The 144179-nt window shown below is 35.1% G+C and overlaps 3 protein-coding genes across 15 annotated transcripts in view; 2 read left to right on the forward strand and 1 right to left on the reverse strand.

Annotated features, from left to right (window-relative positions):
• Positions 1 to 8102: 8102 nt before the first annotated feature.
• DHX57 (DExH-box helicase 57) lies at positions 8103 to 62835 on the reverse strand. 2 transcript variants are annotated; one of them, XM_003758345.4, is made up of 25 exons: positions 62646 to 62835; positions 58813 to 58992; positions 57490 to 57689; positions 54203 to 54358; positions 53130 to 53312; positions 50506 to 51341; positions 48502 to 48680; positions 47432 to 47553; positions 45848 to 46043; positions 44326 to 44450; positions 39526 to 39659; positions 33918 to 33972; positions 32193 to 32395; positions 28839 to 28955; positions 26803 to 26899; positions 22929 to 23102; positions 22009 to 22209; positions 20600 to 20876; positions 19009 to 19104; positions 18806 to 18889; positions 16503 to 16640; positions 15144 to 15218; positions 13989 to 14123; positions 13054 to 13254; positions 8103 to 10357 (listed from the first exon to the last, which is right to left on the reverse strand). In XM_003758345.4, the coding sequence occupies exons 3-25, from the start codon at positions 57681 to 57683 to the stop codon at positions 10214 to 10216; spliced, it is 4122 nt and encodes a 1373-aa protein (XP_003758393.1). In that variant the 5' UTR covers positions 57684 to 57689; positions 58813 to 58992; positions 62646 to 62835; the 3' UTR covers positions 8103 to 10213. The 2 variants fall into 2 exon arrangements, with proteins under 2 accessions (XP_003758393.1, XP_012395718.1); XM_012540264.3 differs by lacking the exon at positions 62646 to 62835 and adding an exon at positions 62236 to 62464.
• A 15-nt stretch (positions 62836 to 62850) lies between these two features.
• On the forward strand, positions 62851 to 74471 carry MORN2 (MORN repeat containing 2). Of its 4 annotated transcripts, none has more exons than XM_031950377.1 (6): positions 62993 to 63078; positions 63865 to 64158; positions 64236 to 64286; positions 68094 to 68200; positions 68643 to 68779; positions 74240 to 74471. In XM_031950377.1, the coding sequence occupies exons 5-6, from the start codon at positions 68643 to 68645 to the stop codon at positions 74340 to 74342; spliced, it is 240 nt and encodes a 79-aa protein (XP_031806237.1). In that variant the 5' UTR covers positions 62993 to 63078; positions 63865 to 64158; positions 64236 to 64286; positions 68094 to 68200; the 3' UTR covers positions 74343 to 74471. The 4 variants fall into 4 exon arrangements, with proteins under 4 accessions (XP_031806235.1, XP_031806236.1, XP_031806237.1 ...); XM_031950378.1 differs by having other exon boundaries at positions 63865 to 63994; XM_031950375.1 differs by lacking the exon at positions 63865 to 64158 and having other exon boundaries at positions 62851 to 63078.
• Positions 74472 to 79636: 5165 nt separating this feature from the next.
• The window catches only part of ARHGEF33 (Rho guanine nucleotide exchange factor 33), a 77554-nt gene continuing 13011 nt past the window's right edge, over positions 79637 to 144179 (forward strand). For 2 of the 9 annotated variants that reach the window (XM_031950382.1, XM_031950381.1), the window contains exons 1-16: positions 79640 to 79802; positions 103817 to 103920; positions 105382 to 105431; positions 111127 to 111270; positions 115782 to 115946; positions 116157 to 116278; positions 118928 to 119070; positions 123378 to 123437; positions 126859 to 127083; positions 129169 to 129298; positions 131806 to 131938; positions 134901 to 134984; positions 136651 to 136734; positions 137274 to 137422; positions 139546 to 139713; positions 143476 to 144179. The exon at positions 143476 to 144179 is cut by the window's right edge and continues 77 nt beyond it. In XM_031950382.1, the coding sequence (XP_031806242.1) occupies positions 103902 to 103920; positions 105382 to 105431; positions 111127 to 111270; positions 115782 to 115946; positions 116157 to 116278; positions 118928 to 119070; positions 123378 to 123437; positions 126859 to 127083; positions 129169 to 129298; positions 131806 to 131938; positions 134901 to 134984; positions 136651 to 136734; positions 137274 to 137422; positions 139546 to 139713; positions 143476 to 144179 (2380 nt within the window). In that variant the 5' untranslated portion in view covers positions 79640 to 79802; positions 103817 to 103901. Of the gene's footprint in view, positions 79803 to 103816; positions 103921 to 105381; positions 105432 to 111126; positions 111271 to 115781; positions 115947 to 116156; positions 116279 to 118927; positions 119071 to 123377; positions 123438 to 126858; positions 127084 to 129168; positions 129299 to 131805; positions 131939 to 134900; positions 134985 to 136650; positions 136735 to 137273; positions 137423 to 139545; positions 139714 to 143475 lie in introns of all 9 variants that reach the window. The other 7 variants (XM_031950380.1, XM_031950383.1, XM_031950379.1 and 4 more) reach the window with 6 other exon arrangements.

Here is a 144179-nt window from a genome sequence, read left to right on the forward strand (position 1 = left end):
TTTCATAGCACCCAATAGTTGTGGCTGTTTTTAATCACAATTATTTTATTCCAGATTGCTGAGAAAGATGGTAACAGAGACTAAAAGACACTTTTTATAGCACACTCACTTTTCAGTAGGTATACCTTTTTTGCTTCATCTCCTTTTGATATTTTTGTTTTCTGAGACAGTTGGGGTTAAGTGACTTGCCCAGGGTCACACAGATAGGACATCTTAAGTGTCTGAGGCTACATTTGAACTCAGGTCCTCCTGACTTCAGGGCTGATGCTCTATCCACCGCACCATCTAGCCACCCTTGGACACAGTTTTGTCAGGACACTGGCATCCAGTCTGAAGGTTACACCTTCTTGGGCTGGTTTGTGCCTGGTCAAAGCAGCCGTCCTTCAAAGCAAGGAGGTTTTCTTTCTCCTGCTGCCTTTTGGATTTCAGTGAATGAGAACTTCAACTTCACAGAACAAAGGAATAGGAGGAGGGTCAGCGGTGCTCAAGGGAAGCTGCATCCGTCGGGCTTCTCTGCTCCAGGAGCCCCAGCTTCTCATTTCGGGCAGTCTTTTGTAGAGATGATTGTGATTGCTTCCCGTTCGGCCTGTTTGTTGATACAAATGAGTGGAATCAGGGAAATGCCTCCCTGAGGAAACGTCAGAACCGCTCAACAATAGGTTGCTCTGACACCCCTTTAGTTTACTTTTCTCTGCCTAAATTAAATAGACTTGCTCTTTGTCCAGTCCTTCCAAACGTGTGTCATAATCTGTATAATGGACATTCTCTTTCCCCTTGTTTTTTCCTGAGTAGTTAACTAAACTTTCTCGAATGGTTATAGATATTATGTAGTCTCTGTAGTGTTCTGGGAATTGCTGCAATCTACACAAATCTTTAAAAAAAAAAAAAAAAGCACCTGGATGATTTGCCAACCTGCAGAGAAAACCCCTTTCACTATTTCTCAGGGAATGATGATAAGCATGTCTTCCTGTTTTGTTTCTCACTTGACAGTAACATGGTTAAGAAGCCTAATTGTCTCTGCTATTTTAACAATATTCTTTAAGTGATGCTGGATGGCACATAGTTGCATAGAGGCATCAGACAGAAGTGTACTCAGAAAAGAAAAGTAGACTGGAAGGGATAACCAATGGGCAGTTTGTATACTCCATAGGAAAAAAAAAATTTTTTAAGTGCAACAAGATAAACTTGTGCAACAACAGTGCAACAACATAATATATATAATATATTAAATTAATATTAAAGTGCAACAACATAATATATATAAGTGCAACAAGTGCAACAAGACTGAGCATGTTGGGTGGATTTCCAGATAGAAGTGGATAATAGTTGCACTTTATAAGGAATCTCATGTCATTTTGACATGTGCATGGGAGGTAGCTAGTTGGAAGTCATACATAAACCTAATTTTGATGTTGGACTTTTTACCTGGAAAAAGTTTGTAAACTAGACAAACACAGTCTTTCTTTCAGGCTCCACATCATTGAATTTTTTCTGTATTTTGATTTAAAATAGGAATAAAGTAAAAAATGCTTGCTCACATAATATATAATGGAATATATATATAATTTTACATTCTCAATGAGAAATGAAAATTCATTTTTCATTTTTATCACGAATTTGTTTTGTAATTGTCATTTTAAAATAGGCCCAAACCTTTTCATATTTCAATTGTTTTTCATTCCTTGTCATTTCATTAGCTAGAGACATAAAAGGACTTATAAAAAAATCACAAATCTAATTTATTGAAAAAAAATAATAAAATATTGAAAGACACTTCTAAAAATTTCAGATGATCCCTGATATCTTCCTTTACAACTTGATCCAAAGACAGTTCACTTTCTAAAAACAAATTAGGTGACACTAAAAAGCACTCAATATTGTTATGAATTCTGTGGTTCAAAATGTTTATTTCATAATCATATTTTTTCCTTTGTCTTAAATGTTTAATGTTTGCAGTTGTACCTGTAATGATGTATTGAGCGCATTAATTTTAAAAAGATGTCTTCTAAATATACTTAAACTGCAATCATCTCATTTTACTTGTAGACTTACTCAGGTGAAAAGGACATGCAGTGAAGACAACTACTAGCTCATCTCTCCATTTTAATAGATGAGCAACAACTTTACCACAGAAATCCACCAAACATCCTAATATCTGTGTGGATTAGAAGTATAATATGTTCTCTGCATAAAGTAGTAAATAACTGAGATTTGATGAGGCTTGATTTTGTAAAATTAATAATTTTAACAAGTTAAAGTTGTAATAGAATGTTCCTAAGTTGTTACAGAATGCTTTTTGATGCCAGAGCTTCTTTGTGTAGATTTCAGTGTTTCTATATTAGCATTGTTTTTTTTTACAGTGTCCCCCAATTTTTAATGTATTTTTGTGTCCTGCTTTCTAGAGCCCCCAAGTTGGGGTGACAAAACTACTGTGCTTTCTAGAACCCTCATGCCGGGGTGGTTAAAATATACTATCTTAGTGGAGGAGTGATGAGGCGAGACTCCTGAGCATGGTGGAAATATAAGTCCATTTATTCCAAGTTCTTTCCCCTTTATATACCCTATTACCCTTATATAATCAAAGCAATACTGCGCATACACTAAGTATATGCGCACATGGGGGACCACAGAAACAACTTGCTATTGTACGTAGTAGTTTGCCACCTGATATCACTCTTCCACCTGGTATCCCTCTGCTTCAATCTCAACACAGGTTGTCACCGCTCTCTGACTTCTCAGGAAGGCCAAGAGCCCTTAAGGGAGATGGGGAACCAAACCAGACATTGTTAGCAGGTTCCCTCTTATACCTCTGGTATATATATGGTCTTATACTTCAACCATAGTTCCCCTGCTATCTGTGGCCCTCTATATATTTTGGTTCATCTGTGTATATTCCAGAAGAGGACCAATTGATTTATTTTTCTTCAGAGTATGAATTTATTGGATTAAAAATATCTTTCCCAATTGTATATTCTGTTAACTGATGACACAACAGCATATTCTCATTCACTGTACTCTCATGCAAGTATCTTACAAATGGTTAAAATAGCTATTTTACAAAGATCACTTGTTCATCTAATTAACTGCAAAGTGTACTTATTACTTTTTTGAATTTGATCTACAATAATTGATTCAACATCATCAGACTTATGACTGTAAAAGGTATCATATCTAACTTCTTAATGGAATTGTCTCCAAATGTACACATGATAAGTGCTTTTTGGCATGTGGAAAAATTAATTTTTCTCCAATATTATGAACTATGCTTTTTTCCAATTTGATAACTTATTAGATATAAAGCTTCAATTGTTTTTCTATCTTGCTTATATAAATGAATTAATATTACATATTTTCAATAGACAACATATTTTTCCTGTTTGATTGTAAAAGTTGAATCAAGATTTTAAGTTGCTTTCTTAAAAATGGGAATTAAAAATACAACCAATTAAATATATTCAAGGAATGAAAAGCCAAAGTTACTGTATGTGTTAATGTATTTCCTATTTTTCCACACCTTTTGTAATATGGGTATCTTAAATATCTTTGTATGTTTGAGAATTTCCTGATTTTTGTGTGCTAAATCTGATTTTGATATTGCTTTGTTATTGTGGTTGTTGTGCCAGCCCCAACTTAAAAAATATTTTTAGGGGCAGCTAGTTGGCATGGTAGATAGAGCACTGCCTCTTAAGTCAGGAGGATCCAGTTCAAATCTGGCCTCATTTAACACTTACTAGCTGTATGACTCTGAACAAATCACTTAACCTCACTTGCCTTTGCAAAAACAAAAACTGTATACAATAGAAGATGAAGCAAAGAAGGTGTATCTACTGAAAAAATGTGCCATAAAAATATCTTTTATTCTCTACCATCTTTCTCAGCAATTTGGAATAAAATAATTATGGTTAAAAAAATTTTCTACAAAATTTCCCTTTCATATTTGATATTAGATAGCAATGACGATGTTGTTCTTGAACATCCTCCAAGAGGACCAATGACATGAGACTGGTATCTTGAACTTGGGCATGAGTTGGGTTTAAGTGGGGCAGAGCTGTACAGAGTCATCAGTCTCATTCTCTCCTCCAGTCACTGGAGTGCAGTGGCAAGAAGTGTCTCCTGATATGACTTTCTCCTCTTATCTATTGGCACATCATCTTCCCCCTCACAGAAACTCTACTGAATGACCCGTGTTGGCTAACCATTTATTTGAAAATCCATTAAATAGAATAGCATATTCTCTACTAATACTATTTCATCAAGGATGTGCGCATTCTTAGAAATTTAAAAAATAGCAAAATTAGCATATGGACTCAATGATGTTATCCTCAGTTGCCTTTTTGGGGATACCAATAGAATCAGCAAGTTCTCACCACCAAAGATTCTGGTTCTGTCAAATGGCACAATCTGAGAAACTGATGTAATTTTTATCAGTGGAAATAACATTAAAGAAACATTATCATCTGCTCTGCAGATGCACCCAAGAACCATGAGCTATTTACATTGGATTTGTAACCTTCTATGTGTGTTGTCTCCCTCATTAAGATTTGATCTTCTTGAGAGCAGGGACTTTCTTGCTTTTCTATTTTTATCTCCCTAGTACAGTAAATGCTTCAGTCATTCAAGATTTCCCTTCTCTCCCAACCCCCCCCCATTATCTTTGGTAGCTTTCCTGACTTAATGTACTTTGTGTTTTGTTCCCTGAGCACCTTCACAACTGTCTTTAGCAAAGATGTCAATGTACATTTGCTCTGATTCTATTTTCCTCATCTTTTGTTTTCTTTAGTTTTATTTCTATCTCCTCTATGAGCATATCCAAGACTGAGTAGAGTTCAAACATGGAAATTCCTCATTCTTTAATGGTAAAAAGGTTATAAAATAAAATTTCTCTATATTCTTGTTCTCCATTTAATTTATACTTAAATGGTCTTGGAATAGTACTGGCTTAGTTGTGTTTCTTATCAAGTTTTCTTTAAATTGGGTTTATCCATTGGTACTTATTAGGTGATGCTGTTCATAATCTTCCCCTATCTTTCTCTGTAAAATTAAATCTTTTTAAAATTATGAATTTAAAAACTAATATGAACATTTTCATTTACATAGAAAACATTGAACATGAAACTGTGAATCTTTGATTCTTGTCATTTTCTTTCCATTTTAAATATGTAATTTCAAAATGTATCTTTCAAATGTAACTCTTTTGCTTGTCTGTGATTCCTATTGAGCCTTGTTTTATACATTAAAAAAGTTTCCTTTTAAAAAAAATTAACAAACATTTATTTTTAAAATTCTCTCATTTCCCCACCCTCTAAAAAAGAAGGAAAAAACCCTTTATTAAACATGATTGTCAAACAGAACAAATTCCCACACTGGCCTTGTCAAAAAAGGTGAATCTTGTTTTGCCTATTAGTTTATCATTTTTCTGTTAGGAGAAGATGGGTACATTATTCATTATCAGATTTCTGGAATTATGATTGTTATGTTGATTAGAGTTCTTGAGTCTTCCAATTTTTTTTTTTTATCAATACTGATGTTATAATACAGTCCATTTCTGCATACCACTATGCATCAATATGCATCTTCCTAGGTTTCTCTGAAAACTTCATTTTCTATAGCATAATAGTATTCCATTATATTAATATACCATAATTTGTTCAACTCTTCACAATGGATGGATACCCCATTTTTAAGGTCTTTGCCACCCCAAAAAATAGCTTTTATATTTTTGCATATATGGGGATCTTTTTCTCTTCTTAGATCCTCTTAGATGTATAATTGACACTTATATAGTATGGAATCCTAACTGAACAAAATTTATAAATATTAAGAACCATTTCCCAATTGATAGATGATAAAAGGATATAACAAGCAATTTTCAGGGGAAGGAATCAAAGCTTTCAATAGCCCTATTAAAAAATGCTTTAAATCATTATTGAATAGAAAAATGCAAATTAAAACATCTCTAAGGTATTACTCACACCCATAAGATTGGCTAAATTGACAAAAAAGGGAAAATGACAAATGTTAGAAGGGCTACAGGAAAATAGATAATGTGATGCACTGTTGGTGGATCTGTGAACTACTTCAATCATTCTGGAAAGCTATTTGGAATTATGCCCAAAAAGCTATTAAACTGTGCACACACTTTGACCCAGAAATACTCCTACTTGATCTATACTCCAAGAAAATTAAAGAGGAAATAGACTAATATGAACAAAAATATTTATAACAGCTTTTTGTGGTGGCAAAGAATTGGAAACTGAGGTATGCTTCTCAACAGGAGAATGGCTGAACAAGTTACAGCATACAAATTGGATGGAAAACTACAGTGCTATTATAGTAATGAGGGGGAAAGGTTTCCAAAAAATGTGGGAATACTTGTATGGACTGAGGTAAAGTGGAGCAGAACCAGAAAAATTTATGTAACAACATTTTAAAAGATAATCAACTTTGAAAGACAGTAATTGTGATCAACCCATGACCAACCACAATTCCAAAGGACTCACATGATGAAGTATGCTGTTGATCACTACATAGTCACCTGAGTGAAGATTGAAGTATATTTTCTTTCTTTGTTCCTTTCTTTCTTCTTACCCTTCTTCCTCCTTTTTTCTTCTCTTTTTTGGGGGGGACAGGGCTAAGACAGGGAATTTATTTTGCAAGACAATACCTAATAGTAATGGCTTTTTCTTTTCTTGCCTTCTCGATGGGTAAGGAATGAGGAGGAGAGAATTAGTAACTGAAAATAAATGAATGAAAACAAAATAAAATAAAATGAATAAAAAAAGATGTCTGTAGGACAGGTCACTGGATGAAAAGGACTCCTCATTTTACAGATGAGGAACCCAGGGAAAGAGATTAAGTGACTTGCTCAGGGTCACACAGTTAGCAGGTGGCATTTGAACTCAAGTCTTTCCTCACACCAATTCTAAGTGTTCTCTCCTTCCCATCAGTGGCATCTAACTAACTCAAATAGAAATGAAGCCACTAACCCATACACAAGGATCCCTGTGGGCTTTATATTGACTTATATTTCCCAATTACATTTTAATGTGGTTGAGAGTGTTGGAGACATCTCTGCACTCCATTGTGGAGCCTCTTATATTTGAGTACCAGTTATTATTTAGCAAACCTCAAGAGAGGTTCAGTGAATTGTGTCAGAATGGAAATTATTTCTATCAGCATTTTTTGTGGTAGCAAAGAACTGGAAAGAAAATAGATGTCCATGAATTACGAATGGTTAAAGTATAAAAAGCTTCACATGTATGGGTTGCTGCATTTATTTTCAGATTTTTTTCAGTACATTAATTGGTTTTGCTGAATTTTTTTCTCCCTTTGTTCTAATGGATAGCTTCCCGGAAGGGAGGAAGGAAGGGATATTGGGAGAAAATCTAGGCATTGTAAAAACAAAATATATTAAAACTATATTCTTAAAAATGTCAGAGATGGGATTCAAACCTTAATTTGGTTTACACTAAATCACTCTGCTATATCTACAGCTCTGACCTGGTGTAGTAGTCCAGAAAACCTTTCAAAAAAGTTAGTCTGTTGAAGCCATTTTGGTTTTTAGTTATTTCCATTTGCCCTTCTAAGTGTACTCATAAATTATACCTTTAGTAAGATTTAGGATTTTGTCAGGAAATGACATCAAACTCATTGGCCTAAATTCTAAAGAATACCTTTCTTTTTTGAAACTAATGATATTTGCTCTTCTCTTCTCTTGTGATACCTCTCACAATTTTCATTTCATGATGATAAAGACCAACAGATGAAATCACTAAGTCTGGCATTCCAGGATATAATTTATCAAGGTCTGTTGAACTTATTGAGAGTGCTCACAAAACGCCAATTAGGAAACACTGGTTTTATTCCACATGAGAATTACAAATTACAAAATATACAACTGCACCAATTTGTAGGTTACTTTCAATAACATATAATGTTTCAACTTTTTCCAATGATAAAAGTTCCAATTGTCTGTCCCAAGTAGTCATACTTCTCCCCAAAAGCCTGTTTGAGAACTTTGAGTACTCACTCAAAGATCTCTTATCTCGGAAATTTCTTCCCACATTTTCAATGTATCTAGGGTTTCAATTTGCTCTTGATGCTTTTTTTTTTTTTTTTTTTTTAATAAACTCCAGTCTGAAGATCCTCTTCTTTGATGGAGAAAACAAAAGCAAAAGAGCAGTGGTCCCATCCTTTCTTTGTCTTTTCCTTTCCATTCAAATATGGAATAGGAGCAGAGAGATGAAGATACTACATTATTGACACCCCCATGTCCCACAACTACATCCATAAGTTTTCAGCCATGTTGAAACTTTCCTACAAGCTAACAGTATAATATTCATGGCACAAACATCAGGGCATACTAATGAATGACAAATACTTTATTATTTTTAAATACCAATAATAGTAAAATAAATATTTGATTTTAATAAACCATTTAGCAAGCGCTCCTTAAAATCATACTAAATACCAACTACCTATCTTGTTGGTGTTTAAAAAAAAAAAATCAAAAATTTACCTTGAAGTAGCACATGATATTCTATTATTCATTTGTAAAAGTGTTCCTATATAATTTCTTATATCATGATTTTAATGTTTAATCTTAAAAAGATTCATGCTTATAAAAGGCATTACTCACCTTAATAAAATTCCTTAAGTCACATAGCAATACTTGTCAGCTACCTACTAAATATATGTGATATGTATAGTAACAACAGTGCCAAGGACAGAAGGCCCACATACATACATTGTTAAAAATGGCAGTGCTAGCTTCCTTGTGCCAATGGTCTAAAGAAGTAATTCAGTATCCCTAGTTACTTCTTCTAAATGTGTGAATCTAGTATTTTTCATATTTTGATATTTAGTTCAAGAGGAAGCACAAACTATAATTTAGGTTTTATGTTATTAGACATAGAAATATCTTTGTTTTTATTTAAATGAATTGCATGGAATTACTTGTTCTTTTTATATGGTGACTTAAACAAGCTATTCAAGTTTCCTCCTAAAATTTAAACACTTTAATAAGATGTGATCGTAAACATGTTGGTAACGATCATTGTGGATAATCTGAGAAATTTCCTATAAAGGTTAGTAAAAATGATCTACCACCACTAATGTGGCTAGCTGATAAGTTTTCAGAGAACACTGATAAAATTTGAAAGGATGACAATGTTTACTAACTGATCGCACAAAAAATTTAAGTATTCTTCCATTCAGTCATTTAATTGTTATGGCCACACTTCTGATAAATGGGATGGAAAGTGTAAATCTCTACTTTCCCAAATGTTAATGCATCATTAAAGAAGCAGTGGTATAACTGAAGATGCATTTACAGACATAAAATGCTAAACTACTTAAGAATAAAAACAATGTTTTCTACTTAAAATATAGCGGTCTTGCTTTACTGATTATTGCTAACTACACTTCACATGTGAAAATGGATTTTTATCAGATGAAGTTCAGTTTAAAACAAAACCTCTAAATGGAGAGATGAAGATAGTATTTTGGGGAATAGCCACACAGGAAGGCAGCCATATTTTGTCTAGTTTCTAGTAACAGTGAGTGCTAAATGACTAAACCAGCTCATGCGTGTTTCAGCACATAATTCATTCTCATTAGCATTGTTTCCTAAACTGACCTTTTAATATTTCATAAATCAAGTAGCCACAATTTCGAGAATCTCCAAATAGGTCTTATCTATTCCCTGTTAACATGATTTGTACTGTTCTTTATTCTAATTGGTCTGTCAACAGGATCTTTGCCTTGCAAACAAGCAATAGGTACTTTTACCAGGACTCATGATAATCAGAATGGCTGAGTTGGAAAAAAAATAACAGCTTAAAAGTAAGAATATATTAAAATTGTGTTTGTTTTACCAGCTGAATCTCATTAAAAATGAGATTGTATCGTATTACAATACAAAAATGTAGCTGTTAATAGAAAAAAAAACAGGCAAAACTGGTTATAATGTGTCTCATCATTATCACCCCAACAAGTTACACTGGATTGTCCATACTTTTGGTTGCAGTACCTCAATATATCCTGGAAACTCTTCAGAAAAGTACAATTTTGCTGATTCGTGTATTTGTAAACAATGGGTGCCATTACCAAGGCTAAAACCACCTTGGAACAATTCCAAAGGTAGAGGTACTGTTATTTCCTAGGAGAATTATAAACAGGTAAGAGAAAAGCATTCCACTAACATGGCCATCTATTACTGGGTAGTAACAAGCTTCACAATCATGCTGATAATTCGTGATCCTCTTGGGCAGGTGCTAAGATCCATGCTGGGGTTCTTGATCTTATCTTGAAGAAGCTGGTCAAGTTCACAACGAAGTTCCTTAACCAACTCTGCCACCTAAAAAAGAATGCAAAGTTGTAATAATTGGTAAGGACAACAGTAAGAATACACCACTAAAGGAAAATTCACTAGCCTATCAATGACAAAAAGGTGTAGTTGTTTTTTTTTTTTTTTCAATCAGAAAAAGAAAAGCAAGACCCTTCATTTTGTAAACTGTAAACAATTTACATATGGCTCATCTCAGGCCCTTTATAGCATTAACAGGACCTATCTTAAAGCTAATATGCTGCATTTTCCAAACTTAACTATAGATGCCTTCATTATATGCCCTAATAGAGAGAAGCATTAAAATAAAATCAAAGCAGATAACAATAATTTTCATTTGATTCTGAGCTACATTATAACTTTTTCAGCAGTAGATTTACATTCTGACTATATTTCAATTAGGCAAATGTTATATTGAGTTTTCCTTCATTAAATGTTACCATGTAGTATAAGCAAAAACATATTGGGTTAGCAGGGACAGTAAGTCAACTTTAGGTTAAATATTTGTCATATAAAATATATAAAGTAGATAACTGAAAACTATTATTTAAGAAAGGTAACAGTTCTACATATGACAAATGCTGGAGAGTGGGAAAATAGGTACACTAATGAACTGTTGGAATTGTAAACTGGTCAACCAGTCTGAAGAACAATTTGAAACTATGCCCAAAGGGCTGTTGATACAAAATTGTAGCCACCCTTTGACCCGGAAATACCATCAGTAGGTCTGTATCCCAAAAAAATCCAAAAAAAGGAAAAAGACCTATATATACAAAAATATTTACAGCAGCTTTTTTTTTTTAAATGAATAAATAGGTTATATTCAGAATAAAAAGGAAATAAGACAAGGAAGGCAGTGAAACCAAATAAGTTAAGAAGGATTTCCAACAGAAAACTGTATTTTAACTAGTTTTTTCTTTGTTGTTTTTTAATTTTTAAAATAATAAGAGCTCTTTATTCTTTAAAATACATGCAACACCTATCCTATAAAAAACTATGTGCTCCAAACCTTTCTCCCTTCTTCCCCTCTCCCCCAGATAGCAAGCAATCCAATACAGGACAAATATATGCAATTCCTCCAAATGTATTTCCAAAATGTATTTATCATGCTGCACAAGAAAAATCCAATCAAAAGAGGGGAAAAAACGAGAAAGAAAAAACCAAGCAAGCAAACAACAACAAAAAACGAAAATCCCATGTTGTGATCCACATTCAATCCCCCACAGTCCTCTCTCTGGGTGCACATGGCTCTCTCCATCACAAATCTATTGGAATTGGCCTAAATCACCTTACCGTTGAAGAGAGTCATGTCCATCAGAATTAATCATATAATTTTATTACTGTGTGCAATGTTCTCTTGGTTCTATTCACTTCACTTAGCATTTACAGTTCATGTAAATCTTTCCAGGCCTCTCTGAAACCATTCTGCTGATCAGTTTTTAGAGAATAATATTCCATAACATTCATAAACCCTAACTTTTCAGCCATTCTCCAACTGATGGGCATCTACTCAGTTTCCAGTTCCCTGCCACTACAAACATTTTTACACATGTGAGTTTTTTTCCCCATTTACATGATTTCTCTGTGATATAAACCCAGCATAGACATTACTGGATCAAAGAAAATGCACAGTTTGACAACCCTTTGGGGGTAGTTCCAAATTGCTCTCCAGAATGGTTGGATAATTTCACAGCTCCACCAACAATGTCTTAATGTCCCAGTTTTCTCATATGCCCTCCAACATTTAGCATTATTTGTTTCCTATCACCTTAGCCAATCTGAGAAGTGTGAAGTGGCAACTCAGAATTGTCTTAATACATTTCTCTAATGAATAATGATTTAGAGCGTAATTTTATATGTCTGTAAATGGCTTTAATTTCTTAGTCTGAATAATGTCTGTTCATATCCTTTGACCATTTATCAGTTGGGAAATGGCTTGTATTCTTATAAATTTGAATCAAATCTCTATATGAAATGAGGTCTTTATCAGAAACCTTGGATGTAAAAATATAACAGCTCTTTTTGTGGTGGCAACGAATTGGAAATTGGGGGAATGCCATCAATTAGGGAATGGCCAAACAAATTGTGGTATATAATTGTGATGGAATACTATTATGCTATAAGAAATGACAAGAGGGATGGCTTCAAAAAAACCTAGAAGACTTATGTGAACTAATACAAAGTGAAGTGAACACAACCAGGAGATCATTGTACACGGTAATAGCAATATTGTAATTATGACTATGAAAGACTTAGCTAATTGTGATCAATAAAATGACCTAAGATAATTCTAAAGGACTCATGATGAAGAATGCTATCTAACTTCAGAAAAAGAGCTAATGAACTCTGAGTCAAACTGAAGTATAATTTTCTAATTTTATTTTTCTGGCTTTGTTTGTATTATGTGGCTATCATGGAAACATTTTGCAAAATTTCACATACATAGTTGATATACTCTCTAACTTCTCAGTGGGTGAAGAAGACACAAAGGGAGAAGGGAAGGAAAGAATTTGGAACTCAAATTAAAAAAAAAAAAAGAATGAAATTTTTTTTTAAGAAAGCACAGAACTCAGAACCATAACCCTTAAATTCTCATTTCATTATTTAGCTATTACTTTTTGCACTTTATTATTTGAATTTTATTATATTTCACATTATCAGAGTCTATGCTGACAATGTGTTCACATCTCACCATTTTACCCAATTACCTGATGGGAGGCAGCTGCAAAACGAATCCAACCATCATCCAGGGATACAATAAACTCTCCCCTTTGAAGCCGCACGTTCACCTGGCCTCCACCAAACAAGAGCAGTGGGTACACAGACACCATGCTACAGTCTCGGATGAACACTCGACTGGTCTTGATCTTCTCATGGTACACCAGGTAGGGGCTATCAAAGTGTCTCATCTGTAACATGTAACCCCAAGAGCATCAGTGAGATCATTGGCAGCATCTAATTTCTCCTTCAGTAAACTCAACTAAAAAAAAGCTAGATTCCTATTGTCTCATTGTTATTCAGGCTTAGCCAAACAGCCACTCCCTTTTACTTTCCATTCACCAACATCCACTCTCTCCACCCCCACTCCCAACTATTACTTCAGTCCATATCCACCCCTCATTGTTCTATCCCGACAAGGCTGACTCTCTACCACTTACAACACTTCACCTCTTCTTATTCTACTTAAATCCTTCCATTCAACTCACCATCTCTATTAAAGTCAAATAAAATGAGATTAATAGTCAATAATCATTACAGAGTGCTTTTGGTATGTAGAACAGATACCAATGCAAGAAAAGAAAAAATAGAGAACTATTCTCTAGGTATCTGTTTTATAATTTCTAAGCAAAAACTTTTAAAATTCCTGTTTACTGTGAATCTTTGGCAATACAATGCTTGGGCTGTGAACCAGCTTTGAACAACCACAGTAGAAAGGCAATTTTGCATATGCAAGTTGCCTTATGCTTTATTAGAGTTTTCTTGAAGTAGAAAAGGTCTTAGAAATGTAATTTGTTTTACATTAGGGGCATTCTCACCAAGTTAAGTTGGATTGTTCTATGTTATGTGCATAGGTAGGAACAGAACAGAATTTCATCAAATGAGATCTTTTCTTGGTATCTGTTACATACACAGTGATACTGACCTGATAGTTCACTGAAGAAGGGTGTATGTGGACATAATCATCATTCTTGGTGACAAACTTCAATTCATCTACTTTGAGTTGCATTCTAACAGCTCCTCTACTGGTCTTTTGATATTTTCCTTCTGGAGTTTTCACCTAAATGACAAATAAAACTAAATGTATAATTCCCTTTTTTTGTTTTAGATGGTGTATTTATGGGTAATAAATATAACTTGTTTGAGGGTTCCTGCTCTTCTTTTTTCTCCTTCTTTTCCTAGTTAACTTATATCACACTCTTGTGACTGTACTGATAGTTACACCTACATTTCATTTCTTTTTTTTTAAACAAGTCATAAAAGAAAAAAAGATGAGGAGATGTGTGTCACCAAGCCACAGAGTTGCTATATTAAAGAGATGGTATTTGAAGTTATACTTCGTACTGTCCAGTGTATAGTCTCTAAAAAACCATGAGATTGCCATTATAAATATTGGATTGTATTTAAGATCCTAGCAAAATATTTCCAAACACTTTTCTAATGTAGGTTTCAATTGATCTTTAAAGTATTTCCATAGTGATTGAGAAGTAACTAATAATAACTGAATATATACTATGTGCAAAGCACTGAGAAATGTTTGAGGATTTGAGGTGACAAGCTGAAAATTATCTAGAAATCTGAAATATAAGAGACTATTGCAGCTGGAGTTCCAACACTTAGTTTGAAAGTCCAAGAGTCTGGCTCAGGTTTGGATTTCTAGAATGTCAAGGGTGTGGATCACTACTCCCAAAGAATTATTCCAACAGAAGGCAATCATACCATCACTAATCTAGATTTAAAACAGAGATTAATTCATTAAAACAGAGATAAATAAGATTCCCATGAGTAGGTTCAAATGTACATGTAGCAATTCTTTATTGGGCTATGAAATTTGCACTGATACTTCAAAGGAGAAAGGCTGGCTGATCCAATAATATTTATATCTAATTCTACTAAATTAGAAGGATTAAAGGATTATCTCACTTCATTCAAAGGGTGTTTCAGAAAAGTTTTTTAAAATTTGCTAATTAAAGGAAAAATTTTAAATTGTATAATGAACATCTTGGAAACTTTCGTCATAAAACAAAGTAGATTAGAAATTGGTAGGTAATAGCAATAAACCAGGGAAATATTCTTTTACCTGTACTACATTTGGATACAGGGCTGCACATAAGATTGCTGATATTAACTTGATATTCTCAGCATTTGAGTTTGCCTGTGGAAGAAATACATGATTAAATCATTAGCTCCAGAGAACAGCTGATATGTTTTTCTTTAATGATGAGAAAATTAGGAAAAACAGAATACATCTGTTAAGTCTTGGTTCCTCAGGCCTGTGATAGGACACTTCATTTATTTATTTTTATTTTTTGATATGACACGTCGGCCTCTGACCATTGCCTCCCTCAATCTGTCCTCTTATCAGTTCCCTCCCTTTTTTTGTCCCCCTCTCCTCTTACTCCCATAAAGGATAAGATAGATTTCTATACCCAACTGAGTATTTGTTATTATCTCTTTGAGTCAAATCCAACAGGAATAAAATTTGAGGAATGCTCAACTTACTCTTTTCTTTCCCTCCATTGTGCTTTTTCATGTGATATAATTTACCCCATTCTATTTTTCCCTTTGCTCTTCTTCCAGTGCAACCCTTTTTCTCAACCCTTAATTTTTTTTGTCACCTCATCAAGTCAGCTTATACCTGCAACCTTTGTCTATGTATACTCCTTCTAACTCCCCTAAAATATAAGATATACTTGATCTTCACCAAGAAGCAACAATAGAGAAACTTCTTTAAAAGTTGCAAGAATTATCCTCCCATGTAGGGATGTAAACACTTTAACCTTGTTGAATAACTTGCTTTTTTCTTTTCTGTTTACCTTTTTGTTTCTCTTGAGTGATTCACTTTTGAATATATTTAATTTGAACCCAGGTTTAAAAAAAAAAGGTGTTTTTTTTTTTTTGCCTTGGTAAAAATGAAAATGCCTTTTTCACTACAAATTAGATATAAAGTTGATTTCACTACATTCACACAATGCCCACTCCAAAGAGCTGAAGGCACTTGGTAGACATCCATGAAGTAATTGAGAATTTAGTGGATGTGTAGTGGGAGTATGTTCACATTTTCTATATAAAATGCCTGATGACATTTGGAACAAAGTGGTACAAGGAATAGCCCAAGGAAGAGCACATCTTACAATTTTCATAAAGAAAGTTATCCTTAGATAGAGAAAGGTCAGATTGTTTTATCTGAATGTGCATTTTTGTGAATGATCCTTCCTAGTCCTTGTGGATCTGGGCAGGATCACTAGAAAATGAAATAGCCATGTTTGTTCCATGATTAATAACTGATAATTTGTTATAAAAATTCAAGGTAGGAAAGCAGCACTAAGCCAGTCCTGGGGTTACATAATGAAGAATGCCTAGTAAACTATTTGTAGAAGTCAGAGTTTACTTATTTTCTTTCTAGTTAAGAAGAAATGAAGATTTTTTTTGGTCTTACCTCCTCTCCAGTGGCATCCAATACACCATCTCCACCCTGGGCCCATCTCTTCTCGATATCTCTTGCTCTTAATCCTTCCTTCACAAATCCTATATCTGATAATAATTCTGTGAACTGACGTTTAAGGCTGGCAATTTCCTAAAAGAAATAGACAAGAGCTTTCAGTGAAGGTACCACTTGATTTATAGAAGGCCACAAAACAAGAATAGAACAAACAGTGTGGGGCTACAACTTGCACCAATGGATGTTTGCAGTTTTCAAGATATGCACGGTTTTACTGTATTACTTGGCATAAAAAAGACACTAAGATAAATCAAGCCTTGCTTGACTAAGTTAATAAAGAGGAACAAAAGGAGAGATGATATATACGAGATATACAGTCTTCCACAGATATTTGCATAGGCCCCAGTTTTGGTGAATTTATAGTGATTCATAGTACTGTAGCTTTAGTATAATGTTTGAAAACCCAAGTCAAGAATGTGAAAACTTGGGAAGTTTTCTATTCTCTCCTTAATTACTCTTTGATAACTACATGCTTAGAATACACAGCTTTCTCTCTCAAATGGACAAAAAGCAGCAACCTATCCCATTTTACACCTTCCTATTCATTCTCTTGCCAGGGCACATATGTGACTTGGAATAAGAGGAGAAGATAATGAAATGTTATTGTTTTAGGGCCTTTTCCTTATAGCGGAGTATAAATGTGTGGACCGAGAAGCTGAAGATATTTCTTTTAGCTCTTATTCAACTGTGGCTATATAATAACAAAGCAGATGAAAATAACAGAACTGAAAACAAACGAGCACTTCTTAAACTTTCTTCCAACTGTTTTCCTACATCCAGAAAAATTTGCTCAGTAAGTCACAAATCCAAATTGAAAAAAGAAGCCTGAAAGTTTTTTATACAAAAATGCTTCAAGATCAGTTTTTACTGAGCACGTGCTCTCTATTTCTTTAGGTTATTAGGTTGTTTTGGTCATGTTCAACTCTTCATGATCCCATATGGTATTTTTTTGGCAGAGATAATAGAATGCTTTTTACCATTCCCATCTCCAGCTCATTTTACAACTGAGAAACTGAGGCAAAGAGGGGTCAGTGACTTGCCCAGGGTCACATAATTAGTTACATGTCAAAAGCTGGTTTTGAACTCATGAAGATCAATTTTCCTGATTTCAAACTCAGTACTCTATCCACTGCACCATCTAGCTGCCCTATTAATAAGGCTCCAAGTACTCTAAGTTGAGGTTAGAAGAAGCCTAGCATGATCAAATACACAGGGCTGAATCTATTTACTGGAACACAAATGTCATTATTTAAATCTCTCTATATGTTCTGAAAAAAAATCTATAAATTATTCACTAAATAAGTCCTATTCTAATGTTGCATCATGGTGTGGAGATGACCCTGGGTTTTTGGAGATGATATCAACTGAAAAAGTTTCAATTCTACCAGACTGTTGCTGGCTATGTGTGGTGAGGCTCCTCAATAGGAGGATGGCTGGCTCACAGGATGAATAATTTTTTGCCACCACATCCAACCTAATTTTACCATATTGCAGAAAGCTAGCCATGAAGTGAGGGATACTTTTTCTAAGTACAAAATGGTCCACTGATGCCTGGAGAGATTTCAATTGACATCAGTCAAGGAAATACATATGTGAAAGTCTTCCACAGATTCGAAAAGACTGAGTACATGTGAACATTATGCTCTTCAGTCTTAAGAGACCAGAGGAAATCTATACAATTGAATGATGGGAACTTTACAATAACACACCCTTTAGATAGGCAAGAACCTCTGGCTAAAAATGTTATCACTCTCATAAACTTTAATAAAGGAAAATGTACACTTGTTACTCTCATGGTAATCTTCAATCCTGGGTCGACAATATCACCCACATATAGAATAACTGACATCTAGTAAATTTACATTGTATAGAAATCCAGGCAACTAATTCTTTACTCTTCAATGCTATCATAGTTTAGCTTAATTATTCATGAAGGACCAAATACTTATATGTGGAAAGAGAAGAATAAATAGGACATGAAGGCGGAGTATAATAGGGTTTGTAAGAAAGCTTAATGAAGGTCTAAAATTCAAGACTTTGCATAATAATTTTAGACCATGGGATGTATTTGCAGCTAAAGCCAAGGAAACTAAAAAATAGCACTTTCATCTGCTAAGGAAGGAGGCTGCGATTTAGCTGGAACAAGTTTCTCCATCTCCTCCAAGAGTGAAGGAGGAAATAAGGAGAATGCTCAAAAGAATCAAGGGAAGGAGCTACCATCCTTAAGAAGACTGACTCACCTGCAGAACTCTTCCTGACAGAAAGTTCTCTCTGCAGTAATTATAACTTGCACGAGCGCCTTCTTTGATGCAAAGCCTCCAACCCTAAACGGAGAAAAATCAAACTCAACTTACAGTGTGCACTGTCTTAGGGTCAATGTGGATACTGACAGTTTTAAATCTGTAATCTTATGAAATGTCAGCCATGTGTGTTTTCTGCTTACCTTATATGCCTGAAGGAGGGCCAGATAATCACTGTTTGCTAATGCAAATTCCAGTTTTTTCTGATTTGCTTCTTCCCTTTTATCCCAGGGAGACACCTAAATAAAAATTAAGATTTTAAGGCCACATTTCATCTGAGCTTTTAACCAGCAGTGTCCTACTGAGATACTCTATGACAGGTACTCCAAACAAAGCATAATCATTTTGTGGCTGATTAACTGTAATTAGGGTGTTCTTGGGAATTCTATTTTGATCTGGCCTTGTGTTTGTCCACAAAATGTCCACAATAAACTATTCTGGAATTTTTACTTCTAACTAGAAAGATATCACCAAAAAAGACATACTTAAAGATGGTATGAGTCCTAAATACTGTATGTTATTTATCCTTTGACACCTTCAGTTTAGGAGATTCTCTCTCTCTTTTTTTTTAATGTTTAATAGCTTTTAATTTACAAGTTATATGCATGGGTAATTTTACAGCATTGACAATTGCCAAACCTTTTGTTCCAATTTTTCCCTTCCTTCCCCTCACCCCCCTCCCCTAGATAGCAGGATGACCAATACAGGTTAAATATATTAAAGTATAAATTAAATACAAAATAAGTATAAGAATCAGGACTCTGAAATATTGTACAATTAGCCTGTGAAGGAAATAAAAAATGAAGGCAGGCAAAAATATAGGGATTGGGAATTCAATGTAATGGCTCACAGTCATCTCCCAGAGTTCTTTCACTGGGTGTAGCTGGTTCAGTTCATTACTGCTCCACTGAAACTAATTTGGTTCATCTCATTGCTGAAGATGGCCAGGTCCATCAGAACTGATCATCATAAAGTATTGTTGTTGAAGTATATAATGATCTCCTGGCCCTAGCAGATTCTCTTTAAGAGAATCACATGATTCATATCTACAAGGACTTGAATCCTCCTCTCATGGTCAAAAGTAATTAATATTTTTTAAATTTCACAATGTCACCTGATCTTTATCCTTCTCTTTTTTCTCAAAATCTGTTGTCATAGTCATCTTTATATGCTATCTAGATTGTTTCCTTCAGTTTTACAGAAGCAGCCTACATGTAAAATATTTTTTTAAAAAAAGTCTAAACTAAATGGACTATTTCATTTTTATCCATTTTAAATATTAGATATTTAATCAGCTTTTCATTCTCTAATGAAAGAAAAGAAATTCTGACTGAAGAAAGCTAAGAGGAAAAGGTTAACATTTTGGAAAATAACATTACTCATGTAGTACTAGCAAAATGCCAGTCTTCCTATAGGTGCTTAATGTTTTCTGCTGATAATACACATGTTTCTAAATGCAACATAACAGTATTAAAACAAAAAAATAATGCTTTACACATGATTAGTACAGTTGGATTTTGAGCTGATGGATTAATGCCATCAGAAGTATCTGACGTTCATCTGAGAAAAGAAAGTATTAAATCGGCCTGAGTACGTGTCTGTGCAAAAAGTCTTTGTACCATATAACAGTATTCCCTGAAGTAACTAAGCTATAGTTTTGATGGTACTCAAGACTACACACAGAATTTGGATCCTATCATTTTAGAGAAATATTATTTATGCTACAATACTTACAAAAGGGGACTTAAAGGCCAAACTAGCTGCAATTGTTAAGGCTGGATCCAGACAACGGAAGATGGCACCAAATAGCATGAGTTTGCCAATTCTCACATCCACAGGTAAAGAAGCCAAATGATAACCCAGGGGGGTCAATTTTTCATCTGGAGTTAAAGCTCCCAAATCTTGAAGTCGAACTTTAGAGGTTCGGAGAGACTCAATTCGAGGCGGCTCAATAAGTCGAGAGAATACAGACTGAAGGCTGTGATCAGTAAACATCTCCAAAATTTTAATTCTTAAAATGGAAAGAAAATTATTTGTCAATCTTATGCTGACCAATGTCATTCACGAAATGATGATACAGGAGACTGAATACTTTTTCTTCTTAAAGTCAAAAATAACATTTAAGTTCTTAGATCAAAAATCCTTTCATATGTTTTCAAAGACCAAGTTCCCAACTTCAAGCTCACTTTGGATCCCTGATGAGGTTTTTCTGGAAGGTGTCTGTCTAAACATCAGAAAACTTCGGACTAGAGGGAAGATAATCTTCCTTTTCAAAGTTCCAAGTACCTCGGATCTCTCAGTAAGCACAAACAGGAAACGGATTCCATTTAATTCTTACCTTTCTCTTAAAGTAATTATTGTCTATCTAAGTAATATGACACCTCAATCATGTTCTACCTTGTGAAGAAGCAGTGTGGCTCATTGGTTAAGCAAATTTAAATTGAGGAATGACCTAGAATTCAAATTTTCTTTCTGCTCTGTACAACTCTTTAGGACTGTAAACTGCAGAGAAGGTAGACCTGCACTGATAGGAAATTCCCTAAACTAATGAAATCAGAAATTTAGCCCCTAAACCTATTCTTTATGCCTTGTGACGGACTGTTTTGAACTGGTAATTAAATGACTTATTGATTTTTAACTTTTGACATGTTTATGTCTTGTAGTAGGCTCTAAGAAGTACTATCACATGTCAAGAACCTTGTTTAAACTAGGTGATCAAATACATTTTTGATGATTTGATTTATTCTAATAAGGCTAAGCAAAACTGATCAAATATTTAAAATTTCTGACACTCCAGATATAAGTCCTTAACTTACTCATTTTTTCTTAAGTCTGTTTTAGTCCTTTATCCATCAAGATTCTTTCAAAATGGATTCTATTTAATAAAATTATTTGGAATGAATCCTGTCATAAATGGACTACTTAGACAAAACAAGTGACCTTATTTCACTTGTACTTGAGACATATGGCAGAAGCATCCCAAAAGAGATTTTATATACCTTAGCGTGTGCACTTGATACATGAATTAGTTCTTTTATGTTAATATAGGGCAAAAGTTCCATTTGGAAAAAGAATGGATGTAACCAAGTCAATAAAGAGAAACTGAGAATATTTGGAAACAAATCACAGACATTCAGGTGTACCTGAGGCACAGCTGTTCCAGTGGCACTCTTTGGATTTCTGGCAGCTGCTGTTTCAAAAGTTGATGATTGTAGTGATAACTACTGAATAAATGGAAGCAGACTCCAGAGGCAATACGCCCTGCTCGGCCTTTTCTTTGCAGAGCATTAGCTCGAGACACAAATGTATCCTCTAGACTTTCCATCCCTTTGCTTGGATCATACCTATAACAATGAAAGAAAAGAGTGACTTTGGAAAAGGATGACCAAAATTTCACTTATGGATAGAAAGGAAGGACCTGGATATTTTGGCAGAGAGAGAGAGCTATCATTTTCTCTCTGCTATTATATTATTGGGTCTTCAGGAAGCACATTTTGTTAGACCTTACTGCATAGAGACCAGTTCTGCATATGTGAATATATGAAGTGATGATAAAAATTTCTATAAACCTCAGAAATGTCTCATTACTTTAAAGTTGTACCACATAAACCCATTAGTTTACTCTTTACACCTGGTCTAATTCTGTATAACATATATACATTCCATACAGCATTTTAAATAATCAATTGATTGATTGCATGTTAATAAAATTAACAACATTTTAACTAAGATTACTGAGTGAGAAAATCTGATTTTTACAAATTTTTGTTTCTTAAAGTTCCTATGACTCTTTAAGTGCTGCTTAAAACATGAGTTTACCCTATAGTTTCAAGCATAATTAAAGTAACAGCTAGCAGGGGCCAGAAAGGTTGCTGAGGTTTTTTTGGTAAGAGTCATGTAATATAATACACAAAAGCAGGGATAGACCTAGAGCAAAAGCAAGGAGTGAACAGATTTGTTGTGAGGTCCTATGCCCTATTCACTCACCAACATATCTTTGGACCCTTCATGTAACCTTGCCTTATGCCACTTCACCCCACCAAAAACCACTGAAGGAGAATACCTCTTTTCCTTCATTTTCCCAGAATCAATTACATAAACAACATCATCAATGGTAATAGATGTCTCTGCAATGTTGGTGGAAATGATGATCTTGGTTACTCCTTTGGGAGGTTTAACAAACACAAGCTGCTGTTCTTCACTGGACAAAGATGAGTGAAGTGGAAGAATGATACACCTGAAAAGAGATGAGAACAGCTATCACTGCATTAAAAGAACCAATTGTTCACAGACAATTTTCATGAAAAGCTAATAACATTATCTAACCACTAGCATCTGCCTCTAAACCTGTACCCAAAGTACAAATCTCTGAGTGGGAAGCTCTTTTTAATATTTCAGTATGTATCTACTCAGTTACTTGAACTCAATACTTTATTAGTTTATTGTATTAAGGAGCAAAGTATCTCTTCTCTTTTTTTTTTAACCCACCATAAAACTTCAGAAGCAATACACAGTATTTTTTCTCACTCATATCACTAAATTCTGAAGCTCAAGAAATACAAATATTGTATTTCTTACATTCATCCATAAACCATCTTTCCTTTAGATATTAAAACATACCCAATAAAAAATTTTTATGCCTACTGTATCAATTCAATTTAGTAAACAATTATTAAGTACCTACTGTGTACTAGGCACTTAAGTGCTGGAGATACAAATGAGGCAAAAGAAAGTCCCTGACCTTAAGGAACTTATAGTCTAATGGGAGAGACAACACGTAAACACATATGTACAAAGTAAACTATATACTGGAGAAATAAGAATAACAGAAGGAAGGCATTGGAATTAAGAGAGACTGAGGAAGACTTCCTATAGGATGTGAGATTTTAATTGGGACTTAAAGGAAGCCAAGAAAGTTAACAGTGGAAGAGGGAGAACATTCCAGACATGGGGAGCAGTCAAAGAAAATTCCTGGAGATACGAGATGGAGTGTCTTGTCTGTGGAACAACCAGGACGATAGTCACTGGACCAAAGAGTACATGTTGGGGAGTAAAGTATAAAAGGGCAGGTAGGTGGCAAAGTGGATAGAATGCTGGGCCTGAAGTCAGGAAGACTCATCTTCTTAAGCTCAGTTTGGCTTTAGACACCAGTTGTATGACCCTGGGCAAGTCCTTTAGCCCTATTTACCTCAGTTTCCTTATCTGTAAAATGATTTGGAGAAGGAAATGGCAAACCACTCCAATCTCTTTGCCAAGAAAACCCCAAATAGGGTCATGAAGAGTTGGATATTACTGAAACAAGTGAACAAAAAGTTGTAAGAAGACTGGAGAGATAGGAGGGAGCTAAGTTATGAAGGGCTTTGAATGCCAAATAGAACATTTTGTATTTATTTTGGCAACAATAGGAAACTACTAAAGTTTGCTGAGCAGGGAAATGATCAAACTGGTGATTTAGGAAAATCACTTTAGTGGCTGAATGGAGGATAGGGTGGAGTGGGGAGAGACTTGAGGCAGGTAGACCCACTGGTAGGCTAGCTCAATAGTATAGGTATAAGAAGAAGAGGCCCTTGTACCAGAATGGTGGCAGTGTCAGAAGAGAGAAGAGTGCACATGTGAAAGATATTTTAAAAGGTGAAATAAACAGGTCTTGGCAATAACTTAGATATGTGTTTGAGAGATAGAGAGGCATACAAGATGACTCTAGGTTGTGAGTCCGAAGAACTGAGAGGATGGTGTTGCCCTCTATAGTAATAGAAAAGGCTAGAGAGGAGGGTTTAGGTAAATAATGTTTCTCTTTTGAACATATTAAGTTAAAGATGTCGTATTAATCATCTAGTTTGAGATGTTATAAAGGGCACTTAGACTAGAGGTCAATAAGAGATTGGGGCAGGAAAAGTAGATTTGAGAATTATCAGCACAGAGATGGTAATTAAATCTATAGGAGCTGATGAGATCCATCAAAGTAGATTGGAAAATATGTCCATCAAAATATCTCTCTAAAAACTGAATCCTATCTGATGTGACTGTATCTAGTTTGCTTTTCTCTAAGTAAGAAAGTGTTAATGGAAAGTGCCTACTGAAAGTAGGTTCAGCCAAAATGAGGGGTATAAAATGGGAATAAGTTGATTCTCTGGAGTGAAAATATTTTTTCATTAATAGTTGGCTTTTCAGGGCCAGGAGATCCTTATATACTTCAACAACAATACTATATGATGATCAATTCTGATGGACCCGCCATCTTCAGCAATGAGATGAACCAAATCAGTTCCAATGGAGCAGTAATGAAGTGAACCAGCTACGCCCAGAGAAAGAACTCTGGGAGATGACTAAGAACCATTACACTGAATTCCCAATCCCTATATTTTTGCCTGCCAGCATTTTGGATTTCCTTCACAGGCTAATTGTAAAATATTTCAGAGTCCGATTCTTTTTGTACAGCAAAATAACTATCTGGCCATGTATACTTATTGTGTATCTAATTTATACTTTAATATATTTAACATCTACTGGTCATCCTGCCATCTAGGGGAGGGGGTGGGGGGAAAGAGGGGAAAAATTGGAACAAAAGTTTTGACAATTGTCAATGTTGTAAAATTACCCATACATATAACTCGTAAATAAAAAGCTATGAAATAAAAAAACAAAAACAAACAAACAATAAGTTCGCTTTTATAAACATACATAGCTATGGAGAGAGTAGATGTCTACTAAGATGCTCCTCATAGTTTTAGAGATAGAGGGAGCCTGAAAGGCTATCTAGGTTAACCTTTTCATTTGAGAGATGAAAAAACAGAGATCCAGAGTTACTATAAAGTGTTTATTAAGCACTTACTATGTGCCAGGCATTGTGACAATTCTAGAAATACTAAAAAATGCAAGTAAGTTTCTGTCCTAATGGAGTTTACATTCCAACGTGGGAAGACAATGCATAAAGAGAAACTAGAAGGGCAAAGGATGTGGAGTGGACCTCTCAATGATATAGGTCCTGGGACTTCAGCAAGATAATGCAAAAGCTAACCCTATCAGGTCAAAGAACCCAGGGGCAGAATTTAGGTTACTGGTGGGGAGATGATGACCTCAGTAGACACGGCATGGTTAGAATGACTGGAGAAGTGGTATAGAGGCACACACTGAAGAACTAATTCTCTGGGATACCCACTTAGCTCCCTATAATGTAATAGCCCCAATTACATTTCATTCACTTTGCTTTTCCAGTGTGGATAAGTGACTGCTCACTCACACAGCTCCGAATTTACCAAGAGGAAACTTTGGAGTATTTCTGGTGATTCAATATGTACTGGGTCATTTTCAAATTGGAACATTTGCAGAACATGACCAATAATAGGAAATTCTTTAATAATTCTAAAATGAGTTTAGTAGACATAGGAAAAATGTAGTTATTTACATGATATATATTTTCATATTTTGTTGAAAACCATAATTGACACAGACTTGAGAAAAGGAGTATATAGTGTTTTTTTACTCTCTCCAAGTGCCCCTTTTTTGTTTTTTATGAATAACAGAATAGTAGAAATTAATGAACTACTTACATATATCTGTATACCTTTTATTGGAGGCTGAATAGTTAATGAAAAAAGAACATTGGGCTTGGAAATGGAAGGTTGGAGAGTCTTGTCTAGACATTTACTGACTGTTTCAACACTACATCTTTCTATATCTCAGTTTTACCATCTATAAAATAGAGACAAAACTTGTCCTACTGATCTCACAATTGTGCTATCCCCATTTTGTAAATTTTAAAGTGTCAGTCATTCATTCAGAAAACATTCAAGGTTACATAGGAATTAGCATCAGAGTTGAGATTTGAACCCAGGTTCTTTACTCCCAAACTAGTGCTCTAAATAAAAAATTATTTTATTTAGTTGTAAAAAAAAAAAAAAAAAAAGGCTCAGTATGCTGGAAAACAAAATATTTACCGCTTACTCCGTCTGTTGTTGAAGAGAGGATTAGACTGTAGCTGTTCATAAAGCATTTTAATTTCTGCTAGTCCTGGTAAAAATACTAATACAGCACCTAAATACATGAGAATTATTTTGATCAAATAAAGGAGCTAAAACCAATTTGTATCAACAAAATGTTATGAATTTATCAGTTTTAAGCAAGAAATAGTCATAACTGGCATTTTAAAATCTTAAACTGTATAAACTTTAGATTGTTTTTTAAAATTCCCAAAGCCCTTGTGAAAGAAAAACAATCTACTATGATTTCACTTAATAGCCATGAATGTTCCCTGGGACAAAATATCTGACAAAGAAGACCTGGCAAGGACTGCATCCATTCAACCTCCTCATTTTATAGATGAGGAAACTGAGATTCACAAACGTTAATAATTTGCCCAGGGTAGCACAGCTAGTAAGTGTCTGAGAAACGATATCAATGAAGGTCTTACTGATTCCAAGTTTATTACTTAATTTATCACCAAGCTGACTCTTTCTATATAACTGGAAAAATAGGCATGAAAAATGTAATGAACAAGGATATTTATGCCATTAACATGATTGGAAGAAACTACCAATCCTTCCTTTTAGTCAAATATTTAGTGAAAATCTATAGCATTCCCGGTTCCCTACTAGGATACAAAAAAAAAAAAAAAAAGCATAAATAATATCATCTTCCCTCAAGAAAACAACCATCTGTTTGCCACTTCTCCATCCTAGCAAACATCAAAGTGGATATGAAAACATAAAATAATAAAAAGTCAAGGAGATTTCAAAATTAATTCTTAGCTACAACTATCTTCTTTTATGTATGTGGCTATTTCTATTCAACTATTCAATCTTTCTTAATGTTTTTGATAAGAGATTAGGTTTAGTTGTACCTCTCACTTTTGCTAACTCCGCTGCAATATTGACCTCTCTCTTTCATAACAATGGAAAAAAAAGTCTAGTGAATTTGAATACTTCAAAACTAACAAATGTATATTATAACAGAGACTATTATCTCTTTTGCTCTGGAACCTGTTAATTTTTTTTGTTGCTTTTTTTTGGGGTGGAGGGGACAAGGCAACTAGGATTACATGACTTGCCCAGTCACACAGCTAAGAATGATTAAGTATCTGAGGTCACATTTGAACTCAGGTCCTCCGTGCTCTATCTACTGTACTATCTAGCTGTCTGACACTATAATGCCATCAGAGAACACCATTTTTTTTTTTTGGCAGTCATGACACACTGCTGATATACTGATGTTATAATTAAGAAAAAGTTAGTCTTTTTCATATTCATATTAACACATATCTTTCTCATATTCTAAATGTATAGTTAATTTTTAATACAAATACAGGATTTTAGATTATTAAAAAAAACCTTCTATTGACAAATATAAGTTTTTAAATATCAAAATGAACAACAAAGCAAGAAAAACAACAAACATTTTAAGACAATAAATTGTATTCTTGTCCATAAAGCTTCTGTTTCTTACTGTTAAGTAAAACAAATAATGTGTATATTGTTTTTAAAACAGCAGATACCAAATCAGCCAGCTCGTTTCTGTTACCCTTTTTGCACATCTTTTTTTTGGGTGTATTTAACATAGATGTGTTGCCATTATTGTCATTAATGGCATAATTGTCAGTTATTAGTTATTGAATTTATCTTTTTGTTACAATTTGTTTATGGAATTGGACCTGCTATTCAACATAATGATTCTTCTCAGCTCTGCACACTGGAAAAGCAGATTAAGTATTTAGGTCTAGAGAATGTAGACATGGGCACAAGGAATAGCTAAACTCCAAGTTAGCTGATTTAGTTGAAATTAATAACTTTCACATTACCATTTTATTAGAAGATCAAAACTTAATGGGGTCACTGTTAATTTCATTAATTCGTTCTACAACAGTCTCCCATTATACTACAATTATATACCTTCTTTTGCCATTCTTTTCATGTGTATGTGTGTGTATGTATACATATGTATGCATGTAAAAACACAAATAGCAGTGGGTTAATATTACCTGGTGGGTATGAGTGCGTTCCATCTACAATCCATTCTAGTAAGGCCTCTATTAATTCAAGGTTAACCTTTTCTAGATCCATCATTGACATTGTTTTGATTACAGATTTATTAAATCCTGAAAAATGAATAAAAGTTAATAGAATAACACAAATCAGCATTTCAATGTATTTCAATCTTATTTCACAAAGGAGTAAAGTGATCCAAGTCAGAAACAGCAGCTCAAAGCACCAGTGCTGATCAGTAGCGTGGTCAGATCCATGAATAGTTATTCACATATAAAAGTCTATATTACATATGTATAACTTACTTATGTAGTTATATATAAATTTATAATCTATTATATGCATATATTTATAATGCTTTTTCATATTTGTATATTATTTATCTGCCTAAAAGAGGGACTTACTATTGACATATAGATGTCTTCAGTCAGAAATAAGGAAGAGAATATTTTGAGCAGGAATGGACATGTTAGCTCATCCAATTGAATTTTTTTATTTTGTTTTTTTAAAATTCTGAACTTAATACCAAATAAATGAGCATTTTTATATACATTATAAAACAGAAGAGGATTGTAATAAATGAAATTGTAAATTTTTATAACATGAAGTTTACAAAGCACATGATAAATTCAACAAGAATTTAATATTTTTTCTTTCTACTTATATTTGTAGCTCTGGTACATTAGCACAATGCATGGCACAGTAAGACTGTTTACATAGAATCTTCAAATCTGTTCTAGTTGTGTGTGATTCCTTCTTGCCTTCTCATTTTTAGGGAGGGAGCAGATTCCCCTCATCTTTCTCTATCCCTTATCTCCCAAAGTGAGTAATAAAATCATTATAACAAACATGGAAAGGCAAGCAAAACAATGCCTACATTGGGCATATAACAATTGTGTCTCCTACATTTTCAGTTCATTCTCCCCCCGTCTCTGTCAGTAGATGGAAAGCATGTTCCTTCATTGGTATTTTAAAATTATGGTTAATCATTACACTTATCAGAGTTAAGTTGTTCAGTGTTTTTTGTTTTTTGCATGGTTCCTATTGTATATATTCATTTTACATCAATTCGCATAAATCTTGCCAGATTTTTCCAAAACTGTCCCTTTCATCATTTCTTAAGGCATAATAATATATCACTACATTCACATACTATAATTTATTCAGCCATTTTCTAATTGATAAGTACTTTCTTAATTTACAATTCTTTGCTACAACAAAGAACTGCTGTAAATATTTTTGAAATCTAGATTCTTTTTCTCTTCTTTAATCTCTCTTGGGTAAGGTTCAGGTATTGGGCATAGTTCCAAATTGATTTTCAGGATGGCAAGACCAATTCACAACTCCACGAATGATGTATTAATGTTCCTTTTCCTATGGCTTCTTCAACATTTGTCATTTTCCTTTTTGGTTATTTTTGCCAATTTAATAGGCATGAGGTAGAACTTCAAAGCAGCTTTAATTTGAATTTCTCTATTACTGATTCTGAGCATTTTTTCATTTGATTGTTAGTAGTGTAGATTTCTTCCTCAGAAAATTGCCTGCTCATATCTTTTGAGCAATGACTTTTGTCCTTATAAGTTTGATTCAATTATTTAACATATGTAAATAAGAATCTTTATCAAAACAAAGTTTGATATAAAGATGTTTTTTGTCATGTAACTGTCTTTTTTTTTTTTTTTTTTTTTTTTGGTGTATTGGTTTTGTTTGTGCAAAACTTTTTAAATTGTATATAATCAAAATAAAATAATCCATTTTGTCCTTGGTGATCTTTTCTATCCCTTTTTGGTCAAGAATTGTTTCCCTATTCATAGCTGTGAAAAGTAATTTCTTCCTTGTTCCTCTTAATTTGTTTTTGATATGACTATCACTTTCAGGTATCTGTTTGGAGTTTACTTTCATAGATGACATGAAACGATCCACGCTCAATTTCTACTAAACTATTTTCTAGTTTTTTTTCAGCCGTTTTTGTTGACCTTAACCCAAAAACCATGGTCTTTGGGTTTAGCTAACATCAGGCTACTATTACACTGGCCTGTATCTATTTATATATAATGTACTTAATTTTTCCATTTGTTGACCTTTATTTTCCAACTAGTACTTAATAGTTTTAGTGATAATTGCTTTGTAACATAGTGTGAAATCTGGTACTAGGGTACAAAGCCTTTTACTTTTCCACTTGCCTTGTCATTTTTATTGTATTGGTTCTATCTACCCATAAACAATTAATATTTCTCCAATTATCTAGATCTGCTTTTGTAAAGAATATTCTAGAAGTGTATTCATATAATTTTGTGTATGTGTCTTGGTAGACAGACATATATTTTATTCAATACTTATTTTGATTAAAATTTCTTTACTTCTTTCTGAAGGATTTATAGTTTTTTGTGAAATTTTTTTATATCCTGCAACTTTTCTAAAATTGTTTCAATTAATTTTTAGTTATCTCCCTAGGGTTAATAAATTATAACACAAATTTAAAAGCAATAATTTCATTCTTTCTTTGCCTGTGTAAGCACAATTTCCTCAATTTCTTTCTTATGCTTCTATAATAATTAAAATTTCTAGCACTATATTAAATAGTAGTTGTGGTAATGAAAATGCTTGTTTTATCCCTAACTTATTAGAAAGGCCTCTTGGTTTACTCCCATTACAGAGTGCTGACTTCTGCTTTAAATAGATGCTATTTACCCTATTATGAGAAACCCATTTATTCTTATATTTTAAGTGTTGTTAAGAAATAGGTATTGCATTTTGTGTAAAGAGGTTTTTTTTTTTTTTTTTTGCATTTATTGATATAACTTGGCTCATTTAAAAAAATTAATTTGTCTACAATTTTAATGATTTTTCTAATATTGAACCAATTCTGAATGTGGGTGTAAATACAATGTGGTCAGAGTATATATAATCTGTTTTGACTTGTTACTGTAACCGCTTTGCAAATATTTTATTTAACAATTCTTTGTCATGATTCATTAGTGATATTGGCCTACAGTTTTCTTTGTTTGGTTTAAGGAATAAGACTTTATTTGTATCAGAAAAAATTTGGGATGTGTTCTTTTTCCATTTCTGCAAACATTTTATGTAATATTGTAATCAACTGTTCTTTGAATATTTGCTAGAATTCACTTGTAAATCCACCTGAAAATATTTGTTTCATTTAAAATGTCATTTTTATTAGCGTATACCTAGAAAAATAGTTTCCAAATAACTTATTTTATTTTTGCTTCATTTGTTATAAATTCCCCCCCCTTTTTTTTAAATACCAAATCACAGCTGGAGGAAAAAATAGGAGAAAGCAACTTTAGAATCTTAAAGTAAGTTCATGAACATTCTGGAAAATATATTACCTGGATAACGAGCTGCAAGCTGCTTAAAATTTAGCTGTTGATCTGGCACTGAATCCTTGACAGAGCTCTCATCCAAGAAGTGCAGGGAACGTCTCAGGTCCTCCTCTACTTCTTCAAATGCAGTTCTGTTGCGTCTTGCTTTTCTTTCCTCTGAACTTTGCTTCATGGAACGCTTATATGGACTGCTATCCTCAATCACATACCTAAGGAACAAAGGCAAATAGAAGACAGATTTATCAATCACAGTGGCCTCTGGTCTGCACAAACCTCCAAAACAAAAGCTCTGATTTGTGCCATATCTCTCCCTACCCACACCACTCTTCCAAAGTCCTATTGATTGCTGTCAATTCTACTGAGAAGTAAATTGGGCAGATTTATTCAGCTAATTTAAAAAATTTAATTACACAACCTACTATAGTAAACTTCAAGAGTTTTATAAATGTTAAGAGCCATGCCTGAAATCTGGCTTTCTGTATGGTGAACAGACTAATCTGGTGAAAGCCAGAACTCATACACTTTATAATTTACAACCACTATATTTACATCTAAGATAACTGTGTAAAAGCCTTTATGTTAACAACTTCATTTTTGTTTCAAATGAAGATACCTCATTGCACCACCTCTAAACCTTGCAAGATCTTAATACTTTAATTTAATATTATCGAATCTCAATTAATAAAGTCATTAAATACTACTCTTGTCAAATGCATTGATGAGATATATGATTTAATTTAATTAAGGTGTAGAAAATAATGCTGGTAATAACAAGCATTCCCTTTGGTATAGATTTGGAAAGCCAACCTTCTCCAAATTGGGAGAACTAGATTTTGATACATCTTGTAATTGTAAATACATGTGTATCCATAAAACTGATATTAAGTAGTTGTGCTAAAACTAAAGGTCTAAATCTGCTTGTGCTACTAAATTGCATTACCCTGGGGATGTCAATTCAAAAGTGCTTTCATAGCTTCCTTTTTTTTGGGGGGAGGGGTCCAGATCCCCAATTTTATTGGTATAAAGAAGCTCTTAATGAGGAAACTTCTTTCATCAATTCAGATTAATAACTCAACTCACTCATTCATACTTTTAAAAGCTGTATGGGACACAAAAGAGTTAGTATTTATCAAAAGTGGGACTTTAGGTTTTATGGACTTTGCAGCTAGCCACTAAATGATGCTGCTTTAGTTCCCTTATAAATAAATATATGACAAAAATATCCTACACCTTCTTTATATATAACAAATTAAGTATTAATATGTCACATGTCCCACAATAAATTAAAACCCAAAAAGTTACATTTAAATGAAATAAGCTTAAAATACTCTAGGGAAGCTATTTACAAAAATATTACTGTGACTTTAAAAAGAATTCTCCATTTTATAAAACTCACCCCTAATTTATCTTTTTGAGTGAATCTGGATTTTTACATCCAATTTGCCTAAAGAACTAGGGGATAAGGAAGAAGCACAGAACAGAATTATATTCAGAACCTTAAAATTAAATTGGAACTGTCTTGAAGGTATTATAGATTCTAATATGAGACCATTTGAAATCAATCAGCATATATAATTGTAAATGTTAAAATTTAGGAAAGACAGTAATCAATGATAATAAATGAATGAAGGATTGGGATACTACTAGGTAATGGCCTGTAAAAGGAAAAAAAACCCAAAACTTGATTTTTTTTCCCCATTGACTTTCAGTGAACCTTAATATATTTCTTACTTAGTCATAGCAATTGCATCTTCCAGAAAAAACTGATCAACAGGAAATGTCCGCCCTACAAAGAGAAAATAAATATGAAAAGAGTGGGTCTTGATTAAAGTAAGTGCTTACAAGGGTACAGAGTTTTTCTGTATAAAAACTAAATCAGTAACAGATTTAAAATATTTTAAATGGTTTTTGAATGGGTAAATTAATGTGAACATGATTTTCAAAAGAAAAACATGTTATTTATAAGCCCTTAAAAATGTTCAATCTCAATAATCACAGGTATAAAAACTAAAATCTCTCTGAGGTACCACTTTATATCCATCAAATTGGCAAAAATAAAAGCAATGACACTCGATTATGGCAGGATTGTAGAACACAAACAGGTACCCTCATTCATTGCTAGTGGAATTCAAAGTAAAAAAAATAAAAGTTGCAGAAATAATCCCTAACCCTATGATAACAGTGTTGGAAATTTACTTTGAAAGTATAATTTTTAAAAAGATAGCTATCTTTCAATAATACCAACATTATTTGTAATTGCAAAACAAAACAAAACAAAAAAAAAACTAGAAGCAGCTTAAATGTCTAATAATAGAAGAATGATATAATAAATTGGGAGTACATTAATGTTGTGCACTTTTCTATTGCAACTAAGACAAACAAGTATGAAGAGTATCAAGAAATCTGGGGAGAACTTTATGACACAATACAAAACAAAAAAAAATATAGAAAAAACTTCAAGAATAGCAAACAACACTAACTGTGGTCATATAAGAAAAAAAAGGACCAGACAAATAATTTTGATGATGTCTTAACAAGAAGTGACTGAAAAGTTGATATTTTGTAAAAATTCATTTATTTACATGTAAACAATTACAAGGAATTTCCTTACAATTTTCCTTATGAGGACAGACTGCTAATATTTAATATTGTCATTATTTTTAAGATAAATAAAAAACCTGCTTATGAAATTCGTGGAAAGCTTATTGGTTTTTTGTCAGATCAATAGCTGAAGGTTATGCAGCATTGCACAAGAGGACTAATGAAAATACTGGAAAGATGAAAAAATTGGGGTTTTTATTTGCCTGCTGTGATTAATACTTACAAAAGCATATGGCCAGCTTTAAATTGCTATGGAAATATACAATTATTATTATTATAATACATGATTCTATTTCTTTTCTACTTTTGTGGACACTAACAATTTATTTGGAAGAAAAGCTATATTGAGATAACATTTACCAGACTCCACTTTACATAATGGCTATAGATCTTCAGGAGAACAATTTGTACAAAAAACAACTTTACTGTAAAAACAAAAACTTGAAAGCTGTAAGAATTCTACTCAATCCAATGATTCCAAAGGATGGATGATGAAGAATCATGCTTATCCACTTTTTGAAAGAGAGAAAAGTGGTGCACATTCAGGGTACAGAATGTGACATATTTCTTGAACATGGCTAATGTGGAAATTAATTTTGTTATATGCTACTTGTATTTATTACAAGGGTTCTCTTTTTCTTTTTTTTTCAATGGTGGGGGGTGGGAGTGGGAGGAAGAGAAAATGGGATTATAGTTATTTTAAAAATAAAAAATTTAAAAAAAAAAGAACTATAGGCTTTTATAGTTCTTTGATATTAAACTAGATATCGCCTAAGCCTCTATTTTAGGTCCTTTTCTCTTCTACTTTTATGCTATCTTACTTGGTGATTCCATCAGCTCCTATGTGCTCAATTACTATATCTATACTGATGATTTCAAGATTTATAAATGGAGCTCTAGTTTCTCTTCTGAGCTAGCCCTGCAAGCACCTCAAACTCAACATGTCCAAAACGAACTCACCCAAGCAACCATTCTAAAACCAGGTCTTTGTCATCTCTTGTCTAGGCTATCAAATAATTTTCTGATTGGTCTCTCTGCCTTAAATTCTCTCTCACTCCAATTCATCTTCCTCTCAGAAGGAATCCTATACCAAAGTGATTTTCCTGCAGTGGAAGACTGAGCAGGTCACTGTTCCTTCCCAACTTCCCCTATCCCTACTCAATATACTCCAGCAGCTCCCTATGACCTCCAGAATCAAATATAAAATCCTGTTTGGCATTTAAAGTCCTCAATGATCTAGTCCATTTTCATATTTCCAGTCTTTTTTTACAGTTTTCTCTCTTGCATGCCCTCTGAAATCCAACCGCACTCACTTCCTTGCTGCTATTTGTACTGGCTGACCCTTATGACCAAAATATTCTCTTGCCTCACCTCCCACTCAGCTTCCTTGGCTCCTCCAATTGGAATCTCTTCATCTAGAGGCCTATTCCAATCATTTCCCTTTCTCTTCCTCATCCTAATTGGTCCCTTTTGTTTGAGAATGGCTTCCCCATATACTCTCCACATACACATAGAGCAGTTATTTGCATATCTTTCTCTCTTTCTTTCTCTTCCCCCCTACCTCCACAATTAGAATGGGAGCTCCTTAAGGGTAAGGGGTCATATTTTTGCTTTTTGTTATATTTCTAGGGTTTAGTACAGTGTCTAGAATATAGTAGGCACTTAATAAATGCTTATTGACTTTCTCTACTCTCAATTTTTCCATAACTAAATACTCATTTAATTTCAGAGAGTCAAAAGACTCACAATGTTGGATGAGTTATTTAATATCTCTGAGTCTCAATTTCTCCATAATTTTTTTAAAAATAAAAATTAACAGTGAGACTTGAAGACCATTACACACCTTTCCTTTCAATTTATTGTGCATGGAATTTTTTTTTTCCAGTTAAGCAATATTTGAGCATGCAAGTCTGTGCCTCTGGACATACAACATATGGTGATTTCTTACTGGGGGAATTTTGTCAGGAATCAGTAATCAGTTCTGTGTACTCTTTCCTTTTGAAAAATAAAGCAGTTTTTTTTTTTTTTTTTTGACCTGTCATCACTAAGAACAATGGGCTTTTGACTTGTTTCCCACAATGGGGATGAATTTGTATTGGTCCATCCACAATTTTTCATCAAAGACACACATATTCTAAAACAAAACCAAATCAAAAAACCAAAAAATAACCCTAAGTCCCCCCAAATTTGGCCTACATCAAGGGTACAGTGTATGACAGCATAACAGAATGAAGCTAATTGGCTTATTAGTTCTCAGCACTGAACTAACTGACCGGTGAGAGGAAATTTTCAACTACAGGGCTGGATGCAGCTAGGTTAACAGCAATTTAAGATTATTTCCTGAGCTAGCAAGAATGTGTTCATAAATGAGCAGGACCAGGAGATCATTATATACTTCAACAACAATACTTTATAATAATCAATTCTGATGGATGTGGCCCTCTTCAATAATGAGATGAACCAAATCAATTCCAATAGAGCAGTAATGAATTGAACCAGCTATACCCAGCGAAAGAACTGTGGGAAATGGATATGAACCACTACATAGAATTCCCAATCCCTCTATTTTTGTCTGCCTACATTTTTGATTTCCTTCATAGGTTAAGTGTACACTATTTCAAAGTCCGATTCTCTTTGTACAGCAAAATAACTGTATGGACATGTATACGTATATTGTATTTAATATATACTTTAACGTATATAACATGTATTGGTCAACCTGCCATCTCAGGGAGGGGATGGGGGGGAAGGAAGGGAAAAATTGTAACAAAAGGTTTTGCAATTGTCAATGCTGAAAAATTACTCATGCATATATCTTGTAAATAAAAAGTTATAATAAAAAAAAAAGAATGTGTTCAAAAATTAGTAGTGACTAAAGAATCAAAGTTTTCTAGGTAATTGTTAGTGAAACACTCATTCATTGCTAATAATTGTAAACTTGCAGAAATCTTTTTGAGAATAGTCTGATAATATTAAGTAAAGGAAAAATATCTATTTTTATGACTCAACAATTCCACTTTGGTCACTATCATCTAAAGGTGACATCAAAAAACAAATTTAAAAAGCTATCTATTCAAAGATTTGCAAATGGTTAAATTGTGTTACAATAATAGATAGTAAAAACTGTTGACCAATATAAAACTGTTGGTTTTACTGTTCATCTTATTTTGTTTTTGAAGTGGACAAATGACATCAGGAAGGTGATGCTGTGACATGCAAGTGAATTGGATTTAAGTGAAGCAGAGCTGTGCAAAGTTATCAGCTTCACTTGTGTCCTCCAGTCATCTGAGTACTGCAAGACATAGGTCAGGATCTGGTGATGGCCCCAGATGCAATGAGAGATCTTGGTCTTTTTGAGCTAAAGTCTTTCCCAGGTCTCAGTTTGAATGAAGAAATGGACATTCAGTGATTAAAGCTAAGCTAAGAATTGAGGCAAAAGATGGCCTACTTTGCCTTCACAAAAGAAGCAATCCGAGAGGGGAAAACCCTCAGTTTCTAATTAGAACAGAAGCAATGGCTTTTTACACTCACTGAGCCATCAAACCCAAACAATGAGGTTTGGGTTGAGACTTGTTATTAGTATAATCAAATAACTCCATCTGAATTCCAATAAGCCTGGTATTCTGGAGCTATATTTAAAAAAAATCATAAAAGAAATCTACATGAGACAATTGATATGAAAAATGCAAAGAAATCTGGAAAGAGGTTTTTGAAATGACACAGCAGAAAAGAAAAAAATAGAAGAGATTAAACTATGGGCACACAAAAGGAAAAGTGAATGTAAATAGCCCTGGAGAAAGGTTTAAGGCACCTCTGCATTATAAATCAATTAAATAGTGAATCATCATCAGCAAGTTTAGTCAAGTTTAATGATGTTCACCACTAAGTTTTTAGTAAAAATTAAAACTAAAAAGTACAGGATCTTTAAATTCTGAAATAAAGTTCCACTAAATAATTCTATTATATCACTATTTTTAAAAAATGCTTTTCAATAATGATCACAGAAGGGAATTAGCTGGAAAGTAGTCTTTGTAAGTAGGAAAATTACAATTTGGCCATCTTATTCACTTTTTAAACCTTACAGACTTAAGGAATTTCTTTCAGCTAATATTCCATAACTATCTTTCTAACTAAGGATCTATAACTAATTAGAATCAGGTTTATATTGTTATCTTTTTCCTAATTCACTACCAATACTTACTTTGACCAATTAAATACTATTAATAATTTACCAATCAGTTCTTTCAGACCATTCCTTTATAAAAAATTTACAGAAAAGTTAAAACCCAGAGATGTTAAGCAATCGGAAGCAAATTAGCACCACCATATCTAAAAAGTAGTCTAACTACACAATTTAATTTACTAAATTCTGTGATCTTTATAATTAAATCACATATTATAACAGATAGCTTCTTTCTAAAATCCTGCTATGATAAAACTTTTTCAGGTTGCAGATTAAACATTAATATTTTAAATAACTGAGAACATAAATAAATAACAGAGTTTAAATCATAGAGGCAACAAAAAATTTCTAAATGAAGGAAAATGTTACTGACATCATTTCATAAAATGCCTAGTTTGATTCATAAAATACCTATAGGCTGATAAATACTTTTTTCTGGGTAAAAAGCGATTATGTTATCAATACATTCCTTAACTGAAGCACAATATTAAAATATTTTATATGTATTTAGCATGGATAAGAATACAAAATTTAAAAAAAACATTTTTTTCTCACCTGGTATATTAATAATTGGGCAAGAATTAAAGTATTCTGAGAAAAGCTCAGCATTCAAAGTGGCACTCATCAGAACAATACGAAGATCTCGATTCTGCAACATAACATCCTTCAAAACTAGAAGCAAGAAATCACTAAGGGAAGAAAAAACACCAACCAAATTCAAAGTTAAATATTTGTTCCACTCAGACTTTTCCTCTTTTTTTTTATTCATCACTACTATTTTGAAATGTAAGAAGACTTCCCAATAGGCACTTGTTCTCTTACTCACTTTTCCCTTTTCATCATCTTTATTTCCTATAACCTTTACAAATTCAAACTAAATAATGCAAATTCACAAATGAATCTAAATAAGTTACATGTGGCAAAGGAGGTTTAATCATTTTTTAAATGGCAATCTTAAAATTTGTTTCCCACATTTTATTATCATTTTTTTTTGCTCGGCAGTGTTTTACTGAGTTCATAGATTTAAGGCGGTGATGGAGAAAATATTAATATTGAAGTTTTGTGTATAAATTTTTTCAGAAATCCAGTTAAGACATTTACCAATATAGGCCTGCCATTAACATTCTCCTTTCTCTGTTCAAATTCTTTTTTTCTTTCAAGGTCCTGTTCAAATGCTACCTTTTCAGAGAAGCCTTCCCTGACTAGACCAGCCTCCACTGATGTCCTTTTCTTCTGAACTATAGTATTTAAAGTCTCTATTGAACTCTTGAATTATTTATTCTTCTTTTATATGTGAGAATCTTCTCACTTTAATTAAATCACAAGGTTCTATAGTCTCCATTACTATTTAGTAGTATTTTTTTTAACAATTTTTTTCTTTAATTCCTTAGATGGCATATTTCTTTCTTTCTTTCTTTCTTTTTTTTTTATAACTTTTTATTGATATTGATATATGCATGGGTAATTTTTTACATTATCCCTTGCACTCACTTTTGTTCCAACTTTTCCCTTCCCTCCCTTCACTCCCTCCCCTAGATGGCAAGCAGTCTCATACATGTTAAATATGCTATAGTATATCCTAGATACAATATATGTGTGCAGAACCATACAATTCTCTTGTTGCACAGGAAAAATTGGATTCAGAAGGTAAAAATAACCTGGGAAGAAAAACAAAAATGCAAGTAGTTCACATTCATTTCCCTGTGTTCATTCTCTGGGTGTAGCTGATTCTGTTTATCATTGATAATTGGAACTGAATTAGAGCTTCTCTTTGTCGAAGATATCCACTTTCATCAGAATACATCCTCATACAGTATTGATGTTGAAGTACATAATGATTTCCTGGTTCTGCTCATTTCACTCCGCATCAGTTCATGTTAAGTCTTTCCAAGCCTCTTTATATTCATCCTGCTGGTCATTTCTTACAGAACAATAATATTCCATAACATTCATATGCCACAATTTACCCAACCATTTTCTAATTGATGGGCATCTGTTCATTTTCCAGTTTCTAGCCACTACAAAAAAGGCTGCCACAAACATTTTGGCACATACAGGTCCCTTTCTCTTCTTTAGTATCTCTTTGGGATATAAGCCCAGTAGTGCTACTACTGGATCAAAGGGTATGCACAGTTTGATAACTTTTTGGGCATAATTCCCTATTGTTCTCCAGAATGGTTGGATACATTCACAACTCCACCAACTATGTATCAGTGTTCCAGTTTTCCTGCATCCCCTCCAACCTTCATCATTATTTTTTCCTGTCATCTTAGCCAATCTGACAGGTATGTAGTGGTATCTCAGAGTTGCCTTAATTTGCATTTCTCTGATCAACAGTGATTTGGAACACTTTCATATGAGTGGTTATACTTTCAATTTCATCATCTGAAAATTGTCTGTTCGTATCCTTTGACCATTTATCAATTGGAGAATGGCTTGATTTCTTATAAATTAGAGTCAATTCTCTCTATATTTTGGAAACGAGGCCTTTATCAGAACCTTTAACTGTAAAAAAAGTTTTCCCAGTTTGGTGCTTCCCTTCTAATCTTGTTTGCATTAGTTTTGTTTGTACAAAGGCTTTTTAATTTGATATAATCAAAATTTTCTATTTTGTGATCAATAATGATCTCTACTTCTTTGGTCACGAATTCCTTCCTCCTCCACAAGTCTTGAGAGATAAACTATCCTATGCTCTTCCAATTTGTTTATAATCTCATTCTTTATGCCTACGTCATGAACCTATTTTGACTTTATCTTGGTGTACAGTGTTAAGTGTGGGTCAATGCCTAGTTTCTGCCATACTAATTTCCAATTTTCCCAGCAATTTTTGTCAAACATTGAGTTCTTATCCCAAAAACTGGGGTCTTTGAGCTTGTCAAACACTAGATTATTAAAATTATTGGCTGTTTTGTCCTTTGAACCTAACCTATTTCATTGATCAACTGGTCTATTTCTTAGCCAATACCAAATGGTTTTGGTAACTGTTGCTTTACAATATAATTTTAGATCTGGTACAGCTAGGTCACCTTCATTTGAATTTTTTTCATTAATTTCCTTGAAATTCTTGACCTTTTGTTTTTCCATATGAACTTTATTGTTATTTTTTCTAGGTCATTAAAATAGTTTTTTGGGAGTCTGATTGGTATAGCACTAAATAAAGAGATTAGTTTAGGTAGTATTGTCATCTTTATTATATTTGCTCACCCAATCCAAGAGCATTTAATATTTTTCCAATTGGTTAGATCTGACTTTATTTGTGTGGAAAGAGTTTTTTAGTTTTGCTCATAAAGTTTCTGATTTTCCCTTGGCAGATAGATTCCTAAATATTTTATACTGTCAGTAATTACTTTAAATGAAATTTCTCTTTGTAACTCTGTTGGATTTTGTTAGTGATATATAAGAATGCTGATGACTTATATGGGTTTATTTTGTATCCTGCAACCTTGCTAAAGGTGTGGATTATTTCTTTTTTTTTATTTAATAGCCTTTTATTTACAGGATATATACATGGGTAACTTTACAGCATTAACAATTGCCAGTGGATTATTTCTAATATCTTTTTAGTAGAATCTCTGGGGTTCTCTAAGTATAGAGTGATCAGCACTCTATCAGCAAAGAGTGATAGTTTGGTTTCCTCATTACCTACTCTAATTCCTTTAATCTCTTTCTCAGCTCTTATTGCCAAAGCTAGCATTTCTAAAACAATACTGAATAGTAATGGTGATAGTGGGCAACCTTATTTCACTCCTGATCTCATTGGGAATGGTTACAGCAAAGTATTTTCAATTTTGTTCTTGTTGTTTGCTTGCGTAAGGTTTTCTTTTTCATTTAAATTTTTTTCCCCTTTTTGATCTGATTTTTCTTGTGCAAAATGGTTAATTTGGAAATATGTCTAAAAGGATTGCACAAATTTAACATATATTGGATTACTTGCTGTCTAAGGGAGAGAGTGGGGGAAGGGAGGGAAAATTTGGAACACAAAGTTTTGCTAGGGTGAATGTGGAAAACTATCTTTGCATGTATTTTGAAAATAAAAAGCTATTATTTAAAAAATAAATAAAATAAAATATCACCATTCTCCCAATCACTCATTTCCTAACTTGGAGTTATCCTAGATTTTTCTCCTTTCTCTCAATCCTCATATCCAATCAGTTGCTAAGTTCTGTCTATTCTACCTCTATGAAATCTCTCTTGGTTCATCTCCTTATTTCTACTTGCACAATTATTACCTTATGTCACAGTTCCATCATCTCTCATCTAGATTATTCTATTAGCTTTTCTAATTTATCCTCTTTCTTCCAATTTCTCCTCTCTTCATTCCATATAGCTGCTGACATAAACTTTTTTTCCTGAGGCAACTGGGGTTAAGTAACTTGCCTAGGGTTATATGGCTAAAGGTTTAGTATCTGAGGCCAGATTTGAAATGATTTAATAGTATTTTTCCCCCCAATTACATATAAAAACAATTTTTAACATTCATTTTTTGGAAGATTCTGAATTCCAAATTTTTCTCCCTTCCTCCATTCCTTCCCCCCTCCCCAAGAAGGCAAGCTATCTGATATAGGTTATACATGTAAAATCATGAAAAACATTTCCATATTAGTCATATTATGAAAGATCATTGAGGACTAGCCTAGTTGATACTACAGATGATCCTTCCCGTATCTCTTATGGGATGAAAGCATGTATCCATGAAGTAATGAACTCTCCTTAGCACATGAAGACTGCAGGCACTTAATACGTACTTATGAAACTGAATATGTTCAAGATTATCTCTGTCACTAAGTCAGAATAGTTTTATCACTCTACTCTGCTGTGGTACCTCTGTTTTGGTTGCTGATAAGTTACATAGCTTCTATTTTGGTGCCTCTCCCCTTTTCCAACTATTTTAAGAGAGCCCTGAAGCATATTTCACACCCCGAACTACATCACATAACAGTTCAATTTCTTTCTGAACAACTAATAACTCTTATATGATTGAGAGATTAAGAAAGCTAGTTAGTGACTGGTGGAGATTGAAATGTAGCAGGCATGACATTATATCCAAGTAGAGTTTTTTTTAATTAAAAAAAAAGATATACGTATATATTATATATATAGACAAATTCTATATTATAATAATGATGCAAGCTGAGTAGCCATTTCACCCATTATAATTTACTATGAATGGACCTTCACTAGACTAGATGCTGCCAGTCTAGCATTTTTAGTCCTACAGAAATGACATACAACATCTTGATACAACCTCCAACCTGGATTTTCTATACACATTTTATAATCATCAATGTAATGAAGCTGACCTACAAGTAAGTGATTTTTAACTATATCCTAATTCTATGTAATTGTGTCTCTTACCTTTCTTCTGTCCTTTCATGAACTTCATCAACAATAATGTGGGTGACTCCCTGTAGGGCTGTGTCTCCTTCTAGCCTTCTCAGCAACACTCCTGTGGTACAGTATAACAACCTGGTAGCTGAGGACTTTATATAAAAGAACAAAGGATAAGACAATTAATCAACTAAAAAAGCAAACACACATACCAAAAGCCTCACTACTGCATACTTTTGAAAAGGAAAGCATACAAATTGAATAATCAGGCAACAGTATAGCATAATAGGAAAAAAAGCACAGGACTGGCATTTTGCACACCTGGTTACTGTCCTGGACCCTGCAGAACTCTAGAGTCTGACTTAGGTCTCTGGAAAGTGGAACCCGTAAAATGGCAATAATAATATTTAAACACAAAAAGTTATGGAGGAAGTGAACTGTGAAAGCTATCTCAAAAGATGAAGACAGTGTTCTAAAGACTGAGTGGAGGTCAGCTGTGCCTCGGGGCTAGGTTTCTTTCTTCAGAAATCATGAGGTTTACAAGAGTGGGATCTTTTTTGTGAGGTCTAAGTTGGGGCCACATTGGCATTGAAATTCCCATATAAGTTAATTTAGTTATCCTAAAGATGTGGTTGGGTTGAAAGTTTTTCCTCATTTATGACTTAGAATATGAAGTCATTTGTCCTGGCTAATCAGGGCAAAGATTCAGCCTATAGGGAGTGTTAGACCAGGCCCCTATATAATTCTTGTCTGTTAACTGGGCCTTGTCTCTCCTTACCCTTGTGGGGAGGGAGATGCCCTTTCTTGTAAAATTGTAATAAAATTCCTTTCTGCTTTTGCCTTGAGAAATCTCCTTAATTTATTTGATTTATTTGAGCTGGTGGGTTTGTCGCACACAGTTATGAGAAAAAAATTCTGTGAGTCTTAAAAAAATTATTAATTTAGGTAAAATTAAAATAATTCATATTAAGGGTAAATATTATCTTTAAATTGAGGTGACTGAACCTGAAGGTCCCTTCTAAATTTAGCATTCTATCATTTTATTCTGTAAATTCAAATCCAACGAGTACTCTTGCTAGTAATACCTGTGAATTTCAAATCTAAAACAATAGGAAGTATTATAAAATACACAAATGACTGTGTCTGAAAAATATAAATCAGAATTAAATTGCTTCTTGTTTGAATAAGGTCAACAAATGACTCAACAAAAGCAAAATATTTAAATTTTAAAACAATCTAATTGATAATTTCTATCAATGAAGATTAAAAGCCTCCAAAGAAAAAACAGATCAGCCTGAATAAGACTTGCTTTCAAATTTCTCTAGAAACATTTCACTGTTCTGAGGATCACCCACTGAATTTATCCTGAAGGTTCTTCATCCAAATTTACTTCAAATCTTTAGATCAAAAGTACACTTTAAACATAACAATGGTATAATATATTTATAATACATGATAAATTATAAAATATTATATAAAGTATAATAATATTCATACTTATAAGAAATAATATACTTGTAATACAGTAATAAGTGAGCAAGCTACAAACCTTGATGCTTTCTAAGCGGATCTGGTATCCCACAGTAAAACCTATTTTTTCTGCTCTCTCTTTAGCCACACGTTCAGCTACGGAAATAGCAGAGATCCGTCGAGGCTGGGTACAGATGATGTTTGCTACCTTCTCAGGAGGCCCATACAGAGTATCATCCAGAATAAACTGAGGGATCTGAGTAGTTTTCCCACATCTACATCAAAAAGACCCACCACACACATACACATAATCAAAGCAAACTTTTATGAAAAAAAGTCTTTAATTTCTATAGTTTTTTCTAGCTTTTTATTTTCAGAAAAATCAATAAATGATGATATATTATGGGAAAGGGATAAAAGCAGTTATACTATTCCTTATAGCTTCATCTTATTTACAAGAAAAAAATAATCTTTCAACATTTTAATTTAGCTGCTAAGCAAAGGATTAGGTATCTTCAATTTAAGAGACCACAGATGAAAAGGCCAATCGCCTAAAATAACTATTTCTTTGTCTGTAAAATGGGGATTTTGATAACAATGATAACAGCAATGAAAATAAAAGTAACAATAATGAGTATTTTTATAGCACTTTAAAGTTTGTAAAACATTTTTAAAATATTTCATTTGTTCTTTATAAAAACCCTGGAAAGTGAGAGCCATTATTTCCCCCATTTTACAGATGAGGAAGCTAAGATAGAGAGAGGTAAGTGATTTGCCCAAGGTCAAATAAATAGTAAATGCTTGAGACCAGATTTGAACTCACTCCTTCCTGAGTCCAGGTCCAGCAGTTTGTCTACTGTACCTAAAAGAGATGCCTCTCTTTTAGAGGTATAATGCTTTTGAAAATTATACTTTTGGACAAAATATTAGTTTATGTCTAAATGTACTGGAGACTATAAAGTCTCCATATTTTGGAGCATATATTTTGACATAACAAATATTATACTTAGCTATAAAATACTGGATATTTCTCTCAATATTTATTTACTTAGACTTCAGGCAGAATGGGAGAAACTATAACTACAGAAATAATCCTGGCTCCTGATAAAATATGCTTCCATGTTTAAAAAAAAAATACAAAATTAAATTCACAATTGCTCAATATAAAATTAAGTTTATATTAGATTTCCCTCTTCATCAGAGAAAGGAGAAACTGGGAAAATATCTTATTTTATGCCCCAAATGACAAATCTTGGGCTTTGTTAAAACCACAGGAAATTCTAAAGATGAATTCCTTTTCAAAATAAACACTCTGAAATTATTCTTTAAACTCATATATGAGTTCTCTCGGGGAATGTTATCCTAAAGGATTCTTAAAGGATTGTTAAGCGGGCATTTCCTTTACCTATTGATAAGCAGTTGTCAGAAAGGAAATAAAAATAGCAAACCCCCCTCCCCCCACCAAAAACAAGCAAACAAACAAACAAACAAACCACCAATCAATGTAGAGCCAACTATGGTTAAAATTACAACCACAAAAAGCAGTTCTACTCTGACAGAAACAAATGTTTTATTAGTAGATAATTAGTCTCAGTTAACCAGGGGCCATACCACATTCTAATATTTAGATTAAATCTCCATTAAGAATACATCACACTCTTACCCAGTCATACCACTCACAACAAGCACTTGGTGCTTGCTCAGCAAATCAAGAATGGTTTCTCTTTCTTCCCAAGCAGGGAGTGATCGTCTCTCTTGCAGAATTGACTGGTATTGTCTGGAAGCCTAATATAATCCAAAGGTATCAAGACAATCAAGTTGTGCATTCATTATCCCACAAAGCCTTGAGGACATTTAAAAAAGCCTACAAGAGAAACTCACTCCTTGGGTTTAAACACTTTTCCTGCTTTACCCAGTAATAGTTTCTCTATCACATAAAATACCCATTTCAAGCAATAATTATAATAATGATAATTGAGTTTCTTCACATGAGAACAGCTCTTACACAAGAACTTTATCTGGAGACCCAGCTCAGCACTGAGCAGTCATGGGGTCACTGACTATCTATTACAATTGGGAATAGAGTTTTCTGTCTTCTAAAAAATTTATAAAACCATATAATTTCCAGCATACCCCACTTGTATATCTGTGTGAACTCTGAGCAACTGAGTTGTTCTATTCTAATTTTTAAAGGCTTGATTGCTTAGATATTTGTAGTGACCACAATCAACTCTGATTCTGAATGTTGGTATCACCATATACAAATTAGCATTTTCCCTCAAAATGTAAAATCACCAAGTTTTAGAGCTCAAAGGAATCTAAGAGATTATCTAACCCAACTCCTTTATTTTAGAAACACCGAAACTTGGGCCTAGAGTGAAGTAACCTGCCCAAGGTGATAGAGCTAACTTTTTCAGGGCAGATATTTAAATCACCTTTATTTGTATGTCTTCAGAAATTAATCTGTTTATTAGCAGGTATCTAATTCGGGGCTAAAAATTTTGTTCAAAGCATCACTTGGTCTGTATTATACTAAAACCACATGGTTCTAAAAACGATTGGAATTTTGTTATTATGCAACCCTATGGGCTGATATTCAAAATCAGAAGAAAATCTGACATACAGAAAACTTAAAACAGATCGATGTGACAAAAACATGTGGGAAGGGGAATACTGAGCTTCCTTTTCTCCTATCTGTTACAAACTGCTGAACACTGTTTTACCGTACTCTACCTTTTTTATGTGAAACTCCTTGCAAATTTTAGCATTTTCAGGACATATAGACTTAGCCTGCCAATCACATCTCCTGGAAATCTTTTTCTTGAGGTTGACATAGCTTTCATTCTCTACAAAAACTGGTGTAAGAACTTCATCATCATCTTCCTCCTCATCAGGTTCCAGTTCTCTCTTCACTAGGCAGTAAACAGAAAATAAAACATGAAACTAATATGAAGTTAAAATGACAAAGAAAAAAGATACCGAGTGAGTAATAAAACGATTACATTTATAAAAATGGAGAGGAAGGAGGTGGGTTATGATAAATGATAAATTTTGGAAGTATATTCCATCAGATGCTTTTTGCTTTCACTTCACTAAAACCTTTTGAAATAGTTTTAACTGTCTATAGACCTTTCTTTGAGCATAGCTGTTAAAATAAGACTTTAAACCTGATGGTAAAAAAAAATTCAAGGTATTGCTTTTGTTGGAATTTTGATAACATAAAAGTAGTCTTGCTTAAAAAAAGTATGAGTCGTCACATGAAATCAAATAAATGTTATGTGAAAAATTCAATTATAAAGAATACATTCTTGAGGAGTCTACAGGATTGGTAGATTAAGTGTGGCAAGGAGATGGTTCCTAGAGCTAGCAATAGGAACAGAGGATTGAAGGTTTCATTTCACATAAGAATTTTGCAGTGAGCTGCAGAAAATACTCTGCTTCTTCTTGATTCTTGAAGTCTTCCAGTGAAAGTAAACTCACTGCCTTAAAAAGCAATGCATTCTACTTTTAGAAAGCACTATTAGGAAATTCAGCCCTCTTTATATCTCCTCTGGGGACAAACAAAATAAATCTAAGGTCACTTCCATGTGAAAGCTCATTAGATACTTGAAAACAGCTATCATGATCACCTAAAGTAAAGTACTCTTTTCTACTGTTCCTCATGTGGCCCTTTACTTTTCTGGCTACTATTCTTGGAATACTTCCAGATTTATCAATGTTTTTCCTAAAAATAGTACATAGAATTGAACACAATACTCCCAATGTGACCAGAGTATAATAGGATGTTCACCCTCCTTATCCTGGACACTATGCTTTTCTACACAGCTTTAAGACAGAATGCATGAGTTTTCTTGGCTGCCATATCACACTTCTTGCCCCTCTTTAGATCAATGTCCTTTTTTTTGTCTCCTAATTCATCTAAGTTGATGAACTTGTTAGCTCTAATCTAATCACCTGGATTTTGTGAGCAACTCCACACAGATGATTTTCACATCTATCCATTCTGCCCACTCTTTTTCCAACCACCCACTGGATATTTTCAACTGGATATCCCATAGGCACCTGAAATTTGACGTATCTAAAACAACTCATTATCCTTTTCCTCCGAATGCAATCCCCTTCTGAATTTCCTTACCTGCATCAAGGGCACCCAAATCCTTCCAGTTACTTAGATTTATAACCTTAGCCTCATCCTCAATTCCTTACTTTCTCCTACCACATATATCTAATCGGCGGCCAATTGTGTTGTACCTCTACAGTACAACTTTCTTAAAATAGTCTATAGCAAACCATTTTATATTCAAATGACTAAAATATTCAGAGAATACAAGATCTCACTAATTTTGTTGAGTATAAAAAAGCATTCAATTCAAAAAAAATAATCTATCATTAAAGATTCTATTGCAATATGTTGTGTCCCATGCAAATGTTAAGATTCTCCCATACTCACTTCCTGGGAGTCTATAATGAAATCAAATAGATCTTTGGGGCAAAAAAAAAAAAAAAATTCATTTAAAAACTAGAAACTTTCAATTAATTTTCTTTCCAAGTACAGCAGGAAACAGAACCACTTTCACTTTCTGCTTGTGACAGCTCTTATAGGCAGAAAAGGTAAATGCTTTGCCTATTATCACAGGCAGATATGAGAAGCAGCCCACAGAATGTCTAACTTCTAAATTCAATATGTATTTTCTCTGCTTAATACCCTAAAAATAATACTTTTGACAGTTTACAAACCTTCTGGCACAGGATTGGAAACAAAGGAACTATTTGGAATCATTGGTTTACGATTGGCAGCATAATTTGTTCTGTTCACAGAAGAAATTGGCAATGAGTTCACTGGAGGACTACTATACTTATGATGAGTATTTGTTAATAATTCGACAATTTCTTTTTCATCCTCCAAAAGGGTTATCAAAGAATATACTACAGGTTCAGCAGTCTCAGCAAATGTCAGGGCCTTCCCATAAAGAAACTCAGAAATATGTAAACGACAAGCCAGAGGTAGATTTTCATTGGTAGAATAAAAAGCCACCAGAGGTGCTTGGAAGGGATACTTGCTACCTTCAGAAAATCTAATTTCAAGTTCATATAAAAAAGAGCCATCTTCATTAGATCTAAGATGAGAATCATCTATGGATCTCTCTGCTTTTCTTGAAAGGTGTCTTGAAGGATTTTCATGTCTGAATTTGCATTTTGATCCAAATCTACAATTTCCTTGGAGATAGAATTGACAGATTTCACGTGAAGTCTGTATATTTTTGGCACTTTTCCTCTGTTTGGATTTGCAGAGTTTATTTGTTAGGTGCTCCAACTCTAATCCAATTGTCCAGACTCGGTTCTGAATTCTTTCTACAAATTTTTCTCCACAAATTGATCGAAGAGCAAAGGCTTCTTCTTGCCTTTGTTCCATACACTCTTCTCGACTGACACAGGATGCTGCTGGAGATATCTCCATCCTCTCTGCATATCTTTCTGAAAAACACTGAGAGAGCAAATGTTCCAGAGAGGCCCCAACATCACCATCACAGGATTTCAATGCTTCCTGGCAATATTCAGTATTAAAACCATATCTACAGAAAAAGAAAACAGTCTGGAATCAGTGAGATTTTCTTATCTGTAGTTAGAAGAAAGGAAGTTGACTGATAATTAAGATAGGCTAGGACTTTAGGAACACAAGACATTATGGTGCATAGAGCACTGGGCTTCAGACTTATTAGCTGTGTGATTCTGGCCAAGTCATTTCACTTATTTGTCTCAATTTTCTAATTTGTAGAATGGAAGTGATGACAGACAGCACTTCCCTCCCAGAGTTGTTGTGAAGATCAAATGAGATAATTGTAAAGTGCTTAACAAAGGGTTGGTCCACAGCTGGTGCTTTGTTCCCTCCCCTCTATCCTCTTTCCTTTTAAGTAATTATCTGTTTTCAAATTTCTGAATATGTCCAGAGTGGACATATCATTCCACTGTGATATAGAGAGGAAAATACCATAATTACACTGATACAGGGAGTTCCCCAGTGAGAATCTCTTCTCAGCCCCTCCTTCACTCCATGCCTAGAATGTACAGCTTCCTGACTTCTGCTTCACAAAATTTCTCACTCTTTGAAGGACAAGTACCAGTCAGTCAGTCAATCAATCAACAAACATTTATTAAATACCTATTATGTCCCAGTCACTGTGCTAAGTGCTAAGGATACAAAAAGAGGCAAAGACTGTCTGCCCTCAAGGAGCTTATAATATACTGGGGGAAACAACAGCACAACAATCCATAAAAAAGTAAGCTATGTACAGGAAAAATAGAAATTAACAAAGGGAAGACACTAGGATTTGGAAGGGCTGGAAAGGTTTCCTGTATAAAGTGGGATTTTAATGGGAGGTAAGTAGATGAAGATAAGAGACTGTTCCAGGCATGGAGGACAAAGAAAACGTCTAGAGCTAAGAATTTGTATGTTTTGTTCATGGAACCATGAGGAGGTAATTACATTGAAAAGTATACTGTATGTGTCAGGCAGTAAGGTGTAAAAGACTGTAAAGAAAGGTAGGAGGGGGCCAGATTACGAAGGGCTTTGAATGCCAAACAAAGAGCTTTGTATTTGATCGTGGAAGAGCTAGGATGTCACTGGAGTTGGGGGAAGAGGAGGAAGTGTGTGTGTAACATGACTGGCCACTTTAGTGGCTGAATAGAGAACAGATTGGAATGGGGAGAAACTTGAATCAAGTAGAACTGTCCTCCCTTCCAAACTACATAGTAATTACTTTGTATTTATGCAGTTCATAGTAAATAGTTATCCTTATACATATATTAATGTTGTAGCTATATTTCTTATCTCCCCCATTAGAAGATAAGATACAAGTGAAGGTAAGATTGTTTCATTCTTTATACTTGTATCCAAGTGTTACCACAGCATCTGGCACAAATAAGGGCTTAATGTTTTCTGGCTGAAAGACTGTCTGAAATTTATAGTCTAAACTATACTTTTCTGGTTATTCTTTTCTGTACTTTCCCAGGTTTGTCCTTCCTTAGGGGGAAAAAAAAAAAGCAAAAATAAAAACCATTGCCTAGAATTCAGACATGACAACACTCCAGACATGACCTTCCTCATACTGTTTCTCAACACAGGCCAAGATTGTGTGAGTTTTCTCAGTTGCCATATCATATTCCTTGCTACTTTTTTACTTCCCCAGGACTTGAACACGGGGTCTGAATCTAAATCTTCCTGACTCTCCACTTGCATATGTGAGGGAAGGACAGAGTGAGGAAGGAAGAGAGGATGAGGAATTAAAGAAAGAGGAGAAGACATATATATCTAGAGAAATGAATGGAGCAAGGTGTGACAGCATCCAAGCACAAAAATTTACCTGGAGAGCTTCTGGATTGCAAATGGAGATACCTCCAATTCAGGAATGTGAGGCTTCACAAATGCAGAGCTAGCATGTTCTCCAACAGTATAGTCACAAACAAGGGAAGACTTTGGACTGGTAGAACGGTACAGTTCATCATCACAATAATCAGACTCTTCTTCTTCCCCAGAAGCACCACCTCTGAAAAAAAAACAAAAAAAAACAAACAAAAAACAAACAAAAAAAACATTACTGAAGTAATAATATAATTTGAATTTATTTCAAAGAGGAATTAATCAAGTTTCTAACAATTTAGTTCAAGGAGTCAGATTATGATTACTCCAAACAATAAAATGAAAATGAAAACCTTAATTGACTTGTCATTTTAATGTGACCCTCAGATAACTTAGCTAATCACCCACTCAATTCTTTTTCCTTCTTCTAACAACCACTGAAATCCTTCTCTGCCTCCCCCTTCCCCCAAGTTCCCTCTCTTTAATTTGGAACAGATATGATGCTGAATAAGAAGGGAAAAGAGCTGTCCATAATTAACTATACATTAATTCTTGGGATTTGAAATGAGCAACTTAGAAGTTTGGGAGTCTTATGCCATTAAAAAAAAACTTGGAAAATAACCAACATTACAGTGAAAGCCTATGGTGTCAAGCAAATCTTTAATTCACAGGAGACACGATAGTATGGTGGAAAGACCATTGTATTTGAAGTCAGAAGAGGTGGGCTTGATTCTCAGGATCTGTTTTCTACAACCTGGGTGATTGTAAGACATTTTACTTCTGTGGGCCTTAGTTTATTGTGTAACAGGGGGCTGGAGACTAAATAACTGCCATAGTCCCTTGAAGTTCTATTTCTGACTCCTGTAATTCTAGATTTAATGTTCAGGGACTAAAGTTTTCCTTCTTAAAGATCAAACTTGTTCCCAATACAACTTTCTTTTCCAAGAGGGTCAATTTTTCCCATTTTTGAGCCTCGGATAGGTAGACTGACACACAAAAAAGCAATGAATGAGAAAAAAGAACTGAAAAAGTAAAGAGTCTGCAAAGGACTTGTCATAATCATATAAAAGAACTAACTCAAATCCAGCCTCCGGTTCCTGTCCTTGGAGTTCTCGAAGAAGAGCTTTGACTTTTTCCTGATTTTCAGAAGTCATACGGAGCGTTTGTAAGGGCACTCTGGTTTTAGGCCTCCGTTTTGGTTGTGCTCCGACTTTGTTCGTGCTGCTGCCAGATCTAATAAAGAAATCAGACCAAAATTCTACATTTAGTTATGATCTGAGGTTACCTATTCCTTGGTCACCCAACACACATTATATTAGATTACCAAGCAGTTTACAAAAGACAAAGAAAAGAAAGAAATAGTAACATAGAGATATATCTTCTAGGTTCCTGGAATATCCATCAGTTCTTTATATTGCCTAGAAAAACCTGACAAGAACAGCTGTTTCATAGTTGCTTTCACTAACCCAGAAGCCACAGAAAAACACAACAGTGACATGAGCCTTTGGAAGAGGTATCATTGCTGTTAGTCCTTTCTCAAAGAAGACCAATGACATCCTAAGGGTGAATTGTGTGTGATTTGTATTTGTGAGGTAGAGCTGCACAAAGTCATCAGATCATCTTTAGTTGATTCTTTAAGGCAGAAGCACAATCTGAACATAATGAATAGTTTCTCCCTATTTGTCAACATTAGGCATAACTTGTGTGCAAGATATTGTTAGATATAAAGTAAGACTTGGTCTCTTCCCTCAAGAAACTTGCAATCTAAAATGAAGAAAAAAGAAAAAGAAAAAGCACAAATATCTGGAAAACAAGAGAACAAAAGTGTCATAAAAGAAGTACAAATAAGACACTATAAGGGTGTAGAAGAGAAAGAAATCGTTCTATTGGAATGAGCTAAAAAGACTATGGAATGTCACTTAAACTGACTTGAAAAATGGTTTGGATTTCAATAAATGGTAACATAGAAGAAAAAGAGTATTTCAGGCAGAAGGAATATAAAGATAGGAAAACAGAAAATATCCTAGGCCCTATAAGTAGTCCAGTTTGCTTATGGCATATGTTATATAGAAGGGAATAGTGGGACATAGGTCTGGAAAGAGAATGTTTAGAGATGAAGGACTTGGACATTATTTTATAAGTCACTTAAGTTTTTATAATTATTTCTATTGCTATAGTTATTTAAAATGTGCAAAGTACTTTCTAGGCAATAACTCTAGGAGTATCACTATTTCCATCTGAGCCTCATATAGGTAATTGATTTGTCCATTCTCCTACTGCTAGCATTAGAGCTAGCACTGGATAAATCCAGATCTTCTGAGCCTATGTCCAGTGTTGTACTCACTACAACAGGCTGCCTCTCGGGCCATTGATGCTTTTTTAGAATTAGAGAAGCTGTGATTTCAGAACTATTCTAGCAGTAACTTGCTAGATGGAGTGGAGGAAGAATAAGTTGCAGACAAATGGTGATGAGACCTATAACATGATGGTGGCAGTGAGAATCAATAGGAGATAAAAGACATAAGAGAAATGTTAATGTTAGCCGAGCTGATTTCTAATAGTTCACAGAAAAGACAATTAGAATATCTGGCCTATTATTCTATACCAGATGTGAATCTGGAAGGAGATGAATAAATTCTGAAGGCACCAAAAAAAAAAAAAAAAAAAAAAATCCAACCTCATTCTGAAGAGAAAGAAAAACAGAAATTATAGATAAATATTATAGATATAGATAAAAAGGGAAGTCATCAACCAGCCTAAAAAGTAATATGGTACATACAGAAGACAGTAGCAAGGGCAAGTGAAGAAGTGTTAAATAGAAAAGCACAGTATAGTGCTGTAAGGTCAAAACAAGCTGAAATAGGCAAAGAAATCTAGACAACAAAAAGAGATTCTAGCTTTACTGGGGGGAAAAAAATCAAAGAAGGGAACAAATGGAATGATGAAAACAAGATGAGAAAGTAGAACCAATCAATAATTATTCAACTTCCATATCTTTGCCAGCAGAATTTAAAACAAACAAACAACAAATAAAAACAAAGAACCTAGAACAAAGATGGTTAGTTGGGGAAGGATTCCTTGGAAGATGATAAAGTAATTGGTTTCCTAGGGACAGCTCTTTTCTATCACATCAAATAAAACAAATTAAAAAAAACAAATTGAGAAAAGTCAATGTTGACAAATGAAAGAATCAGGTACAAATTAATTCTTATGTGAAATATAACACAAGGCTAATTCAAGTTTGTCCTGCTAGAACTGTTTCTGTTCTCTTTCCTGATCTGACAGCCTAAGCACTGGCTGAGAAAAATTAGGATCACAGCTAGAGGGATGAAGTAAATTAGGATTTCAAAAGAAAAGTCTTAACCCTTCATTAATCAATACTATTGATCATAGGAAAGTCTTCTGAATGAGGGGAAGAAATATTGGAACCACTAATGACAGAGCTCAGGAGAGGTGGGCAAGACTTTTTCTCCAGTTTCTTCACTGGCCTTTAGGTGGTGGTGGACACTAAGAGGGCAGCTCCCGGAGGGAGGAGTGGTAGTTGAATAGAGCCAGCAGACAGGGACTAATCAGGTGAAGTGACTGACTGAGGGGTTAAGGAAGAAGAAAGATAAGACAAAGGTCTTTTAGTGAAATCTCCAAGTAGAAGCAATATCTTTCTCCTTACATTTCTCACAGCACTTTGTATGGATCTCTTGTTTATCTTTGTAATGACAGTTGTTATGAATGTGTCTTATCTTTTCTAGTAAGTAACTGTTAAGGGTAAGGACTATTCTTTATTTATTGTATTCTGAATACCTAGAATGAGCCTAACAAACATCTGCTGAATTGAAATATTTATTGAAATTCAACAATGCCTAAAAAAATATACCACTAAACCCAACTAAGTCTGAAATACTCAAGTCAGGTCTTGTCTCAGAAATGTACTGTTCCCAGAATATAGCATTTCAATTTACCAACACTCAAGCACCTTTTTTTACAAAAGAGGATAACTGCAGTTTTAAACTTTGGCCAATAAATTAATAGCATTTATTATACGCCTACTGTGTTTCAGGCACTGTTGGGGGGTTGAATGGAACAGAAGGGATCACACATGATGGGACACAGAAATAAAACAGAGATAAAAATAAAATTGTCCCTGCTCTCAAAGAGCTTACACTCTATCAAATGTATATAAATCTATTAAATGTAAATAAATATATGTAAATATTATGAAGCTTTTCTGTATTTACATAAATTTAAGAAAACATTAACTTAGCAGTATTTGTTGACACTCTCCCATACATTTACACTTTATATAAGCTGTTTCAATACTCATGCAACTGAAAATGTTCTAAGATTTAAAATTCCAAAAAGATAATGACCTGGATGAAACTCTTGAATCATCGAAGATACAAAAATCATCTCCATCATCCCAAATTTTATTTGAGCCTTTTCTACTGCCACTAGTTTGAGATTTGTCAAAATGACTCTTGCCACCTCGGCCTCCTCCACCTTTTCCACCACCTCTTCCACCTCCTTTGTTTGGTTTTCCTTTTCTTCTCACAGAAGAGCTCATTTTTACCTAAAAGAAGGGAAAAGAAAAAAAGTATTATTTCAAAGCTTCTTTATTGTAAGCATATGTTTTATCCAAACCTGAAATAGGATTCACCAATTGAGTCCTACTTAGAAAGCTACCTTAAAATACTTTTAAAAATTAGATTTACAAACTTTCAATTCCATCTAACTTCTCAGAAACAGAGAAGCAAGGCTTGGTGGACACACAGAGATGACCTTGGTGAGTCCAAATCCTATCGCTGACATATACTGGCAGTGTGAGCCTGAATAAGTCACTTAACCTCTTGATGTTCAAAGGTTGCTAAGACAAGGTGTCAAACATGAGTTTCCTCATGTGAAGTTTCCCTATCCCAAAGAAATTTCAAGTTCATTCCCCATACCTTATCACAAACATATTTACTATATGAAAGATATTCTCCCTCTATCAGAAAAAAATTAGAAGTAAATTTCATTGGAATCTTTTTATTACTTCCTACTTTGAAAATTATTTTATTCCAACATCAACTTAAAGGGTTTGCTGACAGCAGAACCAAGAAAATATTGTACAAAACAATAACAAGATTGTGTGATGATCTTCTATAACAGATTAAGCTCTTCTCAACAATACAATAATCTAAAAAATTCCAATAGACTTTGGATGGAAAATGCCAACCACATTCAGAGAAAGAACTATGGAGACTGAATCTAGATGGAAGTATATTATTTTCCTGATTTTTTTGTTTTGTTTTTTGTCTTTGTCACAGTTTTCCCCTTTTGTTTTGATTTTTCTTTCCCAACATGACTCATGGAAATATCTTAAAAATTAATGTGCATTTTTAACCTATATCAGATTGCTTGCTGTCTTGGGAAGAAGGGATAAGGGAGAGAGGAGAAAAAACATTTGGAACTCTCAATTTTACAAAAATGAATATTAAAAACTGCCTTTACATGTCATTAGAAAAATAATATACTATTAGAATAAAAAAAAATTTTAAAGAACTTCAAGACAGCCATCTCACTGTATTTAAGGTATGAGACAGCAACAAAAGTAACAAAATTATGATCTATGGACAAAAATACTCTTATCTGACTTCTTTGCCAGATTTACAAACCTGCTGTATTTCTAATCCCAAAGTTTAAAAATATCATACCTCTTTAGGTATTAGGTATTTTCCTTTGAAAATAAAATCATTCAGATCCAAGATCAATATTCAAGATCATTTTTCTGCTTCTGAGTCGACCCTTCCAATCCTATTACAAGAGACTTCTGGCTCCAGTTTACAGCCTTCAAGGTCGAAAACCGACATGAGGATGCAGTAAAATTCTCTCACCTTTACAAAGAGATATACACAAATTACACAAAGGTAAGGTCAGGAAAAGTTCCAAAGCAGCAAGTACTCAACAATGTGATACATTGATTTATATAAAGACAATTAATCAGTCCTTCCCCCAAATTAATTCTTCTGTTCAAAAATAGGTTTTAAAAAAAGGCTTCTAAAATTGACTTATAAGTTCTGTACTTCCAGAATCTATCTACTGTCCATTTCTATTTAAACATTAAAAAAACATTCGTGGACATACAGGTCCCTTTCCCTTCTTTATAATCTCTTTGGGATATAATCCCAGTAGTAACACTGCTGGATCAAAGGGTATGCACAGTTTGATAACTTTTTGAGCATAGTTCCAAACTACTCTCCAGAATGGTTGGATTCGTTCACAACTCCACCAACAATGCATCAATGTCCCAGTTTTCCCGCATCCCCTCCAACAATCATCATTTTTTCCTGTCATCTTAGCCAATCTGACAGGTGTGTAGTGGTATCTTAGAGTTGTCTTAATTTGCATTTCTCTGATTAATAATGACTTGGAGCATCTTTTCATATGACTAGAAATAGTTTCAATTTCTTCATCTGAGAATTGTCTGTTCATATCCTTTGACCATTTTTCAATTGGAGAATGGCTTGATTTTTTTATAAATTAGAGTTAATTCTCTATATATTTTGGAAATGAGGCCTTTATCAGAACCTTTGACTATAAAAATATTTTCCCAGTTTATTGCTTCCCTTCTAATCTTGTCTGCATTAGTTTTGTTTGTACAAAAACTTTTCAGTTTGGTATAATCGAAATTTTCTATTTTGTGATCAGTAATGATCTCTAGTTCTGCTTTGGTCATAAAGACCTTCCCCTTCCACAGGTCTGAGAGGTAAACTATCCTATGTTCCTCTAATTTATTAATAATTTCATTCTTTATGCCTAGGTCATGAACCCATTTTGACCTTATCTTGGTGTACGGCGTTAAGTATGGATCAATGCCTAGTTTCTGCCATATTAGTTTCCAATTTTCCCAGCAATTTTTATCAAACAGTAAGTTCTTATCCCAAAAGCTGGGATCTTTGGGTTTGTCAAAGACTAGGTTGCTATATTTGTTGACTGTTTTATCCCTTGAACCTAATCTATTCCACTGATCAACTAATCTATTCCTTAGCCAATACCAAATAGTTTTGGTAACTGCTGCTCTATAATATAATTTTAGATCTGGTACAGCTAAGCCACCATCATTTGATTTTTTTTTCATTAATTCCCTTGAAATTCTTGACCTTTTGTTTTTCCATATGAATTTTGTTGTTATTTTTTCTAGGTCATTAAAATAGTTTTTTGGGAGTCTGATTGGTATAGCGCTAAATAAATAGATTAGTTTAGGTAATATTGTCATCTTTATTATATTTGCTCGCCCTATCCAAGAGCATTTAATATTTTTCCAATTGGTTAGATCAGACTTAATTTGTGTGAAAAGTGGTCTGTAATTTTGCTCATAAAGTTTCTGATTTTCCCTTGGCAGATAGATTCCTAAATATTTTATATTATCAGTAGTTACTTTAAATGGAATTTCTCTTTGTAACTCTGACTGCTGGATTTTGTTAGTGATATATAAGAATGCTGATGACTTATGTGGGTTTATTTTATAACCAGCAACTTTGCTAAAGTTGTGGATTATTTCTAATAACTTTTTAGCAGAGTCTCTGGGGTTCTCTAAGTATACCATCATGTCATCGACAAAGAGTGATAATTTGGCTTCCTCATTGCCTATTCTTATTCCTTTAATCTCTTTCTCAGCTCTTATTGCTATAGCTAGAGTTTCTAATACAATATTAAATAGTAATGGTGATAGTGGGCAACCTTGTTTCACTCCAGATCTTATTGGGAATGGTTGCAGGAACTGCTCATTCTCATGAGAATTTAATAAATAATCTTTCTGCTTTCTACTGTGAGTGGTCTCTGAGTAGTCATTTTGGGTAAGGGTCTCACATCCCATACATACCTAAACCCTCTTATTAAAATTAAAACAGTAAAGGAGGTAAAATCTCAGAATTAGTGAACTCCTTCAGCATTATCAGTTGTAATGTTGTGGTAGCAATAGTCTATACAGCACCAGACCGCTGTCAAAAAGAAGATTCTGAACTTATCACAGGATCAAAAGATTACAGATTCAGAAATGTAAAGGCCTTTTGAAGTCAAACTCCCTGACTTTACACATGAGAAAACAGGCTGAGGAAGGTGAAGTGACTACCCAGGGATCACACAACTTATACACATCAGAGGCAGGATTTGCATTCAGATCTTCCTGATTCCAATTTACTACCAGCTACCCAATGTCTTACCCTGATATTAGGCATTTACCTGCATTGCATTTTCAAAACCTGGTTTTGTCTGAAGTCTTCCCAGCCCTTTCCCTATGACTTTTGTTACAAGAGACCTCTCTAGGTATAGCTCCAGAGCTTATTTCTTGAGGGCCCCTGGAACAAAAGTGGCTAATGGCAGCACCTGCATTGGGATTCAAGGGCACTGCTATCCAAGACACTGGAATTTCGGCCTTTTGAAATTCACAAAATTATCCTCCCACGAGATTTTCAGAGTAGAAGACTGTTCCTCCTACCCCAAAGTGAATCCTTTTTAGGGGCTTGGCTGAGGCTGTGCCACTTCTAGGGATAGCCTACTGTTGGAATGCCCAACTCCAAATTAGGTTTCTATTATACCAAAAGCTTCCTAGGGTGTGACTGGTTTTCAACCAAACACAAAACATGTCCTATGTCGTGCCATCTGCTTTTATTCAATGACCCGAGTATGGCATTTCTCCCAAACTAATATTTTCTCTGTACTCGTGTATATCACTGAGTGTCTATCAATAAAGGGGTCCAAGAAATCGTTCATTCCTAGTTCATAGTGTTGACTCGTTAACTCAGTTAATAAAGGGCATCGTAATCTCCCTACATAGTATCCTCTCACATCATTCCTAGGCTTGGGAATAAAAAGCCATAAACATACCCTACAATTCACATATATGATGCAATCTGTTTTAGTCTGAAAAGCAGATTCTCTTTATATTTCTTACATTCTAGACATACGAAGAAAAGATCACCCAATTCTTAGGTTTCAGCATTAGAAATTACGCCTTTAAATATGTTCTGCATGATTTCACACGTACAATAGTTACCCTATTGCTCGCTTCCTCAAGAGGGGGGCGAGGGAGATCATTTGAAGCTCAGAATTGTAAGAATTTTTTAAAAAATCGTTACCTTTTAGGTCATTACCTAGGCCCAAAGATGGCCATTATCCATTATCGGGGCAGGGGCTTCCACAAATGCCTTAATTTTAAAGACAAAGGAGCTGAGACCCGGGCGTGAGGCGTGAGAAGTCGCCCCGACGCGGCCGCAGCGGGACCGGAGCCTGCGTTGGCGGGGGTGGCTCGCCCCCTATTTCCGTGCACAAGGTGGGGCGCCCATCCCGGCCGGACTGCAGGTGTCCCCGATCCCCGCCATCCCTCCCGCATCCCCTCGGGACGGGGACGCCGCGCCCCGCCCCCCCGCAGCCACAGCCCCGGACCGAGCGCAGGCTCACACCGATCGTCTTCATTCCTCCCGAGGCCGAGCCGCCGCGCACACGCCCTGAAGGCTGCGGCGGGAGCCCAGCCTCCCCATCCGCTTACCTCGACCGGGAGCTGGCGGAGGCGGACGACTCGATGTCTGAGGCAGTCCGAGGCGAGGACCGACCTCCTATAGGCCGCTCTTCCCGGGCGGTGCCGGTCCGGCCCCCTCACGACATCACCGTCTCTTGATTGGCTCCTCTGCGGGAGAGGAGAACCCGGTGCTTCCGCATTTCACTTCCGGGTCAGAAGCAGGGGGAGGGGGAGTGTTCAGGGATGCGTCTCCCTGACGACCGAGGCGCGCGGCCCGCTGGACGTCCCCCCCCCCCCACCCCCCGGGAGCGTAGCTAGTTGTTGCCCGCGCTAGCGGCGGCCGGGTGGGTGTGTGGGTGGGGGGAGCGCTCGGGGAAGGGGATTTAGTCGTGGCCTTCGCCGAGAATCCTGAGGTCTGTGCTCCTCCTGAAAATGAGCGCGGGGTCAGCAGAAGAGCTTAAAGGTGGCCGGGGTGGGGGCGGCCTTCAACCTTTAACCTTCCCCCTATTTCCCACCTGACACGGTGGACAAATCGCCGGACCATTCCGGGCCTCAGTTTCCCCAACTGTTAAATTGAGGCAGGTGGAGTGGGGCTAGCCGAGAGAACCGTTCCTTGCTACAGACTCCGCGACCCTGCAGCCACAGGCGCCGCCCAGCTGTGCGTCCGTGGCCCTGCAGCTGCTGCCCCTGCGCCGCTAGGTGGGATGCCCCGCTGAGCGACCCTGGGACCATGCTTGTCCCGAGGTGACCGGGGAGCCACAGCCTGGAAGCCGGAAAGGCATCTGGTCCAGCTGCCTCTTTATCAGAGAGGACGCGGATTCCCAGAAAAGTTGAGCCAGCCTGCCGAGATCTCGCGCGGACCGGGGAACTAACAGAGCCCGAATTCGAATCCGCCCTCGGTCTCTGAGCCCCCCCCCTTCTTTGTCCCATCGCGTCTCCGAATACAGGCACCTTAATCTTAAAATGACTGCATTAGGCATGGGTAGCTCGCGAACTCAAGCAGAGAACTGTTTGGGATCTATATGGGGGCAGAATGAGGTGGGAATTAGGGAGAGAAAGGAAAGGCGGCGGGGGGTAAGACCTTGTGGTGAAATGGAAGAGTGCCTGGACTTGTAGTTAGTCCCTGGGCTCAGATTCCGCACAGTTAGCTCTGTCTGATCCAAGACGAGTCATTCAGGGTCTGGACCTCTGCTGCTTCTGCTATGGGGATTAGGAGGTTGGATTAGAAGACTTCTCAAATCTTTTGCAGTTCCGCCTATAAAGAGGATTGTGCTCATAATATTCCATTGCCACCCGTCCGCCAACTGAAGCTCAACATAAGATTCTATCTCTAATTCTCCACCCTACCTCTATGAGCCCTAATCAGTAGGACCCTGCAGGTGATTTTGTCATAGATCTCAAATGGACTTTCGAAATTGTGCAGTTACGTAAACAGAAGGAAAGAAACTCAAAATATCTTGTTATTGGAAACCAGTTGAATTTGTTGCATTAGTTCCCTGCACTGAAGAGACTCCGAGTCATTGTGTTATTGTGATAAGATACAGTGAGTCAATTTGTGTTAATTGTGTTGTGTCTTGTGATAAAATCTTCAAACTTAACATTTATTCTTTTTAAAAACAGACCCAGAAGTACATAAAATATGCTTCATATTTCCAAATGGAGACAAATATGGTAAGAATTTCTTTAAATTTTCATGTAAGTAAAAATTAAGTGATAAGTAAAAACGGAGATAGCCACATTTTTCATAAAGCTTTTAGTAAACATTTTATTTCTAATAAACAGGATTTCAGGAGCCTGCTTTTTGGAATATAAAACATAGAAGTCAAAGTAGAAGATTACAGTTCTCAAGCTTAGGAGTTGAGTTATTACAAATGGTCCACAAATCCATATGTGCACCATGAATTATTTTATCCCATATTGGCACAGTGAATAGAACAAAAGACTTTAAGGAAGAAAAGACCTGAGTTTGAATACTGCCTCAGACACTGGTTTAACTAGCTGGTTGAAAGTCAGTAGCTTGTGTGTCACTTTCAGATGTAAAATGTAGATGATAATAATAGCCCCTATCTCCTAGAATGGTTGGAAATATCAAATGAGTTCATATTTGTAAAAGTGCCTTGGAAACCTTAAAGCCCTACATAAGTGCTATTATTATCATTATTACACAACTAATATCATGTGCATGTTTAAAATGCTTTTGCAATCTAGCGGTACCAGACCTATAATTATATTATAAAGCAGCAGTTAATAAAACCATTTGGTCCTGAATAAGAAATATGGTAGTGGATTAGTGGAATAGGTTAGGTTCACAAGACACAATAGTCAATGATTATAGTAATATAGTGTTTGATAAACTCAAAGGCTCCAACTTCTGGAATAAGAACTCACTATTTGATAGTAAATGCTGGGAAAAGCACCTGGTGAGTGCAGAAGCAGGAACAATGCTGGCTGTGGGCACTTGCAGGAGAGTGAGCTCTTGATTTGGGGTTCCTGGTTAGAGTAAAAAGCTGAAGGGAAGCTTGAGGCACTATTCCCCCCTATCACCCCATAATTATAGGTACTTACACTAATACCTTTTATTTTAAAAATGCACCCGCAAAAAAGAAAGAACCCTTCCATTTAAACATATTATGGAAACAGGGAAGACCAGGGTTCATCTTCAGAGAAGGACACATTAAAAAAAAAAAAAAAAATTCTATTCCAAAGAGTAATATGAAATGGCTCCCTGTCCAGAGAATATTTTTAGAGCTCAAGAATTTTAAAAATCAAATGAGATACTTTGAAGAAAAATTAAAAACAAATAAAAACCATCTAAGAAAAACAAGGATTATGAAAAAAGTTAACCAACTAGAAAAGGAAATAATCCTTTGAAAATTAGAATTGGACATGAGGAAGCCAATGAAGCTATGAGAGACCTAGAAATAAGAAAATATAAAGAATGAGAAAATAGAACAGAATGTGAAACATAAAAAAAAATGATAGATTTGGAGAACAGATCAAGAAGAGAAAATATAAGAATAACTGGACTGCCAGAAAGTTGCTCCCAAAAAGAGAACCTTAACACAACAGTGCAGGAAATAATCTAAGAAAATTGTTTGGGAGTGATAGAACATGAAGAGAAAGTAGAATAAGAAAAAATTCACTGTTGCTACCTCAAAGAGATTGATAGTAGAAAACACACAGGAATATTATTGCCAAATTTTGAAATCCCCAGATCAAAGAGAATGTTTTGCAAGAAACAAAATAATTCAAATATGCTAGAGTTACAGACTTAGCAGCTACAATAAAAGATCACAGGTACTGGAATATCTACCATCAATCAAAAGAACTAGGCCTGCAGCCAACAGTATTCAGCAAAATTATAATTTTGAATGAGAAAAAATGGAACTAAAATTTACTTGCAAATTTTCAGGACTACAAGTGTCAATCAAACCTGAACTTAACAGAAAATTTAACATATGAAAGCCAACGTCAAAGATCAATTTTAAGGAACTCAACGTGGACAAACTGTTTAAAATAGTTTTTACATGGGAAATGTTTACTATATGTTTAAGATTCACAATAACAGGGTAACTCAAAAGAAAGTTTGGCAGAGTTAAGGTAAAAATAATCATTTTATATAAATGAGGTGCAAAGGAAGGATAGACACAGAGACATTGGGGCAGGGGAGGAGGGCTTGAAGTTCTGAAAATCTACATCCAAACCGGGTTCAATTAACACTACATATATACCATGAAGGGTATAGCACTCTAAAATTTATAAAGACATATGGGGGAATAAGTGAATGAGGAAAAATGACAAGGGAGGGATCCTTGGGTGGGGGGAGGTTAAGTAATAGGCAATTTAGGGCTCAGAATTTAAAGAGGGATAGAAAAGACACGTATATGTGGTATGTGTGAGAATGGTTATGTATTTTCATATCTACATATGTATACATATATCACCTAGCTTGCTTGAGGTAATGGGGATAAAGGGAGGGAGAAGAATAAGGTGCACAGCAGAGAAAGAACAATTTACAAGAAAGTAAAGAAAAAATGGCTCATGAATATATTTTCTTCTAATACATATGCTTTCTTGATCTGGTAATTGTTATATATTTTGAATCCTCTCTGTCTTGCTGGGCACATGACAATGTTCTCTTTTGTTTTGCTTTATTTTGTATTTTCTGTTTTTTCAAATAAAAATGAATAAAAAATTAATGGGAAAATTTGAAAATAGTATGGTAAAAACTTAGGCATTGACCAGCACTTAACCCCCCTATGCCACAATAAGATTGATAAAGGTTCAGAGACAAGAGATAGTCTAGCTCTTAGATCTGTGGAGAAGGAAGTGACTTATGACCACAAAAGAGCTAGAGAACATTATGAAATACAAAATGGATAATTTTGATTATATTAAAAAGTTTTTATATAATAAAATTAATGCAGTCAAGATTAGAAGGGAAGCAGAAAACGGGAAAAATTTTACATTGAAGGTTTCTGATAAAGGCTCTATTTCTAAAACATAGAGAATTGACTCAAATTTTTAAGAATACAAGCCTTTCTCCAATTGATAGTCAAAGGATATGAACAGACAATTTTCAGATAAAGAAATTAAAGTCATTTCTAGTCATATGAAAGAATGCTCTAAATTTACATAAACTGCTAAGTGAAGGGAGCAGAATCAAGAGAACATTATACACATCAAGATTATATGATCAACTCTGATGGACTTGGCTCTTTTCAACACTGAGGTGATTCAAGTCAATTCCAATAGACTTGTGATAGAATTATCTGCATCCAGAAAGAGAATTGTGGGCACTGAATGTGGATTACAACATAGTATTTTCACCTTTTGTTTGCTTGCTTGTATTTTTTTTTCCCCTTCTGATCTGATTTTTCTTGTGCAGCATAATAAATGTGGAACTATGTTTAAAAGAACTGCACATGTTTAACCTGTATTGGATTACTTGCTTTCTAGGAGAGGGGCAAGGTGGAGAGGGAGGGAGAAAAATTTGGAACACAAGATTTTTTTTTTTAATATAATTATAACTTTTTATTGACAGAACCCATGCCAGGGTAATTTTTTTTACAGCATTATCCCTTGCACTCACTTCTGTTCCGATTTTTCCCCTCCCTCCCTCCACCCCCACCCCCAGATGGCAAGCAGTCCTATACGTGAACACAAGGTTTTTCAAGAGTGAATGTTGAAAACTATCTTTGAAAGTATTTTGAAAAAAGCTATTATAAAAATGTTTTTGCTGTTAAAAAGGGCATATCCAAATTGGAAGCCATTTAAATGGAAAGAGCACTGGGCTTCCTGAATTTGAGTCTTAGGCTCTCACACTGACTTCATGACTTTAGGTCAGTATCAATCTCAGTCTCATAAGACAGACTATAAAAAGGGGTTCATCAAGGAATGAAATGCACATTCTGTTAAAAAGAGATTTCACTTTTGCATCTAATCACGAATATATATATATATATTTTTTTGTTTCAGAGGGTGAATGTACTAGAATATCTTCTGGAATCTTTGAGAGAAATGGATCAGGGGTTCACACAACCCCCAATGGAATAACCTATATAGGGGCCTGGAAAGATGACAAGGTATACAAGTTCTTTTCATTTTTAATCAGTAGGTTATTTATAAGTATAGTAGTTAGAATGGGTAAATAATCCTGATGTGTGGATCTATATGTGATATCTAAAACCTAAAGACAATTTAACTATATAGCATATGCCCACACATTTTGTCCTGTTTTTATGAGAGGTAAATTGGGCCTAGAAGAATCTGCTAATAGATCTTTGGGCATAGTTCTAAATTTCTCTTCAGAATATTTAGATCAGTTTACAATTCCACCAACAATGAAATTAAAAGCAAATTAGATTAAACTAGCACCATTGGGTAGATGAGAGACTGAAACCAGGCAGGAAATTTCTGCAAATGCTTTTGAAGACTGAATCTCATTGACCATTCTCCCTCATATTTATGTCAAATCTGAGGATGGCTATGAAAATGAGCCACTCATTTTCCTTTTTATCCAAATAGATGAATGGAATTGGAAGACTTACACATTTTTCAGGAGCAGTATATGAAGGAGAGTTCAAGGACAACATGTATCATGGAATGGGGACTTACACATTCCCAAATGGAGCAAAATATACTGGAAGTTTTGTAGAAAACAGGTGAAATTAAAAAAAAAAATCAGATACTCTAGTTAAGCCGTATTATTAGTACTTTTTCCTTTCAAAGCTGTTCATTTGCATCTGACTCTTTATGATTATGTGGACAATAGCATGTCATTACTATCCAGGGGGTTTTCTTGGCAAAGATACTAGTTTGCCATTTCTTTCTTCAGTAGATGAAAGCAAACAGTTTAAGGGATTTGCCCAAGGTCACCTGACTAGTAGGGATCTGAGGTCAAATTTGAACTCAGGTCTTTCTGACTTGAGTGCTGGTACTCAAATCACTGTGCCACCTAGCTTGCCTTCTAGGGTAATTTGTTTAAATATCACACCTATGTAAAATAGAATCTTTCAAAATATAGTTTCCAAGCATTGTTAATCTTTTTTAAAAATGATTTGCAAATTTTAAAATAGTTTTTATTTTCTTTTTTTTAACGTACAGCTTTTTATTTTTCAAAATACATGTAAAGATAGTTTTCAACATTCACCCTTGCAAATTCTTGTGTTCCAAATTTTTCTCCCTCCCTTGCCCCCATTCCTCCCCTAGATAGCAAGTAATATAATATAGTTAAGTATGTGCAATTCTTCTACACATACTTCCACATTTATCATGTTGCATAATAAAAATCAGATCCAAAGAGAAAAAAAATGAGAGAAAAAAACCAAGTAAGCATGCAACAACAAAAAAATGTTGTGATCCACATTCAGTCCCCATGGTTCCACTTTCTGGATACAGATGGCTCTCTCCATCACATATCTCTTGTAATTAGTCTGAACACCTCATTGTTGAAATTAGCCAAATCTATCACAGTTGATCATCACATAATCTTGTTGTATACAAGGTTTTTTAGTTCTATTTACCTCACGTAGGATCAGTTCATGTAAGTCTCTCCAGGCCTTTCTGAAATCATCCTGCTGATTGTTTTTTTATATAACAATAATAGTACATTACATTTTATACCATATTCAGCCATTCCCCAACTGATGTGCATCCACTAAATTTCCAATTCTTTGTCACTACAAAAAGGGTTGCTACAAACATTTTTGCACAGGTGAGTCCTTTTCCTTCCTCTATGATTTCCTTGGAATATCGACCTAATACAGATACTGATGGATCAAAGGGTGTGCACAGTTTGATAATTCTTTGGGCATAATTCTAAATTGCTCCTCAAAATGATTGGATCAGTTCACAACTCTACCAACAATGAATTAGTATCCCATTTTTTCCACATCCCCTCCAACATTTATCATCTTTTCCTGTCATTTTTAGCTAATCTGAGAGGTATGAAGTCATACCTTAGTGTTGTCATAATTGTATTTCTCTAATCAATAGTGATTTAAAGCATTTTTTCATATGAATAGAAATGGCTTTAACTTCTTCCCGTAAAATTATTCATATCCTTTGACCATTTATCAGTTGGAGAATGATCTGTATTCTCTATATTTTAGAAATGAGGCCTCTATCAGAAATCTTGCATGTAAAATTTCCCCTCAGTTTTCTTAACCATTGTTAATCTTGTTTGAGAGAAAACCAGAGAGGGAAAGATCAAAAAAAGAATTATGTGTTGGGTTTCCAAAAAGAAATGCACTTTAAATTTAATTTCTTTACTTAATTTATTTGTTCATGCTTTCCATGTTCAGTGTGGATCTTTTTTTATTATGAATCTGACCAGCTTTTTTTTCAGGTTTTTCCTTTTTTCTTTTGTATTGATGCTTGAATCTGGAGGAAAGTATCAGCCTCACTTCTAACTCCTTATGTGACATCAAGAAAATTCCTTAAACTGTCCCTTTCTTTCTTCATATGAAAAATAGCAATAATAATACTTAAACTACTGGGGAATATTATGGAAATTAAATGAGATACTATCTAGAAAACACTGAAAAAATTAAAACTATGTTGATCATACAATGTGTTGAATGCTAAATGTGATACTTAAAACTGAAAGGCAATTTAATGATTTAGTAGATGTCTGCATAGACATAGAATGTGGAAATTGAAATCGAGAAGAACTAGGTTCACATTCTACTTCTGATACTTATTGTGTGACTGTGAGGAGGTCACCTAATATCTCTGGGCTTCCATTTCCTCATCTGTAAAATGAGAGATTTGGGTTCAAATACTTCCAATGTCCTTCCATCTCTAAATATGTGGTTATATGATTCATAGGAAGGTCATTTGCAGAGGGATTATCCTATCCATATGAAAATAGAGTGAGATAAAGTAATGTGTAATATGCTAATAAAAGGCATTGAAATTAGAAGTAAACTAGGTTAAACTAGCATACTTTGGCAGATGATAGACTTTCAGTGTAAAACAGCTTGAAAAAAATATGTAAAAACAACAACACTTGTGAGATAGATTTGTTTTGATGTTCATATATGTCTCATATACACTCTCCAGAGTGGAACAGTATAATAGATATCTGTTAGAATATAATGATTTTGTTTGGTCATATTTAGCTTTTCAGGAACCCTGAAACCCTGCTAAGCTCTTCTGTTACTTATGTGTACACTTAATATGAAGTAGAACATTTATGTAATTTTCTAAGTACTTCTGATAAAAAGCTATTTTCACCTAAAATATCCTGATAATTGAGGTCAAAGTAATTTTTCAAGGTTTTTACAAAATTTTCAGATAATTTCCACTATTTTACCAGGTTTCCATGTGGCTGTGGCAGGTGATAACAAGTTTTTACTCTGTTGAAAAGATATAAGCAAAATAAATTAGATTACAAGTTAGAAAAATGGGTTTTTTTCACGTATACATTTACATATGAAAAAGTAATAGTAAATTTTAAAAGAGCATAGTTCTTCAAGGCAAACTCTTATTTCCAACCTGATCGCAATGTATTAGACAATGGTTCAAGCCAGCTTTGGTGAAACCAAATGGAAACAATCTAAAAAAAATTTTTTTTAATTTAAGAAAAATCCCATTAAATATTTTAATAATGAGAAGAATATTTAGGTGAACCTATGGCCCAGGGACTGTTTTTTCACGAACCGGGTTAAATCTTGGGAACATCTCTCATATGAATCTCTATTTGGCTCACAAATGTCAGAATTTCCTGTGGGAGAATCACTATCTGGCTCAATGACTAGGTCACTATGACAAAATGAAAAAGTCACTTAAGTCCTTTGTAGCATTCCTGGTAAGAACACATTAAAGATAGTGCAAGCGTTATTTAACTTGACAAAGCCCACCAAAAAAGGGACTTGCACCCAAAACTACATATAATTAAAACCATTTCTCTTAACTCTGTAGTGATCCTCAAGAGTCTACCTTTAATCAAATTTAAAGGTTAGCATTGCTCTGCCAGGACTGAGAGTCCTGCCCAGGGGAAGCACCTAGGTTGAGAAAAGTCAAGCAGTCCAACCTGAAGCTGAGCCCTACTTCTTCCAAGGACTGAAATAGTACTCCAGACTTAACACAAATGGTTAAGATTCCTCCACATGAGGTAGCAACATGGCATTGCATGAGAATCTGTCTCCTTTTCCTGGATCCTCCCCTCATGAAGTCCCCTCAGCTCCATCTAGGCTGCTTTGTTCCAGCACTCCCTGCCTTGTTCTAGGGCTCTTCCTGTTCTCGATAGGAGATTCTTAACCCAGGAATTCCTCCTTTGGAACCAGAAGACTTGCTCTTCAAATTACTCTGCCTGCTTAAGAGTTCCTCTCTTCTACCAGTTCTCATTTCTGTAGTTCCTGGTATTCTTACTGGCTTCAGCAGCTGTGCTGCATGGGTCTCTTCTCTCCTGGGATTATGTGGTTCCTTAGAGAAGGGCCAGAGTTACATGGCCATGCAGGTTCCCTCCACCTACCTCAACTCCCCTGGTAATCTATCCATATATCACTGCCTCCCTTTCTGATTGTCTCAGCTTGGATTCTTCTGCGTCTGTCCAACATACCTTTCTACACTTCATTCAAAGACTAGTCTAAGTGTATACAACCAGTCATAATTCAAACTCATCCTCAAATGTGATGTTAAAGGACCTAGAATACCCAGGACAAATTGAGTTTATACTTTACCATGAGTTAATTGAATTTATCTTCTCAAGACGATTTTACCACTTGTTAAGGAGATGTTGGAATCTTTACAAAGTGTTATGCCATTGGAGTTGATTTAATCTTAGAAAGAGTTATTTTGGGCCAGAACTTGAAACAAGGTACTAAGTGGAACTGATTGAACAATGCTTGTGTTCACACCTTTAATTGAACAAGCATTGTTCAATCAGTTCCACTTAGTATCTTGTTTCAAGTTCTGGCCCCAAAATAACTCTTTCTAAGAAGTGGAACTGATTGAACAATGCTTGTGTTCACACCTTTAATTGAACAAGCATTGTTCAATCAGTTCCACTTAGTATCTTGTTTCAAGTTCTGGCCCAAAATAACTCTTTCTAAGAAGTGGAACTGATTGAACAATGCTTGTTCACACCTTTAATTGAACAAGCATTGTTCAATCAGTTCCACTTAGTACCTTGTTTCAAGTTCTGGCCCAAAATAACTCTTTCTAAGAAGTGGAACTGATTGAACAATGCTTGTTCACACCTTTAATTGAACAAGCATTGTTCAATCAGTTCCACTTAGTACCTTGTTTCAAGTTCTGGCCCAAAATAACTCTTTCTAAGATTAAATCAACTCCAATGGCTTAACACTTTGTAAAGATTCCAACAAGGAGACACAAGAAGACACAAGAAGAATTCAGGATGTTCTCTCCTCTACTGCCTCCCATTCTCCCATCAAGTAGCTAGGTTACCAATTACAGACTCAAGAAGGAACTAACCTTAAATTCCCATATTCTGCTACTCTCCATTACCTGTCTTCTATTTTTTGTAGCTACAGATGCTGCTCTTGGAAACTGTGTTCTTTTCTCTTTTTGTCTGTCTATAGTGTGCCTTAAACTTTCTCTGACTTTCTCTCCAGCTGCCTCTAATAAGCTATTCCCTGGATGCATAGCTTTGATGCTACATGCCTTGGGGGATTGCAGAAGAAGGAAGGGGAGAGAAAATCCTATCTTCCCCCAAAGAGATGAAGAACTGAGTCTAATTACTGTCTCCTGCCTCCATTCACCCAAACTGCTGATTTTCCCAGAGCTTGCCTATTTGAAATCCTACAAGGATTTGTCCCATTTTTGATCTTTTTAATGAAATCCTTTCCTTCTGACTAAATCAGAGTTTTGTTCATCTTTTTAAGAGATAAAAAACTCATTATCTTTCTATATCCCATATATCAAGTATGGGGCTGGCTGGAATAAAATCCTTTCTGGAACTCTCCATTGACCTTATACTTTGATATCAGGCCAGAATTTGAAACAGGAAAGAAACAATTATCTAGGGTCCAGAATCAATCAGTTACTCCCCTCCCCCTCCTGCCTTCCACTTCCCGGTAGTGCTTTATTTGTCAGGTAAACAGACACTTCTGAATAGAATACATCATATTAACCACCTTACATTTTCACTGTTTCAGGGTGGAAGGTAAGGGAGAATATACTGACATTCGTGGATTGGAATGGAGTGGTACCTTTCATTACACAGCTGCACCGGGGCTGAAACTAAAACTACAGATGTAGATCTCCAAACTGATGTAATAACTTTCCAGTTGATGTTAATCAAAAGCAATTATGGTGAAGTTTCCATTAAACATTTCACATACCACTCACTGTTCTGTAAGTTATTCAATAAAATCATCCATACATTTCTTCTTTTGCAACTTTATTTTCATAATAATATAGTTTAAAATAAGTTGTAAGAGGATTCTCATTAGGTGGGGAATGGCTGGACAAATTGTGGCATAAGAATATAAAGAAATACTGCACTAATTCAGAGAACCCTGGGGAAACTTTTATGAAGAGTGGAGAGAATAGAAATGAGAACAACATATACAATGACTACATTAATATAAATGAAAACAGTCCAAGTACTGTTCAATTTCAATGAATGGGCATAATTGGGAAGTGATTCTGATATATACACATATACCTATACATATCTATCTATCTATCTGTCTATCTATATCTTAAAAGACAGGAATGAACTACTGTATTAGTTGGGAAAAACATTTTTAAAAGTTTCCAGAAGCCTAACATGAAGCAGCTCATTCTAATAAACCAAATAAATCATATAAGGGAGAGTTAATTTTTTTTAATCTAGGTTTAGAAAGACCATTTATGGAAGGTAAGCATTTATAAACAGATGTTTTAAACAAAAGCAATGGTCTTGCCATACTTTGTTTCTCATAATCTTTACAAACAAAAATAATTGTTAACTTTTAAATTCTGACAAGTTGTTGAGAAATGAAACAAGGGGAGAGCTATTAAAATCTCTGTGTGATCTTGGGAATTATTGGCTTGGTGCTTTTGTTTTCACTTACAAAAAGGAGTGCTTGTGCAACTTCAACATAATATATAACCACCGAGAAATTCTGAAGATTAAGAACAATAAGAACTGAGAAGTTCTTTTATATCTCAAAATTGTGTTTATATATATGATTTTAAAATGAGAGCAACTTAGACTCACACTACGACAGAGATGCTCTATTTCCCCTCAGAATTCTAAGGATAGCCCTGAAGAGTTTTACCACAGATTATCACAATACCTCACACATAGTAGATGCTTAAAAAAATGCTCACTGATTAACAAGTAGGGAGGGATGATTGTTTAGTTCAAACAATCTCTATCCTTATATTTAACTACAAGACAAAAACACAACATTATTAAGTGATACATATTCTTTGATGATAAATGGATTTGTGGTCTCATTTTTATCTCTTAATACAAATAGTAACCTATGTGAACAATCTTGTGGTCTTTTCTTTATCTTTCTGTTAATCCTCTATATATACTAGAAGGAATATGACAAACAGGATAGTTTTTGAATTTATGTATTATTTTATTTATTAAATTTATTTAGTATTTTATTTCCCCCCAATTACCTATAAAAACACTTTTTAACATTTGCTTTTAAAACTTTGAGGAGTTCCAAATGCTTTTCCTTCCTCCTACTCTACCCCTCTCATTGAGAAGGCAAGCAATTCGATAGAGGTTATACAAGGATAACCATGCAAAACATTTCCATATTAGTCATGTTCTGAAAGAAAATGTAGACCAAAAAGAAAGCTTCAAGAAAAATTTAAAAAGTAAAAGTATGCTTCACTGTATTATAAAAGTAAATGTGGCTGAGAGCTGTGGCTCAGAGAGTGTTCCCAGTTGTCCCAGCGCTTAAGCACTTCATACTTCAGTATGATTACATCACTACACCACACTGAGAAAAACTCCAGCTTTAGAACATTAATCATTACATCACATTAAGTACCACACTAAGTATGTGCTTAACTAGAAAATAATTATCTCATCAATCATACTGAGTCTTAAATATACCTTTTCAGAGTTTCAACCCTCTACACATCATAATACATACCATATACAACAATTTATTCAGCCATTCCCCAGTTTATCGGCATCCCCACAATTTTCAATTCGTTGTGACCAGAAAAGAGCTGCTATAAATATTTTTGTGCTTATAAGCCCTTAAAAAAATTTTTTTTGGGAGGATACAGACCTAGTAGTGGTATTGATAGGTCAAAGGATTTTATAGTCCTTTGGGCATAGTTTCAAATTGCTCTTTAGAATGATTGAATCAGTTAACAAGTCCATGAATTTATGAATTTAAAAAGAAAACTAAATCATAGAAATTTGTAGTTTTATGTATAATCTACTCTTCCTTTTTATGTATATCCAGATGTTCATTTTATTTGGTTTATAAAATTCATAATAAAAATTCTAAAAAAAAAACCAAGTAATCTTCCACATATCTTACTTTGTTATATATATTCTTTTATTTTAATATTTCATGGATATAACTGTTGCTCTTCAGCTGGCCTTCTGTTATCCTTTACTCCTATTAGGTGATCTATTCACATCCTTTCCTTACTCCCATCCCCAGTTGTACATGCCCATTGATAACATCTGTTGACATCTTTTTCGGCAAAATCTTTCAGCCTACTTAAACCAACTTTTCATGTTTCTGTTGTACTCCGAGTCACCTATAATTTTGAGACATTGGAGATCATGGTGTTTCATGATTCACAATCAAAGACCAATTTTGGGAGAATATTAGTGTTTAAAAGATGGGACATTATGGCCAAGAACAGCTTGAAATCATTGAGAATGCTGTGAAGTTGGCCAAGTGTATTCCAGCCCAATTTCTTCCACTGTTTGATTCTGTGCCCAGTGGAAAATCCCTCTGCAGCAACTGTCCAAAATAACTGCATTGATAACTCAATACCCAAATGCATGTCAAAAACTGAGCAATCAATGTTTTGTTTTGTTTTTTTTTTAACACTCATTCTGGGTTCCCAATGTTAGTGTTTAATCTGTGACTACAGATCTCACTGAGCAAATTCTGCAATATTATGGACCACAATGCAACCAACATGGTAATATCTGTCAATAAAGCCTCTTAAAAACCTCATTATTGATGAGGTATACCCTTCCTATTAAGAAAGAATATTTAAGTTATGTTTTGGAAAAAAGCTAGAGATTCTAAAATGTAAAGGTAAGAAAAGGGGACAATAATATTTACCTTACATTGTGGGTATGAGGAAGATAATATATGTAAAGATTTTTGCACACCTGAAAGTAATATGTAAATGTTAGCTATTATTATTATTTTATTATTAGCTATTAAATAAGAGCAATACAAGGATAATGGACTAGGTTGGCAGGGATGAGTAAGATTATAGTTAGAAATAGTGGTGCCCAGGTCAAAATAGAAAATTAAGTGGCTATGACTGAAAAGAATTTCAGAGGAAGTGGAATATCTATGGCTGCTGATTAGATCTATGATTATTCCTTTGTGTGCCTGATTTTGAAAAGGGAAGATGGAAATCATTTAAGAGGTTGATGAATCTTATTTAAGGTGATTATTAATGTACAAGTTTTCCTAAGTTTCTTCAAATTCTTTATATTTATCATTGGCCTCAAAGTATAATAATACTCCATTAATTCATATGTCACAAGGATATTGTGTTTGAGCATAGGACCTGGTCTCTTATGATTCTGGCCCCTCACTCATATCATACACCCCCATGAAGTTTATCAGTCATTCTCCAATTATTAAGTACATAGCTTTTCCTCTTTAAATAGTGCTGTTATGAATATATATATATATATATATATATATATATATATATATATATGTGTGTGTGTATGTGTGTGTGTAGATACACACGCACTTTTTCCTCTTGTCAATTGTCTCACTGAGTAATAAACTCAGTAGTTAGGTTTCTGGGTTCAAGGATATGGACTATTTTTTTTAAATAGCTTTTTATATGCAAAACATATGCATGGGTAATTTTTCAACATTGACCCTTGCAAAAATTTCTGTTTCAACTTTTCCCCTCCTTCCCTCCATGCCCTCCCCTAAATGGCAGGTAGTCCCATAAATGTTAAATATGTTAAAGTATGTATTAAATACAATAGATATATACATATTTATACAGTTTTCTTATTGCAGAAGAAAGATTGGATTTAGAAAGAAGGGAAAAACAACCTGAGAAGAAAAAACAAAATTGCAAGCAAACAACAGAAAGAGTGGAAATGTTATGTTGTGGTTGATACTCATTTCCCAATGTTCTTTCTCTGAGTGTAGCTGATTCTGTTCATTACAGATCAATTGGAAATGATTTGGATCCTCTCATTGTTGAAGAGCGCCACATCCATTAGAATTGATCATCATGTAGTATTGTTGTTGAAGTGTATAATGATCTCCTGGTTCTGCTCATTTCACTTAGCATCAGTTCATGTGATATGGACTATTTCTTGCAGAATTCTACATTTTTTTTTTCCAGAACAGCTGGACCAATTCATAGCCCCACTAGCAGCGAATTAGTATGGCTGTTATTTCATAGGCTTTTCAATATTAAAATTTTCCATCTTTGATGGGTGTGAACACATTTCTCGGAGTTGTCCTCATTTATCTTTTTACTAATAGTTTTGAACAATTTTTCAAATGGTGGTTGATCATGCTTTTTCCTTTGAAAACTATTCATTTGCTTTGTCCACATATCACTTAGGGAATAGTTCTTAATTAGTAAAGCAATCTTTATGAAAACTTAGCAGTGTTTAGGATCTCTTTGGAAGAAAATATAAGCCGTTACAATATCATTATCAGTTAAAGCTTATTTCCTTTGGGATATAAAGCACATTATTAAGTCTTAATAGAATCACAGTTTTTGGAAATTATTTGTGAACCCTTCTCTCTTTTCCCCATTTTACTAATATGGGAAACTTGTGTCCAATGAGTTGAAATTACTTTTTCAAAGTCACATAGATGGTATCAAATCCAGAATATTTTTGGTTTCAAATCTAGGACTAATTTCCATTATGCCACACTATTGATATTAATGTTACATATTACCATTGTGGTAGGCACTCCAAGGGTGACTAAAAAAAGTATGAAAAAGTTCTAATAAATATAAAGACATAAAGAATAATATCAAAATTTTAAAATAGCTATTTTTAGGGAAATAACTATATTGAAACATGTTTAATTTTTTTTTTTGTATTTTGCTTATTACTGTCTCCTTTTCAAATTGACTATTCCATGAAAATGCCATACTACCAAAATAGCTGATTTATACAAGAGCACCAAGGGGAGAAAACATATTTTGAAAGTTTACTCTTAAGGTATTAATTTTTAATGCTATAAAATGATTTCAAAATAGTTTTCCATTTTAAAAAAAATCATCCAAGTCATTAACTTTTTCATAGATCTCCTTTTATTCTATGAAATTAAACATTGTTCAGTTTTATGATCAGTTGATGCCACGATTTGACCTAGAGATTATATAATTAGAGGAGACCTCAGTTATCCCTGCATTTAAAGTCACTGATTAGTATGTGACAGTCTCATTCTAGGGTAAGTCAAACAAGCTAGCTCTCTACTGCTGCTCTTTTTAGTTTTATATTAATTGCTCACTCATATAAGCTCTGATCCTGAGAAGAATTTAATCATAGCAACTATTGTAGGGGTAAGTGAATATACTTTTTATGTATTTTGAATGATTTTCTAAGAAGGTTTTTTGTTTTGTTTTGTTTAGATTTTTTACAGAAAAAGAAAAATCAGGTGTTTATTGAACTGTTTTCTGATTTAAATTTAAGATACTTTAACTGATACATCAGGTAGTCATTAAAGGTCAGATTTCTAATTAAATTGTAGCAATGTGTAAAATAGTTTCCCAGGCTGAGAATTTGTGGGAGGACGTGGGCAAGAGACAAGAAAGATGAGAGGATACGTATGATTTCTGATCTCCATGGTTGGAGAAAGCATCCCCATCAATAAGACAATAAATTCAAGAAGATGTAAAATTATTATTTCTATTATCTCTCACTAAAAATGCAATACTGTTTTTTTTTTTTTTTTTAGCTTCTAGGGGCTAGAGCTTTATGCATAAATTCATGATTGTGAATAAGGGTAGGGAGATCATTAAGAAAACTTCACCATTGTGCTATGATAGCAAATATCCATGCCACCTTGTAGTATTGTCTGAATGAAATTTCCATATATGCAGAAATTTAGAAAATTTCTTTAGATTTACATCTGATTAAGGAAGGAGAAATGGAATAAATGGTTGAAGAAACTATATTGGAAGACACCCTCACTTAAAGCAGCAAACAGTTTAAGAGTTTGTATAGCTTACTTGAGAATCATCAGCACAAAGCTATTCATTATTGGAAGGAAATGAAGGGATCCGTACAAATGAAGAGAATATGCTATCATATTCAAAGTATCTTTATCAATGAATTCCAATTCAAAGCACTTTTTGAGAGCAGGTTAGGAAACAACTATAAGTTATATATTCCCTGATTTAAGGAAAAAAATCTTTATCACATAAATAGTATTAGAATCTTGATATTTGAATTTGTGTTTCAACTCTCAGTAAACAAATTCTAAGTAATTAGTAGTTAATTTTTATATCAATTTACGGGCCATTTGTAAAAGTCTTCCTTTATGTATCTGAATGTTGACCATTATAATTAGGAAGTAAAGATTGCCTGGTGTAGTTGGTCCAGATTAGAAGCAGGAAAACCTGGAGAGTTCAAGTTCTGGGCTTTGACATATACTAGCTATGTGGCAAAAGTTGAATCACAAATTGTGGGCAAACGCCTCAATGAATTCTCTATGGCTTTGTTATTGATCTGCAACTGTGGATGAAATTTCTACAGCAGGACTTTCCCACAATGATGAAATTATGGATTTGGATTAAACAACTGGGAGGTGCAAAAAATGACAGTATTTTTTGCCACAAATGTTATTAGCTCTTGGCAACAATTGCTTCTGGAGAATTGAGAAAAAACATCTGTATATATATACTGGTTATTCTACTGGTACCACAAATTTACTGTGGTACTGCTCTGCTGACACATTGCCAATGATAACTAAAGAAACCAGAAAATTAATAGTACTTGAAAGGAGGAAAATGGCTAATCTCTCAGTTTTAAATGAAACCTAATATTAATTCCCTTTAAAATAAAAGAGAGATGTTTTGAGGCTATTGAAGATTGTATTACATTCCTAGCATATCTTGCATACAGTCCTACTGTGGTCCAATGGATTGTTGTCATTGGTCTCTCTTCATCTATTCTCCCTCCCACCCATTTCACCATAGTTTTCTACTGTTGTGGGAATAGTGGGTGGGGGTAATGGAGGTAGGGATGTGGAGGTATTTGTGGGGTGTGGGGAGTTCATTAAATTCTCAGATCACTGAGATTAATATTTCTAGCAAGGAAAAGGAATAAGCATCCTCCCAAAGTGGTCACAATATTTGAATATACACTGCCTGTTTCTATTGGTCTAGAATCAATAACCATATTTTACATAAGCATAACATCAGATATGCAAATTTGAATAAATGAGATCACTTCAGGGTATGGATTATTCTCAAAAATTAGGGTCCTGCTTAGTTGTTTACCTTTTCTAATGCTTTTAGAGTCATATTTACTAGGATTAAAACAAAACCCATTTTCATAGCATTTTATAGATTACCAAACCCAGGCTCAAAACCCCATGGGGTAGATCATGCATCTTCCTTATTTACAAATGAAGGAAATCAAGTAAATTAACAACTGAAGTGGTAGAGCTGGTGCCTAAACTTTCCTTCTCTGAATTTGGAATAACTTTTCTTTTCACCTCTGAGGCTCATCCATTGTTGTTATTTCTTGGAAATTTTTTTTTTAAACAATTAAGAAACAGTAATCTCCTCTTGATCACTTATTGGGGAGATGTTAAAGGTAATCTCTGTACACCTTACTTTCTGTCTCCATGCCTTCCTCCATAGAGAATACTACTGTGCCTTCCTTAATTGAGCATCTAATAACTTAGTGCTATGGAAGGATTTGGGTATCCTAGAGAACAAAACTTGATTATTTAATTTCTTTTTTTTAATAACTTTTTATTGACAGACCCCATGCCAGGGTAATTTTTTACAACATTATCCCTTACTCTTACTTCTGTTCCGATGTTTCCCCTCCCTCCCTCCACCCCCTCTCCCAGATGGCAAGCAGTCCTATACATTTAAATAGGTTACAGTATATCCTAGATACAATATATGTGTGCAGAACCGAACAGTTCTCTTGTTGCACAGGGAGAATTGGATTCAGAATGTATAAATAACCCGGGAAGAAAAACAAAAATGCAAGCAGTTTACATTCATTTCCCAGTGTTCTTTCTTTGAGTGTAGCTGCTTCTGTCCATCCTTGATCAATTGAAACTGAGTTAGATCTCTTTGTCGAAGAAATCCACTTCCATCAGAATACATCCTCATACAATAGATTATTTAATTTCTAAGTCACATTTAAGATCTCTGATAAGATGAGCCAAAGAAAATATATAGAATTAAGGAGCAGTCAGTAATAGCAGTAGTCAGTAGTCAGTAGTCAGTAAATAGAGCTAAAATTAATTCCCTTTCAAATAAAAATAGAAGGAGCAGACAGATATAGCCATTCTGAAGCAGTATTTGTAAGGACAAAACTTGAACACAGTGTGATACAGATAAAAGGAAGATCATTTATTGGAACCAAAGGTGGTGATGGCTGTTTGGTAATGTCTATGTTTTCATGGGATTTGCTTGACAAAATAGCTGTAATTATTTGTCATCTCCTTCTCCAGCTCATTTTACAGATAGGAAACTGAGGCAGACAGGGTGAAATGATTTCCCAGAGTCATCCAGTTACTAAGTGCCTGAGACTGGAATTGAACTTGAGATGAGTCTTCCTGACTGCAGGCCTGAACCCCCCCCCCAACCTACTGCACCCCCTAGCCCAATTTCTGATGTTTCCTCACTTGTATGTAGTGGTGGATGAGTTCCTCCACTGGGCCTCAATTTCCCCCTCTGTAAAGCACAGGGATTGACCTGGAGGGTCTCTATGCTCTCTTCCAACCCCACATCTCTTGAATTAAGATCAGTGCAGGGAGGAGATCTGCATTCAAATCCCAGCTCTGCCCCTTCTCCCTATGAACCCATGAGACACCCCAGTCTGCCTCTCTGTCTCCTCAAGGGTAGAATAAGGTGGAGTTTGCTTTTTTTTTTAAAATGTCTTCCTGATGAGGTACAAGACACTCCAATAATACAGGCATGAGGTTAGTGGCAAAAGGGGATGCATTTACACTAAGAAGACAGCTTTCTTAGTGGGCAGGGTCCTATTAGGACTATTGCAAAGAGGGGTTTCCATTGAGAAGAAAATATCTTCATCACTCTGAATCCTAAGAGAGACTACAATATCTTTGCCAAGAAAATCTCATGAAGACATAGGCATTACTGAAATGCTCTTTCATTTGTACCAGTCAGTCTCACTGTCTTCAAGTAATTGTTTCCATTGTATTGAAATTGCAGATTGCCCTGAGACTTAAAGCTTCTCTTGGTTAAATAGAGAATTAATAAAGATGTTTAGAGTAATGAGCGCCGATGGTGGTGCGACAGCACATACAGTGCTAGGGCCCAGGCCAGTCAGGAAGGAGTCAGGAAGACCAGGTCACATATTGCCTCAGTTTCTTCATCTGTAAAATGAACTGGCGAAGGAAATGGCAAGTAACTACAATATCTTTGCCAAGAAAATCTCATGAAGACATAGGCATTACTGAAATGCTCTTTCATCTGTACTAGTCAGTCTCACTGTCCTCAAGTAATGGCTATATCAGTCTGTGTGGCCCTGGCCAAGTCACTTTCTCAAAAAAAAAAAAAAAACCCAAATGGGTTCATGAAAAGTCAACCACAATCAAACAACAACAACAGCAAATTGGAGCCTATATTATCCAAATGAGTTTTTTGATCACATACATCTCTAGATATCCTTTACACTATCTTGGCACATTTTTTGGTTAGTGAGTTGATGCATCTTATATCAATATTTTTTAAGGAAATAGACTGAGAGAAGAACTGTTTCTTTAAGGACACAGATATTAAGTGACAGAAGAAAGATTTGAATTGGGGTTCTTTGACTAATAACCCACTGCTCTTTTACCTCTACCTTTTGAGAGTGGAGAGTTTCCCATGACTGGTAGGCCCAATCACTGTTCACCTGCTGAATACCCAAGCTGAGTCCTGCTACTTATAATCCATTTTATGACAGTATATGTAATCTTTTAGTTTTCCAAGTTGTCAAGTAATTTAAAAAATAATTTCTCCTTTTAAATGTGCTATTTCCCATTCCCATATTTAAAACATTCATTTCCTAAACAACATGGAAATTTATTTTGTATTGTCATCTCTCAATTATCTCAGATTTTAAAGGTCAAATGAAATATATAAAAATTATCAATGAACCAAATTTTTGTGTTCATTTTTAATTTATTGATATAGTTTGGTTTTCTACAACAGGCATTTCCTAAAAAAAAAAAAAAAAAAAAAAAAAAAAAAACTACCTAAAGAAATGCTGTTAGAAAGTATATCCTATATTCTCCCCCAAAACAGCTTAGTTATTATTTACAGAAAGGAGGGATGTAGTCTTTAACTTTGATAGTTTACTAATGACTACCACTAAATTCTTATTTGTGTCAAACTTTTAATTCAGGAACTTGTGCAATCTAAAAGAATCTCAGAGATTGAAGGAATCTCATAGGCTATGCAAATCAAGCCATAGTTCCTCAAGATAACCCTCTATGATGTATCTGATTAGCGGTGTTTCATTCAGTCTTTGCTCTAAAGACCTCTAGAGATAGGAAGCTTCCCAAGTAGCTGCTATCACTTTAGTATTTTAAGGAGCCATGATTTCATTTATGTGCAACTCAGAACTTCCTATCTAACCTGGTTCTTGGATAATAATATAATATATAATAATATATATCCTAATACTGGACAATAAATTTCCATTCCAATGTCTACTGAAAGCATAGAGATGACCCTGTGGCTGTGGCTGTTGAGTTCAATCTCTGGACTTGCTAAGTTAGAAAAGCCTTGATGATGAGCCCAGTGAAAAGACGATAATCAATTAGCAAAATTGACTAATTTTGATTTTATGTGTTTGAAAAGGTTTGAGAGACATAGTTTCTGGGTAATTTATTTTATTAATAAACTCAGTAGGACAGTCATTTGGACATCTCTCTAAGACCAAAGACAATCATGGAAGTGGACTCTCAGTTTCAATACTCTTTTCATAGAGGGGTTGAGATCACCCATCATCACCTCATCTTTAAATAAATTCCCAGCATTGGGCTATCTAGGCAAAAGGATGCGTCTCCACACAAGCTTGAGTAGAACACAATGGGTTCCCCAACTTAGATTAAATTTCTTGTAAGGTTGAGTGGGGTCTGACTAAGATAAATTCTGTCTCACAATCAGTAATGAACTTTGAGAGAATAGGACAGAATTGAATATCCCCTAAGATATTGGTTATTAATAATCATTTCTCATAGTTTCCCAAATTTTCATCTGGGATTCCAAGTGGGGAAATATCTGGAAGATGTGCAACAGAAAGGAGGAAGTCAATAAATAAAGGAAATGGATAATCCACCAACTGTATAAGAATAAAAGTTTCATAGCTATGGACATTGCTTGGACTAAGCACAATCTCCCTCATACCTTAACAAATAATTTTTCTGAGTTGTAGATTTTAAAAAATGTATTTGCCCAATAGAGAACCCAGTAATGAATATCTCTAGTCTCAGCTAAACTGGTCCTCAAATGACGACCCTGTTAATCATCAAGCCTATACTCAAAGCTTTTCCAACTTGATAGGAGCTGCCATCGCCTTCACTCCTCTGACATGACTTTCAAGAACTCAAGGCTTTCATCTTGTCTCAAGGAATCATCAGAGGAGGACAAGTTCTTAGTCACAGAGCTTAGATGGGAGATAAAAATAATAGCTCATATTAACAATACTTTGTTATTATGATATGGATATGTTATTATCCTGATTTTATAAATCAAATTTTAAATGTGGGTTCAAAACCCTTGTTACCAGGTCATTTCAGCTATCTGGGCCTAAGCTTTTTCCTTTTTCAAATGAAAGGTCTATCAGAAAATGGAGGTGTATACTTCAAAGTCAGGGTCTGTTTCATTTGGGGCTATCCATCTTCTAGCAGTAGACAGTGGACACTTCATATCTGTTAAATTTAACTGAATAAAACTTCCTGTGATATGAAAAAAAATATTACATGGTTGCAAAGATTCAGAGGATATAGGTTTGTAGGATTTATTTCTGGAAGGAATTTTATGCCATCTTAACTTTGAGCAGATAAAACTGTTGAGGCAGGGAAGTTAACTAATTAACAGCTAATACTTTAAGGTTTATATAGCATTATATATACATGATCTCATTTGATTCTCACAATTCTTGCTAATGTTTCCATTGACAGAGGAGAAAACAAGGCAAGAGAAGTTGTGACTTGCCTTCCCTCTCCCTGCCCCCCAAATTTAGGATTTATCTAAAGGAGGAATGTCTCCTTTATTTTGACAGTTTACTAATGATGACTAGCATTTAGGTCAAACTTTTAGTTTTAAAACTAAATCCAAGAATCCAAAAAAACTCATTTCCTCTACAGTCTATCTGAGCAGAGATCACTCATTCAGCCCTTGCTTGAAAGACTTCTTGAGGCTGGAAGATCCCCAGCCCTACGTAGGATATGAATTCAGGTCTTCGTGACAAGATGCCCTATATCACCTAGCTGCGTCATAAAACCTTGCTCACAGAAATAGTGAATAGCAGGATCAGAATTTACTTCTAGGTCTCCTTAACTATAGAATCATTGTTTTTTTTTTCTCCTACATTCACTAATGCTACCCCTTCCTAATATAACCAGGAAGGATAATACTGATACTGATAATAATTTCTAATTGGTATACATGATTAATCCTTACACATTATGCCATGCTATAATGGGATTTCTCTGGGCTGAATTTCCAAGAAAAATTCCTAAATAATAGTCTGACTTCCAGCTGCAGGTCAGAGGCAAAGGTCTCATGGTCCTGTGGATGCAGTGACAAAGCATTTAGTAATGCATCTTCAATGTCTTTTCTATCAATAAAACCACATCTGTTTCTGATATGCAATCATCTGCTAATGCCAAAATTTTTGGTGGTCACACCTCGGGCAAAGTTTATCCCCCTGGACATGTCTAGGGCTAGGAAGAGGCTGACAGTCAGTCAATAAGCAACTACAAAATATCTACTATATACTAGGCATTGCGCTAAGTGTTAGGATACCAAGAAAGACAACAGAGAGCAGCAAGGTTGGGGATGGTGGAGATTATATTGTTTGTCTTAGGTCTCTTGGGCTTAAATGACTATCACTACTGGTTGGTCAGTAGTTGGTGTTGGTAGGGATGTTCAGGTCTTCTCCAGAAGTGTTCCCCCTTAGTGATGACCATCATAACAAGGAAGCAGAATTAGTGGTCTGGGGGACAATGAAATTTCTGGGGATTTTCTTTAAAGAAGAGAGAAAACACTGCTCTATAAAACTAATGTATCAACTAAGTTTGTTGGTATATGCCATGTTCTATGGCATTAGTTCACTTCTGCAAAGGGGAAGAAGACGCATTTTCTTTCTTGCTCAAGGTGCTTCAAGAGAATTTCTTTTTTTTAAATATGCATTTTATTTTTTACAAAGTAGATTATTTCCTAACAGACTCTTAAATACAATTTCCTATGATGTATATTTCCTGAAAAAGTCTATCATTGTTAAAATAAAAGAAAACTGATGCTATTTTTTTTTTTTTACAGTTCCTGGTACATAGCAGATTTTTTTTTTAATTAAAGCTTTTTATTGTAATTTTTCAACACTGACTCTTGCAAACACTTCTATATTCCAACTTTTTCCTTCCTTCCCTCCACTATCTCCCCTAGATGGCAGGCAGTCTCATACATGTTAAACATGTTAAAGTATATCTTAAATACAATATATGTGTACATATTTATAGAGCTTTCTTGTTGCACAAGAAAAATCAGACTTAGAAAGGTAAAAATAACCTGGGAAGAAAAACAAAAATGCAAGCAAACAACAACAGAAAGAGTGTAAATGCTATGTTGTGGTCCACACTCATTTCCTAGTGTTCTTTTGCAGGGTGTAGCTGGTTCTGTTCATCCCTGATTAATTGGTACTGAATCGGACCCTCTCATTGTTGAAGATAGCCACTTTCATCAGAATTGATCCTCATTGAAGTGTATAATGATCTCCTGGTTCTGCTCATTTTACTTAGCATCAGACTGATGCTATTTTTAAAAATAAGCTAGAGTTGAAGGAACAGGGCAAAGATTTTCAGAGCGCCTTAAGCTTAAACTATTTTAGAGAGAAACACTATTAGGACAGGAGAGGTCTATCAGCAAGATGCTAGTCTTAATTCTACTGGCTTTAGGGTCTTTTCCAATCAAGAAGTATTTACTGAAGGCAAAGACCAATACTGGCTCTGGAGGTCAGATGGTAAGACAGACCTATCTCACTTGTGCCCTTCCCCAGTAGAGAGATGGAAGACAATGGGTTCCAAATATTAAAAGTTTCACATGGTTAATATTTTGGTTTGTTTTAATTATCTCTTATTAGAAATGAGTTTATGGGAATAGGGGTGTATATGTGTGTGTGTGAATGAGAGAAAAAAATAGAGAGAGGAAAGAGAATGAGAGAGAGAGAGAGAGAGAGAGAGAGAAAGAGAGAGAGAAGAGAGAGAGAAGAGAGAGAGAAGACACTGAGACATGTATAGGGGGAAAAATTAGGGCTTCAACAAATATTTTTTAAAATTACTACTATTCTCAGTTATCTACAAAATTCCATAGAAAGTATAAACAAAGAAAAAAATTTCTGTCCTTACAAAGTTAACAATTTGGTCTTTTTATAGAGTACCCAAATCCTTTGCCTTCTTACCTATTCTCTGGGGAGAGTTATAGACTGAGAACAGATTTTAGGATCAACCCAAAACAAAATTCTCAAGTAGACAAAGCTTGTCTTCAGTTCCTTTTCAATTCATTTCTTTCCATTCGTCCCTTTACTCTCCTTTAAGTTCTTGCCATATACATATCCATCCATCCATCCATCCATTCATCCATCTATCTATCCAACCATATGTGTATCACATTCTTGTTCTCAATACTCTTATGCAGTAATATCTGAAAAGATATTATTAGCTGCTGAGCATTAGCTCATGACATCCGCCACCCCCATTATTTACATATTAATAGGTAATTTTGAAGATTAAAAAAATCTTTTAATACTCAAATAAGTTTTAATGTTATAAGGAGAGGTGGCTCCAGAATGAAATGTAATATCCATTCTACCAGGCTACTTCTTCCCTTTCCCACCTTCTTAAACTTAGCCCCACTGGCTTACTTGATGTTATACACAATTACCCCATTTTTATAATATGTCTGTGACATTCATTGCAAAGGCTGTTCTCCCCCTCTCCCTGTGCCTAGAATGCTCTTCCTCTTCTCTCCCACCATGATTCTCACATTCTGAAGGTCTTCATTACTGCTATGCTTTCCATGTGCACTGTATATATTTGTTTGGACGTAGTTTTTTCAACATTTCTTCTCCACAAAATGTGAACTCCTTGAGGCAAGGATTTTTGCCTTTCTTGTGCTTAGCATAATGCATGGCAAAAAAATATCCTTTATGCTAATGAAGGCTTGTTGACTACCTGTCAAAGAAAAGTAGACCTCAGGAAAGATTTGTTTGGTATTTTGATAGGTATTTTGATAACTTCTACCATAGAATTCTCACTCTTCTTTTACCATTCTTCCCTCCACATAACTCTCATCTCAGACACTAGCTGTGTGACCCTAAGCAAGTCACTTAACCCTATAATGAGTTGGAGAAGGAAATGGCAAATCCTCCAGTATCTTTGCTAAGAAAATCCCAAATGAGGTCACAAAAAGTTGAATACAACTGAAAACAATGGAACAATAACAATGGTGTTTAACATGTGAAATTCGAATCTGAGTTCCCAGCATATTTTGATTTGTCCAATAAATCCAGATTATTGTGGGTAAATCATTTGCTCTTTCTGGACCTCAATGCTTCAATCAACAAGCATTTATTAAAAGCCAATTGGGCAGCAAGGAGACATGGTGGATGAAAAGCTGCCTGAAAAGTCAGGAAGATAGAAGTTTAGTCCTTCCTTTGCTGTGTAATAGTTATATGGTCCAGGGTAAGCCATTGCACTTTGAGTATTTGGGGCTATTCCAGATGGCTGTGAATTGCAGAGAAAGTGTAGATCTGCCTTGGTAGAGATATTCCTCATTAAATATTCCTTCCATTCATGAAATCATAGGTCTAGTTAAAAAAAAATAGAACTACACTCTGGAGAAGATAATAATAAAACAGCCTGTGCCTTGAAAGAGCTTATATTCTATCAAAGAATCAATCCCCCACCCCTTCCTTCCCGCTATCCCTTCTCACACAAGTAAATACGAAGTTCATACCAAGTGATTTCTGGGGAAATAGGTGATCTCTCCAGTACCAACTGACTATGATTCTATCTATGCCCCCATGCAGTGGTTGTCTGCTCTTCATTGCATTGAACCCAGGAGGTCAGCAGATTTCTCGCATCTCAACCTTAGGAGTAAGGCCAGGGACAAGCACATTTGGGCAAAAGGCATCTGGTTGCTGAGGGAGATGCTTTTAGATGAAGAGAAGGAGAGAGAGGAAATTGGAAGGCTGAAGAGAGCTGGGGATTCAAAATAGGCCCTGATGAAGGGGTGGGAAATGGCATTTTGGCTAGGGCTGATCCATTCTTTAATTAAAAATAAAATGTGAAAGAATTCGATTCTTCTCTGGCCATATCATATACTATTTTCTTTAGTCATCTTTGGAACTTCCCCATATTCCCCCCACATAATTGGATACTCATACTAAGACTTCACTACAAGTAAAACCCACTGTTTTGATACTTTATGTTTATGCTTAGTTATCCTTATATAGATTTATATTCCATTCCATAAAACCAAGTTTTCTTCCCAGAACTATATTTCAATGATTCAATGGGGAACAGAGTTGACCCTGCCTTCTGGAAGATTATTCTAGAGGAACACAAACTATGGTAGATCCTATCAACCAAGAAAGACTACAAGTCAGTGCCTGATGAAAGATTAACTTAGGTTTACTGTTGGTAGAACAGATTATCTAAATTCAGGTGATCGTTTTTGGCTACAGCAACTCCTAGAGGCCATCTCTTGAGGCAAGGATGGCTTCTGGTCTACACTGAAAAAGGGAGCAAGCACACCAAGGAAATCACAGAAAGTATAGCTCATGGCCTAGCATCCTTCCCTCTGTTAATCATTTCCCATTTATTCTCTCTATAGTTTGCTTTGTATATATTTATTTGCCTTTTGTCTTCCTTATTAGATAGGAAGTTTCTTGACAGAAGGAATTGTCTTTTGAGTTCTTGTTTTTTGGTATTCCCAATCCATAGCACAATGTCTGGCACATAGTAGGTGCTTAATAAATGTTTACTGAATTAAATTTAAATTGAATTGTGTTAAACCAAATTCAATATTGGGATTTTAAATCTTTTAAATTAGATTTCCCTTGGTATCTAGTTAATGTTTAGGGCTTCTTAAACTTTTTCTACTTGTGACCCCTTTTCTCCTGAAAAATTTTTACACAAGCCTGGGTATATAGGTATATAAAACAGGTGTACAAATTAAACATTTACTGATAATAAATCATAATTTCATGACCCCCACATTTATAAAATGATAATCCCCAAAAGGGAAAAGGACCCTCAGCTCTCATTGTCTACTTGGTCTAACAAACACAGTCTAATAATACAGACTTAATTTAACTGACAAAAAAACCAAATGGTTGGGGCAGCTAAGTGGCACAGTGGATAGAACACCAGCCCTGAAGTCAGGAGACCCTGAGTTCAAATCTAACCTCAGATACTTAACTCCCTAGCTGTGTGACCTCTAGTCAAGTCACTTAACCCCAATTGCCTCTCAGCAAAACAAACAAACAAATAAAAACAAATGGTAAACTCTTTAAAGACAGAGACAGAAAGGACTTGCATAAAAGGACCCATACAATAGGACCCAAGTTCAAATCCCAGTTCTGCATTTATACCAGTGTGACTCTGGTCAAGTCATTTTACTCCCCTGAGATCATTTTCCATCTGTGATATGAGACGATTGAGAAAAAAAAACCCCAACTTTCTAGGGTCCATCCCAGATCTAGATCTGTGATCTTATGATCACGTGAACTCTCTTTCCCAAAGGACCTAGACATACATACACACATACATATAAATATACATACATGTACGTGTACCATGTGTTCTAAAAGTCTAATCTCAAGGAATATAACACAGTCTTCTTGATATACACATAGATATCTTAGGTGGCACCATTGCCACCTTCAGGGCCAGTACTGTGTGACCCTGGGCAAGTCACTTAACCCTGTTTGCCTCAGTTTCCTCAGCTGTAAAATGAGCTGAACAAGATAAGTGTATAAATATATATGCACATATTGGATTTTAACATATATATATATATATATATATATATATATATATATATATATTTTTTTTTTTTTTTTAATTATGTTTAACGTATACTGAATTACTTGCCATCTCCAGTAGGGGGTGGAAGAAAGGGGAGGGAATTGAAACACAAAATTTTGTAAGGTCATTGTTGAAAAATTATCCATGCATACGTTTTAAAAATAAAAAGCTTTAATAATAAAAAAAAATGAGCTGAAAAAGGAAATAGCAAACCACTCCAGTATCTTTATCAAGAACACCCCAAATGGGGTCATAAAGAATTGAACACAACTGAAATGACTGAACAACAATAAAGACACACACAGACACAGACACACAGACACACTGAAGGATTGAATCTTTTCCTCAAACTGATTCCTTTCCAGCAAAAGCAAAGTACTCTCCTACCCCAAAAGTCAAATTTCTTCCTCCTTTTAGCGCTGTCTTTGCAGAGATCTGTATAACTTTGAGATGCACTAACCTAACAGGCTTTCTAGGAAGGAGGGAGTTCAGCAATCTACTCCCACATCCCTATCAACAATATTACAGTTCTATCCCATAGTCTAGAGGCCCTATCCAGCTACCAGAGTCCACTTATGTGTAGTCTCCTCTCCTTTGCCCTCTCCAGATGTTTTGGGAGCTCACACAATTATCAAGAGATGTTATCAATGATCTTTCTACAAAAAAAAATCTTATCTTGAATATTTATTTTGTTAATGAAGTGTTAACGATGACAAGCACTCTTAACTCTGTACAATCTCTTCAAGGAAATTGTGTGTATATGTGAAGGAATTGTGAGGATGGAAAGCACATTTTCTGCAGAATATTGATTTCATATGTATGAGAACCACCTTTATAGCAATTTTTGTGCATCTATCCCACTGAGAATTACTGGATTTTAGTTGAGAGAATATAGAACAAAGATGAATTCCACTGGATTTGAAATTAGTTTCCTTATCTGTAAAATCAATCAAACAATTTCCCTCATTTTTATTTATTTATTTGCTGAGGCAACTGGGGTTAAGTGACTTGCCCAGGTCACATAGCTAGGAAGTATTAAGTGTCTAAGGCCAGATTTGAACTCAGGTTCTCTTGACTTCAGGGCCAGTGCTCTATCTACTGCGCCATTTAGCTGCTTCCCATTTTTATTTATTTAAATATTTATTTTCGATTCTCTCTCAAAAAGAGAAAAAGAAAAACAAAGCTTTGTAATAAGTATGCATACTCAAGCAAAACAAATTCCCATATTGCCCCAGCCTTGAGTTTCTCTAATTGTGCCATGAATGCATGGAATTTGCCATCCAGTATCTCCACTCTGCAACATGATTTGTAATGTATTTAAAATATGTATTTAAAAAAAATTAATGTACCTATATAGCCAGAAAAAAATAAAACACAATAAAAAAAGGCAAAAAAGAAAAAAAAAAGTGGGTTCCTTAATAGCAGAGCCTGTCTTTTCGATTTGTCTTCTCAGGGCTCTGCATATAGTAAGCACTTAACAAATGCTTTAATTATTCACGGTAATGCTTTCTGCTTGGCAAAAGTCATATAAGAGTTTCTAGGGCCCACAAAAAAAGGATTCAAGAAAAAATTGGTTTTAGACCATAGGGCATTTGTAAAGGACAAGTTCAAGGAGAATTGCTAGATATAGTAGGCACAGTATAATGTACTGGTCTGCATAACTGTGCAAGGAATGCACAGAAACTCACTAAGATGTGTAAAGTGCTTAGCAAAGTTCCTGGCATGCAGTTAGTCCTATATGAATGCCAGATATTATTATTGTTATTTGTGTGTGTGTGATAGAGGGTGTAAGTAAATGGACTTTTCTGAAGAAGGTAGAACCCTCAACTGAGGAATATGCTGATTGATGCCAGACTATATCAAGTCAGAAATATGGGGGAAGGAAATAATAGTTATAAAGGTGAAAATATTATAAAAGCCCCTGGCACATTTTATGGTTGTTCAATTGTTTGATCATGTATAACTCTTTGTGACCCTATAGATCAGTGGTTCTCAAAGTATGGTCTAGAGAATCCTGGGGATCTCTGAAACCTTTTTAGAGGGTCTACAAATTCAAAAATAGTTTTTATTTCCAATATGGTAAATGTCTATAAATATAATCCAGATTAAAAAAATGTTTTGGAGAGATCCTGAATAATTTTTAATAGGATAAAGATACTGAAAACAAAAGTTTGAGAATCACTGCTAGATCCCAGCCTGCCAGATCCTTCCATCCTCTATCATCTCTCAAAGTCTGACCAAGCTCATGATCACTGCTTCCACGATACTCTCTATCCATCTCATTCTCTGTTGAACCCTTTTCCTTTTGCCTTCAATCTTTTACCAACAACAATGTCTTTTCCCCATTAGTTCCACCTACTCATTATGTGGCCAAAGTATTTAAGCTTCAGTTTCCCTTCCAGTGAATAGCTTGAATTCATTTCTCTTAAGTATTAACTAATTTGATCTCCTTGCTGTCAAAGGGACTCTCAAAAGTCTTCTCGAGTACCTCAATTCAAAAGCATCAATTCTGCTGCACTCAGTTTTCCTTATAGTTCAATTCTCACAGCCATAGATTGGTACTAGAAAAAACAGCTTTGACTATATAAACCTTTGTCAGCAAAGGTGCTATATATATTCTTCCTATCTCTTCTACAAATATTATCTACTATGATCTTCAGAACAGCTCTGGGAAGTAGATAATGTTATTCTTCTGATTTTCAAATGAAGAATGAGGCAATCAGTGACATACCCAAGTTCATACTGCTAGAAAGTGACTGAGGCTAGATTTGAACTCAAGTCTCCCTGGCTCCAGGCCCAGCACTCTGTTCTTCCACTCCCTAGCAGCCTAGAAAAACAGGTTGCTTCCCATCTAAAACGAACAAACCAACCCAAACTTTAGAGGTAGGAGGTGGGAAGGGTTTCTGCCCCACTTTTGTTAAGGTCAAGTGCTCTTTCCTGGGCTGTTTTTCCTAGGGAACTGGTTTTCCATCATTCAGTTTGTCAGCAGACATTTCTGATAATAGCCAGCATATTGCAATTTAAAGTTTATGAAGAACTTTACACATATTATTCCATTTGATCCTTACAGCAAGGGAGGGAAGGTTATTTTCCTCCCCATTTTACAAATGAGTAGATGGTTCTCTGAAGGGCCATTTAAGAGATTCTATGATTCTGAACAAAATTAACACATAAAAATATAAATAATGCCAAATAAAGATAATGCTCTAGGAGTTTAGTGGAGGGGGGAGATTATTGTGGGCTGAGTTGGGGAGGGAGTGGGACATGACCTAGGTTTTGAAGTATTCACCCCAGCTGGAAGGGAGCTCAGAGTCTTTCATTTTACAGATAAGAAAACTAAAAGCCAGAGAGCTTATATGATTTGCCCCAAAGTAGGAAGGAACAGAGGTAGAATTTTAACTCAGGTCTCTTGGCTTCAACTAGGGAACAGAAAGCATTCCCTATTAGGGAATAGGAAGACAGGAGGAGGTGAGTGGGTTAAGGTATGGGACACTGAGTGAGCAAAAAAATGTAGATGAATTTCAAGACAATGAACAGAAAGAGTGTTTTCTTTGAATAGAAAAATAGTACTACTCATACAGGGACATTGACAAATTGATTATGATTCATGTACATTTTCCTTTCTACAAATTTTCTTTGTTAAAAGTTCTTGACAGGGAGGTAAACAGACAGGAAAATTCATACTCATTTCAAAGTACTTTGCCTGGATTCTGAATTTTACATTATTTTCCTTTCTAGTACATAGTAAGTGGTCCATTTCAATTTAGAGAGTGCCAAAGGCTGAACCTAATTGAGTAGCATTTTAGCTTTATTAGTAAGAAAATTCTCTCAGGACAGGCAGCAATAACCTGATTTTCCTTCCTCTCCCAAAAATAATCTTTGGTAACTGCTGGTCTATTTCACAAGGTACCTAATAAAAGCACATCCCAAGGATACATCTCTCTGGAGTGCTTCAAGTACCATGTCTTTCATAGGGATCAAAGTTCAGAGTTCATGATATATTGGTCACTCTGTTTCTGGTTCCTATGATGCTTACTGAAAAATTAAAGATAAACCATTTAGCTACAACAGGTTTTGTTAATTTTTGCAAAACAAGGAAAAGAAGTGTGAATAGAAGGAAAGTTGATCTTTTGCAGCATCTTTCCTCTTTCCTTTCTCCCATCTACCCATACCTTATCTTTTCTATTTTCCTCTTCTCCTAGTACGAAAGGAAAGGAGAATTCAGATTTTTTTTTACCTTTCCTGAACCCACATACACTGTCTATTTTGTGTGTGTGTCCCTCACTTAGTGTGATGAAAAGGAAGCTTTTAAGCAGATAATCAGATGGAATTATCAGCAGGATCTCCTTCCAGCATATACAAGGAGAGAAGGATGTAGCAATGAGAAGTCAAATATAGCTGGAAAAACCCTCATGGAGAGACCAGGACCAAGAAAATCTGAAAAGCATGGTGCTTATAGAGCTATAACTAAGATAGGGTGAATTGGAATTTGGGAATTGGGAAGCCAATATCTGGAAGAGATGCAGCGAGGAAGCACACTTCATCCTCATAGTGCACATCCTCACATCCTACTTTGTAATATTTTGATGGAGCATAATGTAACTATTCCTGGGGTTCCATCATCATGCTGGCTATTTCCTTCCTTTCCTCCAACCACCATGAGAGCTAAGCTAGACTTTCTGTGGGGTGAATCGTATTCTCTTTTTATGTCTGCAAACATGACCAAACTCCTCTCTACTGCAACCATGTTCTACATGCAATAATATTGTAACTAAGAATACATGAATGACTATACACACATGTATTTATAAATAGCCTAGACCTCCCTCCAGAAAGATACATATAACAAAACATACCTCTTTATTGGATTATAGGTAATATTTCCTAACTATATTTCCTCACTGACTTCAAGGCTTAATAATAAATGGCTATCATGTAGTTTAAAGACTTAAACCCTAATGATTTAAAAGACACTCCTTTTGTATAAGAGGTTTAAAAAAGCAGAATTGTACACTAGGCAAGATAATATAGTAGAAAGCTTAGTGACTTTGGAGTCAAGGAATCTATATTCAAATCTTGCTTTGCTGCTTTACTCAATGACTTTGGACAAGACATTTCATATGCTGTGTCCCAGTTTCTTTGTGCATAAAATGAATAGGTGGATCAAAAAATCTTTAAAGTCCTTTTTAGTTCTAAATCTATGAACTTACTAGTCTGAAATTTCAGGCTGTGTGGTCTATTTTTCAATTGATTTATATCTTAAGAAATCTCAATAAATTGAATCAATAAAAGCTTCCAACTCGAAACCAGGGCACTGTTAACTTGACTTTTGTACAAAATTAAATATATTTCCTGAAATGAAGGGCTATTTTGATGAGGAAAAGAAAAACCTTAAAATATTTCCCACAATCTTCATGTCATCCCTATCCTACCCATTATTTCTGCCCTCCCTCCCTCCCTCCCCGCCACATCATTGATGTACCTAATAAAAACTATGTAGAATTGTCACTTCGAAAATGTTGGCAGAATTTGCCCAGATGAACTATTCCAGTCCCAAGGAGAAATATCTCCCCACCCTCCTAAAAAGTTCTCATTTTATACTAAATTGAAAATGTGCAACTAAGTCCCATTCAATAAGGAACACTGAAATGGAAATTAACTGAACTCTGTTTTCAATTAATTTCTATTCCCAGAGGCACCAAACTTTCATTTTGTGTCACAGTAGTAACTGAAAAGTCTTCCACAGTCCTGCTATTTATGATTGTGTGTATATGTGAGAGTGAGGGATAACCTGATGGGCAGTCCATATAGTGAAGAATTTATGTGAGTGGGTGTATTCTGGGTCAGCCTGTGTAAGGAATACTTTTCGGTAATGAATAGTTATTGAAATTTTCATGGACTTTATAAAGAAAATCACCCTTTTCTTTATGACATTTTTAGATTTTTACTGACTAAAATATATTAATTTGTTGAGTCTATCATAATAAATATATTAAGAGGATAGATTTAGAGTGGGCAGGTACCTCAGAGGTGATCTTTTTTCTACATTTTCCTAATTTTATAGATAAGGAAATGGAGGTCCATAGAGGTGTAAGTCAGTCACCCCAAATCACACATATAGTGCTTCAGAACCATGATTCAGATCTAATGCCTCTAACTCCAAAGCTACTACTTTCCCCACTATACTACTGGCCCCCTGTATCACCCTATTGAGGGAGTTAGAAACTAGCAGAATTGAGTCTCAGAGATATAAATGACCTCCAGAGATTAACTAATTCAATCTTGGCATCTATACAAGCTTGACCCTAAACCATACAAGTTATTTAGCTGTGCATTCTATTTTTAGAGTTCTCTGGGGAAGATGATTCCACTTCTCACTGGATAGTCTGTTCCATGTATCACTCTTGTCCTAACCTAAATCTCTTTTTGCTTCAGTGTGAGATCATTTCTTATTTTAACCTCAGCTAGTTAAAGCACTGTGATAATGAGGTTAAGGTCATGGACTCGATTTCCACAGAATGGTGCTTAACTCAATTTTTGTATTATGGTTGCAGCTTACTCATCCCATCCCTAACTCCAACATTTTTTTCTTATACATAATATTTTTATTATTGTGGATGTAAAAGGAGGAGCAAAAAATCCTTTATTACTACTGAGAAGTTATTTTTTAGACTTTTGGATAATTTATACATACAATTTATGGGGCTTTGTATTATCTACAGTTTATTGGTGAAGGCTATAAAATCATGAGTCAAACCACTCTATTGTTAAGAAGAAATCACAGACCTTCTTAATTTCGCCCTGGATTTCTAGCAACTATAATAATATTTCTTTGGGGGTCTGGCATGGGTTATCTTTAGGGACAGAAGCTGCTTCCATGGAGAAAGATAGAAAATGTGGGGAAGGGAGAAGGGAAGATAAAGTAATGAGCAGACACCAAAATAGCATGGTGACAGGAGATGAGCAATGACTCCTGGTTATTAGAAAAAGAGGAAAGAATCAGGATTGACTTAGAAAAGGATAAAAAAGAATTCACTGTGGGGCAAAGTGGGAAAGTCATGGACCACAGTGGGGACTGATTCTGTAAATGTAAATAAGATGATAAAGACACATATAACATCTAGTCTAATGGAAAAAAATTATTTTCCCCCTCCAAATTCCCATAAATGCTGTTAGATAATGAGAGTTTATGTTCTAACTACTCTACTTTTTTCTAGGTTATAGCTACTATTATTTTCCTCTCTTCTCAAACATTTATTTGCCTTCTGTCAGTCATGAAGGAGTTAAAAAATCTTTTTAAAATCGGCAGACACATGGCCTTAATGATGTCTTAATAACAAAAGACTGTAAAACTTTATTTTCCATATAAACTATGAAGATTTCTTGTCTTTTTTTTTGTTATTTAGCCATATGACCATGGACAAATCCTTTAAACTCCTGGAAATTGTTTTCTCATCTGTAAAGTGGGCATGATAATAATACCTATAGTTGTTCCCTTAGAGTTATTGTGAGACTCAAATGAGATAATATATGTCAACATTTTGTACATATTTGCTCTCAAGGGTATGGCAGTCAATGTTTATGGAATGTCACCTGTGACAAAAAGACTGTATCAGGTGTGAATTTGGGGACAAAGATTTAGAGAAAAGGTAGTGGTGGCTTCTATTCCAATCTTTCCTTCTTGCTATATGTAAAATATAATCTTTAAAGAGAACATATTTTTCCCTAAAGACGATGTGGCGCATTAAATCAAACTATTAAAGTTGGGAGCAGGGGATTAATTTTTTTGGTTTTAGTAGTCCATGAAGGCATCTGTGGAGGGGCTGCAATCTATGCTGCTGAAGGGAACACCTATAGCAATGCGAACACAGATCTTTATATTTTTAAAGCATTATTCAGTGCAGTTAAATTTATTCAACAATCAATGTTTGCCTTTCTCTTCTAGAATCTCAAAGCACCTTTTTTAAACCTTATAGGCACTCCTCTTTTTATTGAGAGAGAACTTGGCAAAGGGGTCAGAGAAATGGTCTTGAAGCCACTAAGTTCTGAATTTGAATCATACCTCTAATACATACTGGCTACATCTGGACAAGTCACTTAATTTCTCAGTGTTCTTGGCAACTCTAACACCATAAATTGCAAGAAAAGGTACTTTAGTAAAGTTTTATAACCTGAAAGTGAAATTATAGGTCCAGGCCCTATCTCCTTTAAATAGTAATATGTCATTTTCCCCCCTTGATTATGATGTAAGGTGGAAACAGAGTCCTGATTATATAGTTCCTGTCCTAATATCTAGTATACTTACTGTTTTGGGCATCCATTTTTTGGTGGGGGAGAAGGATCTGTATTTGTTTGGCTGAACTAGTCATTTCATTAATATAAGAAATATCTCCCTCCAATAAAGCAGATTAGCAAATTATCCAGAATTTACTGTCTTGGAAAACCCTCCAAGAGAACTCTTCAGGTAAGAGAACCTTACATATCTGGCTAACTATGACTAAAGCTTTTTCTTGGGTCATCTTTCTCATTTGGGAATCTTTTCAGCTTCTTTAAGTTTTATTATCATTTATATGCAGATGACTCCCACATTTATGAATCCATTTCAAGTCTCTTCCCTAAACTATGATCTTGCATATCTTGTTTAATTGTCCAACTTTCTGGGCCCTCATTTTGGGATTTTCTTGGCTAAGATACTGGAATGATCTGCCATTTCACTTCTTTAGCTCATCTGACAGATGAGGAAACTGAGGCAAACAGGGTTAAGTGACTTGCCTGAGATCATAGCTAGTAAGTGTCTGAGGTCACATTTGAACTCATGAAGATGAATTTTCCTGATTCCAAACCTAATGTTCTAACCATTGTTCTACCTACCTGCCCTGACAGTGCATTACCAACTGTCCATTTTGCCCATAGGCTTCTTAAACTCAACATGTCTAAAATATAATTCATCTTCTTCCTCCATCTCTTCAAAACTGTCCTTCTCTCTAACTGTCCTATGATATAACACTATCATATTTCCAATTCTCCAGGTTTATGATCTTGGAGTTATCTTAGACTCCTCAATCTTGATCACACCCTTTTTATCCAAACAATTGCCAAATTCCCTCCCCAATAACTCCCATATCTGTCACCTTCTTTCTAGTTACACAACCATAAGTTTAGCTCTGATTCTCTTCACCAATCTCTTAGAATATTGCAGTATCTTTCTTATTTTCCTTGACTTAAGTCTCTTCCCATTGCAGTCCTTTCTCCATATATTGTCAATTAATGCACCTCTAATCCAGGCTTCTAACTAATCCAGAGTGTTTTTCCTGCTCCTAGTATATGGAAAGAGACATGACTGGTGGAAAGAAATGCTGAAGTAATGTTACATATCTATGTGAAAGGAAGAATTGGCTCCAAACACTTTTTGGGAGATCCACATGGAGAAAAGGAAAGACTTGAAAGCTATGGACATTTAGGGAAAGCCAGCTCTTCAACATGTCCATGGCTTCCAGGTTGCCTCCCTAGAGACTTTGAAGACTTTCCTTTGAATGAAATCAGGGATACTGTCTTGATTGGAGTAGATGTCATCTTATTTTCAGCTAAGAGTGCATTTACTCATATATTTTATTATATTATATGCTATAGAGCATTTCTAATTTCTGTTTGCTGTTTGCTTGCATAAATGAGTTTATTGGCTACTTGTGATGGTCTTTTGTGCAACCCAGCTTTTAGTGGGAAGGAGTTAAATTGGTGAATGTAAACTAATGGCTTATAGCTTTTCTTTTGCATCTCTAAAGATGCCTCAAGAGTAAAATCATTTGAGTGGATAGGTCAGATTTCATAGATCCATGCCATCCATGAGCCACATCTACATATTTAGGCATCCTATATGGACCTATCTATCTTATATAGATATGCCACAGGTTTGATACTGTTACTCATCTAGTCAATATATATTTTTGTAGCTCTCAGTTGCCTTGAGAAATAAACATAGATTCTTTGGGGTATTTTGAAAAATCCCTCATAATATGTGACCCCCTTTCCAGCCTTATCACATATTACTTCTTTTTAACATCTCAGTTAAACTGGCCTTTAAAAAAAAGCAAACAACTATTTCTTATACATAGAACTCTGACATTTTTATTCATTTCTACTGGCTCTTTCCTATATCTGGAATGCATTTTCACTTCCAAATCTTGGAATCCTTTGGCTCCTTGAAGATTCAGTTCAAGCATCTCCTACATGAAGCTTTTCCTGATTTTCTTAGCAGCTTTTTTCTTTCCTCTCAATAGTCATTTTGCATCTATATCACACATACATACATACATACATATACATATGTACATGTTGTCTCATCTGATAGGATATAATTAAGTTTCTTGAAAGTAGCAATTATTTCACTTTTATTTCCTGTGTTCTCAGCACTCAACTTGAAGCTTAATGTTTGTCAATTGATCAGATTGATTTAGGGATTAAATAACATACTGCCTATGTCACATTGGTGATATGTGTCAATTGGCAGGACTTTTACTGGGTCTTTGTAATTCCAAGGTTGGGCTTTTAGCCACTATGCCTCTCTATCTCTTGGAATTGAGTTTACTCATCTGTAATATTAATGGATTAAATAATTTATAAAGTCTCTTCCAACTCTAAAATGAATTTAGTAGGTGCTTAAATTTTTTTGAATTAATAAATATTTATTGAACTAATGCTTAAGCCCTATCTTCAAATACATTTCTTTCTTCTCTCCCATTTCATTCAATGGAGAAGCAATATAGTGAAATAAAAAGGGTATAGAATCTAGTGTTAAGAGATATGGGTTCAAATCCTGGCTCTGCTATCTGCTATTGGCTGTTTGACCTTAGGCAAATTTCTTATTCTTTCTGGATCTATCTTTTCTCATTGTAAAATGAGATCTTTAAGGACCATTACAGCTTCATTTATAATCCTATCCTTAATTTTATCAGATTCCAGCTGTTGCTTAGATTTGGAAAAGATCACTCATAAAGTGAACTTGGTCACTCCCTCCTGTCCTTTACTTTTTTCTTGCTGTCACTTATGGTTGGTTTCAACTAATAGGTCCAGTCTGAGGGACGTGGCCTGATCATGGGGTTGACCATACAATACTAAAGCATCATCTGGACTCAGGGAAGCCACAGGCAAGATGGAAAAAACAAAACAAGGTCAGAATTCTCCCACTTTCTACTTTCCACTCAGGAGCTGAGAGATGTGTGATCTACTACTGTCTTTACCAACAGCTCAGATGTGTGCCAGTAGAACAGTTCACAACTATTCCAGCCATCAATATTCCCATCTTTAAAATGGGGAGATAATAACTGTCATCAGATGATGAAATAAACTGATTTGAAATATTTAAAGGGTGTCATGTAAATAGAAAACTGTTAGTCTGATTCAAGCAGTAATATTTTTCTTAGCAATACTTGTTTCTGAAGAAGGAGAGTATTCCTGTGAACATGTCCAGAATTTTACCCAAATATTCTTTGAATAGATTTGTACTGGGATTAGTGTTTAACCACAAATTATCTAGATTTAGTTAGGAACATTTTTTTCTTGAAGATATAAGTGTCTATGTCTTGTAATATTATCTAATTTATATAGGGATCTTAGTTTTGGGTTGAATCCATATAGCTGATAATTTAGAGACTGATCATGTTAGGGTTGATCCAACTGAAATGCTCACTTGTGCCAGCATGATGCTAAACAAAATTGAATCTCAAGAACAGAGTGGTAATTAGAAGACACTGGACATGTCTCCACAACTAAACATCACTTCTCTGGCTTATATAACTGTATTTTGTGCTATGGATTGGTTATTACATATAATTCTACAGAGGGTAAATTAGATGGAGGATTTGTGTGGGTCACCTTGCCTTCATAGTTGAAATGATTCAGGAAGTCATATATTATAGATCTGTCTTTTCTCTCCCCTAGAATAGTTTATATTTATAGAACTTTAAGGTTTTCAGATCTCATCCTGTCTCTCACTGTCTTCATTGCTCTCCATATCATGTCCCTTCTGTCCATGTTATCACCAAAAAGTGTTCCCTGTTTCTCACTCCATTCTTTTGTACCAGTATCTTTGTTGGTTTCCCACCTTCCCTGACTTTTGGCAATCTTCCTTCCACTTAGCTAGTCTTTGCAGGAGGCAGTGGAGTGAGAAGACTATAGATCTGGACAGAGTTGCAGTGATAGAAAACAAGGCAAGGAGAGAAATAGCAGACAGGAGAAAGAAGACAAAGGTTTATTAGCAAAAGAAAAGAGACAAACCCATTGGTTCTGCAATCTATATGTTGGTCAAGATTTCAGCCAACTTCAGCGAATGGATTAGAGCAGGACAGGAGAGATGACATGGTTTCCAAATAAGCACTAGTCAGTAGAACTGGCTGAGAACTTTCCTTAAGATGGCAGAGCACAATTTCAGCCATGTGCCATGTTAGTTGATTATGGTTTAGTCGTTAAGACATGAATCGGCATGAATCAAGAAGCATACTTTTTTTTTTGTTATGAAGTAATGGGTAGAATGTCCAGCCAGTTGTCCCATTCCATATATATACATGAATATATTAAGAGAATTATCGCAGAGTAAGTAATTTTTAATTAACTAAAATTCTTTATTTCTACAGGAGAGAATGAGATTATGCCAGTGAATAGCCCATCTACACAGATCTACCAGGTAAAGATAACTAGGATTTTTTTTGGTGATTCAATATACAAATTAGTTCTTGATTATTCAGTTCAATAAATATTTATTTAGCATCTACTGTGTACAAGGCTCTGAGGATACAAAGCAAAAAAAGTGAAAAAATTCTTTTAAAAGATGAGTAAATAATGCATAAATTCTGACATAATGTTCCTGGATTAATCAGTTTGAGAGTTATTAATATAGGTCACTCTACTAAAAATATATGTCTCTGATATTTATACTTTATTTGGCCACTAATTTCTTTCCTTTCTGAACCTCTTTCTCACACCAAATATAAGGTAAAAATGACATCGCAAAACTGTGGCCCATCTTCAGCATTTATTATGGCATATTATAGTCATGCATTTTAGTTTCTTTACTAGACTGTAAGACCATGAAGGCACAAATTATGTTTTATTTCATCTTTGAATTTCCCACAATACTTTGCACAGAGTTTTGTATATACTAGACACTAAATAAATGTTTCTTGGATGTTGCCTGATTGAATGAAATGAAGACATTTTTCTGTACTTAAAAACCATTTAGATTAACTCAGTCCTCCTTTCCCTAGGCTAGACACATCTTTAGATGGGATGAAGAAATGAAATCTTTCTAGAGACAATGTAATATCCTCTTTATTGCATACCCTCTTATCATTTCTCAAAAACGTAGGTTTCCAGCTAGAGGCTGGTCCAGCTTACAGGAGAGTTGGAATTGTCTGTGATCTTTCATAAAAAGTTTAATTTCAGGGCTGAAACTAGGCAAAACTGGATAGTGGGTGAGGTCAATCCTTATTATTCCCTCACCTACCATTTTCATAAAGCAAATATCAAATGCCTATTGCATAGATGAAAAACTCTGTGCAAGAATACAAGGAAATATTCAGACATTGTCCCTGAACTTTAGGAACTTTCATTCTTTTGGGGGAAAGATCATAGAGACTCAGAGTTCCAAGGCAAAACAAGTTCCTATAAATAATTTAGACAACAAGTGGTATGAGAATCTACAAAGTAAGAGATTGCTTCTAGCTAGAATGATAGAAGGACAGCTAGGTTGTACAACGGATAGAGCACTGGGCATGGAGTCACTTAAACCTCAGTTTCCTCATCTATAAAATGAACTGGAGAAAGAAATGGCAAACCACTCTGGTATCTTTGCCAAGAGAATTCCAAATGGGGTAATGGAGAGTTGGACACAATTAGAAAATGACTGAACAACAATTTGGGATGATAATAATAATGACACATTTACATTGTGCTTTAAGGTTTGCATAGTGCTGATGCATATGAAATAGTATGAACATTATTAACCTCATTTTATAGATGAGGAAATCACAACTCTGAGAGGTAAGTAATAATAACTGGCATTTATATAGTACTTTAAAGTTCACAAAGCATTTTATATATTTCATCATTTCACTTATCTATGATTATACCTAATAAATATTTGAGGCAAGATCCAAACTTAGATTTGAATCCAAGAATAGTGTTCTATTCACTAAGTCTTATATGTCAGTGAGGTTTCCCTTTAAGAGGTGTGATTATGGTAAGATCAGATTATTGAGGATCCTGAGGGCCAAGCTAATATGTTTATACTTTATGGCAAAGGGTTTTTTGTTTTGTTTTGTTTTTTAGTAAGGGAATAATACAATGAAATCAATATTTTTATGAGATTAATCTGTGTAGGAAAGGAAAGCATTTAGGAGGCTATCACAGGATTCCAAGGGAGGAGGTCAAGCCCAATAGAGGGCAGGAGAGGAGACAGTAGAGAAGAGTAAGAAAGGGATTGCTTTGAGACTTATTGTGAAGAAAGATTTAATAAAATTTGGTAATGAGATAGGAATGGGGGTGGGAAGGAAAATGGAGGAATCAAAAAATGATTAAAGTTTTGAGTGGGAGAATGGTGGCATTAGCAGAAATGGGAAAGTCAAGAGGATGACCTACTTTTGAGAGAAATGAAATGTTTGGTAGCGCAGTGGAGAGAGAGCTGGGCCTGGAGTCAAGAAGACTTTCTAAGTTCAATTCTGGCCTTGGTCTTGCTGTTGTTTAGTCATTCACAATTGTGCCTGATTCTTTGTGACCTCATTTGGGGTTTTCCTGGCAGACATACTGGAGTGTTTGCCATTTCCTTCTCCAGCCCATTTTTATAGATTGGGAAACAATCTATAAGACAAATAGGGTTAAGTGACTTGTACAGGATCACATTGCCAGTAAGTGTCTGAGGTTGGATTAGAACTCAAGCCCTCCTGATTTCAGGCTTAGCCCTCTATCTACTCTGCCACTTGGCCAGCCCATTTTGAGCAAGTAGATCTGCCTAATGCATAATTCCATTTTATTAAATCAGGCTCTAGTAGCTCATTTCTGATTTTTGGTAATGTAGTAATGGTGATTGAATCTGGCTACCTGTGCTTAGGAATCTGAATTTTTTTTTTTAAAAAAAAAGGAGAGCTAAGAGATATTGCTGGAATTGAAATTAGAAGTAGGAAATTGAAGGTATATTCTAAAGTAAAAAGAAGTAATATAGTCAGCTATTATAATTTAAAGAGTATATGAGAAGGAAGAATAGCACATCTCCAGAAATAATGTAAATAGGATTCTTACTATCTTCTTGATCAGACTGAGTTAGTGTGATACTCTGAACATTATTCTATTCAAGGTTCCTTGACTCAGTATAACCAAAGAGAATGAGCAGAATCACTACCAATTTGATATCTCCTTTGCCCAAGCCTTCCTCAAAAGCCTTCTTTGCTTACTTTTCCTCTGATCATATTTGTATGCACTCTAATCTCAGATATTATTAAATTAGCTTTAAAATCAACTACAGATTTCTGGCATTTCATACCATAGATATTAGATTTAATATAACTTGAAGGAATGAACTTGCTATTTGGTTTTATTAGAAATATAAATGTAAATCCTGTAGAGATGCCCATCTCACACCTTGCTGGAATGCTGAGGGGGGAATTTGTAAATACTGGCTCACTAGTATTGGGTTTTAGGGGAGGCAGGACGTTCCTAAAAAGACATAAACATCACATCATGCAGTGCTTGATTAGCCTAAGACTTTGGGGAAGACCTTTTTTTTTGGTAAGATATTGTATTCCAATTTTTTTTCATACACACAAACACATACAGACATATATACAATCCTTTAAAATATATAGGATAAATCTTCTAATAATTAGATCTGACCTGAAAGGATGTGAACAGTAAGATGGTGGATTCCCTATCAATTAAGAGTATTCAAACAGAAATAACATGACCATCTGTCGGGGGTGTAGATCTCTTCCAAATCTTAGGAGTTAATGAAATTCAGATAACAAAAACATGATTGTAATGAAGATTATAATGGAGAGCTCTATATTTACACACACAAAAAGACTTCCAAGAGTTCTCCTTTCTTTTACTTGAAAAAAGAATATAAAGAAAACTTATTTAATTTAAACCTTAATAGAAAATAGGAAAAGACAGACTAAAAAAAAACTCCAAATGAACCAAATAACAAACACTTCCATGTGCACAGCAGAACATAAGACTAAAAATATAAACCAATAAATTTCCACTTCAAGAAAGCCTATATACCAAATACTACATATTGTGCATATTGTGTTCAGGGCTGCCTTTTTCTTTTCTTTCTTTTTTTTTTTTTACTTCCATGTAGGTTTTCTTCTTCTCAACTGCATACTTTTTACTTTATTCTTTTTTTCTTTTCCTACTTCCCCTCAAAGGCTACAATTAAGCACATATATATGTATACATATACACACACATATATATGTACATGTAAACATATGTACTTATATATACATAGATATATCTATAATCATACATATATACATTCATATACATCTGTGTAAGATCACACTGTGCTTATTTATCTTCTGTTTCTCTGAAGGCAGATAAAATCTTTCTTCAAAAGTCCAAGTCTTTCCATATTTTTCTAACTCTACCAATTCATCATTTCCTTTACAACTGGAATATTACAACCTTATACTGTCTACTTGTTTTAAATAGTCTAAAACAATATTGATTAATATGTCGCACATATAGTGCAATTTCCCTATTTTACCTTTCGATTAAATCTATTTTAGCTTTAATTTTTTCTGAGATCATGATTATTACCCCTGTTTTTTTACATAATAAATTCTACTCCTGATCTTGATTTTATGTTTGTGTGTATCTGTTATTTCCTATCCAAATGCAATAAAATTCTAGGGCAATGAAGGAACATGGATCTGATTTGTGCTAGGAGGATACAGTTTTTAATTTATTATGCAAATTCATTTAAGATATAGCTCATATTTTGTAAATCACTTTCAAGCTAGGAGCCCTGATATATTACATAAGATACCAGAGTATTCTGGGAATATTACAATCTCAAAGCAAAGGCCTACAAAATTCAGTCAGGTGACACAGGAATTATTGATTAAAAAAACTTAGATACCACTACCTTAAAGACGTTATCAGAATTCCAATTCTTTTTACATGGGGAAATTTTTCTAGATGACACTGATATAATTTAATGACAGCCAGGGTGCAAATCAATCTGGAGCTTACTGGGTCTCAGATTCACTGTCTTTTTGCTTTTAAAGATTTGGTATTTTGTGTATGCGTGTGTAAGTTTAATATTTTCCTTAATTGCTTAAAAATATAATCAAGTAGTATCTTATTATGAGCTTCCCCAGTTATAGAAGGAGTTCTTAACCTTTTTTATTTTATGGTCCCCATTTTGTAAAATACTACAGACTCTTCAGAATAATGGTTTTTAAACAATTGAAATAAATGAAACATTTCAAATATAGATAAGTGAAAGTAAAGATATAATTTTTTCCCATCCAAGTTCATAGCCTTCTGAAATCTATAAACAGACATCTTGGGGATTTGTGGACTTCTGGTTAAGGGCTCCAGTGCTAAAATGTAGTCCAGAGTCCTGAGAAAAAGAATTAAAGGACTGGCTCCTTTTGGAGGCATCCTTGGCTGTTTTTACATTACACACATACAAACAAACACACACAGAGAGACACAGACAAACAGACATGCCTTAAAAACCAGACCAATGAATCCCTGGGTCTGGGTAGTGAGACTCTGATGGGGGAAGGCACTTTTCCTTTTCTTTGGGCTTTGCCCTTTGCAGGGTTCTTGAAGCAGGAAGAACAAAATTCCCTCTAGATGGGTGATAGGCTGCTGGAGTCATCTTCCAGTTAAAATGCCTGGCAATTTTGCCTAGTGTCCCATGTGATACGTGACACCATTTGTAGGGAAGTGAACTGCCATTCTCCAGAATATTGTCTAAAGCCTTGGCTTCATGGAAATTTGCTTAGCCTTCTTTTGAATGGTCATCCAACCCTGTTCAAATATGACTTTGCAGGATATCCTGGAAACACTGAACTTGTCCCCTGAGTTTGTCTCATCTCAGGCTCCTAATAGGAGAGAAGACTTTTTGATAGAAGCAAAGGGAAAATAGATATTAAAAACTGAATGAGAATTTATGGAATTTAATCTGAGGCGTGAGGGATCCTTGGTACAAAAAAAAGTTTGGAAACCACTGACCTAAATCTATTTTAAGCGTTAAGGAGCTGAAAGAGTAAAGCAAATAGAGAAACAGGAACAGATAAAACCATAACTAGATCCAGACATACTTCCCCATTTTTTATTTTGAGCCTAAGATGCCCTCTGTGGTGCCCTAGGCTACGAAGTACATGTCTTCCCCGAACTTGCCTCCAGTGGGAGCCCGGCTCCAGCGGCAGGACGGAGGGATCATTACCTCTCTAGAACAGCTCCATGAAAAAATCAACGAGATGAGAGACGTGTTCAACTCGCTGGAGAACAAGGTAGACACCCATTTCTAATCTGTGGGGTGGGCCGTGGGCTGGCCATTCAGAGAGGTACAGAGGCAGCAGAGAAGAAATAATAAGATCAGAATTAGAGGGTTTGCAAAAATATAACGAACAGATTGAGAAAATGAAATAACAAGTAAAGTGCTTTGCAAATCTAAAAGTGCTCCATAAATGCTATTTTATTTTCATTATTATTATTGATAATAATAATAAATCACCAGGAGCTAAAAATCTTGAGGGTATGAGGTTCTAGAGAGATTGTCTCAGGGATTTCAGTTAGTCATGATGAAGATAATTTTTTTCACCCCAATACCTGGTGTTTATAAAGAATCTTGTTGAGAAGTACGGTCACCAGGGAAACTGGTACCTAATGGATGTATTTACTAAGAACTCAAGATATTTACTGATATATGATACAAAATTTTAAAAGAAATAAGATAAAAAAGACCCATGATTAGTCACTGATTCTGAATCTAATGTACCCACCCTAGGGTAGCTAAATGCTATTTAGAACATCATTTAGTTAAGAGATCTGGTGTTTTATCAGTGAAGAAAAAGTCCTGTATTCCAGAAAGGCATCCCCAAAGTTGTCCTTTAGTTTGGGTTGGGAGTGGGTGGGGGGAAATTCAGGGCCACAGAAAAACTTTTTTTTGATAATGAAACCTGTTTCTGTCAGACAGTGGTTCTATAATATTTTTTGGGCCAAGGATCCATTTGAGCTCCTGAGTAAATTTCAGGGATTCTTCTCTTAGACATGTAAACATTTATTTTGTCTTTAATGCTGTACAATAACTGTCCTGTTTTGTTTGCTTTTTGCCTCGATAATGATTAATTATATCTAATTTAAAAAATGCTGAGCCAGAAACCGTTGATTTTGGTTGATTTTATTTTTGGTCCATCTTAAATGATCTCATCAGATTGACTTGCATGACCAATTTGCCATCCAGAAATCTCCTACCAAGATGGATAAAATAGTCAACTAAAACACAGTTGTTTCGTCTACTATGTAAAAAAAAAATCTATATATGTATGTATCAATTGTTTTCTGGTCTCCATTATTTTCCTTGTCCTTCATACCCTATGTATATTACAGGCCTTCCCCTCAGAACAACTTTTTTGGTTTCAATTTCTTATCCTGTGCTAACATTATTTTCAGGTTCCAAGAATCCTCTCATGAATCTCAGTGGACCATAAAGTCCTAGAACACATGTTGGGAAATATTGCTGGGGGAGAAAACAATAATTGATATTTATATGGTACTTTATGATTTATAGCATATTTCATGTGTTTTATCTCATTTCATTCTCACAACAATATTGGGAAGTATCAATGTAAGTGTTGTAATCTCCCTTTTTATAGAGAAGGAAACTGAGATTTTGAGAGGCCAAGTCCAAAGTTTCATGGTTAGTAAGCAGAGAGCTAGGATTTTGAACAGTAATTTCCCATGTCTTCAGGTATTATGTCCAATATTCTTTCCACTTCACCATGAAGTCATCCTACAACATGAAAAGTCTTCAATTCCCTTGTTTGAATTGTTTTGATTCCTCAAGTGTTTAGAAATACAATGAAGTCTTTAAGACTAAATTAACCCTTGCTTTTCTTCCTTATAACAAGGAAATACTTGGTATATTTTGTTAAAAAATTGTGGGAAATTGTTAGACTTCTTAAAAAGTTCTTTATATAACAGACAACTACAGAAAAGGCATTTGGCAAAATATCACACCATTCCTAATAAAAATACTAGAGAGCATAAGAATAAATAGAGTTTTCCTTAAAATGATAAGTAGCATCTATCTAAAACCATCAGCAAGCATTATTTGTAATGGGGATAAGCTAGAAATCATTCCCCATAAAACTGGGGTGAAACGAGATTGCCTTTTATTACCACTATTATTCAATATTATACTAAATGATAGCTTTATCAATTAGAGAGAAAAAAGAAATTGAAGGAATTAGAGGAGGTGATGAGGAAATAAAACTATCATTCTTTGCAGATGATATGATGATATACTTAGAGAATCCACTAAAAAACTACTAGAAACAATTCACAACTTTAGCAAAGTTGCAGGATATAAAATAAACCCACATAAATCATTGGTATTTCTATATATTACCAAGAAAGCCCAGAAACAAGAGATAGAAAGAGAAACCCCATTTAAAATAACTGTAGATGATATAAAATATTCTACCTACCAAGACAAAGCCAGGAACTACATACATTAACACAACTGTAAAACACTTTTCACAGAAATAAAGTAAGATCTAAACAACTGGAAAAATATCAATTACTCATGGATAGACCAAGGTAATACAGAATGGGCATCTAATTATAATACTCAAGAATCCTGCTGAAAATGCTCTACTGTCCTACTGGTAAATTTCTTTTCTTTTCTTTCTTTCTTTCTTTTTTTTTTTTTTGAATTTCTACTTTTTTATTTTTTAATTTTTATTATTTTTTTATTTAATAGTCTTTTATTTACAGGTTATATGCATGGGTAACTTTACAGCATTAACAATTGCCAAACCTCTTGTTCCAATTTTTCACCTCTTACCCCCCCCTCCCCCAGATGGCAGGATGACCAGTAGATGTTAAATACATTAAAATATAAATTAGATACACAATAAGTATACATGACCAAACTGTTAGGTAAATTTCTTTCAGTGCATGTATTAAATGAATAAAACACCTTTAAAGTACCCCCATTTCTTCAGATTTGTTTTTCCCCTGTGATTTACTGACAAATTTACAATTCAAACTTGAAGACAATTTGCTGTTCATAGAATACCACATTTTCCCACAAAAGTTTGTAGATGATCTGACTCACCTTTTTATTCCTGTAACACTTTGCTTCCAAAGTTATTTTCATGTCTTTTGCTTTCTAAAAACCCAAGTAAATTTAAAATGCATGCTTCTCTCAATTATTTCTAGCTATTTAGCTAGAAATATCTCTCCTACCCTGCTCCTTTTAGTCATATTATCATGGAATTTGAGCTGGAGGTCACTTAGACCAGGGCTTCTTAAACTTTTTCCACTCACAATTCCTTTTTGCCCAAGAAAATTTTACACAACCCTGGTATATAGGTATATAAAAATAAGTATACAAGTCAAATATTTATTAATAAGAAATCATAACCTTGTGACCTCCACATTACATGACCCTAAAATGAGGTCATGACCCACAGTTTAAAAAGCTTTGATTTAACCCAAACTCCTCATTTTACAAGTTAGGAAACAAACACAGAAAGAAGATTAAAACACAGTTCCTTTGGCTCTATGTGAAGAACTCTTTCCACTGCACCATGAGAAATAACATCTGAACACATTCATAGCACTTTCCCCTTATAGGAAAACCTTCGAGAATAGCCAGCTATTTAATTTTGTCAAAACTTCATTAAAATTATTAACTTAATAAATATTAATATTTCAACAAATATGAACATTTCCATAGACAAAGAGCAAGGAAAAGACCACAAACTTTACTTCCATCTTGCATGCTAACCAGTAGCATATTTTTGAATCCATTCTCTCTGCATTTCACAAAAAATGTATCACTCATTCTTACTTCAATGTCAGTGTTATTTTTCTGTGAACTTTTAAAAAATATATATATAACTGGCATTTAAAAGACTTTAGGGTTAGGAAGCTTAATAAACTCCCTTTTCTCCTATCATTTATTAAGCTGACTTGTGAATTGTAACATATACACAATGGAAGCTGTGGAACACCTAGGATAGAATGGGCTTTTTGTTTTTTTAGAAAGAACACAGTATACTAGGAATTGACATTAAAGATTACAAATTTAATATAGTCTTTAAAATAGCATGAATGTGTCAGCAGGACAGGAAAAGTAATCATTTGCATATGTAATCTATACTATAAACTTTTTCTCTTATAACTAGTTACCCAAATAATTCATAAATTCAGATAATCAGGAGTATCTACTACCATGTTTTAAACTTTTTAGATGACTTACATTTGCCTCTGATTTTCAATATTCTTGTTTTAAAATGAAGGAATACATACTCAAGACATAGCAAAGAAGGTAGGTCTGACCATCTATTCTGCTTTCTTTAAAAAAAAAAAGGATGTTAAATACTGTAATATTTCAATCTCCTATGCCTATGACATTAACATGATCTGAAGAGAGAAACCAGTGCTAAGATGTATAGTTTTGTCTACTTTGCTTAATTCAAGAACTTCGGGGGAAATGCTACCTCCCTTTAGGGGAACTTTTGGAACTTAATGGTATAACTTGGTCAGAAAGGGTAATAACTAGGGTGTCTATGCTTTCAATTTGCATATGGCAAAAATATAAATGAAGTAGAAAACTACCATATTTGTAAGAGGCCAGTCTTTTTTGGGGAATCATTCTTCTTCATGTCTATCCAAAATCCTTTTCCTTTAATTGACTGTTTTAGTGATTTATAGATTACCAGGAATTCCAGCCTTGTTGAAGAAGGAAAATTTAGGAACTGTATTTATATGTAATTTCTTAATGATTTAGTTGCAGGCATTGGCCTCTGAGCTCAAAACTGGTTTCACAGAAGCAATGCAAGAGCTTTCAAGAATTCAACATGGAGAATATGCTTTGGAAGAGAAAGTTAAGAGCTGCCGATGCACTATGGAAGAAAGAGTGTCAGAGATGAAGAATTCATTAAATTATTTCAAGGTAGGCATGCTCTTTAATTTTCTGTTCGCCTGAGGTTTTTTTATTTTAGCAATGCAGGTAGAGAGCTTACCTTTCCCAGTGGTGTTCTAGATAACAGGTTCTTTGGAGTTCTAACACCAGGCACCACAATAGAAATGGGTCTCTCTTTTTGGGGCTAGGATGCACGTTTATTCAATGTAGCATTTAAAGATTACATTTACTCTCTTTTAGGAAGAGCTTAGCAATGCCATGTCAATGATCCAAGCCATTACTACCAAACAGGAAGAAATGCAACAGAAAATTGAGCAACTTCAGCAGGAAAAGAGAAGAGAGTCTCGGAAAGTGAAAACCAAGTAAGTGCCTTGCAGGGAAAGTGACCAAGTGCCAAGATCAGATCTCAAAGTACTAGATACTTTAGTCTAATCCAACAGACAACTAAAAATGTTTTCTACCTCTAAGACACTTTTTTTGGTCTGGAATTTCTGAGAGGTTAAGTGCTATTCTATAGCACTTATAGGATATATTATGTCCTATAATATAACCCTATATTATAGGGTTATAATCCCTAAATTTATATCTAAGGTCATAGGGAGAGGCATTATAAAAATTATAAAGGAGTGATAGAGGATTTACATTCACCAAATAGCTACTGTCACTATCCCTATCAAAACAAAGAAGCTCTTTCTTTTTTCTTCTCTCTTTCTTCTTTCCTTCTTTTATTTCCTTCCCTTCCTTCCTTCCTCCCTCTTTTCTTTCTTTTCTTCCTCCCTTCCTTCCTTCTTTCCATTCCTTCCTTCCTTCCTTCCTTCCTTCCTTCCTTCCTTCCTTCCTTCCTTCCTTCTTTTTTGTTTACTTAACAGTATTTTATTTTTTTTCAAATTACCTGTAGGGATGGTTTTCAACATTCATCCTTGTGAGATTTTGAGCTCCAAATTTTTCTCCCTCCCTTCTCCTTCCCCAAGGCAGCAAACAATCTGATACAGGTTATATATATATATATGTATACAATCATGTTAAACATATATCCACAGTAGTCATGTTATGAAAGACTCAGAACAAAAGGAAAAAAAACCATGACAGAAAAAAACCAAATGAAATAAAAAAAAGTGAAAATTGCATGCTTTGATCTGCATTCAGACTTCATAGCTCCTTATTTGAATGTGGTCAGCATTTTCCATCATGACTCCCTTAGAATTGTGTTGCATCATTGCACTGATAAGAAAAGCTAAGTCTATCATAGTTGTTCATCACACAAGGTTAGCTAATACTTTCTTAATTTGCCTTCATAATAATTTTATTCTTCAAAAAATGAGAGAAGTACAAAGGACAACTATATTGTGAATCTGATTCTTACTAATGAAGAGAAACTTTGTTGGAATGGAAATATAGAAATTGTGGGGAAAAGGGTAGATTCCCTTTGAATCTTGGAATTCACGATAGAGGAAAAGCATAGTCTGACATAGTGAACACTAGCTTTGGTGAAAACAGATTTCTAAGTATTCAGAGAAATAGGTAAGGTCCTATAGCCTAATTTCTAACATGGAAGGCACATCAGAAGGAAAGGAAAAACTCTTAAGAATTAAATTCAAAATATAGAAATAATTCTGAAGAGGAAGAAAAGGAGGAATTGTTTAAAGAAAATGACGTGGATACCCACGGAACCCATTGACCGCAGTAGATTTTCAAAAGATTATATAAAAGATAGGAAATAAGGGTAAATCATGGTAGATGAATACAAAAGCAGCATATTCCATGTACATGCATACCTCTAACAATGGTGCAAGAGAGCAAAAGCTCAATTTGAGTTTAAGTTGATGAGGAAAGCGAAGAGCAACAAGACATTTTTAAAAGCTACTTTGGGGAAAAGATGAAGGTGAAAGTAAGAACTGTTTTTTGCGATGAAGGAACCCCTGATAAGAGATGATTTGCAAAAGGCAGAATTTAAATTTTGGTTTTATTTTCATTGTCTATGAGAATGATTTTTTGTCATCTAATAGGAAGTTGAAACCTAAATAAGGAAGAAAGATAGTGAGACAGCACTCAAATGAACACATGGGTTCAGACATTGCCCCCCAATCCTTAATCACTACTATTAAAGGAAGGAAGCAAGAATTTATGAAACACTTCATAGCCAGGTCACATAGCCAGTAAGTATCTATTGAAGAGGAATATATAAAAAGGTCTTGTACCCTTTCAGATTCAGGTCACTGTAAGAGGATATTTTTTTAAATTCATAGTCAATATTTCTTTCAAAAAACTTCTTTTTGAAAATGACTTTTCTTCCAAAATGTACAGAGAAAACTTTTCTTTATAATTGGTATTTGACCTTTCAAGAGTATGATTACTTGAAAAAAAATGTTTTGTCCCTAACATTTTTAGGACTATTGTATATTACTCCAAGAAACTTCCTTATGAGGTGAAAGCTACAAATATAAGTTGATTTTTTCACTCCCCAAAGTGCTAGGCTTTGTTAAATATTTTGGATATTTTAACTTTTAGTATAAATATGGGAAATAAATATAATGTATGGAGGCTTGGCCAATCAGAACCCTTTACTCAGAGTAAGTGCACAGACTGATCTACCTATTGCCACCCATGTGGAAAAATCTGGGGAGTTTGCTTCCAGAAAGTTATGAATCACATACTTCTATTAACCTGGAGAGGAGGAGGTTGTAGGTATCAAATTTAGCAAATATCCTGTATATATTATTTTAATTTTTAATTTTTTTTTTTTTTTTGCTTTTTATTTTGCTACTGAGCTATAAGGAAAACAGGACACAGATGATTCTAGGCAAAACATCACCTATTATAAGCATTTTCCCCCAATATTGGGAATAATAGAAAGGGTAACCAAGGTTGTAACTCAGAGTTGATCTTTGGAAAATGAAAGTATTTTTCTTTTATAATATTTTTATTTTTTAGGGGCACTGGGAAATAGTCTAAATTGCCAACTCCCAAAAATTTAAAAATTGATACTGTTTCATTGTGTTGTCCTTATCTAGAAAAACACAAAAGGAAGAGCATGTGTCACCAGCTGGAGCTGCACCCAACCAAGGTAGTCCTTTCCGCTCAATCAATATCCCTGAACCTGTTTTGACAAGTGAAGATTTTACAAATATTTTGCCAACTCAGGCCTATGAGAAAGGTACAGTTTGCAATCAGACTGAATTCTGTGAGTGGTTTGGGTTTTATTTGCACATAGGTTTTTGGTGACTGGAAGAAATGGCCAAATTCTCTCCATCTCTATTACATTAGCAGAGAGTACACTGGAAATTTTCCTTTCATGTCACTAAATCTAAGAGTCTTAATACCTTGCCCAATTTAAGCTTTGCCTTTTGGGGAAAAAATATGACTTGAATATTTCTAAATTAGCAAGAAGACAACTTCATATCTGACTAAAGACTCAAGCTAAGATCTTTTATATGGGTTCAGGTGATCAAAAAAAAAAAAAAACCCACACATTTTCACAAGTATGAAAATATGATGAAATAGAAATTTGTCTGAAAAAGATCCTGAGGTGTAAGAGGACTGAAAACTCAATATGAGTCAATAGTGTGATATGGCATTAAGAAAATGAATGTGATCTTTGTAGCCATAAGAGAGTTACAACTTCCAAGTGAGGCAGTTGACTTACCTGGACTTTAGCCTAATCATTTATCTAGAGTGTAGTTGAGGTGTTATTCAGTTGTGTCTGACTCTTCATGATCTCATTTGAGGTTTTCTTGGCAAAGATACTGAAGTGGTTTGTCACTTCATTCTCCACTTCATTTTACAAAAGAGGAAACTGAGGCAAAAAGGGTTAAGTGACTTGCCCAGGGTCACATAGCTAGTGACCACCTAAAGTCAGATTTGAACCCAGGAAGATGACTCTTCCTGACTCCAGGCCTGTGACACACATTGTCCTCTGTACCACCTAGTTGCATTCAGAGTATTGTTCTCAGTTCTGTGTGCCATTTTTTAGGGAGGACTGATAAACCAGGGAGAATTTAGAGGAGGGTAACTGAGAAAAGTGAAGGCCTCAAATTCACATGCCATGTAAGGTAGAAATTGATTGGTAGAAAAGAAGTCTTGGGCAAGGCATGACTCTTCAAGTATATGAAAAGCTCTCATGTGGAAGTGACATAAAATGTATTCTGCTCTGCCTCAATTGACAGAACAAGGAGAACTAAGTGAAAGTTGTAGAGACAAATTTAACTATATAAAGAAATATAAAGAAAAATGAACAATTCATGCTATCCAAAAGTAGAGATGGTTGTTTTAGGTAGGTTGGTAAATCTACTTTTCCTGAAAACCTTCCAAAATTTTTTTGGGAGGGGGGAATTCATATAAATGACCTCAGAGATCCCTTCCAAATCACATATTTTGTGGACTTATCACATCTGAATCTATCTAGAACTATGTCCTGATTACTCCCATTGGTTCAATTGTGGAAATTAAAATATAATGAGCTGACAGTGCTGAAGAGGTAGGCATTAGAATATAGCCTTTATATTATCCATAGTGCCAGGGGAAAAAACCCATTTCTTAAAAGAGAAGTCTAAAGTTTGGTTTTGGGAATAGGATTTAATTTAGCAAAATAAATGCATTAGTATCAATTAAATAGATGTTTTTGTTGTCATGTAGATTTTTAAAAATCTGACTAGATATAGAGGACTGCAGATAGTGAGGGAACTCTGGGTAAGGTATAAGACCCTTTAGCCCAGAGGGAACCTGCTGACAATGTCTGGTTTGGCTCCCCACCTCCCTTTGGTATTCTCACCTTTTCCTGAGAAGTCAAGGAGGATGTGACCACCTGTGTTCTACTTGAGGCAAGGGATACTTACAGCAGGGTGCTTATAGTTAAGCACTTACTCAGTGTGATTAATGAGATAATGGTTCTCTAGTTCGCACATACTTAGTGTGCTGTAATGATGTAATCATATTGAGGTATTTAAGAGCTGAGCAAGGACTGGAAATGAGAGACTCCATTTTAGACCACCATCTTGGTGGCTCTGCTGCCTCTTTCACTCCTCCACTAAGATCAAGGCTGGTCCTGAGATCCTCCAGAGAGCTAGTCCAGGCACTACATTTTGGCACCCGAACAGGACCTCCAGAAGGATACTACATTTTGGCGCCCAATGTGGGGCCAACCTGGCAAGCTAGAAATGGTAAAGCTGGTTAAATAGCCAAAGATCAAGGCTTTTCATTGGATGGATTAAAAAGAAGTAACCTTCATTGACCAATGATCACCAATGTTGTCTGCTTCCTGAGGGTCACCTCACTTCCTGTCACTTCTTAAAGCTGATCTAAGGTCTAGAGAGCTCCAGGCCTAGAGATCAAGTAACTTTCTGCAACCTGGGCCTAAGGCCTGATATTCTAGCTCTGCAGACCTCTGGGAATAGGAATCATGTGACTTAGGTCTAGTCTGACCTACTCCATCTCATAGACTCTTTGAGAAAACATCACCTGGTCTCCCTCTGAAGAAAGGGGCCATGTGAGCAAAAATGGGGATACCAGTTCTTTTTGTGGAAACTAGCAAACAATGAAGAGGTACCCATGAACTGAGAAATGGCTGAACAGGTTGTGGTTTATGAATTTGATGAAATATTTTTGTGATGTAAGAAATGATACAGAGAATGGTTTCAGAGATATCTGGGAAAACTCTTTTTTTTTTTTTTTTTTTTTTTTTTTTTTAAATTTAATAGCCTTTTATTTACAGAATATATGCATGGGTAACTTTACAGCATTAACAATTGCCAAACCTCTTGTTGGGAAAACTCTTATGAATTAATTTGTTAAGAACCATGCCTACATGAAGGGGCAGGTCCAATTCTCCAAGAGCCTCCCCAGCTGTAGATCATAACACTTGAAGGAGGTGCAAGGCAGCCTTTACGGATGTTCCTTGTGGATTGATAATGAAATAAATTGGAGGCAAGAGGGAAGAGAAAAGAGTTCAGACAAGGCAACTGCCTCTCAGTCTCCTTGTATCATCATCGTCCTCTCACATGGAGAGATCCATTCTACAAGTCTGAGTTAGACCTCCAGCAGCCACTGACAGGTGACTCCCATATCACAACAACTAGATGTTCTCCCTTTTTTTTTTTTCTGTTACATTAGTTTATTATGGACACTATCATTGAAAGACTAAAGATAGAACATTTTTCAACTGGACTATAGAATATTCATAAGATAAGATATCATAAGGTGAGCTCTTTTTGCCTTTGTATGCCCCAATCAAGTACAGTGCCGTGTATACAATTGGTGATAGATAATTGCTTAATATGCCAGCCTTTGAAGGGCCTGTAATTTTGTTGGTATGGGCACTCCCATGATTAATGCAAATTGCAACTCATCTATAATTTAGTAGTTTTGAATTGCTTTGGCTGGAAAAATTCATGATATTATGTCATCTTGATGATCCATCTCTTTAAAATGAAATAGTCTTGATCCTCAGACAATAGATGAATTCATTCATCATTGGGTACAGACTCCAAGCTCTTCCATTTTGGTGTAGGACCTGTCAAAGCTTATTATTTCCCTAGTATAGGTCTAAAATGGAGTCTCTCATTTCCAGTCCTTGCTCAGCTCTTAAATACCTCAATATGATTACATCATTACAGCACACTAAGTATGTGCGAACTAGAGAACCATTATCTCATCAATCACACTGAGTAAGTGCTTAATTTAACTATAAGCACCCTGCTGTAAGTATCCCTTGCCTCAAGTAGAACACAGGTGGTCACATCCTCCTTGACTTCTCAGGAAAAGGTGAGAATACCAAGGGGAGGTGGGGAGCCAAACCAGACATTGTCAGCAGGTTCCCTCTGGGCTAAAGGGTCTTATACCTTACCCAGAGTTCCCTCACTATCTGCGGCCCTCTATATCTAGTCAGAGAGATTTTTTAAAATCTACATGACAACAAAAACATCTATTTAATTGATACTAACGCATTTATTTTGCTAAATTAAATCATATTCCCAAAACCAATACACTGGATTACATTTTTGTTACAATAATCAGGGTGGGATTGTAGTATATTAAATAAACTAGTGAAAAATTTAGCTCATCATTGATCTGATTATAGATAGTAAGTGTTTGAGGCTGGATTTAAATTCAGGAAGATGTGTCTTCTTGACTCTAGGTTGGGTACTTTATCCATTGTACCTAGCTGCCCTGTAAACATGGTAACCAACACACAACAATTTTCCCTGACTTGGTTTCAATTTGCTAAATCCATCCCTTCCTTTTTTCCAAACTGGACATCCTCCTCTTCTGCTTCCTTCCTAATGCACTAGGTGAAAAGACTTCAGGCATGCCTGGTGCTCTGAATAGTTGTAGATTTAAATTCAAGATCCCACTGCAAAAATTTCAGAAAAGACATCCATTATTCAATATCCATTGAAAAATTTTCCCTTCATATTCATGGTTGCTCAAAAGAATGAAAAGCTTTCTTTCTTTCTTTTTAATTTACAGTCCCAGAGTCCAGACCAGTTCATGCAGGAGACAGTAATGTGAAAGGAATAATGAGTCCTGGTGAGCATAAAATTTTAAATTAAAAAAAAATTGGTATCTTCTGTTTTCACATTGCTTTATTTCCCAAATACATTTCTTTTCTTTCCCTTGCCTAGGTAGCTGATCCCTGTTGCAAAGAATAAAGCAGAGAAAAAAAAAAAAAAACTGAACAATATACATCAACTTAAGTCAAAAAGCCTATTCAATATACTTCAGCAGGATCTATCACCTCTTCCAAAGAAGGGAGAGAAGTGCATTTTCTTATCTCTATTCAGGGCCAAGAATGGTCCTTTTAATTATACATATTCCAAGTTGTTTTTTGTGTTGGTGTTCTCTCAATTTACATTGTAGATTTTATGAATATTGTTTTTTGGATCTTGTCTACTTCACTTTGTATCAATTCATATGTCTTCCTTGCATCTCTATATTTTTATTTATTGCTTCTTACAGAGTAGTAATATTCCATTACACTCTTGTATCAAAACTTATTTAGCCATTCCCTAATTCATAAGCATATATTTTGTTTCCAGTTCTTCGCTACTACAAAAAATACTGCTATAAATATCTTGAGGCACAACAATTTTGTTTGATTTTCCTGGGAGGATTTCTAGTAATGAGACCTTTGGACAAATTTATCCCTTTCTTAGAATAATTCTGATGAGAATAAAGAATATTAATTTGTACTTGCCTTTCCCTTTATCCTATCATCCTCTTATCCTCAAAACAGAACAAAACTCAGGCAAGTATAAAAAATATATACTAGCAACATTTAATTATACTTAAACATAATTGTTAAAATAACCAAGATAATAATTTAAGTAATAAATAGTAAAGACTGAGTCACTATAGAACAAATTCTTAGTTTAATCCTAATGAAGGAATGGAAAGTAACCATTTTGGGTAGTCTCTTTTTGGTTCATTCATTGAGTCAAATAAAATCACCATGCATTTATTAAGTGCTTACTATGTGCAAGGCATCATGCTAAGCTCTGATAATACAGATACAAGCAGAAAAAACCAAGCTTCCATGTCTTGAGGGTATTCCTCAAGGCTTTCCCTTAGGTCTTTTTTTTTTTTTCTCTGTACATTATCCCACTTGTTTATCTGTTTAGATTCCATTGGTTTAATTCCTATGCAGATAACTCATCCCCAGTCTTCCTCCTGAGCTTTAGTTCTTTATCACTAGTTGCCTGTTGGACTTTTCAAAATGGATATTGTAGATATATATCAAATTTAACAAGTCCAAACAGAGCTCATATATTGTCCTCAAGACCAATCTTTCTTCCAAACTTCTATATCCACAAAATCTCTTACATATGAATTTTTCTGCTTACTTTTACCTATTCCAGGATAAAATATGAACTCCTCTGGGCATAAAATATATGTTTGGATGTATATACATACACACACATACATATACATACACACACACAAAATTATATATTACTCCCTTTCCTGATCTCTATGATCCCTATCAAACTAGTTTTTCTTTGTACCTCTGCATGACATTCCTTCTTCCAATTCCTTATCTTTACCTGGAATATACTTCTCACCTCTTTTATAAAGAATTCCTTTCTTCCTTCAAGATGCAGTTCCAAGTACTACTATTTTTCTATTTATATTACATTTAACCATATTGAATTTATTTTTATTTGTTCTATTTCCATTCGTCTGTCTATCTATCTATCTATCTGTCTGTCTGTCTGTCTTTCCCATTAAAATGTAACTACTTTGACAGTAAGGATTGTTTTGTTCTTTGTATTTATATCCCCAGAGTATATAACACATTTCTGACACAGAATAGGCAGTTAATAATTCCTTGTTGATTGAAAATAAAGTCCATTTTCTACCAGTCCATTTCCCCTTCTCTAATTCTTTCAAATCCATGACATCACTCACATTTTTTTCCCTTATTGTTGTCTCCAATAAAGATGTGACCTTTCCTTTTGCCAAGACAACCCTCTCCACATGTACTCTCAATCCAATACTCTTTCTTCTTTTAAAGATGGCTCCTCCAGTCACCTCATCTCTTTCTTTACTGTTCAGTTTCTTACATTCTCTTGGCTCCTTCTCTTCTCCCTATAAACATTCAAGATTGGACCATCTTCAAAAAGTCCTTTCATCCCCTCAAACTATAACTCTATATTTCTTCTCTCTTTCACAGATTTCTAGAAAAAGCTGTTTATACACGTTAGTTCCACTTCCTTTCCTCCCAATACCTCAATCCTTTGCAATCTTTTAACTTCATTGCATCATTTTAACTTCATTGCACAATTAAGACTGCTCTCTTCAAAATTACAGCAGATCTCTTACTTGTTCAAGCTCATTGCCTTTTCTCAATCTTTATGCTTCTGTATCTACAGTATTTTATACTTTTGACCATCCTGCCCCTATCCTCTTTTCCTCTGAATTTGTGACATTGTTCCCTTTTTTGGTTTTCTTTCTATCTGACATCTTAGTCTCCTTTGCTGGATCACTACCACAGCCCATATTCTATTTTGTCTTAGATACTTTTCTTTTTCTTTTATACTCTCTCACTTGGGGATGTAATAAGATTCTATGGATTTAATTATCATCTCTATCAAGATGATTATCAGCTTTGTATATTCAGCCTAGTCTCTTTCCTAAGCTTCAAATCCATCTACTTAAATGACCTACTGGACACTTTGAAATAGGTTTTCTATAGGCATCCCAAATTCAACATACCTAAAACAGAGCTTAGTAATAATGTAATTATCTCCTAATTGGTGTTTCTTCCTCAAATCTCTCCCCACTCCTATCTGTGCTCTGTGCAGCTGCCGGGCACAGGTCTGACCATGTTATTTTTCTAACCAAAAAACTCTCATATCTTAAAGGTAATAAAACAAACTCCTGTTTTGGCATTTAAAATCCTTCAACCTACCTTTCCAGTCTTATTCCTTTTCATGTTCCCTATGATCTAGTCAATTTGGCTTTTCATATTAAATAGGGTGCTTCATTTTCTGTCTTATTACTTTGCATGGGATATTCCCATGTCTGGAAGTACCTTCTCACCTCTGCTTTTTAGAATTTTTATTCTACCTCAAAGATCAATCAAGTATTACCTACTAATAAAGTCTTTCCTGATGCCCACCCAGGAACTTTCTGATCTGTTCCTTCAAATCACTTTATATCTCTCTTGTATACAAAGTTTTATATAAAATTTTGGATATATATATATATATATATATGTATTTAAACAGATATGTCTACACATGTACATGATGTCTGAAGAGTTCCTCAAGGACAGGAAACCTTGTGTCTAGGACATAGCAGGCATTTAATAAATATTTATTGATTAACTGATATAATATGAAAGATTTGATGTTCGAATGGAATATTTTATAATATCCAAGTATAAGGGTATTGGAAATAGAACTACTTTTTAAAAATATCAAGTCTCTAACCATCTTCTGTTTTTTAGGAGTAAATGCAGCAACTCCCGAGACAGAAGAAAACCTCAAGTCCTGCTTATCCACTGAAGTTCAAACTAAAGGTCCTCTGACCCCTGGGCTGTGGAGACAGCCCAAGGACAGTAAGGAATGGAGTGAGGAATATGGATCCAAGGATCACCCAGATAAACCAAAGGAAGCAGCTCAAGGCAGGCATAGCTCCTTAGAGAATGTTTTATGTGAAACATCTTTATCTGGTAAGTCTTACATGTAATGGTGGATGAAAAAAGTGGCCACAATTCTCTACAAAATCTAGATTTCTTGGACCCCAATCACTTTATGAGAACTGACCAACCCTCTCTGGCTTCGATTATTTGATACTGAATAGGATCCTCTTGGACTTGTAACATATAGATGAGATGCTTTGTCATATTAGTTCCCCCTCCAAAGCTGAACAAGGTTTGTATTACCCTTTTAAATGTTCAGACCACATTAATCGATTAAAATCAGCAGCATTTATTGAGTTTGGGCTGTATTGAACACATTGTACTAAAGACTAGAAACTTTTTAATGAAAATAAGTGATGAATAATCATACTTAGCTTGCTTCTTAAAATTTGTGTTAATCTAATAATTGATCACAAAATCCTGCATAATTATTTATATCAATAATAAAGATATTACCTATGCTATCATGTTTTACCTCCCTAAATGGCATTATGGATTCTGATTATAGCAATTCTTACAAAGTCTCATTTGAATTTCCTTTGGATTTCCCTCTGTTCATTTACTAAGCCCATTATTTTTATGATATTGCAATTCTGTGGTCAACCTTCCTTGCTAACATCTCTAGATAGGTTTGATTTATATATTTCTTCAGCACTCAAAGAGTCCATGATTTCATCAGTAATTTCATTCCTTCCACTGATACAAATTGTAACCTTTTTATGATTTTGTAGATGGTGTTTGAGTGACTATGGCCGAAAAAATTAATTGAGAGCAATATATAATCATTTTCCTCAGTTTCCTCATCTATAAAATGAGGCCATTGGACTAGAGGATCTCTAGGGTTCCCTCTGACTTTAAATATCTTATCCTACGATTCTGCAACCTAGATTGTACTTGAAATTTTTTTGTCTTGGGAGAACTTGACAATTCCATATTCTGCAGACATAAAACCCAAGGTCACCTCCATACCACAATGACTGCATAGCACTTTAGTGGAAGATGACCTAGTTTAAGCTTAACCTTCTTGATCTGGGGCCATGTTTTCTTTTAGACTTCCTTATTCTATATGCTGATAATAGCACTTATTGGATACCTTTCTTAAGCTAGTAATAGAATTGGTGAGTTGAAATGTAACTTTGAAATCATCTGCCCTCAAAATCCCCTAATTTTACAAGTGGAAGATAATATAGAGAAGAGTGACTTCATCACAGTTACCTGACCAATGAGCAGCAGAAGTAGAATGCATGTCACATGGATTCTGTTAATATGATTCACAACTAGTTTAAAGTACTAAACAACTCCAGATAAGAGAAGTAGTACCTTTCTAAAAGAAGGTGTGGGGAAAAGAAAATAGTATCAACTTGTCTCTAAATTTACAAAAGACTTGAAGAGAACTACAGAAAAGTTTATGAAAATTAAGTAGGCATACTTTTATGAAAGTTTATATTTTCTTGTTAAGAGGGAACATCAAAGAGGAAGAAAGCATCATGCTCTTGGGCATACAAATTCTCTGGAATAGCAGATATGCTGAAGCACATATGCTTTAGGAAAGAAACTTGCTGGGAAGTTAAAATATACCATAGAAAATAGGAGGAAGAAATAAGAAAGTAAAATTCAGTTTATAAGAAACTGAAATATGATGAATTTAAAGTTTATGAGTTTGATGGAAAAAAGTTTGAATACTCCTATAATGCAAATACTTTTCATTTAAAAAACATAATTCGGAAATTGCAACAGAATTGCAGAATTAAAGACTCAGGCCTAGAAAAGATCAAAAATAAATCATTTAATGAAGTTCCTTCATTTTATAGATAAGGAAACTGAAAATCCCCAAGAAGTTGAATGAATTAGCACAGATCATATGAATAGTTAAGGGCAAATCTAGACTAGAACTACTAGAAAATACTTTAATATTTGATATTAAAATGAATAGTTATGTAGTACTATGATAAAAAAGGAGTTAGGTTGATGGATACTAATGCAAAATTTTTAGAATTCTTCTGTTAATAAAGCAATTTTTATTACCTTCATTTTCCAGCAATAGACTAACCTCTAAATATCAAGCTTCAATATCCTAATTTTTTTCTAATTGTTTATTTGGGTTAATTTTTAAAGCCAAAAGACAAACTGTGGCTCTGGAGCTGCTTGAATCTGAACGAAAGTATGTTATCAATATATCCCTGGTTCTGAAGATCAAAGCAACATTCCAGGGATCTGATGGGAAGAGGAGTACCAAGGAGAGAAGGTATCCTTGTTGACTTTTGTCTTTACAGCAATGTAGGAGTTAACTTGCCCTACTTATCTTTCTAAGCTATGTGATTCTAGCATAATATCCTCTTGCCCATAACCTGCCTCAAAACCAATCTTGCAATGGATTCAGTGAAATTAGTTTTCTGGATTTTCTTTGGTCTTGGCCTGTATTGTGAATGATCACTGCAGCTGGCTAGGGATCATGTTCTTTTCTACCATGCAAACTACACGTCCATTGTAAGGTCTAGATTATTTTGTCCTCTTGGGATGTGGCTAGATGACCATCAAATGCCACATGATTATTTGCAGCAGTAGAAAAGGGCTTCCTGGGCTTATGATTTTATTTGTATGGGAAGGGTGGGTGTGAACATTCTCTCCAATGCTGTTTACAAAAGCCTCTTAAAATTCTGGTCGCATATATTTCTTATTATACATTTCAATGGCACCATACAGTGGGAAATATGTGTGTGTTTGGAGTGGGAGGATACATGTGTTCAAATTGGTGAATGAACCCAGAAAAAACAGGCATCTGCTGCTACAACATAAGTTATATAAATGTGAAATTACTTGCTTGACCCACTTATAGGAAATAAAGCTTTATAGAAGTCTTCAAAATGTCATACTTTCATTTTCATTTTTACCCAGTATCCAGCACAGTATCCTATACTTAGCTGAGTAAAATAAAAATTTGTTTTATTTAATATATCACTGCAAGCTGAAAACTGTGGCCTCGGGTATAAGTAGATGTCTCCTAATAGCAAGGCAGTAAGATGAATTTATAGTAAGGAGAAGCTAATAGCTGAGAAGGGGTCTATGATGGCTTCCCACAGAGCCTCCAAGTTTAATTCAACAGAGGTGCTAGGCTATAAAATACCATGAAGTGTCATGTGTTTAAACACTTTCTATTACAAAGCCTAGATGATAAGCTTGCCTATTGGAGTGAGATTTTTTTTTTTAATGAATGGAAGCAATATCCATGTTAATAAGATTACAGATCCATTGATGAAAGCCACCAGAGCAACCTGGAATCTACTCCTAAATGTGGTGGCTCAGCCTTAGTCTGTCAAGTTCCAGGATTTTAAATTTGAGCAATTAACTGGTGACCATCTTGGTTTGTTTGTTTTTTAAAATTCACACATGCCCTTATTTAGGCCCCCCCCCTTTTTTTTAGCTCTTTAGGAACCTACATTTCTGGGGAACAATGTCAGAGCTAGCCTTTGGTAAAGTAGTAAAATAGGTTACTTTTGGTGTTCTTCCCCTTATTAGATTTTTTTTTTTAACTTTCCTATCCTATCTGCAGATTGTGACCAAAATGTTAATTAACAACAAAGAAATATTGTCAAATAGACTGTAATTTGTTGATTCTCATTAATGCCTTTCTTTTCTTAAGTCTTTGGTCTCTTCACTCTTCTACCTTTCTGTCTGTCTCTCTGTCTCTTTCTTCCTTGGCCCTCAGCCCTCTCTTTCTTCACAGAAATATGGGAGATAGAGAGATACACAAGGAGGAAAAGACTTAAATTTCTCATAGGTCAGAGTATATTTTATAATACTCAACTTGGGAAGCAAATGGGAAAAAAGGAAAAATTTCAGATTCAATAAGTTTCAGTTTCCAGTTTTAAATACATTATTCAACCTCCCTAGTAACTATCTTCAACCTAATTATTATGAACTGGAAGTATAGTCTCAGTACTATTACCAGATAAATAAACTGGCAATGAAGAAAAGTGGCTTTAATAATCAATTTTAAAAAGTTTAAGATTTTTTTAGATGTTCTACAGAATTTCCGGTGAGTAAAGCTATGTATTTATTTTCCTCCCTTTTGTAAGGAAAGTCTGTGTAAACTTTAAAGCACAATGGAAATGTGAATGATTCCTTTTTAGATTGCTATCATAACTGATGTTTGTATGGTACTTTAAAGTTTGTAAAGCACTTCACATACATTATCTCACAACAGCCATATAAGGAAGCAAATATAGATATTTATCCTGCTTTATAGATGAGAAAATGATACAATGACTTTCTTGTGTTCAAGCAGCTAATAAGTATCAAAGATGCTTTTGAACTTCCAATTCCAGTATTCTATCCTCTGTCATTTCACCTAAAGAAATGAGGATTTATTTATTTTTGGTGGGTAAGACAATCAGGGTTAAGTGACTTGCCCAAAGTCACACGCTAGTCAGTGTCAAGTATATGAGGCTGATTTTGAACTCAAGTCTTTCCTTCTCCAGGACCCTGCTTTATCCATTGCACCACTTAGCTGTCTCAGACACTTAGGAAAGGTTATGCAAGCAGCAACTTTTAAGGTCAAATCATATTTGTTCAGCAGGCTCTTTATAAAGGAGCCTTCCTACAGCTTCAAAAGACTATCTATGATGTCTTGTAATCAGGGAATATTTCTTTCAGAACAAAAAATGGTCTACACTTTTTATATTCCTTTTGATTATGTCTCATTCAGGACTTAGTTTGTACTAAACTATATATATTGGTCTATTCTGCTTCTAGTCTTTTCCCAGGTTCCTTGAGGTACCTTGTCCAGCAACATTTGGATTTACTTCATGCATTGCAAGAAAGGGTCCTGAAATGGCCACGCCAAGGAGTGCTGGGGGATTTATTCCTTAAATTGACAAATGATGAAGTAAGTTTGGACCCTTACCATAATTGATCATTTATCTTACTATGCGTGATCATGTGGATCACTAATTTTTATTAATTTGTTCTACTTAGGCAATAGATAATTTGCATCATAGAATTATGGTGATAGGTAATACCCATCAAAAGCACCAATCCAATCATCTCATTTTAGAGATGAGGAAATAGAAATGACTATACAGTTTTACAATTAGTTAGTAGTGGAGTAGGGATGAGAACCCAAGCTTCCTGACTGCTAGATTAGTATTAGTTCTGTTTTATCATTCTGCTACTGTTTAACATGTATTCTGAGAACTTTTAAAAATATATTGGATGGCCAGCCTGTTTGGTGGTTTGTTTTTCTCCTGAGAGGCAAAAAGCAAAATAATTTGATTTGACATTCTTTCAGTTAAGCTAAAATAAGGCAGTAAGCTTGACTTCAGTTACTAACAAAATTCTAATATGTAATGTTAAAGGGATGGTGCATGAATACCTAGAAAAGAAAGCATAGAGAATCAACTTATCTTCATTAAGAACCAGTAATATACGACTAGCCTTTTTTTCCTTTTATGTTAAATATATTTTACCTAGATTTTTTTGAGTAAAACTGTTCACAAAATCTATTATGCTATTTTTGTAAGTGAAATGAAGACATATAGATAATTGCATACTTAAATAAGTTCAGAATTAGCTGAATGGGCAGATTTAAACAGTGGCCATTACTAGTGGTCTCTGATGGAGTTCACTAGGGATCTAGGATTCATTCTCTATTATTCAACATTTTATTTACAGCTTGGAAAAAAGGTATAGGTAGTATGTTTTTTACATTTATAGATAATACAAAACTATAAGGGATAGCTAGATCTTAGATGAAAGAATTAGGATCCAAAAATATCTTGACATGCTAAAACATTGGGCCGCAATCTATGAGATAAAATTTAAAAGGAATTCAAATTCTTATGCTTGGGTTCAAAGAAATCATCTTCATAAGTACATGGTAGAAGAAATTTATCTAGATAGCAACACTAGGAGGTTTTAAGAATCTAGAGGCTTTAGTGTTCTACAAAAGTCATGTCAAATTCAAATAGAAATGCAGCCACAAAACCAAAAACAAGGATCGCTATATACTGCCTTAGAAAACCACATCTACCATGATTGTACATGTGTAACCTACATCAAACTGCTTGTTGTCTTAGCAAAGTGGGAAGAAAGGAAAGGAGGGAGACAATTTGGAACTCAAATTAAAAAATTGTTAAGAATTATTTTTACTTGCAATTGGAAAAAATAAAGTATTTTAAAAAACAGATATAAATGCTATTTATGTTTAATTTTGTTTTATTTTATTAAGTTAATTCCCAATTATTTTTATTAATTAATTAATTTAATTAAATCCCAATTATATTTTATTTGTTCAAGCTACCATTGAAAGTATGTGGATTGCTGTTTGATACCTCTAGTCCACAAGCTCAAAATGAGTCATGAGATATGTAGAGATATAGACTATGTACACACAATACACACACACACACCCACACACACACACACACACAGAGTTAATGTCATCTTAGGCTGTATTAAGAGAGACAGAGTGTCCAGTGCCAAGAAGGTGATAATCCCACTATGTCTTAGAAATATCACACTTGGAATTTATGAGCACCCTATTTTAGGAAGGATAATGATAAACTTGAAAAGAGGGCAACTAGGATAGGAACAATTTTGAAGTGATGCTATATGAAGATTAACAGAAAAAAGTAAAGATATTTAATCTGGTGAAGAGAAAACTGAAAATTTTCTTCAAATATTTGCAGAGTTGTCCTGTGGAAGACACATTAGATTTTTTCTAATACTCACACATTTTGTGATAGTTGGCCCCACAAGTGAAGGATAGCAATAATGTGGAAGATGCAAAGAAACAAATTTAGATTTGATGTACAGAAATACTAATAAGAATGCTGTGTAAAAAGTAAGATGGGCAGCCTCAGGAGGGAGTTCCTTTTCTTTCATTGGAGGTCTTTGGGGAAAGCTTAGAGATCCTTGTTTAAGTACAAATTAGACTAGATGGATGGCCTTTAAGTCTCTTTGATTTAGAGTCTACAAAATCTGCACATTAAAATTATGAGGATAAATTAGATAGTATTACAAGAAGAAACATTTCTTATCTTCTGACAAGTCATTAAAGCTGACTTTTCAAAATGAAATGTGTCTTTCATTTATAATTTTGGCAATGTCAGGTCAGAAATGATTTTTTTCTTTTGGGTTAATAGTTTTTTTTAAAACTAAATAATAAAGATTTTGTGTTCTGTTTACAAATATTAAATATGGCTCAATGGAAAAAATAATTCTGGATTTGGAGTCAGAAAATCTGAGTTCAAATCTCAAATTTGCTATTTACTTTTTCTAGCACTTTAGTCTTGTCTTCTCTGACTCTCATAAGGTTTACTCATCCATAAAATGGTATGGTAGGATTAGATCATCTCTAAGGTTTCTTTTGGCTACCAATCTATCACTACAGGGGTAATAGTTTTAGTTTTAGATATATTTAAAGAAAAATTAAATAGAATTTAATTGGTTTGAGGGTAAAAGGGCAGCTACATGAAACAGTGGGCAGAGGGCTGGGCTGGGAGTCAGGAAGACATCTTCCTGAATTCAAATCTACCTTTAGGCACTTACTAGCTGTATGACCCTGGGCAAGCTACTTAACTTTGCCTCAGTTTCCTCATTGTAAAATGAGCTAGAGAAGAAATGGCAAATCAGTCTAGTATCTTTGCCAAAGAAAACCCAAATGGGGTTACGAAGAATTGGATATAACTGAAATGACTGAACAATAAAATGCAAGAAAATTTAAAAAGAATAAGTTGGATAACTTGTAAAGTATTCTGACTTCCTTTGTAATATGTGCTTCTATAAAAATACATGGTATATTCATCGATGTTTCCCTGTTCTTATGAATTTTTGTGTTTATTTTTAAGAATAATTTCTTGGACTACTATGTTGCTTACCTGAGGGACTTACCTGAATGTATTTCTCTGGTCCATGTCGTCGTCCTGAAAGAGGTGAGCTAACTATCTATTAATGATATTACTGACCTATTAGCCTAACCAAGGGAAAAACTCTGAGCTGTTTTGGGAATGGGTGTACATGGACCATTTATTTTTTATTTTGTAGACTGTTGTGGCCAGTGCCATTTTCATGACTCTTGGAAAACTATGTCAAGATTAAAAGGTGTTCATTCAGGGATCAAATCATTCCCTCATTAGCTTCATTCCCTAATCAATGGAGGTGATTATAATCAAGCCAACTATCCATGACTCTTCTAGATGCCACTTGTAGATTTGTGGCTTCAAGTTCTCCCATTTCTATATAACGATATCTTGTTACTCTAGAATCTGCAGAGCACATAGTCATGTGACTCTTTTGGATAATAGTAGTTGTAAATTGGGAGTACCATTGTTTCAGGGAAATCTCCTTGCAAATAACTGATACACAATAAATATTACATTGGTTCAAATATAAGCTACTCTATTACTCACCCTGCCAACCTGGACTGTATAAAATCTGATTATGTTTTTGAATAGCAGTTAGGTGGTATAATGGATAGAAGATTGGAACTAAAGTAAGGACAGACCTGGGTTCAGATTCTGTGTATATAATAGGAATAGCAACACTGACTTTACAGAACTCGTGGGATGATAAATGAGATAATCTATGCAAAATGCTTCACAAACTTTCAAATGCTTTATCAGTGCTAGCTGAGACTTATATTATGCTATTACATATTATGTTTTTTTTCAGAGATAACATTTTAGAAGCATGGCCTTTATTTGGTGCTATTTGGACCAATATTTGGACTAATATTTGGTCCAATTTGGACCAATAAGGTTTCATAGGTAATGAATTCATTCCTGAGTGGCCAAATTACAACTAATGAACCTTTCTGTATTTAAGCTACACTGATTCTCATTTAGCAGACCCACACAAACTCCTCAATGTGATGTTAAAAGTCCTCCCCCTTATGGCAGTATGGACTCCATCCCGGTCTAGAAGTCACTCTTTCCTTTTACCTGACTCTTAGAATTCTAAGTTTGCTTCTAGGTCCAGAGCTCTCCTGTAAGAATTCTTTCCTCATCCCTGTAGATGTTAGTGCTCTCTTTCTCCTCGGATATTATTGTATATATAACTCTCCAATAGAACATAAGCTCTTTGAGGGTGAATATCATTTCCTTGTTTTTGTCTCCCCAACCTCCCTTTTTTTTGGTCTCAGTATTCCTAGAGCCTGCCTTAGTGCTTTTCAGATAGTAGGTGCTTAACCAAGTTTGTGAATGCCTCCTACTGCCTGCTCTACTAGGCTGTGAGTAATAGGAAGCATGTGGCACCATTCTGCTTGGCAAAGCTGGAGATGCTTTTAAAATTCATTTTCATTCATTCTTAAGGCACTCCTGCCCTGATTAGTGCTGTCTGGATTAATGTGGAACTATAAATAAGAAAAAAATGTCATGTGATGTAACTATCCAACTAATTCAGCTAAGCTATTCCATCTCTCTGGACTTCAGTTTCCTTATTTGTAAAATGAGGCAACTTTTGGTGTATCTTCCAGGACTAATATTCTCTGTGGGACCCTTTGTGTTTTGCTGCTTCCTAAGGGCATTATGGTTATCTAGTTACTGATACTAGGCCCTTGAAGAAAGCTGAATAGTAACTCCACTTTCTCTTTGAATTCAGGCTGAAGAAGAGATTAAATCTGACCTATATACACTGTTTTTTCACATAGTCCAGAGGATCCCTGAATACCTTATTCATTTGCAGGTGGGTATGGTTGGACAAGCTTTATGACTTTAAACTTTCCATACTAATGATATTATAGAAATTTAAGGGAATTATCACTATTGATACTTTGACAATGGTTTTGAACTTAATATTACTGCTCCATGGACTTCTTTGCACAGAGGAAACCTGAATTCATCTAAGTATTAGCCCACATAAGTCAAGCTAGCAGCAATGGGAGTAAGTTTACAGTATATTTGTTGTTCAGTTGCTTCAGTTTTGTCCAATTCTTCCTGACCCTATTTGGGGTTTTCTTGGCAAAGATACTGGAGTGGTTGCCATTTCCTTCTCCAGATCATCTGTAAAAAACAGGGAAACTGAGACAAAGAGGGTTAAGTATCTTGCCCAGGGAACACAGCTAATAGTGGATCAGTGAGAGATAGGATTATACAGTTCTTTATTCTTTCTAATTATTCAGATACATCATTTGTGAAATGATAAATCAAAGTAATGTACAGTACATAGAGAGGAAATAATTTATTTGAGTTTTTCTACTTATCCTTTTCTCTTTACTATCTCAGAATGTCTTGAAATTCACTGAGCAAGAACATCCTGATTACTATCTGCTTTTGGTGTGTGTACAGCGACTTCGAGTTTTTATCTCTCACTACACCCTGTTGTTTCAATGCAATGAAGATCTGCTCATTCAGAAACGGAAAAAACTCAAGAAGTAAGTTTCTGACAGCCCAGTCTGGAGGGAGGGTCAAAGGGTATGAGCAAAGGAAGAACATAAGACATCTCTGAGTTATCATTTTGCTCATCACCAAAGGCAGCATGAGATAGAAAGACATAAAATGAGGTGAGTGATAATAATAGACTACAAAAGAATGCCTGCTAGAAGAATTGAAGAGGCCCAGATTAAGAATCTCCCCACCATCTTGACCACCTCAGATCTAATGGGGCACCTTCCTGCACATGCAAACCCACCTCTCCCAAGCCTGTTTAGAAAAGGCATCCTTCTGAAAGTTCTTCAGATTAGAGACATTATAAAACTTCTTAGTACCCTTACTGGACTGTTTTCCCAAGAAATCCATCCTTTTGATTCCTTTATTTTTGTTTATGGCATTACCATTTAGCCAGACTTACATTCTGAAAATCTCAATTTTATCTTTGAGTCTTCTCTCATTTACTTCCTGTATTTAATTGCCAAATGCTGATGATTCCACCACAATATCTCTGGCATCTATTCCTTCCTTTCTGTTCTCCTAGGTACTATTTTAGTAAAGGTCTTCATTACTATTCACTTGTACTATTGGAATAAGCTGATAAAAATGTTTTTCACTTCCCCTTTCTTTCCTTTCTAGTCTATTCTCCAAATGTTGTGCATATAACCTTAACATGTCATTCCTTTACTCAAAATCCTTCACTGATTCTGTCAGACTTCTTAGATTGGCCATCATTGAAAAACCCTCATAATGTGGCTCTACCCTAACTTTTCAGCCTTATCTCAAACTATTCTAGCTCCATGAATCCTTTGCTCCGAGTACACTAACCAAGTACCATAATGCCCTGCCCCAATGTTTGGGCTTATGCTATTCCCAACATCTACAATGTTCTTCTTTTGATTTATTCTTCTTGAGAACTACCTCCTCTTTCAAGACTTAGCTCAGGATACTACCTTCTCCAGAATTCCATGATTTTCCAGAGTCTTTGCTTTCTCAGACCTCACATGGCACTTTCTTTGTATTTTCCTAATGCACATAAGTTCCATATTGTATTATGATTGTGTATTTGTCACATCCTTCTGCTAAGTCATGAACTCCATGAGGACAGGAGCTATGTTTCATTTATTTTAGCATTTCTCTCAGAACCTGGCACAGTACTCTGCACATAGTAGGTGTTCAATATAGATTTTAAATTTCATCTCACTTTTATTAAATCCTTTTGTTTTTATATCATATTCATTTGCAAATATCTCTTGGGGGCAGCCAGGTGGCACAGTGCATACAGTGCCAAGCCTGGAATAAGTAAGATCTGAGTTCAAATCTAGCCTCAAACATATATTAGCTGTAGGGCAAAAATAAATCACTTAGCCTGTTTGCTTCAGTTTATCTGTAAAATGGAGATAATATAGCATTTATCTGCAAAGTTATGATAAAGATTAAATGAGATAATAATTGTAAAGTGTTTAGCATAGTGTCTGGCACACAGTAGGCACTATATAAATGTTGACTATTATTATTGGTATTAATATTTATTAACTAAGATTTTAAAAGGGAAAAAAACAATTCAGCAAAACTACCTAATGGTATGTCTTGACAGTGTCTATAATATTCCACATCCATAGTACCCTAGTCTCCACAAAGAAGGGAAGGGTATATATACATTTTCTAAACTCTTCTCCAGAATCAAATTTAGGTGTTATAATTATGAAGCTTTCAATTTTCCCTTTCCATTTATATTGTTATTATTGTCCATTGTTTTACTGGTTCATTTAAATTAACTCTCTTCAATCAGCTTATATTAATCTCTCCATGCTTCTCTGAATTTTTGAATATTTGTTACTACTTATGGCACAGGGATAGTTTATGTTTCACACTTTGTTTAACAATGTTCATTAATTTGCATATATGGGAAGTATTTTCCACACCAATTCTGGCCATTTCAGCTACTTCACAATTATGTTCACCTTTCCCCAAAGCCATATTAGCACTAGCCAAAGAGCAAGCTCATTTTTGTATAGACCTATCTGTATCTGAGAAACATCTCTATTCAGGGGAAATCCTGGATGACTCTGATTTCCCATTATATTCCCTGAGAGTTGTTAATGGAGCTGTCTCTCTGCTTGGTTAGGTCATCTATGGCGAAGCTGTACAAAGGCCTGGCTTCCCAGTGTGCAAACACCGGGCAGGATGCTTCCCCAGCCCCTGGTCCTGAGGCTGTCCGTGATAGTGGTGGGATCCACTCTGAAGAGATGCTACAGCCCTACCCTGCTTCTGCCAGCCCCGGCTCAGCTGTCACGTAAGCTGCTGTCACTGGGGAAAGGCTCATGGACATTCCCTCATGCCCCTAGCCGTCAGCTTTGAAGGTTCCCTGGTCAGGGCCAACTGCATTATCATAATGTGCTTGCCCTGTGGCTGGGGGCATTTATGCATCCCCCTGCTGATGCAGTGACCTACAGAGACATTTCCTCTTTGTCCCAGAGATTGCAAAGGGTAGGAGGATAAAGGGGTAAAGAAACATGATTGAGGTTCATTGGAAGTGTTGCGGGAATGGACAGATTCTCTTCATACAACTTGACTGAGGTTTGTCTCATTGTGACTACTCCTTCATTATACTCCTTATACCTCCCAGATTTCTGGGCCTGGGCTCTGGCAAGAAGGGGAAAAAAAGAGATGAGTATAAGGCAGAGAAGGTGAAAAGTTCCTTTAAGCCATAAAGAGCCCCTCCAAAGTTGAAGAGTGAGATGTAGGCCTTCCAGAGAAAAACCAGAGTAGGCCTCCCCTTTCCTCCAAGGATTGGGAAGGGAAAGAATAACTCTCTTAGGCCTCAAAGGATGTCTACAAGATCACTTGGCAGTGTGTTAGACCTGACAGCAAACAGAAAGACTGTTAGATTGTTTAAGTCCTGCCTGCTAAGACCCCCACCTCAATCGAGTCAAGATATATGATGAACCTACTATGTGCCAGGTGCTGTGCTAAGAGCTGGGGCTACAAAATGAGGCCCGATCACTCTTTAGATCTCACTAAGGCTCTGTTTTCAGGCCTCTACGGGAGTGCTTAGTTAGCAGTGCCACCCGCTATTGGCCACCTGGTCCTTAGATGCCCTGGGGCACCTATGTTCTACTCCAGGGATTCCACAGAACAGGATTTTATCTTTTTGGTCTCCATTCATAAATGCCTGGCATGTTAAGCTGGGATCTCATTCAGTGAACTTTGGGGGACAGGGGAACATCAAATACACTGGGGAAGATTCTGGTCCTTAACACTTCAAACTTCCTGGCATTCATTTTTATCTCAGAAGGATAAGCATGGATTCAGCCTTGTGAGTTTTAGGACCCAAGATTCTGAAAGGGTGAGATAATCAAAAATACAAAATTCTTCATCTTTATCAGAAGGGTCATTTTCTATCTCAATTCCTTGCTCTGTAATTTGATTCCAAATTTATTATCTTACAACAGATTTAATTAAGGTTATTATCACAGAACTGATTTTTCTCCCTTAACCTTATATTATCATGAGAGCCAAGCTGCAGTTTAACAACTGCTCCTGTTTCAGCTGCCAAATTTTCCAAATGACTTCTCTGTGAGGCTTCTCTCCATAACTCCTGCCAGGCATACCTGGCCAGCATGAGCTAACTCTGTCTTTGCCATGGTACCTTAGAAGGCTGTGTCCATGTAAGTAAGGTCTCTCCAGGAAGTGCGCAGTTCTTTCTCAGCATCTGTGCTCTGTCCAGGATGTCAGTATCCAGGCTGGGCTCGTAATCGCAGGGGAGCAATTATGGCAGAGGCAGGTTCTGAAAGAGCTCCTCTTCCTACACAGCTGGATCCAACATGACTTACTGCTTCAAGGCAGACTGTGAGTGAGAAGAGAGTTTTTGAGGTTTAAGTTTGTAATTTTACTCCTACCTGAATGCCACCTTAATATCAAAAGATAAAAATAGTATAGGCCTCTTTCTAATCATCTGTTCTCTGTAGAATTCTGTTGAACAATGTCATCATAAATAAGCACATTTTGGCTACCATTAAATCTCATGGAATCTGTATTCAGCTGCACTGTTCTGTGTTGATAGAGACATGATTAATTTTAATAAGTTTGTAGTAACTTTGTTCCATCTGTCAGGTAATAATCTTGAACAATTTGGAGTAGGGTGTAGGACCAAAATTATAGCTACAGTGGGCCATAAACATCATTTAATTGAACTTCCTTATTTTATAGAACTGTTTTCTTTTTTTATATAACATCCCCCCCCAATTACAATTAAAACAATATAAAAAACTTTTTTTATAAGAAGTTTTGAGTTCCAAATTCTATCCCTCTTTTTCTTTACTCTCTCCTCCCTGAGATGATAAGAAATCTGATAGATTATTCATAAGTGTACAGCTGATAGATTATAACGTGATGGTTAATCACGTTAATCACGGTTAATCATGTAAAGCAATTCCACATTAGTCATTTTGTGCAAGAAGACTCTACTAAAAAAAATAATGGGAGAAAGAAAGGAAAAGAAAAAAGAAAGGAAGGAAAGAAAAGAGGAAGAGAGGGAAGAAGAAGAAAAAAAGAAAAGTGAGGGAAGGAAGGAAGGAAGAACTTTTTGAGGAAATTTAGGCCTAGAAAATATAGTCAAGGGAAGGATTACAACCCAGGTCTTCTCATTCGAAATTGAGCATTCTTTTCACTACACTTATTGCTTTTAAAAAGAGCCTAGATACTATTTTACAAGAAATCATCTAAGAGAATTGCCCAGCTGTAATAGAACCAGAAGGTAAAATAGGCTTTGAAAGAATTCCTCGAACACCTTCTGAAAAAGATCCTAAAATAAAAACTCCAAGGAATATTGTGGCCAAATTTCAGAACTATCAGACCAAGGAAAAAAAAAATTACAGGCATTTATTGCTTTTCTAGCTTATGGAAAGAATGGGCCAGTGAGCCAGACATTTTATATATATATATACACACATGTATACATATATGTATATATACACACATATATGTATATATGTGTTATATATATTATATAGATATGTTTATATATTACATATACACACACCCATATACATACATTTATATATATCATATATATATATATATATATATATATATATAAATTAGACAAACGGTTACTTATCTAATATTGAAAATCTTCATGTGGAACTCAAGATTAACAGAGGCGGCACCCATATGGACAGCAGATAGATTAAAAAAAACTAATACTTATAACAAGAATTGACATTTATATAGCACTTTCAACTTTTCAAAGCACTTTATAAACATTATTTCATTCCGGCTTTACCAGAAGATGATACTAGACAGTATAATCCCCAATTTAAAGGAAACTGAGGCATAGAGAAGTTAGATGACCTGCCCACAGTTACTTAAGTATCAAAAATGGGATCTGAAACCAGGTCTGACATGAAGTCTAGCATTCTATACTATGCTGGACAGGCCAGAATCAGTTAGAATGCCTTGATTTCTTGGCACATGTTCACTTTCTTACGGGTTTCTAAAAAGTGTGACTATAAAGTAGTACAATTATAGTAAGAGGAATGGGGGGTGGGGTTGGGGAGAGAGAGGAGACGGCTCTGGGGCATTGACAGGTGACATGGGAAGGGACCAAATCTTCTGGAGGGGAAAGTGACGACCACCCGCCTCTCACAGCCATCTCTTCCCAATGCTTCCTCACGTCCGTACGAGATGCAGGAAAATGATCCCTCCGACGTCCGCTTTACTTTACGGACCAGCACTCTGTCCTCTCCCGGGCAGGGGGAAGGGGCTCCCGGGAACGGGAGACGTGTGGTGGCTGCTGCCTTGGCGGCCCGCGGTTAGTCCTGGCGGGGCCTAAGCAGCCGAGGCCGGGGGCCCTCCATGCACGGTGTGGCCCGTGGCACTCCCTGGACGTGCCTTGCCGGAAAGCCGGGGAGGGTCTGTGAGGAGTGGTGTTGGCAGGTTCATTAACGGTTTCTGACAGGCTATGTTGTACTCAGACCTAGAGCAGGCTCGCTGACCGAGCCTGAATTAACCAACCCTATGCACACTTCTTTTGTATTCTGTTTCCCCTTTAAAGACATTTGATGCCCCAAGCGAAGAAAAGCCAACCACAAACCTTGATGGAGAACCTTCAGCCCGGGAAGCCCTGTGACTGGGAGCTGGAGGGCAGAAAGCACGAGAGGCCGGAAAGCCTCCTGGCCCCGGCTCAGTTCTGCGGCCCGGAGCAGGACTTGAAGGCTCTGGCAGCCCCGCTGCAGGCCATCCCGGAGATGGACTATGACTCCGCCCTTCCCGACCCGGTGGCGAACCTCGACCGGGCCCTGCGAGCCCCAGCCGAGCTGCTGACCGACAGCCGCCCCTTCGTCCCGAGCTACGAGGAGTTTGAGTACGGCGGCGAGATCTTCACCTTGCCGGCTCCCTACGAAGAGGAGACTTTCCAGAGCCTGCCTCTCTTCGAGGCCTGCTCGCCCGCCTCCTCCGAGTCCAGCCTGGACATTTGCTTCCTCCGGCCGGTCAGCTTCACCATGGAAGCCGAAAGGACTGAGCACTCGGTGCAGCCGCTGCCCAAGAGCTCCACGTCGCCCGTGAGCAGCAGCACGTACAAGCACGAGGCCGTCCACGGCAAAACGAAGCCGCTCAGCCGCTCGCTGAAGGAGTTTCCCCGGACGTCCACGTCGGAAGGGGTCACCCCCAGACTGTACAGTACGAGGAGCAGCAGCGGCGGGCGCGTGCAGCTGAAGCAAGAGCGGGCCGCCCAGCCGCACATCGCATCTGCCACAG

The sequence above is a fragment of the Sarcophilus harrisii genome, chromosome 2 (genome assembly GCF_902635505.1).
Source record: "Sarcophilus harrisii chromosome 2, mSarHar1.11, whole genome shotgun sequence".
Classification (NCBI taxonomy): domain Eukaryota; kingdom Metazoa; phylum Chordata; class Mammalia; order Dasyuromorphia; family Dasyuridae; genus Sarcophilus; species Sarcophilus harrisii.

Excerpts from the sequence above, each read along its gene's own strand:
- DHX57 (XM_003758345.4), bottom strand. The coding sequence starts at position 57,683 with ATGAGCTCTTCTGTGAGAAGAAAAGGAAAACCAAACAAAGGAGGTGGA. Across the intron at positions 46,044-47,431 it reads GTTGTGAGTGGTATGACTGG|ATGTGGGAAAACTACTCAGA; the intron begins GTAAGAGTGTGA and ends TTTTTGATGTAG. Across the intron at positions 44,451-45,847 it reads TCCGCTTAGAAAGCATCAAG|TCCTCAGCTACCAGGTTGTT; the intron begins GTTTGTAGCTTG and ends TTTTATATAAAG.
- MORN2 (XM_031950375.1), top strand. The coding sequence starts at position 63,048 with ATGAGCGCGGGGTCAGCAGAAGAGCTTAAAG. Across the intron at positions 64,287-68,093 it reads TCCAAATGGAGACAAATATG|AGGGTGAATGTACTAGAATA; the intron begins GTAAGAATTTCT and ends TTTTTGTTTCAG. Across the intron at positions 68,780-74,239 it reads GGAAGTTTTGTAGAAAACAG|GGTGGAAGGTAAGGGAGAAT; the intron begins GTGAAATTAAAA and ends TCACTGTTTCAG.